This window comes from Eubalaena glacialis, chromosome 14 (genome assembly GCF_028564815.1).
Source record: "Eubalaena glacialis isolate mEubGla1 chromosome 14, mEubGla1.1.hap2.+ XY, whole genome shotgun sequence".
Lineage (NCBI taxonomy): Eukaryota > Metazoa > Chordata > Mammalia > Artiodactyla > Balaenidae > Eubalaena > Eubalaena glacialis.
This window is the reverse complement of record NC_083729.1, coordinates 9,695,248-9,839,426: the sequence shown is the minus strand read 5'-3', so window position 1 is coordinate 9,839,426 and position 144,179 is coordinate 9,695,248.

The following is a 144,179-nucleotide window of genomic DNA, read 5'->3' as shown; positions in this document are numbered from 1 at the left end:
CTGAAGTCCACTGTGTATAAGGAGGCTCCTGAACAAGGTAGGTAGAACCAAAGATCAAATTACATAATAGAAAAGGAAAAATATAGAGAAAAGAACAGGTTCACAATCGGATTCATTATCATCTTTGATGTACGGCAAAATGCCTTTTCAGTATTTTCAAGAGAGTTTCAGTTTTATTTACCTCTAAATACTACTATTTATAGTAGTATTTAGAGGTAAATTAATAATGACCACAGATTGAGCAATCACTTTGTGCATGACACTGTGCAATGCAATTTACAGTTAATGTTTATTTAATTCACAAAACATGTTAGGATATAGATTCTACAGAAAAGCAATCAGACTCAGAAATTAAGAAAAGTTGCTAAGAACCATGTTTTATACACAAAAGAGCTCAAAACTATCAGACTTAAAATCTGTCTTCTTAATCTATAATCATTACTCTGGAAATATATGATTCATTCAAATCCATATTACCATAAAAATTTACCTTTTTTCATTCAGATGTCAGCGTTCAATTCAAAATTCAGGAGACTCTGGGCATCTGAAATCAGGCAGAATTAAGATAGAAGATACCATAAATTGTAACTCTTCCTTGCCATCAAAATTATGAGAAAAATTTATTTCACCGCAATCACATTCTCTTACGTCCTAAATAAATCGAATTATTCAATAACAAAAATACCTCTCTTGAAGTCTAGGAACATTTCATAAAATATGAATGCCACTCCATTAATTTGCATGCCACATTAATTTGGCCTATATTAATCAATAATTTTAAAGCAAAATGGATGACATGCAGTTGGGAAATATCGTAGATCACAGAAAGCCATAAAAAAATGGCAAAGACCTAATAGGTCACCTAACCCAACTGAACAGTGCAGTCAGATGAGAAAGGAAAGTTAGAGAGATAATAACTCTTCACTGCCTTGAATTCCATTAAATTGAAAAATAAGCAATAGGCAAAAGCCTCATTTAATATTGCTCTGTCTATGTTTCACTATTAATGTGGCCAGGGTTTGTTTTTTTTTTTTGAATGGGAATATGATAAAGTTCAAAGACCACAAAAGTAGACTCTTGTCCCTGTTACTAACTAACTTTATATGTATTAGGAGCATATTGGTTAACAGATGACCATAGGTCATGTGTCTGGCAGAGCAAAGAGAAAGGTGTTCTGTAGTTGCTTTTTGTCAGTGAGTGTTTGCCCCATATTCATCTAAATGCAGTCAAGGGAAGACTAGTAAGAATATTGTAATGAACTAGTCAGGCAAGAAATATAGGTAGCAGTAGTAATGATGATGGTAAATAAGGGTTTTGAACAGGTTTCAAAGTTAGAGCTGACAGGACTTTTTGATGCTTTGATAAGAAGAAAAAGCACATTGTGATGACCACAACAGATTTAACTTGAGCAGTGGGTAAGATGGAATTGGCATTTCCTAAGATGGGGAAAATTTCTAGAAAAGCAGCTTTGGAGTGAGGGATGGAATCAAGAGTTTGGTTTTGAATATAGTCCCTTTGAAAGGTCTTTTAGATATTCAAATAGGAATGCTCAGTAAGCAGTGAATATATGTGTTTAGAATGATACACTTCCAAGATTATAGACAAATCAAAATAACACTTGTGGTGTTTATTTGTTCACATGATAAAACACTTAGAACTTAATTGATTCAAGTAGATTAGACAAGTATAGTAAGTATAATAAGATTGTGAGAATGTGAAAATTATGAAGATAGGCGAAAAAAAAGAGTTTAAGAGAAAAAGTATAACAAAACAATAAAAACTTTTAGAATGGAAGTGTTTTTCTTTTCTGTTTTCTGTAATGTGACACTTTGCTAATTTAAAAGTCACAATTATGCTTTATCTGGAATACAATTTCTCCCTAACTAATACCCCTCTCCAATTTATTTTTGCCAGGTTCAAATCTATGACCCATGTGGGAAGAAAACAATACTTTAAAAAGGAAGAAAATATCTGATCATGCCTCTCCCAGACCAGTACTTAACACATTATACTGGATCAAACTTTAAACTACTCAAGTCTAAAATCTTTTACATAGGGAGGAGATTAAGGAGATTTTCCACCATCTTCTTACCATTTTCACTCAGTGCATCTCCCTACCTCACCCTCTGGTTAACTGTGGTTTCATTGACCTTCTGACATTCCTCTAGTGCTTCACGGACCTTGAATCCAAGTTCTTCTGTGTACTTCTCCTTCATGCTTCCTCTATTCTACTGTTAACTTTCAAGTCCTCCCAAATGTCATTCCCTCTAAGTATTTCCTTCCCTACTTACTCTTAGCTATTGTCCAGTCTTCAGCTACAAAATCTGGTGGCTCTCTACTCTCTTACTTTATAGATCTTACTATAATTATGACTAAGTAATCACTTATGTAATAATCTGCATGAATTCTATTGGCCCTGTGGGATTACCAGGTCCCTAAGGGCAGGATATATACCTGCTAATTCACCCTTTCAGATGCAACACTTAGTAAAGCGCTTTGCATGTAGTAAGTGGAAAGTAGTATGCAACATACATGCAAGAAGAAACAATTGTTTCAATGTAATGTCAAGAATTGATAAAAGAGGAAGGATGATTACAGAGATAAGATGCAGGTGCAGATCTTCCTAGATGTCTCAGTCTAAGATTTTAAAATTAAAATTTCATGCTTTGAATTGTTTTTAGCCTTAGATAAGTAAACCCTTAATATCTGACATTTTGCAATTAATGCTATTTTTTTCCAGTAAGTTATTTGTAGTTCTTTTTGCTTCTAGTCATTTTTCATAGAATGATCTGAATAGAAATGTCTAAACAAAAGAATATCTGCTGATATTCCTGTGTATGTATAAAAAGTCCACAGGTATGGCTTGATGGATAGAGTAATTAGCGAATTAAATTTCAAAGGGAATTAAAGGAGTTTCCATTCATATCTATGAATGTGTTTGAATCCATTGCATAAACACTTAATATTGCTATCCATGTAAAGGGGAAATGAATATAACTAAATTAGATTAATTGGATAATCCAGACACAAATAGTTTAATAGTTTTGAATTTTAAAAGAGTGAAACAAATAGAGAAATAAGAAATATAGGTGACAAACTATGGGAGGAATTAGGAAATTTTATAGATTGTCAAAGCAAAAATTACACTGGACAAAGTTAGAAAGATAAAGAGTTATTCAAGGCTATGGCGATGAGAGGGACCAGAATGCAGTGTTACTAAACTCTGCTGAAACAAGGGGGCAGGGACATTTTTAAGAGTTGGGGATGAGGGGATCATAGGTCATCTGTGATTGCAAATTGGTGTTACTCAAAGGAAAAGTAAACTTTTTCATATCTTCAGGATAGGAGGTTGTTTTACAGCTTGGAGCAAGGTGCCTCTGGAGGTTAGGCTCTTCCTTTACCACAGAAACTGGGACATTAGCGGCGTTATCTTCTTTAATGACTGCATTTCAAAAGGAAGTTTCCCTGGTGTTTGAGAAAGCGGTCACAAAACTGACAAGAGCGCTTTTGAAAGGTTGACATCTCAAAGGGACAGAGAAATAATTTTCCATCGCAAGTTCTTTTGAAATAATGATTTAAGAAAAGGGAAGGAAGGCATCTCTGCACTTAGACCAGGTGGGTTCCTTAGGTGCAGGGCTGAGGGAGAGGTCAGTCACCCAGAGGCAGGAAGAAACATCTTGTCTAAAGTTCAGTGAAGCTGTGGGAGACGTGACACTATCCTGGTTGAAATCTATGATTGAGGAGACTGTGAAGAGACTTTTATTTTACATGAAGTCAATGTAATAAAATGTTTCAAAGCTAATAATGGAAGACACATTCAGAAAATAAACGTAGAGACCACTGAATTCTGTTGGGTATTGAGAATGTTAATCATCATTTTAAGGTGTCATTTAATGCATGTAAAAGGCAAATAACATTTTTGAAGACTTTTAGAAAAAAATGGGATTTTAAAGGGATAAGTAGACACCATTGAAAGCTAATTATTGATGAAATTAATAGCTTTTCAAACTGTATATTGACAGAAAACTCACTTATAGAGTCCTGAAACTGAAAAAAAATTCTTTAAAAAAGTTGATGATATCAATTGAAGAAAAGTTAGAAATAGCTATATTATCTGGCTCTCTTCATTCAGGAATTTATTTTTCTCCTAGTTTCAGATTTGATAATCTCTTTCAAAAATCTTCAGAAAGGAAACATTCATTCATTAAAAATAATTGGCTACATAGTATATACTTGTTACCAGGTTTTTATAGACATCAAATTCCCCCTCCTCTACTAGAAGCTTTACCAAGCTGGGTTATGTTGTTATACAGTTGTATACAGTTGTTGTATACAGTCTGTTAAGTAGAGAGGATGCTCTGATGAGCCAAACAAATCTCCATTTTAAAAATGAGACACTCATTCTCCGAGCTTCTAGGAATGTTGACTGGCTGACAGTTCTCAGCTGAAACCTTTTCTGGGAATTGCTCTCTCCACAATATACTACCTCACCCGAGATCAAGCTCTTCTCCTGGTGACATAGTAAATCCACTGACTACTCCATGAGAGAGGAAAGAGATAAGAGTGTAAATGAATAGCCCTTTGCTCAAAGTGGGATAATTTGAAGGTCAATCACAGTTCCAGGTCACCCCTTGGATCGGCTGTGGCCTTTTTCACAAGTGCATTTCAGTTCAACTTCTCTCTGTGATCCTACTTCTTTCACTCCTTCACAATGAGCAAACCTCCAGTATACAAATCGCAACCTGAGTTTGCTACTCAGGAAACCCAACCTATGGTAGGTGGTTCCAAAACTTACCTGAGGAAGCAGACTGTAAAAGGATATTTTACAGCTGGATTACTCACCAGCCAGCGAGCAATGAGGACCCCTTAACTTCTGGTAGGAGGAGCAGTGATAGTCCCTGACAAGCTGTAGCATGGCATTGGTTAAAGTTTTCCCTGGTGGTGACCTGGGCTGGAGTATAGATGGAAAGGAATGCACTGGCCAGTGGAATATCTCACGCTTTCGAGAGATTAAGGAAAAGTAAATAGTAATTATTTAAAAAAATGGGAATATGATGGCTATTACTGAATTTCATTAATGCACTGCAAAAAGGCAAAAGCCAAGCTAAGAAAGCTTATTCAACAGTTGAAGGCAAAGTGTGAAAGTCAGAGGGCCTCCCTAGTAGAATATAAAGAGAGCTAGATCTCATGTCAGAGAGCAGGAAAATCTGAAGATGAGGTCCACAACTTAAATAAACCAGTAGCAGGATTCCACAGAAGGTTAAGTTCTCAGTCACAGCAAGTCTGCAATGTCAACTTCAGGGCCCTAGTTTGGCAGGCTGAATCTAAGATTTTGAATGAGGACATCTGGATTTATAAACTTGGAAACCTTGAAACCTGAGATTCCTCTGAATCCTCTAGCACTACGTAAGTGGCCCCCTCCTTTCTGGTAGGAGGCCAACACTTACTCATTTCATGAAGATGATGTAAAGCCCACTAGAACACAAGGCAACATATGGACCCACTGTGATCTTCTTTTCTGGTAACCAGATCAATAATTACGATCAAGTTGCAACATAATCCGATAAGGCTTTTGCTAATACTAATAAAGGAAGAAAGAAATTATATTGCAAGGACCTGTAGGACCAGTAGGACCTAGACAAACTTCACTGGTGAAGCTAGAAGAGGGCTAATTCTTGAGGATGCTGGATCCAGGATTCTATAATGGTAATATATAAAGAAATTGACTGTAGAATGTATTTCTAAAATATGAAAAAGGGAAAGTTTCCCAACACATTTATTTATTTTTGTAAGCAAGTATGATCTCTATGAACCTCTGCTAACCTCTGACTTTTCAATGGTAAGCTTCCTATAGGGTGGCCAATTTGACAATGAATTTCAAGTAAATTTTTTTTTCACAAAGAAGTTGATCTGAAAATCTATTTACATAGGTATGATCACCAAGTACTGTTAAAGAAAAATATTAAAGTAATGAAGACATTGCACAGATAAATTTGATGTTAAGCCTCCACAAAACTCATTTCAGTTAGCCATATCTCAATCGTTGCTATGCGGAAATTTTTAACATGACTGAATGATTGTGAAATATATAAATTTACAGCTATAGAAATGTCAAAGACAAGCAAGGCTTCAGGGAGGGCCTTACTTTTGGAGATGCATCTGCCTAGCAAACACAGTCTTATCATGTCATTTCTGGTCAAAAACACTCATTGCTTTCCAGTAGCCCTAGGGTAAAATCCATACTTCTTGGCAAGTCACGTAAGTTCCTTCACAATCAGCTTCCTATCTACCACTGCAGGTTCATCTTCCCCTTTCTCACATCAGCTTCACTCCACAACCTCCGTGAACAACTTGATAAGAACAAGCCAGGGTGTCTTCTCATCTTCCTGATTTTTCAAATGCTGCTTTTGGTTTCAAATCCATGCCCTGATTCATTCCTCCCGTCTACTGCAGGTCCCACATACAGGCACATTTTATCTAGTTATCTTGCAGTTGCTCTTGATTTGTACACACTCTTCTCAGAAATGTACCTTCATTTAAACTGTGTGAGTTTCCCTTTCAATGGGCAATCAATTGAAAGCCTTAAAATGGTATGTTCCACAAGAATATTTAAGCAGGTAGATAAATTCCCTTTTCCTACTCTAATGATAATTGCATCAAAATATTTTGATCTTGTTTAATAAATGTTAACAAGCTCTTATTTGTCAACTCCCTCTTCTGCCGGTCATCCTCAAAAACCTCGTGCAAAGAGCCTAATATAATTGACTAGGTCACTAAGAAGGCAAGAAGATGCCCCTGACCTCTGTGGAAAAGGGCATGGTTATTCTCAGGGGGGCTTAACAGCTCGTGTTTTGGAATGGACAACCTCCCAATAGGGCCATTTTCCCCATTTTGTGGTTATTTGATTAGCTTTTTTTTCAAAGGGTAACTTTATCTCATTATTCTAGAAATGCCTTTAACATTTCTCCATTGCCTGACTACAGTAGAACATAAAATTGCGTGTATGTGTGTGTATATTTATATACACACACACACACACACACACAATAATGTTTTTCCACCCTTCCATAGGCACAGTGACATATACCAAAAGAGCAGATGTCATGGGGGCAGTCTGCTACAGTGTAAGCAGGAGTTTATCATCTCTAGAGAATTTAAAACATCAACTTGGATTATATTTGTGTTTAAAATTTACAGAGTGTAACATGCAAGCTGTGAGGCATACTACCTGAACTAAGTGCAAATTTTAACTTCATGTGAAGTATTTTATTGAATTTGAATAATATCTTTTAAATATGAAATTATTCTTTTTAAAACGAAGGGCTTGTTTTAAAACAAAAGGAAAGATTAAAAAAGTAGAAATTGTATTGTTATTCCGTTATTGTGGTGGACCATTAAATGTACACCTTCTTTCAAAAAATGCATTAATGCAATATAAAAGTTTTATAGTTTCTCTCCTTATTCCCTATAATATGTATTTTATTAATTATTTTACCTTTTTCTGGAATTACTGAAAATAATTTTCTCATATAAAGTAAGGGATTAAAAAGCAATTGACTCCCATGTCCAATATACTAGGTACCTCACAGCGTAGACAGATCATTGGAAAACTATCCAAAGGAACTCAGCCAGAAGAGTTTGTTCAAGACCCCATAGCACATTAACTTATTCTTTCCTTTATTTATTTCGTCACTGAGCACCAGATATATGCCAAGCACTCTGCTGAAGCCTGCAGATACACAAAGGTAAGTGACTAATCTCAGAGGGTGTTTAGTGTAATAGCAGAGGCGAGACAGAAAATTCAGTAAATATAATAATAAGCAGGAATCTTTGCTCTGTTTGTTGAGTTATCCCAAATGCCTATTCTAGTAGGCATTAAATAAATATTTTGTATGAATACATGCTATGAAAAAACATACACAGGTACAAAGGAGCATTTGAGGAGAACTGGGAGATGTCAAGAGGTGGTGGGGGGGAGGGAGAAAATGTTTCACAGAGGCAGTGATACAAGCTGCCTAATGTTTACAGATCAGTGAAAGTAAATGACTGTCATTTCAGCCACTGGGTTTTGGGGTGATTCTTTATACAACCTTAGTGTGACCATGGCTGAACAATACAGACGCATAGGGGAAGGTTTGGGATAGGGGAGACTGGGAACTGGGAGATGGTGGGTTAGGACACAACTGCAGTAGACTGGGCAAGAAATAATCAGTTCTGAACTAGGGCGGGAGTAGTGGCAAATGAGAAGAGGGGACTAAACTCAAAAAAGAAGCCCAAACTGTATGATCAGACAACCATTTTAGATGGTTCCAATTTTAGAATTCTGTAAAAGTTTAAAAACCCTTTTCCTAATAAATAGTACTGACTCCTTCTTAGAATTAGCGTATTTGGAGAAAAGCCAATATCTATGGAAAGTTCAATTACTGCATTACCACCTGATCATTATAATTGATCCAGGGACACTGAGTGGGTCCCTGCCTTCCTGGATGTGAACATTAATAAGATATGACTTTATAGCCATTCCCAAGCCAGTTGCTCTGTATACTGCCAAGAGTACAAAAATACCAGACCACCCAGCACTATAAATATTTTTACATGTCAAAAAATGGAATGAGGCTATTAAAAAAGATATACAAATTTAATCCAAGACAGAGTTTACTTTCCTAGGGGGGAAGGTAAATTACAGCCTTTCATAATGAAACTGATGTTTATAAGCACAAGCACTAAAATCAAATTCATAAGCCAACTCCTTTCAGACAGAATACTCCTTACTATTTATCACAGATTATTTTGTTCCAGTTTTTAAATGATTTCCTGGGGATTTGCAGTGGATTCTTATTTCCTTATAGCATATATAATTTGCATTAGTCTCTCTAAAAAAATAAAGGACAGTTTTTCAGTTTGGTCAAAATAACAAGAGCAAGATCCTCTGAATTTCTCTGATATTTGTCATTTTCTCTGACCATTTGCAGCTGTGTAGAATCATTCTTTTCTATGGCTATTTTATTTTGCACTTTTCTTTGTGCTACAGAATCTCAATTCAATAAGAAAGTTTAGAGTTATATAGTCAAACGAGTACCAACAGGTTTCAAAGATCCTAAGTGTTTGCAAAGGTAATAATTGGATTTAAGAGTGATGTTCCACAAACCAAAAGCCTAAATACAATTACATATAAACACTTCATAATGGAAGATAGGTATACCTGAACCCGTTTTTTGTTTGAGTTCAACCATACGTACTTTTATTAACTCTGTGTAGTCACTCTAATTATCTCATTCTGAGCATAAACTTAGATTTGCAGCTAGATATTCATTTTAAAAATCTGATAACTAAAAACTAAAAAGCAAATTTTAGGTAAGACTTAAAAGTAGACTTTATAAGCCACTGTATAAATTTGATCTTTTTAATTTACTAAAAAAATACCTGTGGTCAAATGATTAAACAAATTATGTAAATGTTTGATATTTAATAGTGAATTTTCTTACTGATTATTGGTTAACACAGAATCTTTCATTTTGATAATATGTATTAAGAATATTCATACACTTCAAACCACCTCTTAAAACCTATCCCGTGAAAGTAATGTGAAGTAACTAACAATGTTTATATACAAATATTTTCATTAAAATATGTAATAATAAAATAGAAAACTGTAAATAAGGAAAAGCAAAATAAAAAAGACTAAATTTAAAGGATTACTATACAAGTATAAATTATAATATATCATCTGAATATGTACCCATTATAATGTTTACTTAAAGAGTATTGTAATGTACAAAAAGCCAATTTTATAATATTAAGGGAAAATTACAAAATGCAAGATAATATCTACAGTTACAAAACGTAAAAATGATATCTGCAATTTAAAACAGACTGGAAGTAAAATGTAAACATATTATAAGTAGCTGAATCTGTTTCCCCACATTTTCATATCAAACATCTTCTTAATGATATTATTTCACTATACCTACTTAACATATGTTTGTAAAATTACTTATATACTATTAATTTCTATTGAACTTTTTCTAGGTGTGTGAAAAACGTTTCTCAGAACATGACACAAAGAATGTCATTATTGCAGTTTGATTCCTATAGCTAAATATGTTAAAGTATACAACGTTTGCCTTGATGATTTGAATTTTGCACCAAATTTGTTCTCTGATTATATTCCTTATGGGATTTTCTGGCCATATCCATCATCGTTAATACTCAATTTTTTTTAACATCTTTATTGGAGTATAATTGCTTTACAATGGTGTAATACTCAATTTTTTATATATGATCAGTGCTGGAAGTCTCTCCAAAGGAGGGCTGCATTAGATTTTACCTTAGTGCCATTTGCTAGTTAAATCACTGAACCAAAGTCCTTGGGAGAAAATTTAGTGTGTTAAGGATGAAACATGATGGTGAAAACTATATGGAATTTTTAATCAAACAGACTTTAAATCTTACCACTTACTAGCCATGTAGTAATACGAGCTGGGTATTATTATTATTTTTAAAATTTTTATTGGAGTATAGTTGATTTACAATGTTGTGTTACTTTCTACTGTACAGCGAAGTGAATCAGTTATACATATATTCACTCTTTTAGATTATTTTCTCATATAGGTCATTACAGAGTATTGAATATAGTTCCCTGCGCTATACAGTAGGTCCTTATTAGTTATCTATTTTAAATATAGTAGTGTGTATATGTGAGTCCCAATCTCCTAGTTTATATTTCCTTCCTTTTCCGCCCTGGTAACCATAAGACTGTTTTCTAAATCTGTGACTCTATTTCTGTTTTGACTCTATTTCTGTTTTGTACCATTTTTTTTTAGATTCCACATATAAGCGATACCATACTGTATTTGTCCTTCTCTGTCTGACTGACTTCACTCAGTATGACAATCTCTAGGTACATCCATGTTGCTGCAAATGGCATTATTTCATTCTTTTTCATGGCTGAGTAATATTCCATTGTATATATGTGCCACATCTTCTTTATCCATTCCTCCATTGATGAACATTTAGGTTGCTTCCATGTCCTGGCTATTGTAAATAGTGCTGCAATGAACACTGGGGTGCATGTATCTTTTTGAATTATTGTTTTCTCTGGGTATATGCCCAGGAGTGGGATTGCTGGATCATATGGTAGCTCTATTATTATTATCATTATTCACATTTTACAATTGAAGTTAAGTAACAATGGTACATATCTTACACTTACGAAGGTAAAGTGCTTGTCTAAATTTATGCTAGTGTGCAGTGTGGACTAGATATAATCCAAGCTTTTGATTTCACAGATGGCAGGTTTACATACCATATGATAATGCCTGTTCACTTTATGTCTCTGAGGCATATGCAAAATCATAAACACAGTTATTTTTTCAGGGACACTGTGAAATAGCTGCAGTAAATAATAACTATTAGTTATGTGTCCACAAGTAATAATAATAATAATAAACAATATAGTCATCCACCTTTTAATATTAATTTATCAGTTTGTTTTAGATTCCAGCCCGTATAAGTAAAGACTCATTGTTAGCCATTGCTAGAAATTTTTAGTATTTTTGCCTTTTTTTTTAAACCCAGAATCCTGGCCAAACCAAGAAATGTTTCTCTCTGTACAACTGAATAGAGTGAATAGTTTTTTCCCCCTAGTTAATGTTTTCATCCAGTTTTAAATTTTTGAATATCCCAAATTGCTGTAGGGTCTTATTCCCAACTCTACACTCCATGTAGGCTCAAGATTTTATCTCCTTTTCCCATGTGACTATAATGCCCCAACTCCTCTGTTACAAACCAACAAACCCCTCAAAATAGCCACTGACTGCAAGGTCTGATTTATACATCATGGTCTGATTTTTTGTTCTCTTTTCACTTGTGAAAGGAAAATAATTCTTCACCTGCACACCAATGCTCACATACATATATTTTATCTTTTTCACACATATACATACAAACACACGGTAGTGTGGGTTGGAACATAGAACTTTTCTGATACTTTGATAACAAAGTTCAATGTCAAATTGTAGGGGATTTTACAAATTGATGTTTGTTGCTAGATTAGCATAAAGTACAGATTAAAACCTATAAATAAGAATATTTTATTCTGGGTTCATGCATAGACATCCTAATGTTCAACCAACCTTCCTGAATTGATTTTAGAGATTTCTGCAAGTAGTTATTTCCTTCCACTTTTTCACTGATGCCGGGTCTCTTTATTACAACAAAGTTCGTTACTTCTCAAGGAAAAGCACACTTTTTATGGAACAGATTTTAAATTGCTTTGTGATAAGAAACCCAATGATGCATATAATTACATAATTCCTTGACACACACACACACACACACACATACACACACACACACATACACTTCTTCATGGTCTACGAAACAGTATCACATTTATTATCTCATTTCAGTATTAGAACGACACTACGGAATAATCAGGATAAAGACTGGACCTCACTTTGAAGATGGGAAAATACACAAAAAGGGAATGAGAAGTTACTAGTGTGAATTAGTGGTTCAATCAGGACATGTATCCAATTATTCAGGTACTTTTAAATTATATATATTTTTCTTTAAGTGACTAATAGAACTCTCCCTGATAGGAGATTTAATAATGAAACTATAAAATGGGACCCTAGGCAGCCACTTACTTATGCTTTTGACCCATGGTGGTCTAAAGAGATGATCATTTATTAATTAATTCATTCAATAATTTAAATGTTTAATTATGTATTGAGTTTCTACAATGTGACAAGAATTAGGTGAGAAACTATATGTTTTACTCTCATTTAAATATTTAGATGCTTTATTCTCCAGATACATAATGTACTAACAGATGTACTTTAATCAGTTCTGTTTCTGCATTGTAGAGAAAGTTAATGACACAAGTAGCAATCAAGGATAATCATTGTTACTTGGTGCTACAGATGAATCATACCTCGCCCCCATGGAATAACACAGATGTATGATTACATATTTAACTCCTGTCCGAGACGCAACTCCCAGGAAGGCTTTCTCTACCTCTTCAGCATCACCCTGACCTTATTCTTCCAATCACTGTCGGGATACAGATTGAAATAAATGTGATAATGGAGACAGTATTTGAAATTGGGATAATCTAAGATACCAAGTAGCTATATTTAGTGCTCACTCCATTTTATGCCATTAAATGTATGTCTTTATATAAATTCATTTGTGAATATAACTTCCTCATTTGTTTACTATAAGGACAAATTCCAGATCTGAATACTACCATGCCCAGGACAAATTTTGAAAATTTGGTTTTCCATAAACGTAGTTGCTTTTTGTTTGTTTACCCCAAGTAGATGATCAGGCTTATATGAGAGATTTTTCTTTTGCCATAAATATATTTCACTAGGTGAATAGTATATAATGCCTCAATATAAAATTCTAATATAATAATTGGTTTTGAGGAATAATCTGTCCAAACCTTCACAATATAAAGTTACTATTAGTGGCTTGTAGTGTGTGGTGTATTTCAGTTTTTTATAATGAATATAGACGGATGGAAGGCAAGGTTAAATGACCACCACTGCGTGGCAGGTTAATAAAAAGATACATCATTAGTGCACTTAACACTCCAACCAAATTTTTTTTTTTTAATTAATTTATTTATTTATTTATTTTTGGCTGTGTTGGGTCTTCGTTTCTGTGCGAGGGCTTTCTCTAGCTGCGGCAAGCGGGGGCCACTCTTCATCGCGGTGCGCGGGCCTCTCACTGTCATGGCCTCTCTCGTTGCGGAGCACAGGCTCCAGACGCGCAGGCTCAGTAGTTGCGGCTCATGGGCCTAGCTGCTCCGCGGCATGTGGAGTCCTCCCAGACCAGGTCTCGAACCCGTGTCCCCTGCATTGGCAGGCAGATTCTCAACCACTGCACCACCAGGGAAGCCCCAAACAAATTTTTATTTAAGAAATGAAGACATTCCTGTAGTTCTAATATAAAATCTGAAAATTCGAGTATGGTACCTTGAAGTCATACACATATAGATTTGTTTCCCATTTCTACCATTTGCACAATTCGGCTTCTCTGAGTTTACATTTATTCACTGTGTTGTAATGATGATAGAAAGCAACCACCTTAGGGGTTGCTTTGGTGATTAAGTAATATGTATGTACATATATATATGTATATATACACACATAGTTATACATATATATTTATAGTTATATATAGTTATATATTTATGGTTTTATATATATAATATATATGTAGTTATATATTTATATACAATAGCTTATCAAAGTACATGAGAAAACACAGGTACTCATCAAATATTAGCCAGTTATTACATTTTCAAAGGTTTCTACTCCCTTTAAGTACTCTTTAAGGCCATACATGTAAAATAGACATAATAATAGTAGTTTCTTAGCCTGTCAGTGAGGTTCAGGATATTTGTGCTGCTTTACTATGAATCCAGTAAGTCAAAGAGTGTTTACAGGCTTTAGAAACGTCATCCCTTAGTTAAGAAAAATATCCATCTGTGACATTATCCTTTACAACATTAAGACCAATTAAAACAGAAAATATTACCTGCTTATAATCAAAGTAGAACAATTTGAAAGTTGTGAATTTAGTTTAATTAGAAATTTAGCTGAAATAATAGGATTGCTACCATTAAATGTATCAAGAGATCATTTAACAAAATTGGTAAGACAAAGTAAAAATAGAAAATAAGAAACTCAGCTTTCTCCCCAAGTAGTATTTAAGATCATTTATTTCAGATCAGACACAAGGAAAAGGCCACTTACTAAATATGAACAGTAATTTTCATGTTCCTTATCAAATAGATTATTATAATTTTTGTTGCAGAGAATTTAATGTATTGCATGAGAAGTCAGTTAGAAGTTCTTCCTGTTATCTGCTGTTTCCTGACATTTTCTCATGACCCTGTGTAAGGAGAGTCTCTAAGGAGAATATTATCAGTTCTTTACATTTGACTATAATCAAACAACATTTCTACGAGCAAGAACTCCCCCCCACCCCAAATCACCATCATACACCAGTTTTCAGCCCTAAATTCAGTGCATTGAACTTTATGGCAAATGGCAGGCATGATGCAGCCTAATAAAAAGTGGATTCTCAGGCTGAGCCTTTGCATCGTAAGGACAATGCATCTTATTAAGCCTCAACATGTCTGCTTGGTGATTCTCTCCCAGTTGCCAGAAAAGATGGATGAGATGCACATTATGTTCATTCAGCAAACCAACATTTATTAACATGAAGTAGAAACCAATAGAGATTTCATCAGTCTGGAGGAAAAGGAAAAAATTAAATAAATAAACATAATAAACTATAAACTATGAAGGAAAACTACCAGGGATATATATACACGCACTCAAACACTTCAAAAAACAAATTGGAAATGTCCAATCAGTAAATTTCAATATTTTAAATTTGTATTTTATAATGTTATGTATGTAAATTGGATTCACTGACTATTTCTAAGCAAATTAAAGTATTGTTACTGAAAGTGGGCGTCTTGCTGCCCACTACTCAAAAGCCAATAAAGAGGCAACGGTTGGCGAAAAGGAAAGTTTCCTTTATTTCAGAGGCCAGTAACGGGAGGAGGGGAGGAGGGCGGACTCCTGTCCAAAGGTCGACTCCCCCCCAAACCTCCCCCACCCCCGCTCACAGTCAGTGGGCAAGAGCTTTTATAGATGGAGGGAGGGGCTACATGCAGAAACAGCACAGTCAGCTCGGACCATCATCTTGAAATTAGTCGTGCGGTGGTCTGATCAGCGTCATCTTGATTGTTTAAAGAACAATTAGTCTTTAGTTCCAGGGTTGGTTTGTTCCCATTTCTTTGAGGCCAGTTCTCAGAATTGTGGCAGCTTATGTCATGGCTACAGTCTGGTCATCATGTAGTTAGTTAACTTCTTCCACCTGGTGAGGGTTTCAGTATCTATAAGTCAGCTCAGTGGATACGGCTCAGAATATTATGTATAGCCCTTGAGGTGGAAGTAAAGGTCCTTGACGTTGCTTAATGACTATTATTATCTGGTCTCCTTGGACTGTATTCCTTTGTTTCTGCAATTTTTCTCTGATTAACTTATTATTTGGCTAAAGTTTTTCTACAGACAAAAGGCAGGCTGAGGACATGGGGGGCAAGGATTATAGGGTCCTGCTCCATTTCAGCATCAAATATATATATAATTCTAACCAGTTGGGGAATTAAATATATCAGTATTTCACAATATGGTGAAACCAGCTCCAAAATTTTCAGGTGCTCAGCATTCTCACTAACTTTAAAAATAATTTTTAGACAAGAGGAATTTCTAACTCGTACAATCCCCACAAGCATCTTCATTTTAGAAATGTAACTATTGTTTGCTTTTATTTCCATTACAACTGGTAACTAACCTCTTATCTAATGAATTTGTATATGGCTTTTAGATACGTGTTAAACAGGGAAACATTTAAAGAAAGATGATTCAGATGCATCTACTAGTATAGACCTTCATAAAAAGTCAGTCCTTTCTCGGGCCTGGGTGGAGTTTTTCACATAAAAGTGTTTGGGTTCTGTATTCAGTGATTTTAATTGCTATGGAAATCAGATGTTTGTCCCAGATAGGTTTCTCTCAATCCTGCTGAGATTTTGCTGCAAAGGCAGAGAGCTGTTAAGGGTCACTAAGTTTCTTGTACATACTCAGCTTTTCTTGACATTTGATGAGAAGAAATGAAAAGTTTGCTGATTCCTAGGTTTCAGGATCTTTGTCAATCCTCTGCCATCCAGTAGAAGAAGAAATAAAGAATAATTCTAGAAAAAGTCAGTTCGGGCTTTTTTTTAATTTATAAAGTTTATATTTTTTGAAATAGTCCAAATAATGAATACATCATATTTTAATTAGAAAATAAGAAAAATATTACAAAGCAAGCAAATAAAAAAAGCACTATGAAGCAAAACTTCATAATGTTTTGACACTTTCATATCCAAAGTGTTTTTAGCATGAAATATGTAATTATCTCATAGAAATCAATCTATACATGCACTTTTATCTTTTTTTTAACTTTACATAAAATCATGAGTGTTTCCTATGTATTCAAAAGTTCATTTTAGTTGTTTTTTTTTTTAACATCTTTATTGGAGTATAATTGCTTTACAATGGTGTGTTAGTTTCTGCTTTATAACAAAGTGAATCAGTTATACATATACATATGTTCCCATATCTCTTCCCTCTTGCATCTCCCTCCCTCCCACCCTCCCTATTCATTTTAGTTTTTAATGTTTGTGTGCTTGTGCCATCATTTATTAATTTCTTTATATCTGGGTGTTTGTAATGATCACTGTGTGGTAATTATTGCTAGCTTTTTGTTGTTATCACAAACTCTAAGGCAGTCTCCATAAACACCGTCTCCTGGGGTTCACAACTTTCAATATTCCCTCCTCTTAGTGTGGGCAGGACCTGTGTGTGACTCGCTTCTAACTAATAGCATACAGCATAGAAAACAGCGTGTGATTATGCTACATAAGATTGTAATATTTACCTTGCTAGAAAATTCTGTGGCTGCCTCTGAAGCAGCAAGCTGCCATACTAGGAGTTGCCCTACAGAGAGGGCCACATGGCAAGGAACTGAGGTACCTCTGGCTGACAACCAGCAGGAAATCAGGGCTCACAGACTGGCAGCCTGCAAGGAGCTGAATGCTCCCAAATGTGTGAGGTTAGAGGCAGATCTTCCCCAGCTGAGCCTCAGAGGAGAGCCCCGCCCTGGCCTAAACCTCAGCTGCAGCTTCCCCAGAGGCCTTGCTAAGTCATCTGCAGACTCCTGAACCACAGAAGCTGTGAGACAGTAAATGCATGCTAAGTTTTTGATAGTATTGCTATGCCACAGTAGAAAACTTGTAAAAATGTTATAAATAATGTGGAGATGAACCACATTATACAAAAAATCACTGTTCTGCTCTAAGTATATTTCTGAGGACATACTTTTAGAATAGATTATTAATGGCCTAAAAGATATTAAACATTTTAATAGTGCTGACTTTAAAAACGTATCTACCATACTATCCCCAAAGAAAAAACTTTCTATTGTGAAAGTACTTTTACCCTGGAAAATTTAGGAAATATGATTATATCAGCAAATTTCATAAGAAAAACATGAATAATCTTAAATGTCCGTTGTTACTGTATGCCAGACACTGTTCTAAGCACTTTACATGCCTTAACTTACATTGGATTTGCTCACAATCATGTGAGAACTATACTATTATCACACCCAATTTACAGATGAGAAATTTGAGATGAAAGGGGGGGTTTGCTAACTTGTCTAGCATCACAAAGCTCCTAAAATGTTGAGCTGGGATTCTGAGCCAGGTAAGTAGTCTCTAAAAATGTCCTCTTAAATACTTTGCTCAAATGCTTGCTAAGTAAATGGACAATGTATACCTACAAAATGCTATAAATATGTTAAAATATGAAAATATCACCAAGATAACCCTTCAGAATCACTTATTACTACTGGATCTTGTTGAAGTTCTATTGAGCTAGGGCATTTATTGACTGTGCCTCACCGTTTGTTCATTTATTCATGTGGCAAATATGAATGGATCATCTGCTAAGTCCTGGGCATGATAGTAATAAACAAATATGGGTTCAGAGCATGCTTCTAGCATGGAAGGATGGATATGATAAACTAAATTCCACAATTGTGAAGTGCTCTGAAACAAAACACATGGCTATTTAAGAGGATATAATGAGATCTGGGGAGTAAGGTCAGGCTTCTTTGAGGAAGGAGTGACATCTGAAGGATGAATAGTAATTAATTACATAGAAAAAAAGAGGTTGACATTCCACACATAGAGGACACCATGTGTACTGGCCCTATCCATAAGGAACACGGTTATTTCATAACCTTGAAAGATGACCCATGTTGTTAAACAATACAAAGGGAGACAGAGAGTGGCATAAAATATAGCTGGTGAGATATGCAAGTGTAGAGCATGAAAAGCTATATAGATCTACTAAATATTTTTGTCTCTATCATAAAAGCAATAGACAATAATTGAATAGATTTAAACAAGGAGGCCTCATGTTCATATTTGCATTTAACATAAGACACTTCAGGATAACTCAGCTTACAGAATTGACAGGGCACATGATATGGACCTATCCTAATAAACTGCTCAATCAGAAAAAAAGGTTGGACAAAATTCAAACTCTATCTGCTTGTGGGCTGAAGAGCTAATGACAGTGTTAAGAATTACTGGGATAAAATTCTGCAAGGACAGTCCCAGGGTGTGTCTAAATCTGCTCAGGCAGCTGTAACAAAGTACCATCGACTGCAAGGCTTATTATAACAGAAATTCATTTCTTATGGTTCTGGAGACTGGAAGTATGAGATCAGGCTGCCAGCAGAGTCAAGTTCTGGTGAGAACCTGCTTTTTGGTTCATTGACAGCCATCTATTCCCTGTGTCCTTACAGGATAGAAGGAATGAGGGAGCTCAATGGAGTCCCTTGTATAAGGGCACTAATCCCATTCATGAAGGCTTTACCCTCATGACCTAATCACCTCCCAAAGGCCCACCTCTTAATACCATCATATTGGAGGTTAGGATTGCAATAAATGAATTTTGGGGGAAGAAAAATATTCAGTTTACAGCAGGGTAGAATCAAGTATGGGGATCTGCTTTTATCTCTGAGGCCAAGTCTAGCATGGGAACCTAAGAGTTTAGAGGCTAAGACTTGTTAAGGCCTCTCCAGGTTAAGGGCTAAGGGATCAGGGTTCAGCTCCCCCTAAAGTTTAGGAAATAGCCCTACAGAGCCTTCTTCCCATGAGAGTGAAACAGCCAAGGTTTCTTTACAAAAGGAATAATGAACCAGAAGTGGAAACATGCACAGACTTCTATGCAACTTTAAACTACCTATCTCTGAAACTGGATTAAGAAGATCCTTGAATATTAATGTCAGGCACCTGGCAACAGCATATGCCATTCCTCATTAGAATGTTATCCTAGCCTTCAAGTTACTTCTACGAAAGTTTTGCAAATTCAGTGCCTGACACATTAAAAAAAAAAAAAAAAAGACATTATATGAGAAGAACACATGGCTAAAAACCAACAGAAACAGTAGACAACTCCAGATGTTTAGGTTGTCAGAACCAGATTTTAAGATAACTATAATTACTATGTTCAAAAGAATTTTTAAAATCTGACTGTGGTGGTGCAGAAGGTATTAGATTAACTCTTCCACGATTAACAACTCTGAATCCGGACAGGGCACAGTAGAAAATGCATGGCTTGTTCTTAAAGGAACGTACAAGATAAATTCAACACGCACCCTAGATTTCTGCCTGGATGCATGTTCCAAACCATGGCACAGGGAAGGAGAGCCAAAGCACAAAGCAGGCATCTTCTGGGTCAGAGCCATAGAGCTCAGCATTTGTGGCTACTGAGCTGGAGGGAATTTGTGGAGGCAAAGTTGAGCAAAGGAGGGAACTGAGAATCTTCAAAACTTTGCCTAGGAATTCCTTAGAGTCTTTGAACAAATACTAAGCAGTGCAAGGCCCGCCATGGTGATGTATAGTTTATTGTTATTATATCTTAAATGAGAAATATGAAGAAAACCCCTGTGCTTTAAGCAAAAGGCAAGGTGCAATGAATTAATGCCCACCACAAACCCTGTTTTAACATCTTTATTGAAGTCTAATGCATAAGTAGATTACAGCATTCATTCTGCAAATTCCATGAAAAAGCCTGCAATTTCTGCTCCGAATTCCTAAAGCCAGTATTATCCGGTGAATATGACTGAAAAACAAGAACTGAGTTCAGAAGGTTGCAGCATGTTCAATTTACAGAGAATATTTGAGCTTTCTGGATATTTAAGTTCATTCACCATCCCCTAGGGGTAAGCTACATATCATGAAATTTCCTGTTACTCTCAGGACTAACTGTTAATGGCTTCCCATAACTTATAGATACAATTTCTTAGATTTCTACTCTCCTTTGGATCTGACCCTAACCTCCTATTCAGGCCTCAGTCTCTGATGCCCTGTACCTCACACCTGATAACAATGTTGCAAAATAATTAATTCTTATATATGACTGGCCTTGCATACCTTAAATTTGAAGTGCCCTTTCTCCCCTTGCCTTCCTACAAAACAAAAAAATTACTTATCCTTCAAAGCTCATTTTGTGATAATTTCTCCAAGGTTTTTAGCTAGAATCTCCATAATATTCTATGAAATTCCTCTTCCTAAAATTACCCTCATAACATTTTAAAAAATTTCCCCATCCTTGAAATGAATAAGAGGTTTAAGGACTTTCAAAACTCATATATATATATATATATATATACACACACGCATATATATATATGTATATATATATACACACACATACATATATCCTTTGAAAATTGCATTTTAATCTATCTCACAACTCATTTGAGATCTGATATTTATCATATCTTGGCATCTCAGTCAAAACTCTCCACTTAACATTCTGTCATAGTAATTATCTCAGAGAGAATAATCAATCGTCCTGCATGCCTGTCTTTCCCACTAGACCATAGTCTGGGACTATGTCTCAATCACCTTTTTCATTTTATACAGATTATCACTCACATACCACTGTCCCAGAAAGCCCTTTCTGAGTCATTTGCCATTCTACCCTTTTCAATACTAGATAGAGATGAAAATAGTATCTCGTTGTGGAATGTACAAATCATAAAGCAGAGCTATTTTCTTTTTGTTCCTTTTGGTATTTCTAACCTCTCTTAGTTCCTAGCATAAATTACTAAATCAATAAATATGTGTTGAAAGAAAGAAGATATAATTAGATGAATGGTTATATAAACAGAAAATAAGATGAAAGGATATATACATAATTTTTGGTCAATATTTAATAAATGTTTGTTGAATGAATATTTTAGAATGCCCTGAGCTGCCTGCCTTTATAAGCAACAGTGTAAGAAAATGTATTGTTAGAAAACAAAGAGACAGGTAAAATTTTAAGCAGAAAAAATTAAATTTTCCAGCCTGCAATACTCTTTATTGAAACACTTCTGACCCTTACTAGTATCATAAAAATTGATTTATTTTACCAAAGTTTTACTACATACCCAATACTGTATGCTTCTCTGTTTTTCACACAACAGGATTACAAGGTAGGTGTTTAAAATGTCTTGATGGATACTAATAGTTATAATAAATATAGATAACTTTATTGATTAGTTAGCTGTATGTCAGGCTCTCTTCTCATTTTATCTTCATAGCCGTCTGATGAACTAGATACAATGTCACATTTTACAGGTGCCTAAACTGGAGCACAAAGAAATTATACAACTTGATTAAATTCTAAAGATAGCGAATTCCCATTTCATATCCCAATTTTCTCTCCTAACTACAAAGTCTCTATTGTTTGTACTATAATAGGTTGTATTTCAACCTATATAGTAGAATAGTTGAAGTTGTACATTTGTGGGAAAAAAAACGTTCCTCTAAACTTCTGAGGCTACCTCATATTCTTTCCATGCTATTTGACAAATGATTTTACTTGAAAAGGCTGAGTCAATGTGACTTGGTTAACTTGTATAGTGCTTACTCATTTCATTTGAAGTTGCCACTTAATACACATTCCCAGTAGAAGTATCAAGAAACTTATCAAAATCATAAAATAGTCAAGCATAGAAGCTTCCCATTTCACTCATAACCTTGCCATGTTCCCTGTATTCGAGCAAAGGACAGTTCCATTGATTAAAGAAAATGTGAACATGAGAATAAGAAGCAGTGTAATACAAACAAGTGCATGACAAACTTAATCTTAAATATGTGGGAGAAGAGAGAAAGTATACAAGTTAATAAAAGTTATATAGGTTGTAAAAATGCGTTATAAAAATACTTCTCTCATCTCTCGAATTGTTGCAATGTGGGAATACTGTGTAACAGATATGAATAAAATACTCTTTTGTAAACACTCCTGAAAGGTTTTTATTCTTTAGTCTCTATCATTATGCTGTAGAGCAGGAAATAATGGGAAGAAAATATACTGCCTATTTAAATAAGTTTCTTTACATTTTAAATATTATAATATCATGAATAATATTCTCTCTACTGTACTAGTCTGAGTGAAACAAGGCCTTTTCATTTCCTGGCTTATTCCTAATCAAAAGTCAAAATAACAGCTTTTTAAAAAATTATTTTGTACATCAACAGAAAAGTTCTGACACAACTCTTGCTCCCACCATAAACAGATTTTTTATATTAAGGTGCTTTATGCATCCATAATATTATATTTTTATAATAAAATGTATTATTTATGTATTCATGTATTCAATAAGTATGAATTTAGTTACTACTATGCACCAGGAACTCATCTAAGTGCTGATAATTCATTGATTCATAAAATAAATCAAATCTCAACACTTGAGGGATTCTCATTCTGGTTGGAGAAAAGAGAAGATAAATACACAAATGAACATAAAAGGAAGCATTGATAAATGCAGTAAAAATAGTGAAGATAGAAGTGGTATTGCTACAGAAAGCGGCAGGTATGGGTTCTTTTAATTTCTATACGTGTATGTATATGCACACATATATATGTGTGTGTATATATATATATATATATAATACATACACACATACACATATACATATACATACACATAAATTGTCCCCTAAATGTTGTCATGCTAAAATCCAGCAGAAGTTTTGAAGAAGATGAAGAGTGAGTGTGGAGTCCCTGAGATAAGCATAAGCAAACTTATGTGTTCAAGAGACAGAAAGTAATCCAGTGTGGCTTGATCTTAGTGAATGGGTGTATAAAAGGAACAGAATTAGGTGATCAGAGAGGACTTTATAAACCATGATTAAAAGATTTTAATTCACTGTATTTTACAAAGAGGGCTTTAAGGAAGGAAATGACGTTATCTGATTAATTTTGTTGGCTTGAACTAAGTCAATAGCAATGAATGGTAAAATGGCAAAAAGAAATACATATTTTGGAGACAGAGGCTTCAGTGTTTATTGATGGATTGACTGTGAGGGTTAAAGAAAGAAAGAAATCAAGGATGACTCTTAGGTTTTTGGCCTTAATATCTGTGTGGATGGTGGTTCAATTGACTGCAGGGCAAAGAATCAATAGCTTTGTTATGGTCAGAATAATCCTGAGAGGGCTAAGAGATGAGATGTCAAGTAGAGAGTTGAATATAATGGGGAAGAGAGAAAAGTCTGGGCTCTGGAATACACTTGAGCCATCAGTATATAAATAGTACTTAAAGTAAGTGAGCTGCATAAGATCATTTAGGAGAAAGAGTGTAAAAAGAAAATAAAAAGAGGAGGCGACTAAGTGCATAGCTCTAGAGCACTCCAACATTTACAGACCTGGTAGGAAGATTTCCTCTTCTGCCCATGAAGGATTAACTGTTACAGCAATTGCCACCTACCTCACTTAACTAGAAAACTGTACAAAATATACAAAACAACTATTTTCAGACATTGCATAATAGATATTGTCTAATTGCAAGAATGTGATCCCTAAGAAAAGAGAAACCAGTGACCTGAACCCTAAAATTTCCCTAGCTTACAACCTAGAGGCAGTTTCCAGCCTCCTGAATAGGGAGGGACACTCAAACAGAGCCCAGGAGTCCTGCTAAATTGAGGAGACAGAGATTGGATTTCAGGGAGACAGACAGCTAGAATTTGTGGACCTGAGTACTGGAGAATGTTTCCAAAAGAGGACTCTAGAAGTCCTGGGAAGGGTCTCCTGGGTGAATGTCATGATCTGCATATGCATGAAGTGAAACTCCCTGAAGGTGGAGAAAGAACTGCCAGAATGTTAGTGAGCCACAAATTCCTAGAGCTCACAGTGGGCTGTAAATATTCATGTTCCCACCAACCAGCAGGGAAGACTGCCATCCACAGACATCAGAAGGCATCTCATCAGCCATTGTCCTACCAAATCTTAAAAGAAAATCTGAAAATGATCCAACTAATTACAAATTACTTAACTACATGACAGGTAAAGCCTTACACTATTTAAAGGAATAAACAAAATCCAGCACCCAGCAACAAAAAGTCACAATGTTTGGCATCCCATCAAAAATTACCAGCCATGCAAAGAGGTAGGGGAATATAACACACAACCCAAAAAAACCTGATCAATAGAAATAGATTCAGAAATGACAGAAATAATAAAATTAAATCACAAAACACCTGTTATAAATGAAGTGCCACATCAAGAAAGTGGAGAAAACATGAACGTAATGAGAAAACAAGTGGACAGTATACAAAGATTGAAATTTAACTTATAGAGAAGAAAAATGCAATTATCTGAAATTCAAAATATCCCAAATGGCATTAATGTTGAATTAGACTCTGAGGAAGAAATATTAGTGAACTTGAAAACATTACTGTAGGGCCATTCAAAATAAGGTACAAAAATAAAGGGTAAAACACTGAAAAACAAAATAAGAGGGCATAGAATACCTACGAGAGAATATAAAGTAATCCGATATACATAAAATTGGAGTCTCAAACAATAGAAGCAGAAAATTATTTGAAGAAATAATGGACAGATTTTTTCCAAATGTGATGAAAAATAAACCCCCAAGTTCTAAGAAACTAAATAAACTCTAAGAGAAGATATCTTTTAAAAATCACAACAAAGTTCACAGTAATAAAATTTCTGAAAACTAGTGATTATATATATATTATATATACATATATAATATATATGTATATATATTCCACAGAATAAAAAATATATATATAATAAAATATAAATATATTTATAAATAAATATAAATATATTTATATTTTATTATATATATAATAAAATATATTCCACAGATTAAAAGATATATGAAGCACAAAGGAATAAATATAAGGCTTTTTCAGAATTCTTTCAGCAGACTATTTTCATAAACAAGCAAGCCATAAGAAAATGGAGAGATACCTTTAAATACTTAAAAATAAAATTTTTCAAACTACATTCTTAGAGAAAATGTCTTCCCAAATTGAAGGAACAAATTAAATTTTTTCAGACCAATAAAAGTTAAGATAATTAATTGCCAATAGATTTGATCTACAATGAAAGTTAAAAAGGAAATTCTTTAAAAAAGAGAAAAAATTATGCCAAAGGGAAATGTGAAAATACACCAATCAAAATGAAGATTATCAGCAATGGTAAATAAATGAGTAAATGTCAAGGTGTTATTTTTCATTTTGAAGTTCTATAAAAGATAAGTGATCCTTTTAAACAAAAATTAGAAAAATGAATTGACTGTTTATAACACTTAACAAGATGGGGTCAAAATTGAAGGATACTTTTGTAAGGTTTCAATATAGGACATGAGCTATATAATATTAGTCAAAAACAGATTTTCCAATTGTACATAAGTTAAATATGTATATTGGAAAGGTGTAATAGGAAAGAAGGAGCCTGCAAAAGATAAAATAAAGGACAAGACAATAAATATAAAGAAGGAAGCATACAAAAAAGTATAGGATCAAAGAAACCTTAGAGGGCTTCCCTGGTGGCGCAGTGGTTAAGAACCCGCCTGCCAATGCAGGGGACATGGGTTCGAGCCCTGGTCTGGGAAGAGCCCACATGCCGCAGAGCAACTAAGCCTGCACACCACAGCTACAGTGCTCGCGTGGCACAACTACTGAAGCCCGCGCGCCTAGAGCCCGTGCTCCGCAACAAGAGAAGCCACCGCAATGAGAAGCCCGCGCACCACAACGAAGAGTAGCCCCCGCTCGCCGAAACTAGAGAAAGCCCGTGCGGAGCAACGAAGACCCAACGCAGCCAAAAATAAATAAATAAATAAATAAAATTAAAAAAAAAAGAAAAAAGAAACCTTAGAAATTAAGGAAAAAGAGAATGGTCATTTATGTCAAATGTTGGTGATAACCTCTTTAACTCATTGATTAAAAAAGAAACGAAGGCTTATGATGTGACAGTCATCTCAATACAAATTGAAAAAAAAAACCCACAAAATATCCTACCTTCAAGGATGTTTTATTTTATTGTAATGATGAGTAAATAGTTTGAGCAACATAACAGTAGAGAATTAACCATTATGCTTTAGCATGCTGTATATAATTGGTAACTTAATCAGAGCTGCTTTCGTGGAGTGATGAGAATTGAAGGCTGATTAGACTATGTGGTAAATTCAGTTGGTTGAGGAAAGATATTCCAGACATCTAAGCACAGTTTCCTTCCTGTGTCTCTGATCAGAATTGCAGCAAATGTCAGAGTAAAATCCAACATTTGCATGAGAAATGGAAATAACAATTTGCTTGAGCTAAATGAGATTTATATGCTAGAGCTGGTGGGAAGCTTAGCCCCACCCCAGCTAGGATGAAGGCACAGTAAAAATAAGCATCTTTCAAGAAAAATTTTCTGGGAAGATAACAGAAGTAAACAGCAAAAGAGTTCGAGGTCAAGCAAGGGAGTGTTTTAGTTTCGTTAATACTGTTTGGTTTTGTGTCTTATAGAAGATATTAAGCTTTTTTCCCCTTAAATTTAGAATAAATCTAGATACAGGGAGGTTTATAATGCAGGAAAACACAATAGACTTTTGGAAGGGATAGGGTTTCTATAGTTCAAATGGAAGGTTTGTCTTAGATCGAAGTAGAGACAGATGTCCTCTTGCAGCAAGAGGAAATGAAGGTCATGCATATGCAGATGTGAGTAGGGCAATGGAATTGCTGGTGGTGGCAAGAGGTATTTTAAGGTGATCATGACTACTTTCTCTACAAATTAGAAGGCAAAGTCATCGACTGACCCTGAGAGTTGGGGAGTGCTGCTGAACGTTAGAGGAAAGTGGACGAAGTAAAAGGATGTCTTGGGAAGTAGAATAGAAATTGTCCTAGGGAAGTACAGGAGGTTTGTCTTGTGAATGATGGTATGAAATCTTTGGTTATAAATATGAGCTGAGATTCAAACAAATGCAGCAGATAGTTTTAAGCAGAGTTGCAGGTTTTGTAGGTGAGAAAAGGCAAGAAAGTTGAGACTGTTTGAAAGGGATTGATTATAGTGCTGAGCTATGGAATCCAAATCAGGAGAGGAGACGAGTGATGACATGAGAAGGGTGTGATACGATTTTTAAAACAATGAAATAAAACTACAATAGGTAAATAAATGACTATCACAATTAAGTCAGAAACTGATAGATTAGTATAACTAGAGTAAGTGGGCTATCGCTGCTGATATTCATAGTGTGATGTTTGAAGCCAAGAGTTTAGAGTGTATATAGCTCTGGTTCCAAGATATGACAATGGAGGTATATGGCTGAGATGAGCTATAAGGAAAAGATAACTGGAGTTAACAGATAAAGCAACTGACATATAGGAGGTTGAATGGGTCACCCACATAAATGACTCAATCATATCAGATCCAGTGCTGTCTTCTCATAACATTTTTTTAATTTAAAATTAAATGACAAACTGGAAGAAAATGTTTACAACCTATATCACAGATCTACCCCTAATATAAAAGCACTTTTAAAAAGGAAGAGAAAGTAGATCTTGTTCTTGTTTTTGTATTGTTTTTTGGAGGAAATATTAGGAAAAGACCTAGGCATAAGCTACCATTGTCTTGAGCCTGGAAGTCCCAAATATGATTTCAATTACATCATAATATTGAGGCTATGAGTCAACACAAATACAGTTGCCTAACCCCATGCTGTATAAACCAAAGTAAGATTAAAGAACTTTAACATCTTAAATCACCTTAAAAACAAGTATAATTATATCAAATAAAGCATAAATTGACATATTACAGGCCTACCTTCTGCTAATATATCATAGTAGCTTTTTGATCCAAGTATGTTTTTCATGGCCCACTATAAAAATGATCTTTGATAGATAAAATATCTGATGTGAAACCTAGGCATTTGTCATACAAAAGTTAATATCCACATTAAAATACCTTCATGCTTATCACAATTACAGACCTCCAAATCCAATAACGTACACCTTCCCATGAGCCTCTGCAAAGGGTAACACTACAAAAGCTGCATTATTTACAATCAAGTGTGATACACAGTAGACTCAGTGTGTTTAAACCATTATTTAGCAAAGATAGAGAATACTGGACACGATTGTTTAGGTTGGCTTTTTGAGTATTTATTATGTAGATTCCACTGAATAAATTAATATGTGAGAAAGGTAAGCTAGATGCTTTAACAATTACTCTCCAGTTAAAGTAATATTTTAAATTTGAAAGAGCTCATTATTTTAAAAACACCATCCTTCACTGAATAACATCAGCAATCACCAAACTGAAAAATGTCAAGTTAGTTTTGAAAATTATCTAATAAATCAAGATATTATTTGCATTGTCAAAGAAATTAAAAATCACAATGAAACTCTCTGAAAAAGAAAAACTGTGAGTCATATTAAAGCACAGATTCCTTTCAACACTTAAGACTAGAGGCCATATAAAGTCAAGGTTGCTGTAAACTTTTTTGAAAAAGGAAAACCAGGCCAGATTAGAAGTGAGAAAAATGTAGTAAAAGTTCACAGAAAAGAGGAGACCCCAGAGATATGGGAGGGGAATATCAGCCTTTGATTTGGTAATTTAATCAAAACTGAGTGTTAATTAAATTTATTCTCTTTGGGTTTCCTGAAATATACCTGATATCCTCTTATTTTGCTGTCCAACCTTGTATAAAATATCCATTAAAGTAAATATATGTTCTACAATCACAACATTTTAAAAGGGGCTCAATCTAAGGTATATTAGCATATGTAAAATTCCAAAATTAGAATTGTTTCCTTCAAATTAATATATGATGTGCTAGAAATAAAATAATATAGATGAACTGTTGCTGAACAGGAGTATCCTTCTCCACAAAATCCTCCTCATCTTCTTTCTTACTCTTTAAAGGAAGATTTTTTTAAAATTTCTGATGATTACTTCCATAAATATAAATAATAAAAATTTATCTCTATTGTATGTTGAAGACTGTGGCTCATCTATAGTTCCTGATAATTTTAAACTCAACATTTCTCCAACAAGATAGATTTATTCTAGTTTTGTTTTCACTCACGTTGTACTCAGATTATTTATAATACCATTCTTTTCTAATTCAATAACTGCTGTTTTTATTAGTTGTTTTCCTGTAATGTATAAGTGATAATTATCTTTAACTGGTTATTTGGAAATAATCTGAAATGTATGGAGTTTATAAGAATGAGAATATTACAAAGAACATCCATATGCCCTGTCTTAGTCCATTTGGGCTGCTATAATAAAAATGTCATAGACAGGTTAGCTTGTAAGCAACAAAATTTAATTCTCACAGTTCTGGGAAGTCCAAGGTCAAGGCACCAGCATGGCTACATAGTGGGGTCAGGGCCCTCTTCCTGGTTCTTAGCCAGAGCCTTTTTCCTGTGTCCTTAGTGGTGGAAGGGGCTAAGGATCTGTGGGGATTCTCTTGTAAGAATACTAATCCCATTTATGAAGGCTCCACTCTCATGACCTAAGCACCTCCCAAAGTCCCCACCTCCACATACTATCATCTTTGGGGTTAAAATTTCAACATATGAATTTGAGGAGGACACAAACATTCAGATAACAGCACACTCTATATCCAGAATCACATACTGATAACATTTTACCCTGTTTCCTTTACCACTTGCTATCAATCTCTCTCTCTCTCTCAACTTTTATTTATCACTTAACATTTTTTTTTCTGGACCATGTGAGGGTAACATGCATACATCAAACCCTTTACCCCTAAACACTTCAGTGTTTATTAGCCAACAACAGGGATATTTTGTATATAACAACAGTATTTTTTAATAATAACAAATTTAACATCTAAACAATACTTTCATCAAATATTCCATCTAGATTCCAGTTGTAACGATTACTCTTTATTTTCATTTTCTACAAACTTAAGTGAAATATTTAATTCAATCTCTTTAAAATATTAATACAAGTGCTGGCAATGTGTGAAGAGAAGTAGATGTGTTACATTGGAAATTTGAATTGTGGTAACATTTTTGGATGTATTTTAAAACATGTCCAAAAATCTTTAAATAGGCATGCCCATGAATTCTATTTCTATTAATTTCTAAGGAAATAATAATAAATGTCTCCATGCTTTTAAGTTAGAGAAGTGCCTATCCCAATAATATTTATAAACATTTAAATTATAGAAAATATTTAAATATTCATCAGAGAAACAACCTGAAAGAACAAAGTAATAGCAATTATTATCTCTATTTGGTAAGAATACAGCAAATTTTCTTCGTTTTTAGATCTATGTTTGCCAGATTTTATATCATGAAAAAATATAACAAAAAAGTATTTATTGAGTGTTTTAAAATATGTATGCAAATTTTAAGGCCTTACATGTATTACACCATGTAATTATCCAATAAATCTATAAGTTAGGGATTATTATTATTTGTTTGTTTAAATGAGGAACATTATGCCCAGAGTTATTAAGGAAAGTAGGGGGAAGTGGTAGAGCAAGGATTTTTACAAGGAAATCTAGCTCTAGACCTTGTGCTCTTAAATCTTATTCCATAATGAATGTGCTACCTTTGCAATAGGGAAAAAAGAACATAAAAATGACTTCGAAAAATTGTAATATATTATCAGAACAGTGATTTAGAATAATTTCAATGTTACTAAACATAAACATAAAACAGTTTATTATTTAGAATGTGATTGTTACACATAAATCTGATTTATTAGCAGCAATCACATTCACTAAAATCTAATTAAAGTCAATAACTTAATTTTTCCATCTGATGGGATAGATCAATTTCAAATACATTCCAGGAATATAGGGTTTAAATGCTAACAGTCTGTTGTTTAAAAGAAAGACAAAAGAAATTAAAGTCTGTTGATCATCCAATGTAAAATGTACTAAGATACATTTGAAAAATAAGATATACTACTGAAATAGAATTAACTTTCAATTTCCCATTTCCTCTTAATGTAATATTTCAGTAGATTAACTATTATTAAGAAATTTAAATGCAGTGAAAAATTATGATCCAGAGAGAGGAAGAACCTTTTGCTGAGAAAGCAGTGCAGTGTACCACCTCCATCCAAGCATAAACATACTAGAATGACCTTAACGCCTACCTTATTTTTTATGTCTGCCTAAAGCTGTGAAGTATGCCCGCAATTAGGACGATGGAGTAAGGAGAAAATAATAAAAATGTTTGAGGGCAGAATCTTTCCAGGGAATGAATAGGAACGATTCTTGGATTTATAATACGCACCTTCAACTTCAAATAATATACCACTAAACATACAGTGTACGACCTTACAAGAGTATATTGCTATTTTTCCCCTCCCATCCTGTGTAGAGTTGTTTGGTTGACTCTGTTCTGGTCATGTTTCCTATATGCAAGTAGTATCCTAACCAAAAATCAGGAGGATCCTCTGCAGATCTCTGGAGCTCTCTGTGCAGTTTCCCTTTTTTCAGTACTCTGCCCTGCAAATCTAATCCACCCTCAACCTCCCCTATTGTAGGTCTCTTCCTCCTCAACTCAGAGAAACTTTGGGTTTTTCTTCCCTCCTGCAGCCTGAAATTGTCTTCAAGCACTAAGTTCCTGCAAACATAGGGTCACCTCATTTATTTCTTTCCTCTCTGGGATCACAGTCCTGTGCTGCCTAAGGATCAGGATCTGAAAATAGCATTTTCATAGGTTTTGTCCTTGAGGGCAATTTCCACTGAAGTTCATTCTCCATGGGTGGAAACCTTTTGATTCCCTCTTCCACCATCTTTTTTGCTGATCCTGCTGTTTCTCTGTTACTTAGTTTTGGGGCCATGGCTTCCCTAAGCTTCTAAGAGCCATCTCAGCAGTGCCTTGTAGCACAGCCTCCCTGGGGTCTAGCCAGGGTGCTAAATAATGTGTCCTCGCAGTATTTACTATGGGGAAAGTGTCCCCATATTAACAATGTCTCTGTTATCCACCTGTATGTTCCCTTTCACTTAACACTGTCAGAATCCTGTCCTATACATATTTATCTGACTCCTGTCACTACATGTTGTAGGGTAGGTCCTGCAGCTCCTGGATATGGTCCTTTTCTTCTGTGTACGGAACCTGAGCTTCCATGGTTAGGTGATGCTGTGACTAGACCGTAGAGGGATCTCTCTAAAAAATAAAGTTTATTAATCACAAAAAATTTTAGTAGTGCATTGGAGGTCTCAGAGAAGGGGAATGACTCATTCCAGAAGTAAGTGAGAGGTCCAAGAAAGCCTCACCAAACAGGTGAATACTGAATTGGATCAATCGTTTGACTTTAACCAACAAAATAAAAAATACTCTTTTGAATCCTGGATTTTAGTGCACTCATATTATACAAAAGTCTTGAACTAGTCTATCCTGACAGCAATCAACGTCATCACACTCAACACAGTATTATGTAAAGCATCATCAAATAGGAGAATGAACTTAATAAATGATAGGAAATAAGGATTTCTAATAGATCTCCCAGCTCATCCTTAGCCATCATGACACTAGATTTTTTTATATTTAAGACAGGAGTTAATGGTGCAAATCCAAGGTGCAAAAATGACCAAAATAAATTGAGCTAATCTAGCATAAACACACCTGTGATTGGTGTGTAATTGAATTCCAATGATGTATTTTTATAACAACAAAATATATGTGCTTCTTGTAATAAGATTATATTCTATTCCGCCTGGCTGTTACATTAAATCTCATACCAGGTAGAGCATCACTTAAAATGATTGTACAGCACAAGCCTGAACAAGATTTTCAAGTTTATGGGTGGCCCTGACATACCTGCACCTAAAAAAATGTGCCTTTATGCTTCAATGGGCACCTTCATGAATAGTAGTTATATCTACAAATTCTTTGTCACTTAGCTATTATAAAGATGTGTTTTTCCTTTGAAAAATCTATTTGACGTTTTTAAGGTGACTTTAAATCTTAGATTGTTTTGAGATTCATAAGAATGGCAATATCTTCTAGTGACCCATCTGATACTTACATCCTACTCAATTTTTTTTCTTTTTTGGCTGCATGGCAGGGCTTGCAGGACCTTAGTTCTCCGACCAGGGCTCACACCAGGGACCCAGCAGTGAAAGTGCCGAGCCCTAACACCTGGACCCCCGGGGATTCCCAATTCCACTCTATTCTTGCTCACTCAGATCCTACTGAATACTTCACTGATTTCTGAGGGGGCCTAGTCCAAATATGTCCAGCTGAGATGATTAAAAATTTCTAGGTAAGTCTATGTTCTCCCAACTTCCAATATTGGTTCTGGACATTACTTAATGCTTATAGAACAAACACACATTTCTCTTCCACATAACAAGCTATCAGATATCTGAAGATAGCTTGAATGATGTAATTAACATAGATTCTATTTCCTAGGGCGGGGGGAGACTAGTTTGCTTCCTCAGTAGGCTAGACCGTGGTTGGCATAGCTAAAATGGGTGTATGTGATATTACCCAGAACCCATTTGTGATTTTCTCGAAGATGTTTCTAACTAACATGAATTCTATGTTTCCCCAAGACTGTAAGTTGCATAAGAAGAGATATCACAACTTACTCTATTTTTTAAAACCATAATTTAAGACAAAATATCTAGAAGAAAAGGATTTCAGATTTTACTAGGGTTTTAGGCACTTACTGAGTATCAATGATATATCAGACACTACATGCCATATTCAGGAAACAGATATAGTAAGATATATAACCTGTCCTCAAGGACCTTATGATGTGCTGAGAAAGAAATTCACACAAATAACTTCTGTATAGCAAGTGCCTATATGCAAAGTGCTATCAGAGCACAAAAGATGTGATAATCTTTCCTGGGTTGCAGCGAAACATATTTTAGTAGTGGAGACATTTAAGGTGAGATCTGATGAATGAGAATTTATAAAGCAGACAAAAGAGGGAGGGCATTCTAGAAAGAAGAAGGAGTTTTGGCAAAAAACAGAGAGACATGAAAAGTGTAACATTAGTTGTTCAGAAAACAGAGCCAGTAGGAAGTGAAGAGAGATGTGGCTAGATAGATAGGTCCGGCCAAATGTCACTTCCTTGAGTGTGCCATGCAAATGAGATTGCACATTAGTTTAGAGGCCATGGGTAACCACTGAAGGGTTTTTTAGCAAAGCAGTAACATTCTGAGTACATATTTTTATGAGAGTCTCTAATAGTTCTGTGGAAAGTAAACTGATGCTGAAGGTAATAAAGTTTAAAAAAATTTTAAAAATGTTTCAATAGTTCAACTGAAAAGTGAACCTAAGGTAGAAATTAGAGGAAGTTCGGATCTGAGAAACAGTGAAAATAGATAACTCAGTGGACTTGGTGATTGGTTGAAAGGAAATGAAAGTCTAAGTTACCTCAATGGTTTCTGCCTGTGGATTAGGTGATTGAAAGATGGTTTTATTAATTCATGTAAAGGATACAGGGAGACAACCCATCTGGAAAAGAAACATTGAGTTTTGCACATTTTGATTTTATGATCTCAGTGAAAATTAAAAGGTGATGAAGCTTAGTAAGCATTTAGAGATATGTGTCTCAAATACAGCAGAGGTATCTGCATTGATGAGTAACAAAAGCAAAGGTACATATGAAAATAGAAGGTGACTGGGAAAAGAGTATTTAAAAGGCATGCAGTGGAATTGGTCATGATGAAGATACTAGGAATTATAAGGAGATACCACTACACCCCCTTGAGAAGGGCCATTCTCATTGTATTCTGTGTGCTTAAGTCCTATAGAGTTGTTTAACTCAGGGTCTCAATTCATCTGATGGATACTATTTTTTTCCCAGGAATATTGAGATATAATTAACATATAACATTATATAAGTTTAAAGTATATAATGTGATGATTTGATACTATTGTTAAGTTACTATTAAGTATAAGATTCTTAACTTAGTTTCATACATTTTGGTAGCAATGATAAAAATAGAAAATGTAGTGTCTGCTTAGTAGGAGCTTACAATGTTTGTTTTATATATGTGTAGTGGTGTGTGTGTGTGTGCACGTGCATATTGTAGGGTGAGTTTAGTCATAAGAAGATTGGCTCTGTTGCTGTTTTAAAATAGTTGCTGAAATCAAATGACTCACCAAATAAAGGTTTATTTTTCTCATGACAGAAACAGTGTGGAGTAGGAAAAGAAGATTCTGCTCCATGAAATTCTGAGATTCTGGTCTCTCATCCAGAGACCCAGCCTGATAGTGAAACTCTGTTAGTCTCAGTATGAGTCTTTCTTTAATGTATCTAAGCCAGCTTCTCCAAACAGCTCCACTTTCCAGACAAGAGGGAGAGGGAAAGAGAAGGTTTAGAGAAAATGGCTTTGTTTTTAAGGAAATTAAAGTAGTTAATTTTACTTTTTCACATAAACCTTTGGTCCAAACGTAGCTGCATGGTCCAACCTAATAGCCAGTGAGGCTGAAAAAAAAACAAAACACATGATCATAGTGGAAGGATTTGGCAACACTGGGGAGACATCTGATCATGGGTTGTAACTGATGTGAGGATACAGTCATACATACACAGCCTCGAGGGGGAGTGGTTGGCAAGGATAAGAAAAAATAGAGATGGCATTGAAGGGCCTTGAGAGCCAGGCATCTCTTCTGCCTGCCTGTAGTACATGGATTGAGTGTAAATAGGAACAGAGTGAAGTAAGTCAGAAAGAGAAAAACAAATATTATATATTAACGCATATATGTGGAATCTAGAAAAATGGTACAGATGAACCGGTTTGCAGGGCAGAAATAGAGACACAGATGTAGAGAACAAACGTATGGACACCAAGGGGGGAAAGCAGCGGGGGTGGTGGGGGTGGTGGGATGAATTGGGAGATTGGGATTGACATGTATACACTAATATGTATAAAATAGATAACTAATAAGAACCTGCTATATAAAAAAATTAATAAAATAAAATTTAAAAAAAAATAGGAATGCACAAATTTCACCCCAGCTCTGATTACAGCTATCAAGACAACCTGCCCTTTGGGGGCATCCAAGATTGATTCTCTGTTATCCCAATCCTCCAAGCTGGGTGATTTCCCTCTTCTTGTTTATCACACAACTAAATCATTATTTAAGTAAATACAAGTCATTGTGTAGGCTACTTGTTTCATGCCATTTCCTCTCTTCATCTACCATTCCTAAGAATACCTGAAAATCAGAAAAGTGATAATACCAAAAGATATGTTATTTCCAGTTTTCATAAAACAGCACTAATTCAATGTTCAGTACTGGAGTTGCAGACTTTTTTTTCCCTGAAGGGCTAATAGTAAATAGTAAATATTTTAGGCTGCTGTATCTATTCATTTCTGATGCTATAGTATAAAAGCATCCAGAGATATATAAGTGAATGTGTGGCTGTGTTTCGAGAAAACTTTGTTTAGGGCCAATGATATTTTCATTTCATATAACTGTTGTTATTATTTTGATTGTTCTTAGGTATATAAAAATGTAAAAACCATTCTTAGTTCATGGGTCATTCAAAAGCAGCCAGCCCGAGGATATGCCTGAGGGCCATGGTTTGCTGTTCCCAGGTTTAGTATATGGCATGAACCACCCACACTGCATCCACAGCACCATAAGTCAGCACACCACCTCACCGAATATTTGGAAAAACATACTATGGGGCTTCTCAGTGCATCTACTCATCCTCCAAAGTTATTCTGAATCTCACCTTTATTTGAGCTCAGGACAAATTGGTAATCACGGTTGTCTGTGCCCATTACTCACTGGAGTGAGAAGGCTGAACAATTAGGAAAAGGAAATTTGCTCCTCTTGTACTTCGAGGCACTACTTTGTCTTCCTGCAGATATTTCCCTCTTTAGGCTTTTTCAACTGGAAAGAAAACCATACTCATGTGCTTCACCCCACTCAAGACCCAAACGAAGCCATGATGTTCATGACCGTGGTATTTAATTGTATCACCAAGCGCGTGCCATGAAGTTTCTTGATAATTGTTGAAGTTATGTGGAGTACCCTGCTGGCTGTCATTCTTCCAGCTCTTAACTGAAAACAAAGTGCTGCTTCACTGTTGTTTATTGTCATTGCCTAATTCCTAATTTATGAAGGCAGACATCAATCTGCTTCTAAACACTTGCATTACACTAAAGTACTCTGTCTGTATAATATCTTGCCTACTGACCTGTTAAGTGTCCAAGGAAAAATGTGAAATATATATATATATATATATATAGTGAATATGTGCTCGAAGTGTCATGCTTTAGTGAAACTTACAGCTTTCCCCTTCAGCTTAAGTACAAAGAATGATTGGGCAGCACTTTTGCAAAATTTCAAATAAAATCTATGTAATAAGTACAGTGGAATGAGGGCTAAATATGCTTTTAAAATTATTGGAAACTATATATCACTACTTGAACAGGTCATCTATCACACAATCAAGCTTTTATTGGAAATTCTGACACCAATCTTCTTCCCTAGAAAATCTTGAAACCCTATTTTAAAAGTAGAATCACAGCAATGATACCGCAAAAGGGAAAAAAAAAGATAAAAATGCCTTTCATTAGTGTTTCTTATAATGTGAAAACTTATAATTACATTTCAACAATTATTAGTGAAAATTTATGATTACACTTCAATAATTATTCTTTCAGTAATATAATATCTAATTTTACATTTATCTACTTTATTATCCTCTACTAACAATTCATTTTAAATACCAAAAGAAAACTCAGAGAAAGCTCAAGGATGTTAAGAGTGAAAAAGTAGAAGAGATTTAAAAGAAGAGGATTAAACCCTGACTTCTAAATTTATTAACTGTATGGTTCTGGCCAAACCTGTTAATATCTGAACCTCAGTTTGCACTTTTAAAAATGAACTTATTTTCAGAATTATAGATAATATAAAAGAAGTAATGAATGTTATGTGTGAGAGAGAGTGAATGTGCAATGTCAATATGAGTATTAGAGTCATATATCAAAAATAGTTAACCCCAAATTCTAAGCATCGTATTTACATCTGCAGAGCGTGAGAACTGCAGAAGGACTTAGAGGCCATCTCTTAACCATCTCTTAACCTACATCAGATACAGAAACTGATGCTCAGAGATAGGAAACGTTTGATCTGAGCACATCCAAAGAAATAATAGTAGTTTCTGCTTTAACAAAATGGTCTTTAAATTTCTAATTCAATGTTCTTTCTCTCCACAAAGTATCTGCTTAGGGTTGCCATGTTTAACAAATAAATATACAGGATGCCCAGTTATATGTGATTTTCAGAATTATTTATTTATTATTTTTAGTATGTGTCCCATGCAATATTTGGGACATGCTTATACTAAAAATTACCTGAAATTCAAATTTAACTGGACAACATGTATTTTATCTGACAGCTCAACATAGGATAAAAAAAGGCAATGGTTACAGAAACCTAGACACATGTAGTTTTAAACCTCTGAAAATCTCAGCTTTGGCCAAAGACCATCACTACCTGGGAAAATTCTGTTCATCCTTAAAAGCACAGCTCACCGTCATCCAACTTTAGAGAGTTTATTCCATAGAAATTCATCTTTGTTCCCTCCAGTGCTCACAAGGTACTTCAAGTCCACATTTTCATAGAATTAATCATATTCTGCCATAAACTACATGTTAGAGGCATATATGTTTGTCTCCCCTACCCTTTTGGGAGCTCCCAGAGACTTGACATTGCTCTTTTTAAATTATAAATTATCTGCTCTGTGTGTAGCTCAGTGTTTTAGAAGCAGCACTGTATCCACCCAATATAATTTTAAAGAGAATTTACTTATAAATAATACCTGTGTTTCCAAGGCTATGCCAGTCTGATGTCATCTTTTTACATCATCACTGGCATTTCCATCATAATTATTATTATCAAGGGGGCCACCATTTATTATGGAATGCTTACTCTATTCCTGGAACTATGATAATTACTTAGAAGTCAATTCATATATTTATATAAACCTCACAACAACCTTAATAGCTAAATTCTCATAATTCTTACCATTTTTTCCGATGAGGAAACCAAATCCAGAAATTAAAATAGGGAAAATTATTTAGATTACCTATGATCACATTGATCACATAATAGGTAACAGCACATTTGGGATGCAAACACAAGACCGTGTTTTTAACTACTTTTGGACATCTATAGGAGACACAAGATTGTATTTCTTTGCTTCTGATTTTAAACATTAGTTCAGGATCTACAGCTTATCTGAAATGAACCCAAAGCCCTAATTCACAAATTATTTTTACAAAATAACCATGGGTTGCTTTGTGTATGGTTGAAGACAGTCATCTCAATTATTGGGTAAAATGAACCATTTTTCTACTGATATTTTACAGTTTTGCTTTAATGGGGTATTGTCAGTTCCTCAGTCCTTTGGGTCCTATGATAGTAAAATTCTACTCCCTCTTTCCAAGGGGAGTGCTGCCTATTTCTTTTGTAACCAAAAAGCTTAAAGGCTCACTGTAGCTAATAAGAACAAACAATTGTAAATGTATTGAGTGTTTACTGTGTGCCAGGTGCTGTTCTTAATGTCATGCATGTGCAAATTCATTTAACATGCACAAAAACTTTCTAAATTTGGCACTATTATCCTATTCATATTACGAATGAGGACACTGAGGCCCAGAGAGGCTAAGTCGGTTGCCCAATATAACACAGCTGGTCAGAGTCAAAGATGAAGCCACCAGAGCCCCAGTGCTCAGACTTACAGTGTCATACAACCACTCAGCGCCCCCTAGTTGGGACACATTCTTCTCTAAGTACAAAACATTCCTCTTACCTATTTTATGTCACACTTTGTTGCACTCATCCCCGAGGGGACTATCATTGTGCTACTGATAAATAACAAACATTTTTCTGCGATTTTACTCCCTGTTTATACCTAAGACCCAGATCTCGAATATCGTGTGAAAACTCATAACAATCCCTTCATTCTGATGCTCAGTACTCAGGTCAGGGCCTTCTGAGGCAAATCTCTGTTCTCAAGTTAGATTTCTTTCCCAGCACCCTCCTTAATCCTGCCATCTCCCAGAACACCCCTTATGCCATCCAGACAGGTGAGTCTGAATCCCAGCATAAGTATGCTTGTATTCTAATCCAGATCATTGCTTGGTATACAAAACCTCAGGACTTCTCAGTGCAGATGAGAAAGGGGGAAAAACAGGAAAGTTACCGGGAGGAAGTTATCTCACAGGAGAAATGGAATAGGTTGGAGGTAATGGGTCTTTTTTCAATTATGTGTAAAATTAAAAGAACATGAACGGATCCTTGTTATTCATCATCTCAATGCTTATGAACATCCAGTTGTTTGAAAGCAACTCTCCCTTTGAAAGGTTTGCAAGGACAGGTTTTAATGATCTTATGCTTAATTAAATCTTTATTGAAAACTATAAAATCACAGCACCTTAAACAGGTTTACTGAACTAAAAAAATGGCATCTGAAGAACATAACTAATATACCTTCTCATCTCAAAAGCTTAAAGAGTGATGTTTAGCACATTTAATTATCTTTGAAATAATTTCCTTTAAAATTTATGTATCTGAGGAGAATGTAATTACATACTTTCTTTTGTAAATAAAGTGTAATTCTATATAATTCCTAAATCCAAATTACAAATGAGAAAATTCAAGTCTATTGGTCAATTTTTTTTAAGATCACTTGTGTCTATTTTGGCATTTCTTATCACAAGCGTAAGTCATGTATTCAGCTGTTTCCCACTAAATAAGTTACTATGATGAATCATATAAAATTATCACTGTTCTATGCTAAAAGATCTACGAAATGGAAATTACACACATCTCAACCTAATATCATGTTATGATGTATGTTTATACTTACCACAGAACAAAGACTATACTGAAAACTCTTGGCAAAATTTCAGATTCAGTAAATTTTGGTCCTAGTACTTTGGTCCTAGCTGTTCAGTGATTTTTGACTGACAAAAATTATTACGTTTTTACCCACATAATTCAAGAGATTTTAAATTTGTCTCCCTGCTTTCAATCCCTGGCCCTCCAGCCAGTCCAACCTTCAGAATACAACTAGAAGAATTTTTGGAAACACTGGAAAGATATGGCAATTGCCAGTATAAATACAGTTGGTGTTCTCTAGCATCTGGTTGATAGAAAATCCATATATGGCAATGTTCTTCTCTAGCAATGCTCTCCAGAAGCTCATTTTGCTGCTGAAATAAAGGAAAGGATGATTCCTTTGAAGTCACATTTTTGAAGGGCACACTAAGGCTTTTCCGGTCTCTTCTTAACCTTTCTTTTTGCCTTTTCAAAGAGTTCACTACCTTTATTATTCTTGCCCCATACAAAGTTGTTCTCCATTCTCTGACATTACTCTTGCTTTTCCCATGCTTTTGCACATTTTAGAACACTTTGACCATTTTACTTCCTGGTAAATTCCCACTGATCACTTTACAACTCTTTATGTTAGGTTTTCTGAAAGTTTTTTAAAAAAGCCTTTTATATGTAACGTTAACCTTGTTCATATGGCATAATCATGTTCCAGGTACTCCTTAAAGCAATTTAGATATATTATTTAATTCAGTTCTCCCATAACCCAATTAAGCATATATTTCTAAAACCCCACTTTTACAAATAAGGATAATGGGGCACAGAGAGTTAAAGTAAATTTTCCAAATTCATACAGCTAGTAGGTGGTAAAGCCAGAATTTGAACTTAGCAGTCAATTCTGGAGTCTACTCTCTTAAAATCTGTACTGAATTCCTATCCTCTGTAATCTTATGACATTTGGAACTGATTTATAAGTAAATGTTTGACTTGTAAGTATTTACTTACTGATCTGTCAATTCAGATAGAAAATTTGAACTGCTAGAAAGAGCAAAGTATTTCTCATGTTTTATATTCAGCATGTAAAAGAATTCATGCTACTTTGAAGAGCTGAATGGGTAAACAATGGATTCCTGAATGCCTCCAGCTCTTTTTGAAGAAGGAAGTTCCTTAAACAGTGAGATGGCATTTGAGATTAGCTTACATTCTTATGACATCACATCCAAGTATTTTTTGATAGTTTGTTAATCTAGAAGGTCGGGGCCTAAAGAAACATTTTGATAGTTTAATCCATGTGTTTATTTCAAGTACAATAAATCTTGTAAAACAGAGCTATGGAGACTTTGGATAGAAGGAATTTTATCTTCCCTATCTTCCCATCTCATCTGGTAGACCTCCTTCAATCAGAATTTTAAAACTCAATTTAATAAGATGTCATTATGATAATGTTATCTTCATCAGTTTTTGCTCTCATGAAATTTAATCATGACTTTAAAACTAATTTTACAATTCTTAATATACTGCATTAATTCTCTTATTGAACGTACAATTACAAGAAAAATTTTCAGCTGCCATTAGCCTGATTCAACTTTTCATAAAACCAAGTGATGCCCTCATTCCACAACCCATACTTCTGACCGTACAATCAAGAGCACAGAATTAAGAGTTCAAAGACTGGGGTTCAAGCCCAGGTTTTTTTTCAGTAATGATCCATGTGAGCTCAGTCAAATCACTTAAAAGTAACACCTTAGCGTCTTCAAGAGAAAGACCACATGTATGTCATTCTGTGTGGGTCTGGCAGAATAATGATCGATTAATTAAATGGGTTGTCTTGGCAATAAATTGAGTCCAACTGTGTCCATCTGAGACGTCTGGAAAAAAATGAAACAAAAATGTTGGGCTTCTAGAAGTTACAGGACGAAAGATCCCAAATTTTTTTTTTTTTTTTTTTGGGTCTTTGAGCAAGATGTCAGGGTTATAGTCATGAATATACCTACACTCTGCAAAGTGGGTGCTTTCAAAATCTGAGTTTCCATATTCCGTAGAGATCATTTGTATTAGGAAGAGATGATTTGTAGTAATACACTGATAGATGTAAGAAAACGTCTTTCCTTCTGGTTTAGAATGGCATCGTCTGTACTCTTTCTTGGAGCAAGTAAAATTTGCATTAACACATGATATTAAAATGGGGCAAAATGGCATTAGCCTATGTGACAATTTCATAATCAACAATGAAAAACATTATCTAGCACGTTCTTGTTTATTTTTCTGTGTTAGAATAAGGTTGGCACAGATTCTTAGATATCTCATCTTTGATTACACTTGGCAGACTGCCTTTCCCAGAATAAAGACTTAATAAATGTTGATTTATTAAATTTAAGGATCCTTTTGCACTCCAAATGAATGTCACTGCATTTTGGGGGCCACCTTATGTTTAGTTGGGGATTATCTATGACATATTTGAGTGTTTTTCAGAATGTGACTTATTGGCCATCTGTATCAAAATCATCTGGGAAACTTGTAAAAAGTGCAGATTCCTGGGTCTACCACAAAATCAGAATGAAAGTCTAACCATCTATTAAGGGATATGGGTTAAAACCTCTAATCAATCCTCTGAACCTCCAATCATTAGAAGTTTCCTTTGTACTAGATCTTTAAGCCAAGCACAGTCTCCTGATTAGTATATGATAATTAACTCTTTGGCTTTAATACAAATAGTCTCTTCTTAGTATGACACATGTTTTTAATTGTTAAATAAATTGTTGAGTGAATTCCTATATGGCACTTTTAAACTGGCTGAAACTGATATATAATATTTTTTCAGTTAAATTCTAGCAGGAGATATTTTGACATCTATAGATATGTACTTTTTTTTTTTTTTTTAACCTATTGGGATTAGATGACGGCAAGTGAAATAACATTCAGAAAATTCTCCTTGCAAAGTCTTAATATCAACTATCTTACCTGATTCGCATTATAATTTAAAAGGTAAGCATTTTGGGGTCTATTTTACAGATGAGAAAAAAAGCACAAAGAGGTGATATGACTTTTTCACGTTTTTACAGCCATAAGGAGCATACCTGAGGTCCAAATCCACAGCTGGTTAATACTGAAATCCTGGAGAGGAGCTTCAAGATGGCGGAGGAGTAAGACGCGGAGATCACCTTCCTCCCCACAAATACATCAGAAATACATCTGCATGTGGAACTTCTCCTACAGAACACCTACTGAACGCTGGCAGAAGACCTCAGACCTCCCAAAAGGCAAGAAACTCCCCACATACCTGGGTAGGGCAAAAGAAAAAAGAAAAAACAGAGACAAAAGAATAGGGACGGGACCTGCACCAGTGGGAGGGAGCTGGGAAGGAGGAAAGGTTTCCACACACTAAGAAGGCCCTTCGCGGGCGGAGACTGCGGGTGGCGGAGGGGGGAAGCTTCAGAGCCACGGAGGAGAGCGCAGCCATAGGGGTGCGGAGGGCACAGTGGAGAGACTCCCGCACAGAGGCTCGGCGCCGAGCAGCACTCACCAGCCCGAGAGGCTCATCTGCTCCCCCGCCGGGGCGGGCGGGGGCTGGGAGCTGAGGCTCGGGCTTCGGTCGGATCGCAGGGAGAGGACTGGGGTTGGCGGCGTGAACACAGCCTGAAGGGGTTAGCGCACCACAGCTAGCCGGGAGGGAGCCCGAGAAAAAGTCTGCAGCTGCCGAAGAGGCAAGAGACTTTTTCTTGCCTCTTTGTTTCGTGGCGCGCAAGGAGAGGGGATTCAGAGCGCCGCCTAAACGAGCTCCAGAGACGGGCGCGAGCCGCGGCTATCAGCGCGGACCCCAGAGACGGGCATGGGACGCTAAGGCTGCTGCTGCCGCCACCAAGAAGCCTGTGTGCGAGAACAGGTCACTCTTCACACCGCCCCTCCCGGGAGCTGGTGCAGCCCGCCACTGCCAGGGTCCCGTGATCCTGGGACAACTTCCCCGGGAGGACGCACGGCACACCTCAGGCTGCTGCGACGTCACGCCCGCCTCTGCCGCCGCAGGCTCGCCCCGCATCCGGACCCCTCCCTTCCCTGGCCTGAGTGAGCCAGAGCCCCCGAAGCAGCTGCTCCTTTAACCCCGTCCTGTCTGAGCGAAGAACAGACGCCCTCAGGCGACCTACACGCAGAGGCGGGGCCAAATCCAAAGCTGAACCCCGGGAGCTGTGCGAACAAAGAAGAGAAAGGGAAATTTCTCCCAGCAGCCTCAGAAGCAGCGGATTAAAGCTCCACAGTCAACTTGATGTACCTGCATCTGTGGAATACCTGAATAGACAACAAATCATCCCAAATTGAGGAGGGGGACTTTGGGAGCAACTATATATATATATTTCCCTTTTCCTCTTTTTGTGAGCGTGTATGTGTATGCTTCTGTGTGTGATTTTGCCTTTATAGCTTTACTTTTACCATCTGTCCTAGGGTTCTGTCTGTCCATTTTAGTTTTTTTTTATTACTTTAAAAATTTTTTTCTTAATAATTATTTTTTACTTTAATAACTTTCTTTATTTTATTTTATCTTCTTTCTTTCTTTCTATTTTTCTCCCTTTTATTCTGAGCCGTGTGGATGACAGGCTCTTGGTGCTCCAGCCAGGTGTCAGGCCTGTGCCTCTGAGGTGGGAGAGCCAAGTTCAGGACACTGGTCCACAAGAGACCTCCCAGCTCCACATAATATCAAATGGTGAAAATCTCCCAGAGGTCTCCATCTCAACACCAAGACCCAGCTCCACTCAGCGACCAACAAGCTACAGTGCTGGACACCTTATGGCAAACAACTAGCAAGACAGGAACACAACCCCATCCATTAGTAGAGAGGCTTCCTAAAATCATAATAAGGCCACAGACACCCCAAAACACGTCACCAGACGTGGACCTGCCCACCAGAAAGACAAGATCCAGCCTCATCCACCGGAATACAGGCACTAGTCCCCTCCACCAGGAAGCCTATACAACCCACTGAACCAACCTTAGCCACTGGGGACAGATACCAAAAACAACGGGAACTGCGCACCTGCAGCCTGTGAAAAGGAGACCCCAAGCACAGTAAGTTAAGCAAAATGAGAAGACAGAGAAACACACAGCAGATGAAGGAGCAAGGCAAAAACCCACCAGACCTAACAAATGAACAGGAAATAGGCAATCTACCTGAAAAAGAATTCAGAATAATGATAGTAAACATGATCCAAAATCTTGGATATAGAATAGAGAAAATAAAAGAAATGTTTAACAAGGACCTAGAAAAACTAAAGAGCAAACAAACAGTGATGAACAACACAATAAATGAAATGAAAAATTCTCTAGAAGGGATCAATAGCAGAATAACTGAGGCAGAAGAACAGATAAGTGACCTGGAAGGTAAAATAGTGGAAATAACTACTGCAGAGCAGAATAAAGAAAAAAGAATGAAAAGAACTGAGGACAGTCTCAGAGACCTCTGGGACAACATTAAAAGCACCAACATTCGAATTATAGGGGTCCCAGAAGAAAAAGAGAAAACGAAATGGATTGAGAAAATATTTGAAGACATTATAGTTGAAAACTTCCCTAATATGGGAAAGGAAATAGTTTATCAAGTCCAGGAAGCACAGAGAGTCCCATACAGGATAAATCCAAGGAGAAACATGCCAAGACACATAGTAATCAAACTATCAAAAATTAAATGCAAAGAAAAAATATTAAAAGCAGCAAGGGAAAAACAATAAAAACACACAAGGGAATCCCCATAAGGGTAACAGCTGATCTTTCAGCAGAAACTCTGCAAGCCAGAAAGGAGTGGCAGGACATATTTAAAGTGATGAAGGAGAAAAACCTACAACCAAGATTACTCTACCCAGCAAGGATCTCATTCAGATTTGACAGAGAAATTAAAACCTTTACAGACAAGCAAAAGCTAAGAGAATTCAGCACCACCAAACCGGCTTTACAACAAATGCTAAGGGAACTTCTCTAGGCAGGAAACTCAAGAGTAGGAAAAGACCTGCAATAACAAACCCAAAACAATTAAGAAAATGGTAATAGGAAAATACATATCGATAATTACCTTAAATGTAAATGGATTAAATGCTCCAACCAAGAGACATAGACTGGCTGAATGGATACAAAAACAAGACCCATATACATGCTGTCTACAAGAGACCCAGTTCAGACCTAGGGAAACATACAGACTGAAAGTGAGGGGATGGAAAAAGATATTCCATGCAAATGGAAATCAAAAGAAAACTGGAGTAGCAATTCTCATATCAGACAAAATAGACTTTAAAACAAAGACTATTACAAGAGACAAAGAAGGACACTACCTAATGATCAAGGGATTGATCCAAGAAGAAGATATAAGAATTGTAAATATTTATGCACCCAACATAGGAGCACCTCAATACATAAGGAAAATACTAACAGCCATAAAAGGGGACATCAACAGTAACACAATCATAGGAGGGGACTTTAACACCCCACTTTCACCAATGGACAGATCATCCAAAATGAAAATAAATAAGGAAACACAAGCTTTAAATGATACATTAAACAAGATGGACTTAATTGATATTTATAGGACATTCCATCCAAAAAGAACAGAATACACATTCTTCTCAAGTGCTCATGGAACATTCTCCAGGATAGATCATATCTTGGATCACAAATCAAGCCTTGGTAAATTTAAGAAAATTGAAATCGTATGAAGTATCTTTTCCGACCACAATGCTATGAGACTAGATATCAATTACAGGAAAAAAATATGTAAAAAATACAAACACATGGAGGCTAAACAATACACTACTTAATAACCAAGAGATCACTGAAGAAATCAAAGAGGAAATAAAAAAATACCTAGAAACAAATGACAATGAAAACACGATGACCCAAAACCTTTGGGATGCAGCAAAAGCAGTTCTAAGAGGGAAGTTTATAGCAATAAAATCCTACCTTAAGAAACAAGAAACATCTCAAATAAACAACCTAACCTTACACCTAAAGCAATTAGAGAAAGAAGAACAAAAAACCCCCAAAGTTAGCAGAAGGAAATAAATTATAAAGATCAGATCAGAAATAAATGAAAAAGAAATGAAGGGAACGATAGCAAAGCTCAGTAAAACTAAAAGCTGGTTCTTTGAGAAGATAAACAAAATTGATAAACCATTAGCCAGACTCATCAAGAAAAAAGGGAGAAGACTCAAATCAATAGAATTAGAAATGAAAAAAGGAGAAGTAACTGACACTACAGAAATACAAAGGATCATGAGAGATTACTACAAGCAACTCTATGCCAATAAAATGGACAACCTGGAAGAAATGGACAGATTCTTAGAAATGCACAACCTTCTGAGACTGAACCAGGAAGAAATAGGAAATATGAACAGTCCAATCACAAGCACTGAAATTGAAATTGTGATTAAAAATCTTCCAGCAAACAAAAGCCCAGGACCAGATGGCTTCACAGGCGAATTCTATCAAACATTTAGAGAAGAGCTAACACCTATCCTTCTCAAGCTCTTCCAAAACAAAACAAAGGGAGGAACACTCCCAAACTCATTCTACGAGGCCACCATCACCCTGATACCAAAACCAGGCAAAGAAGTCACAAAGACAGAAAACTACGGGCAATATCGCTGATGAACCTAGATGCAAAAATCCTCAACAAAATACTAGCAAACAGAATCCAACAGCATAGCACAGGGAGATCAGCTCGGTGCTTTGTGACCACCTATAGGGGTGAGATAGGGAGGGTGGGAGGGAGGGAGATGCAAGACGGAAGAGATATGGGAACATATGTATATGTATAACCGATCCACTTTGTTATAAAGCAGAAACTAACACACCATTGTAAAGCAATTATACTCCAATAAAGATGTTAAAAGAAAAAAAATACTGAAATCCTTCTATTTCCACCTGAATATGTGCCTAGTTTTTGACTGCCATTGTCCTAAAGACAAGTGTAAATTACAAGCATTTTGATCTTAAAACTACCTGGATTAATTTTAAAGTTGGCTTATATAAATGAATGACCTTAGTATGTACTTTAAAATTTTTTTAAAAGACCAGAAGGTAAAAGAGTCAGCAGACTATCACCACCATTGCAGAAGGATGAAATACAACTGCTTTGAACAATAAAAATTCAACTGCTCATAAATTATAATATAGTACTTATTAACCACAAATGTGACATTTGCTTAATAAAAGTTTCCATAGGAAAGCAGAAGAAACTACCAGCTTGAGTAGAAAGAGAAGGAAACCTATTAACAGTTAAGTAGCTGGTATTTGTGTATGTTTTTTTTAAAAAGTTCTACAAAATGTTGCTGATCTCCAGTGGCTGGTATGATCATATCTGGGATAGGATGCTTTTAAATAATAACCAATTTCAAATCTTTCAAGTATATTTATTTAAAAAAAATAACTTCACAATTGGTGAAATGACTAAACATATTCTAGGAAGAATTGTAGCAATTTGCTTTAAGAAACAGAAAAAAAATCACATCTGGTAACCTCTGCAGTCAGCAATAGGAAACAAAAATGAAACAAACTTTTGATGTGTACTTTGTTTGCTGTAAGTAAACAGAGTGAACATTAAAAATAGCATATTCCCGAAAACGGGCCATGAAACTGTTCCAGCTATGTTAGAGGCAAATTTTTCAAACTGTTCTCAGCGCTTCCAGGCCCAGGACATTGGTCGGTACAAGGTGCGTTTCCTTCTCAGTCTGAGCCTGTTTGAATAGGTGCTATGCAAATATAAAACCTCATTATCTTCCTCATAGGAGCTTATTGTTAGAGAATGCAAAGACAGCAATCCTTTTGAGCAGTTGATTTTCTCCACTCACATGTATTTATATTTTAGAAAGACAATTTAGGTAGCTTTATGAAAAGTGTCACTGAATATTTATGCACTAAGTTTTCATACTAAACATTTCTATAGATGGCATTGTGTAAGATAACTGAATTTTCCTATAAGCACTGTCATAAAAATTATTGTGTTGTTAATGCAAGCCATTTATTATGGAAGCAAAAAAAGTTTTCTGTATGCCTTAAAACTGCACTCATTTAAAAAAATGTGTTTCTGTCAAATGCAGAGAAAATGTTGTAAGAGGATTGATAATGATATTGTGAATTAGTAAAATATATCACAATTCACAGAGGACTTTAAATACAGAGAATTCTTGTCCTAACAATTTTGTGATAGAAAAAATTAGTATCTGCACTGTGGAAACTGAAGGTCAGAGAGATTGAGCAAAATGCTGTAGTCACACAGCTAATAAGTGAGAGAGCTGGAATCAAAATCCAGGTTTCTGGTGTATAACCTCTACTCACTGTAGGACAAGTAAACAACCTCTCATAATTATTCTGCAATCAGAATACATAAATACATATATGTTTGTTTTCTGGCCAAATATTACAACCTATACCTTTACTAAAGCCATATGTACATACATACATATGTATATATACTTATTTATACATATATATTTTGTTAATGTGTTATGCACTGGGGGATACTAAGGAGAATTCATCTTGGTCCCTTCCTTGTTCTAATTTCCTGCTTTCCAAGAAACCCTCTGACTCATAAATTGTTTTTCCAAACATTTGCTCTGGAAAGAGATTGTTCTTGATAGAAAGTGGAAACTCTCTAGATGTTCAAAACTTATATTGGCATCTTTGAGTAAATAAACCTGTTGGGTATTTTTTTTCTTCCTCATCAATAAGTTATTCAATATCAGCCCAGCAGCAAACTAAGATCTGTTTAAACTCAGACATTGAATTTTAGGTTCATAGAAACCTAAAGCTAGACCATGGCTCCATTGACCCAAACTACAACGTTCTCTCAGGACAAAGTTATTTTCAGTGCTACATTGATCATGTGATATTACAGGAGTTGTGTGACTCCTGCCATTTCAAGGGTTTCCAGAAAGCCAAAATCCCAAACCCTGCATAAAAAGTCATCTGGACAGGCATGACCTCTACAGTCATCACAGAATAGCATGTGCTTTCTGTCATGTTCATGGATGGATATTGTGTCCCTTCCTTGGTTCCCTGCAGGATCCTTAGAGCGTGAAGGCTCATTACCCAGCTCAGCCATCATTGTTAACAAGTGGAGAGGATGACAGGGGGCTAAACAAAACAAGTTGAGACATTAACTAACTTTCAATAAACAGACCACAGGGTAAACACATACACCTTGAAAATGCAGAGCAAGGCTGCTTCTTGGGTCTGCTGCCAAATGCAGGGTCCGTTGTTCTTGATAACCAAGAGGCTAACACCTCCAGTCATTTATATTCCAGTCAACAAATAAAACATTTAGTTTCATTGTCAAGGAATGTTTTGTGAGTGGCTCAACTAGTGCCATGTTTCTCTTCTTTCTAGCATATATATATTTTTTAAACATCTTTATTGAAGTATAATTGCTTTACAATGGTGTGTTAGTTTCTGCTTTATAACAAAGTGAATCAGTTATACATATACATATGTTCCCATATCTCTTCCGTCTTGCATCTCCCTCCCTCCCACCCTCCCTATCCCACCCCTCTAGGTGGTCACAAAGCACCGAGCTGATCTCCCTGTGCTATGCGGCTGCTTCCCACTAGCTATCTATTTTACATTTGGTAGTGTATATATGTCCATGACACTCTCTCACCCTGTCACATCTCACCCCTCCCCCTCCCCATATCCTCAAGTCCATTCTCTAGTAGGTCTGTGTCTTTATTCCCATCTTGCCACTAGGTTCTTCATGACCTTTTTTTTTTTTTTTTTCCCTTAGATTCCATATATATGTGTTAGCATACTGTATTTCTTTTTCTCTTTCTGACTTACTTCACTCCGTATGACAGACTCTTAACTCCATCCACCTCATTACAAATACCTCCATTTCATTTCTTTTTATGGCTGAGAAATATTCCATTGTATATATGTGCCACATCTTCTTTATCCATTCATCCGATGATGGACACCTAGGTTGCTTCCATGTCCTGGCTATTGTAAACAGAGCTGCAATGAATATTTTGGTACATGACTCTTTCTGAATTATGGTTTTCTCAGGGTATATGCCCAGTAGTGGGATTGCTGGGTCGTATGGTAGTACTATTTTTAGTTTTTTAAGGAACCTCCATACTTTTCTCCATAGTGGCTGTATCAATTTACATTCCCACCAACAGTGCAAGAGGGTTCCCTTTTCTCCACACCCTCTCCAGCATTTATTGTTTCTAGATTTTTTGATGATGGCCATTCTGACTGGTGTGAGATGATACCTCATTGTAGTTTTGATTTGCATTACTCTAATGATTAATGATGTTGAGCATTCTTTCATGTGTCTGTTGGCAATCTGTATATCTTCTTTGGAGAAATGTCTATTTAGGTCTTCTGCCCATTTTTGGATTGGGTTGTTTGTTTTTTTGTTATTGAGCTGCATGAGCTGCTTGTAAATCTTGGAGATTAATCCTTTGTCAGTTGCTTCATTTGCAAATATTTTCTCCCATTCTGAGGGTTGTCTTTTGGTCTTGTTTATGGTTTCCTTTGCTGTGCAAAAGCTTTGAAGTTTCATTAGGTCCCATTTGTTTATTTGTGTTTTTATTTCCATTTCTCTAGGAGCTGGGTCAAAAAGGATCTTGCTGTGATTTATGTCATAGAGTGTTCTGCCTATGTTTTCCTCTAAGAGTTTGATAGTGTCTGGCCTTACACTTAGGTCTTTAATCTATTTTGAGTTTATTTTTGTGTATGGTGTCAGGGAGTGTTCTAATTTCATACTTTTACATGTACCTGTCCAATTTTCCCAGCACCACTTATTGAAGAGGCTGTCTTTTCTCCACTGTATATGCTTGCCTCCTTTATCAAAGATAAGGTGACCATATGTGCGTGGGCTTATCTCTGGGCTTTCTATCCTGTTCCATTGATCTATATTTCTGTTTTTGTGCCAGTACCAAACTGTCCTGATTACTGTAGCTTTGTAATATAGTCTGAAGTCAGGGAGCCTGATTCCTCCAGCTCCATTTTTCGTTCTCAAGATTGCTTTGGCTATTCGGGGTCTTTTGTGTTTCCATACAAATTGTGAAATTTTTTGTTCTAGTTCTGTGAAAAATGCCAGTGGTCGTTTGATCGGGATTGCATTGAATCTGTAGATTGCTTTGGGTAGCAGAGTCATTTTCACAATGTTGATTCTTCCAATCCAGGAACATGGTATATCTCTCCATCTATTTGTATCATCTTTAATTTCTTTCATCAGTGTCCTATAATTTTCTGCATACAGGTCTTTTGTCTCCTTAGGTAGGTTTATTCCTAGATATTTTATTCTTTTTGTTGCAATGGTAAACGGGAGTGTTTTCTTAATTTCACTTTCAGATTTTTCATCATTAGTATATAGGAATGCAAGAGATTTCTGTGCATTAATTTTGTATGCTGCTACTTTACCAAATTCATTGATTAGCTCTAGTAGTTTTCTGGTAGCATCTTTAGGATTCTCTATGTATAGTATCATGTCATCTGCAAACAGTGACAGCTTTACTTCTTCTTTTCTGATTTGGATTCCTTTTATTTCTTTTTCTTCTCTGATTGCTGTGGCTAACACTTCCAAAACTATGTTGAATAATAGTGGTGAGAGTGGGCAACCTTGTCTTGTTCCTGATCTTAGTGGAAATGGTTTCAGTTTTTCACCATTGAGGACAATGTTGGCTGTGGGTTTGTCATATATGGCCTTTATTATGTTGAGGAAAGTTCCCTCTATGCCTACTTTCTGCAGGGCTTTTATCATAAATGGGTGTTGAATTTTGTCAAAAGCTTTCTCTGCATCTATTGAGATGATCATATGGTTTTTCTCCTTCAGTTTGTTAATATGATGTATCACATTGATTGATTTGCGTATATTGAAGAATCCTTGCATTCCTGGAATAAACCCCACTTGATCATGGTGTATAATCCTTTTAATGTGCTGTTGGATTCTGTTTGCTAGTATTTTGTTGAGGATTTTTGCATCTATGTTCATCAGTGATATTGGCCTGTAGTTTTCTTTCTTTGTGACATCTTTGTCTGGTTTTGGTATCAGGGTGATGGTGGCCTCGTAGAATGAGTTGGGGAGTGTTCCTCCCTCTGCAATATTTTGGAAGAGTTTGAGAAGGATAGGTGTTAGCTCTTCTCTAAATGTTTGATAGAATTTGCCTGTGAAGCCATCTGGTCCTGGGCTTTTGTGTGTTGGAAGATTTTTAATCACAGTTTCAATTTCAGTGCTTGTGATTGGACTGTTCATATTTTCTATTTCTTCCTGGTTCAGTCTTGGCAGGTTGTGCATTTCTAAGAATCTGTCCATTTCTTCCAGGTTGTCCATTTTATTGGCATAGAGTTGCTTGTAGTAATCTCTCATGATCGTTTGTATTTCTGCAGTGTCAGTGGTTAATTCTCCTTTTTCATTTCTAATTCTATTGATTTGAGTCTTCTCCCTTTTTCTCTTGATGAGTCTGGCTAATGGTTTATCAATTTTGTTTATCTTCTCAAAGAACCAGCTTTTAGTTTCATTGATTTTTGCTATTGTTTCCTTCATTTCTTTTTCATTTATTTCTGATCTGATCTTTATGATATCTTTCCTTCTGCTAGCTTTGGGGTTTTTTTGTTCTTCTTTCTCTAATTGCTTTAGGTGCAAGGTTAGGTTGTTTATTCGAGATGTTTCCTGTTTCTTGATGTAGGCTTGTATTGCTATAAACTTCCCTCTTAGAACTGCTTTTGCTGCATCCCATAGGTTTTGGGTCGTCATGTCTCCATTGTCATTTGTTTCTAGGTATTTTTTGATTTCCCCTTTGATTTCTTCAGTGATCACTTCATTCTAGCATATATTTATTGCGCATCAACCACTGTGTTTGGGTTCAGTTACAGCTATGAGGTCAATTCTCATTAAATATGCTCTCACTTACTCTGGACATCTATGAAGTTATTCTGCTTTTGCACAAAAAATTCAGTTCTATTGCTCATGACTGCAATTTAAGGTTCTTTCTGTCCTCTGATCTTTTATCTGTTTGAAAACCAAGTGGCACAGGAATATCAGCAGTTTAGTTCTCAAGTGTCTGCATTAAACATGGTAGCCTGCAAGTCAAATCTTTACTTCCATTCAACTGAGAATCCTCTCTTCAAGTTCCCAGCTTTGGAACCTCTTGTCATTTACATAAACAGTGGATGCAGCAAAAAAGATACTATTATCAGCATATCCTGTATGATACTCTACTGACTTTACTTTCTAATAAGCAATACTTGGATTTTTCAAAATAGATAATAGGAAGTTTGGGACAAAAGGAAATAACTAATTTTTCTTAGGATCTATCAAGTGTCAAATATTGAACCAGGGATTGGGGTTAAACTCTGTTATCTCATTTATTCTTTCCCAAACACTTTTATACAGATCAAGAAGCTGAGCCTGGGGGTGATTCAAGCTTGTTCAAGTTTGTTGATGCAGAGCCCCTTTGAGAACCCTGGTTTTCTCACTCAAAAGCATGTTTTGTTATTATTTTAGTTTAGTTTTGTAAGCATATTATGTATCTGGTACTTACATGGATTTGAATTATTTTGAAGGAAAAATACTCAGGGTCTATTCGATGTCATCCGTCTGCCATCAGTACAGGTGCTGTAACTTTCATTACAGAACATCAGCCCTGCTAGCACATCAGAAGCTATGGATTCCTCTTCAATTGACACCATGGAATAACTATAGGAGAAGCCTTGCCAGACAGCTGAATCACGCATCAGTTGTTATTCAGCTCTTGCCAAATTTATGCCTGAGAAAATTGACGTTCAAGTTGGAAAATTTATGACTCTTTTTTTTTCTGTGTTATCAAAGTTCTAAACCTAAACCAAGTTAGATCAGCAAAGGGTAAAATACCAAACACATATACTGAAAGCCCATAGAAAAATGTGCACTAAGTGACAAACCCATACTATTCCCTGGTATTTTATTGAAATCGAATATGTAAACATGTAATAAATAGTTCACCTTGAGTCAAATAATTTGTGGTTTCTTCACTGATTTTTTTTCTCCATATGATAGATTTTCCTTCAGAATGTAAGATCAGGGAAGAAATAACAACTTTGTCTATCTGTCAAGAATTAATATTCTTTCTTTAAAAATGATACAAAGATAGAAGCTACTATCCTTTCCTTTTATATTGGATGCCTAGGAGTGTAAAGCTAAGTTTAGTTCTCATGTGCTAGATTGCTAAAATTGTTTCATAATTTTCATCTATTAAGTTTCTGTCTCTTCTGTGTTGGGGTTCTAATCACGTTTTTAAAACAACTTTATACAAACTCTCATACACCTATACATCAGCTAAACTGAATAAATTATCTAATTTGGCATGTGTATACCATTAAATTGTACACTGTTATAGTCATTTTTTTTCTCAAGGTAAGAACTAGTATGCTTGAATCTATGTCAAGTACTGTGAAATATCCAAAATCCAAGACTAAGATGTTGTTCCTCTCTTTCCAGTATCTGTAACTAAATATCCATCAATAGAGCCTGTGAAAAGTACAAAATGATAAGTTCAGACAATATTCCAATAGTCCAGAGAGAAATCACAGATGATACTAATAATAGCATAGATTTATGGTGTCTAACTATGAACCAGACACTGTTTAACGTACTTTACGTCTGTAAGTTTTAATCTTCAAAACCAACCCATGAATGGTAACTAACATTATCACTCACATTTTTCAGATAGGGGAATTAAAGCACAGATAGGTTACATGACATGCCAAAGTCACACAGCTGGTGAGAAACAGAATTGAGATTTAGCTGAGGCAGTGTGGCTCTTGAGTCCCTATTCTTAAGCAATATTCTATGCTGCCATTCAGAGATCAGAATTGCTAGGGCTAGTCTGGGAAATTGGGAGAGTTTCCTAGGGAGGTTAAGATTTAACTACATAAAATTTGAGGTTTAAAACAAAATAAATGATTACCAATGTGTTTGTACTTTGAAAACAAATTTCATATTTTTACATGGTTTCAACTTTTCTTCTTTGTAGAAAACCCTTTATGGTATAAGGAGCAGCCGTGCGTGTATCGAGGATTGGGGTGTAAAGGAGAGAAGAGAGAAAATTTTACAGGCAAGTGAGTTGTTTTGATTGATAATGAAATGTATTTATTCAATTGCAATTTTAAAAGTCTCATTCAATTCAAATAATACAATTCAGAATTTAGCTTTCTTTTTACTTTGTCACTATGGTACAGAGGTTTTGAAAAAAATAGACCTTCGTGTTCAATTTTGAGGGGAAGGGTGGAGGGCAGAATCGCGGATGGCATTTAGAGTTCATTTGCTCTTATTCAGAGAAGTTGTGTGTGACACGTCACTGGGGCAATGTCCTGGCAGCAGGGTGGCACTGGGCCCCGGTATGGGTTGCAGAAGACTGTTCTCTGGCAGCTTACTGTTCCTGAACAGGCTGACATTTTATAGGGATTATTAGAAATGCATGAATTCTGCACACAAAATGTCAACTGATATATTAAGAAAGAGCAACTTGCTATAGTCACTAGCAGTAGAATTTCTTTAGCTTTCACCCCATTCTGCTCCATAGATATACTGTATATAAGCTTGTACCATTTCAGATGAGATCATTTGACACCCAAAATACACAGTCAAGTGAAACTTTTGCAATAAGAGTGAAAATTTAAAGAAAAATGAAAATAGTAGTATTTCTCCATCTTCAGTTCAGAAGCCAAGGTCATGGATTATGAATTTTAAACACTCAAAAATCACTCTAGATAAAAAGATGGCATCTTTACTCCACTTGCTTATTACTTTTAAAGTATGTTCTCATTTAAGCTTCTGCTTTAGACAAGGGTAACTTTTACAAATTGGATGCTAATACAAAAAAAAAAAATTAACCCCATCATAAAGCCATTGAATTTAATAACATTTTTGTATTGAATTTCATAGTCAGTGATGCTGCCTCCCATTATGTCTAGAAATCCAGAGAAAACTGAGTGCTTGAAAAATAAAATGTATGCTTAATATTTATGTAACCCTTTCAGTATGATGTAGCCTAGGAAGCTATTCCTAATGGAAAATGAGATTAGCCATAAAATTTGTCCCTGGAGTACTTAGACTCCCAAACACTGGACTTCAGGCACAGCAGAAGACAGCAGTGTGTTCATGGCGTTTCCTTTACCCATGGCTCGGCTCACGTGTGGCGTAACAGTTACACTGCTTCATTCCCAATTTTAGCATATATTACCTCAACTTCCTTGTCACCCATAAGGCTGCTCGGCATACACATTTACGGCTGCTTTTCCAGCACATTGAATTCCATTTTCTCACCACAACTTCCGGGACTCCTTTTTGTTAAAAATACATGTAGATGATGTCATCTATAACTTAACCACAGCTCTGCCTAAAATGTAAGTAGCAAATGATAATTAAATTATTCAGTTAATTCTAATGCTGTTAAAATCCGTTTTATTCACTGGTATAAACATTTAAATATGCTTTTGTGGATAAAAGTGAAACGCTTACAATTTTCCCGTATGAAAAGGTAGAAAGTTCAATGGAGGAAGCCCACAGAAAAGTTTGAAGTCACGAGTCCGTATAGTTACACAGAAAAACATCACCTATTGGGTTTAAGTGAGAATGTTAGTCATCTCATTACTCGTGACTAGTAACGCTGTCATTTGTGCATGATTTAGAATTTGAATAGTGGGTGTATAGGATACCTACAGTACTATTTAGTTTCTGCTTTGCTGGTGTCTTGTCAATCCGTCATTTTTTGGTTGTGGAAAATAGGGATTTAATCATGCTTTAGGGAGACTATGTTGTCTGAGAAGAAAATGGAAATGAACTTAAAATGGAAAAAAATGTAAACATAGTTAGTGGTGTCCTGACTCATAAAACTAAAAGCACAGTCTGTCCAGGGTAGTATGCAAGGAGTGGGTACTGCAGTTAGGAGGCATATCATTTCCTCTGTAGACTGAGATCATTTCTGGAATATTTTATACTCTATTAAGTTATACGAAAAATAGACAGGAATATAAGTCAACACTTGTTCATTTTACTTTTTAATTTTTCAACATTTTGGACTATGAACCGTCAGTGGTCCCACACTTATTAATTAAGCATCTACTATGTGCAGGGCTGTGTGCAAGGCACAGTGAAGAGATACAGAGCATATTAAAGAGATCATATGGTTGAATGTTTCAGAATTTGATTTCTGGAGCCACACCAGCTTGTGTTTGAATCCCGCTCTTCCACTTACTAATGGGTGATCATGGAGGAGGAACTTACTCTTTTAATCTCAGTTTCCTCATTTCCAAAATGGTGATAAAAATAGTGCCTGTGTCATATGAAAGTTTTGAAGTACAACATGACTGCATACATAAAATATTTAATGCTCTTTGTGACTAGCACATAATGAATACTCAAAATCTTAGTAGTAAATTAACACTATTATCATTGTTCATGTTCATTTTTCAAGGAATTAGAAGAGGAATTTCAAGGAATTCAGTAGAGGAAAATTGAACTAACAAAAATATAAATAAAACTGTTGCACTGTGGAATATTCTCTTAAGAGGAAAATTCCCACAATATAAATAAAAACTTAAGTTGAACTTAGATATATAGGAGAAATTACAAATATGCCATTAATTAGCCTATTTCCAACCTAAAATTAATTCCCTAATTAAAAAGAAAGAAGAGAGTCCTTTTCACCTTGGGAGAAATAAGAAATTATATATAATAAAATATTTTGTAATGTATGTCCATGACAAAATAAGTAGGCCAGATGAGAAAATTTTAAGTAAATGACCAGCATCTATAATCCCAACATTCACAGATGACCACACTAAGTAGTTTAATGTATTTTCCTCCAGTCTTTATGATGTAGTTTTTAACACGATGGATATTCTACTGTACATTAAATTTTATGTCTGCTTTTGATGCTAAACGTTATAGTATAATTTTCCACATCTTTAGGAACTCTTTATTAGTTTCATTATTCATATCTGAAAAATTCTGCATTTTATGAGGCTACACCTCCATATACATATGGAATAGTAAACGTTTTTGTCACCAGTTTATATTTTGTAAGACAATTGGAGAATATGACTAGACACCAACAAATATACTTGAGATGTTCAAACAGTTACAGCTTTAAAAAGAGGCACGTTATTAAAATTCTTAAGAAAATTTTCATTAAAATTAAGAAGCAAATGTTTTTGTGTTTATTGAAGGGTGAATAGAACATCATTAAGGAACAAAGAAGGTGTTAGGTTATTTAGGTCATGAGCAAAAAAAAATTGAAGTTGAAGCATAAAATGTTAGGTGGTGGTAGCTGAAAAAATTAATAAACAGAACCTCAATCAAATAGAGCTGGGAGACCAGAGGGGGAGCTCTCATTCTCTGTGACAATAGCAGAGCCCAGTAGGAAGAAGAAGCACTCCTCTTCTTTCCTGGCAAGGACTCAGCCAATGAAAAGCCAGGGACTCTGTTTACTAGAGCCCTTCCAACTATTTTTTCCTCTCTCTAAAGAGTTTGCCTTCTCTTGCATAGTAGGAGCTTGCACTAGGCTTACCATGGTTGCAGAACCTGGGCTGCAGTTCTCTACTGATCTCTAATAGACCCATTTTTGCAGGAGAAATATCTGAGTCTATTTGTTTCAGGTCACCATAGTTTACCTGAATACCAATAGTGCATGCTTTAAATGTTGTAAGTGAAAACTGTATAATGTGGAGGAGGGAAGTTGAAGAGACAGATTTTGTTTTCTTAGGTGATTTTTTTTATCTCAACCATAGTACTTGAAGCGGACTAAGTCCCTAAGTACATAAGTATTGCTTAGATGTTCTAATATTTTGCAAATTATTTTCACATGCAATGTATTGCAAATTGTCCGAGCAAAATACTGAAAATAATAATATTCTTTGTAGTATAAGTTGATGAAGTGTCAGAGAGTTTTTTTTCATTCTCTCTGAAATAAAAATTTTGTGTTTTGTTTTGATTTCACACCCAAACAATACCTTAGTTGAAATAAAATGTGTAGAGAATTTTATTTTTTTTAAATAAAGTGCCAAAATTTTGACGGCACAAAATTGTGCCGTCAAAATTTTGTACACATTGTTGCATTGCCTTTTAAAATTTTTTCCTCATGTTATGCAGAGACAAAAGACTTTTACATAAAATGTGTGTAAGGCAATGTACCAGTTACTAAGGATGTATGGACAAATTACCCCAAAACTTAGTTGTGTAAAACAACTATTTATCATGCTCATGAATATTCTGTTTCAGAAATTCCAGCAGGGCACTGTGGGGTGGCTTGTCTCTGTTTTATAATATCTGGGACCTCAGCTGGAAAACTCAAAAGCTGGAGCTAGTGTTATCTGAAAGCTCATTTATTCACACATGTGGCTTCTGGTCTGGGATGACTCACAAGTTTGGGGACTGAAGCAGCTGGGGGTTCTGTGCATCTCTCTGTGTGTGTTTGTTCCACATGGTCCTTCCAGCATAGTGGCTAGTGCATTTACAGTAGCCATACCTATGGTAGTCAGGGCTTCAAAGGCACAAGATGAGAGAGAGAGAGAGAGAGAAACCCTATCACCTCTTATGACCCAGCCTCAGAAGTCACGTTGTGGCACTGCCATGGTCCTCTATTGACAGAGGCAGATTCAAAGTTCCATCCAGGTTCAAGGGAGCATAGACACAACATCTCATTTGAAGGGTGTCAACATCACATGTATTTAGAGCATATGAAATGAGCTGTATATTGGTGTGTCAATCTCTGGGAAATATAATTTGCCTCAGGCATGAAGGCTAATAACAATAGCATCACATTGGAATTCCAACTACCCATTCCAAGAAATAGTTCACCATTACTTTTGCAGTCCCCACATGCCTTACTTTGAATGTATCAACCCCTTTCTCTTCCTTTTGCACATCTTCACTTCCCTGTGTTTTGTACCTCTTTCTATAGGTTTACCAAATGTGCTTTCATGCCATCTCACAGTGGATTCATGTGCAGCACATGTGTATGCAGAGTTGTGTTTCATATATTATGAATAATACTAAATGCCTTCTGCTGCATCTTGATTTTTTCCCTTTGACCTGTGTTCTTAAGATTTCTTCCATACTGTTTCATGTAGCTTAAGCACATGCGTTTTACATGAGCTTTACTATTCTGTTGAATATATTTTCCACAAATTATCCATTTTATTGATGATGGGGTTTGGGTTGTTTCCAGTTTTGTTTTATTTATCTCTTATCTCCAGTGTTTCTGTTGTCATGTAAGTTTCTTTGAATTTTGCTTTTATATAAAAGGTTGTTATACATATGCAACTTGCATGTATTATGTGCCATAAGGATAAAGTTCATTTTTTCCCCAAAGGAATTTGGAATTTATCCTAGCACTATTAAGTGAAAAAAAATTAGTTGGAAATAATTTCAAGGTTATAGAGTGTTGCCAAAACTAGTACAAAGAAATTATATACCCTTTAGCAGGGTTTAGCTGTTATACATATGTCCATGTTATAAATATATATATGTGTGTGTGTATGTGTGTATGCACATATCTACATAGATACGTGTGTGTGTAAATTACATTAATCATGGTGCTTACCTCTAAATACTTTCATGTGTATTTCCTAAGAATGGGAGTATTATTAACTTATATAACAGAATCATCATCAAAATTCATAAATTTACATTGAATCAAAACTTTATCTATCATCTATATTCCAATTTTCTGAATTGGCCTAATCTTGTCCTTTATAGCATTTTCCCACTGTAATACAGAATCCAATCTCTAGAGTCAGATGTTACAGACTTGTCATGTCTCTTTAGCCTGTAATATTCCCAGAGACTTTCTATATCTTTGATAACATGGACACAATTGAAAAATATAGAGTTCATCTCCTTTTTCAAGAAAACAGTCCCTATTTTGCATTTGTTTCTTACTCATGTCTACAATGAAGTTATGCATGCACGGTGTGTTTCAGGGTTTCATATCTGGAGAAACATGATGTCCACTTGCAATATTCCTTTTGATCACCTTGAAGGTGTTCCCCCAGTTTTCCACTGTTAATCTTCTTAAAAAAAAAGTTGTTGTTAACATTTTTCTCAACTAATAGACAATTAATTGGAGAACAGTTTAACACCATACAAATACATGGATCATCAAAATTTCTCCTTAACTATGGCATCCACTGATGATTCTTGCCTGACAATCTTTACCGTCATAGTCACAATATAATGATTTTCCAGCTGCAGAAACCATCCCACCTTTAGTATTCTACCATAAACAATAGACTTCACTTCTCCTGTATTTATATATGTACTTATCTATTTATTATTGAACAGTAATAAATTCCTATGTTTAATGGTTTATCACTGATTACTAAATATAATTATTTCAATGCTCAAATCCTCCCAGATTTGGTCCATGAAAGCCTTCCCAGTAGGGTTCCTCTGTGTTTGGGACTGGCTCCCATCTGACTTTCTGGCATGACAATATATTCAGTGCTCACCTTGGACCTGCTCTACCCTACCAGTGGAATCTATTTTCCAAGGTGCTATAGTTCCTGTTTATTAGCACCATTTACTTGAGTCCAGTGTTCTCCTATGGATCAGTAATGTTAACCCTGTTACAAATCAAGTTTCCACATGTGGATGGGACCTGTCTTGGCTTCTGTATTTAGTTCTATTAGCCTACTTGACTGTTACTAAATACATAGGAAAGTCTCAGTACTTTCATGTTAATGATTATACTGTCTGCTTACTTCTTATATTTGCCAGGGCATTTAAGTGGATAATTGGTATAATCTTGAAATAAATAAGGAAGTAATATTCTTAATTAAAATCATTCCAAAAAACAAACAAACTAAAACTCCAGGCACAGATAGCTTCACCAGAAAAATTTACCAGAGTTAAGGAAGAAATGATGCCAAACTTACACATTCTTCCAGATAGATGAAAAAGAAGCAATTCTCTGCCTTTTTGAGGTCAATTTGTTTTTTGTTTGTTTGTTTTTTACATCATCATAATATTGATTTAAAAACACATGACACAGGCCTTACAAAAAAGGAAAATTTCAGACCTTAAATATGATCTTAAAACCCTAAAGAAAATATTAGCAAGGATATGTCAGCAAAATATATATTATGACCTGGTTGTTTTTAGTCTCGAACATACGCCTGGAAATATTTTAAAATCAATGTAATTGGCCACCTTAATAGAAAAATTAGAGAATTATATCAATAGATGCAGATCAATTAGTTGAAAACGTTAAATATCCATTGATAATTAAAAGCAAAGAATATTTTTATTCTGATACAAGATAGCTACAACAAATGAAAAAGAGAAAGCATTGTGCTTGATGGTGGAAAGTCTAAAGCTTTTTCTTTGAGATCAAAAATAAGAAAAGGATGGCCACGGTATCTACTTTTATTCAATGTGTGTCTGAGGTCCTAGCTAGTCCATTAAAAGAAGGAAAACAAACAAATTTATAAGTAGTGAGGGCATGAAATAAAAGTGTTATACTACTGTTGACATTGTAGACTACTGTTATATATGTAAACTAACCAAGAGCATCTATGGATAATTATTAGAATAAAGCAGCAATATAAGCAAGTTTGCTGGATGTAAGATCAATTTACTCCATCCTAGTCCCTACCCACCCCCCCAAAAATCCTATTTAGATGGAGGAATATACCATATTAATTTATCAGAAGTCTCAATATCATAATGTCATTTTATCCAAACTCTACCAGATTTACCCAATCAAAACTCAAATGTGGTAGTTTGTTGATTTGCCAAGCTGATTCTGAAAATCATATGGAAATGCATATGGCAAAGAATATCCAAGATAATCTTGAAGAAGAACAACAGAATGGGAAAACTTGCCCCTACTGGGTATTAAAACTTATTGTAAAGTTACTATAATTAAGATAGTGTGATATTTGCACAGAAACAGGCAACTAGACCAATGGAACAAAATAATGACTCAGAGGGATAACCACATATATATGGGCATTTAACTTATGAAAAACATGGCCCCAGAGAGTAGACAGAAAGAAACTGTGTTTTTAATAAATGGTGCTGGGAATAATTGGTATTCATGTAGATATCCATATCCACAGCTTGTACAGAAATTCTAGTGGATTGTAGATCTGAATGTTAAGGAGAAAAAAAAAAGCTGTAGTAAGGTAACAGAATTTTTAAAGACTTCTGTACAGAAAAATATTTCTTAAACAGGACTTAAAAATCTTTAAGAAAGTAAATATTGATAAATTTTGATGACATTAAAATATTTCTGCTAAAGAAACAACATTAATTCAGTAAAAAGGCAAGTACGTACTGAAAGACTATATTTGTAACTCACATAATTGACAAATTTTGCATCCACAATATGTAAGTAAATCTTCCAAATCATTAAGAAAAAAAAGCCAACCCAATAAAAATATGCAGAAGACAACTGAACAGCATTTCACAAATAAGGATATACAAATAATCAATAAACATATGAAAAGATACTTTAAAGATATTGGAAAATAAACATTAAAACCACAAGAAGATAACCCTATTTCCCCAACAGAAGGCCAGAAATAAAACTGCCCCAAAATTTGATAATACCAGTGGTTGGAAAGAATGTGGAACAAAAATTACTCTCATTAATTTCTGTAGGGAGTGTAAATTATTTTTTAAAAAACTAGGAAAAATTAGTATGATTTATTTATATTACAATTATATTACTATTATTAGTATTGTGTTAATATTATTAGTATTACTATTTGAAGATATACATTCTTTACGATGCTATAATTTCACCCTTAGGTATAATCCAAAAGAAATTCACATATGTGTGCACGAAAGGCATTTTAAAGAATGTCCTTAGGGGCATTATTGTGATATCAGTACATCAGTTCTAGAAACAACCCACCAATGGTAGAATGAATGTACACAATTGTGTTGAATGTATCAGATGGGGCAACACACAGCTGAAAAAGAATGAACTGCGGCTATATACGTCAACACAACTAATCCCACAATACAATCTAGAGTGAAAGAAATAAAAAGAATACGTGATTCAGTGGTAAAATAATACAGAAAGATGAGTGATGCCCAAACAAGAGAATGGTTACCTAGAAGTGGGAGAGGGTTAATGTCTGGGAGGAAAAAAGGAGACTTTTGGGGTGTAATGTTCTAGCCTGACCTGTGTTATGGCTATTTAGGTGCTCACTTGGTGATAAATGAACTGAACTTTCCATGTCTTAATATATGCTTTTCTAAATTTGTGTTCCATGTCATAAAGCCAGTTTGAAATGAAAAAAGACAAGCACAGTGAAAATCAAAAATGACTTAGAACTAAATGTCAAATGAGCACACTTATATCAAAATTTGTATTTAGAGATAAATGTCTACATTTACAAGAAGTTATTAAAAATTAAAGGAAACTTGAAAAAAAAAGGTTAATACTAATGAAGGAATTGATAAAATTAAAACTAAGCAGTTTAAAGAATAATTAACAAAACAAAAAAATGTTTGAAAGGTTTGGAAAACAAGATGAAAAACTGGATTAAGATAGAAAAATGCAGTGAGTGGACTGACAGGATGAAGGTGACTAGAGAGAAATGACCACATTAGGAAAGAAAAGAGAATTACTACGGAGGATTAGTACATTTATACTTACAATTCTGTCAGTTTTTGTTTCAAAATTATGGATTGGAAAGATATAGACAAATTCATGAGAAAAAAGTTTTCCTCTTTGGAAGAATAGAGTAGTGTAGTATAGAACTGGGGAGCAAAATTAAATAGGTTTAAATAGTATTTGTAATTAATTACATATTTTATTTAAAATATTTGAGACCATGTACCTTTTTTGTTAATTTGGAGGGCTGGGTACACACAGGTTAGTTCTAATATTATTTATAACTTTCAGTGTTTTTTAAAAAATCTAAATTTGAATTGATTCTTAAATAAATCTTTAACGAACCACAGAATTATTCCATTTTTAAACAATTCACGCAAGTCAAAAATGGTGAATTCTCCATTGTTTGATCAGGGAATTGATTATATTTACCAGTGCTTCCTAGAGTTGCAAATAGAGCCTGTAATATATTAAGGACATTTCACTTTACAGGCAGAAAGTATTGATTGTATTGAGAGAGCATGACAACCATTCCTGCCGTATAGGTCTAATGCATGCCCTCATTAGCTTACCTGCTTTACTGTAATGGTTTCCAAATTCTGCTCCTTACAACCCATGTCGATTTTAAAAGACTCATCCCAATCTGCCACATCTTAGCTTGAGATATTTTAACACCTGCTTATATTTCTACCATAACCCCCAAATCGATAGCATAATATTGTAGGACCTTCATGCACTCTATTCTATATTCCTCATTTTATGCACTTCACCTCATAAGAAGCATTGTAACTGACTTATTGAGAGCTTTCAATTCCAGCATATTTTTTCATATATTAAGATAATCACATTGCTTTCTCTTTTTTCTGATATGGTAATGAATTACCTAAATTTTTAATGTTTTAAACCAAACCATACAGACTACACATTACTCTGGTCAGAGAACTGCTTTGAATAACACCAGTCCTTTGAAATTTGTTCAAACTTTCTCTCTGCCCTACATATAGTCATTTTTTTGGTCCCAGTTTCATGTAAACTTGAAAAACATATGTACTCCTCAGTTGCTGAGTATAAGGTTTTATTAATGTGTCAAGTAGATCAGTTTTTAGTTGTGCATATCAAATTTTTTATCTTCTTCCTCTACAGTTTACTGAGACACGTGTGTTAAATCCCTCACCATGATTATGGATTTTTTTTCTTCTTTAGTTCTGTCAAATTTCATTTTACATATTTGAAGAATACATATTTTTGGTTCATACGTATTTAAAAATTTTAAGTCTTCCTGTTTGATTGACTTTTATCATTATAAAATGTTCCTTTTTTATCTCTGGTTTTCCCTAAAGCCTTCTTTGTTCAATATAGCTCAATCAACTTCCTTTTGGTTAATGTCTACACTGTATATTTCTTGCCATTTTTTTTACTCTCAACTCTTCTGTCTTATTATTAATGTGGTGCCTGGAAATAGACTAAGACATAGTTGCATCCAGACTTATTGGGGAGTACACTCAAAATGTATACTGATAAAGAAGGGATTAAGTCAAGACTGATAAGAAGGAGAAGCAGACTACAGTGTGGTTGCAACCGAGGTCTCCGACAATCCTGCAAGGAGCTTCGTGGCTGGAATGACTCTTTGGAGTCGCCCAGGTTAAGGTGGCCAAGGGCCATCCCTGGGAAGGAGGTGGCATAAACTTGGGCGAGGCAGTTCCCTGCATTCAAGGGTAAGTCCCGGTGCAGGATGCAGCTGTGGGTCTGTCTTCCCAGCAGCTGCGAATGGCTGTGAAGACCTGAAAAGGGAACATGGGTAGAGCAAACTAGTATCCACTGAAATCATTTAAGGGCCATCCTTTCCAAGGAATCTATTATTGGATTTTACCCTTTTTATTCAGCCTTAAATACGTGTCTTTCAATTGGAGTAATTTCATTCACAGTTAACATAATTACTGTTACATATAGGTTTAAGCTTATAATTAACTTTGGTTAGGAAACAAAAGAAATTCAGTTCACCTAGCCTATATTCTTTCTTCCTTCCTTTTTTGCCTTCATTTTAAGAAATATGTTCTATGTGAGGTGATGAATGTGTTGACTAAACTTACTGTGGTAATCATTTCCTAATACATACATGTATCAAATTGCTATATTGTATAGCTTAAAGTTACACAATGTTATATGTCAATTATATCTCAGTACAGCTTGAAGAAAAATACATGTCTGTGCTTTTTCCTTCTATTTGTTTTTAGCTATACATTTGTTTAGTATTCTCTTGGATGGTTACCATAGAGACGTAAATGAATACTTTTATCACTTTGGAAATGGTACAGGAGCCTTGAAAGACCCTGGGGACATTTATTCTTCTCCAACCTACAGAGCCACCACTAATGTGTACAAATTGTGTGTGATACTGTGTGCAAGGTCCTTGTGTATATAGACAATTTGATTTAAATTCAATAAATAAAAAATTATAGGATCATGTGATTTTTAGTTATTTATTAACTAGTATTTAGAATGAGAAGATTTGAGGGGTTTATGTGTTCGTCTATTGTTCTCATTGTATATAAAGATTTGTCATGGTGTCTAGACATCATCACTTTCTGTTCAGGTCTAGAAACCATCTCTTCAGGTACTTTAGTATCAAATTTCATGTCTCTTGCTGCAAGAAAAAGAGAGCAAGACTGTTATTATTTACTATCCTATGACTTTTCAAAATATGTTTATTTTGAAACAATACAGATTTCCTTGTCTGTGCAGTTTTCTAATTTCATTTATTTAATGCAAGTTGCATAATTACTTATGATGCTGAGTCATCCATTGTGCTGCTTGTGTGAACTCTGGCTTCCAATTCAAATATTGTTACTGAACTTTGTTAATGATGACCAAAAATGTAATTCTTACCCAGAGTGTGCAGGAAAATGTACAAAATACCTCTTTTTCTGGTCATGTTCAATTAACTATTCAGAATTCTATAGTCTAAATGTAGAACACCACATCTTCCAACAATGTCTTCTCTTGAACTCTTTAGGCCATATCTCTCAATTCCTAGAATGTGAACTTTTTCTCTGTTGACCTTAACCTTGCCTTCCACACACCTGCCCCAGCAAGAAGAATAGGCGAGGAGACTGTAGGCAGAGCAAACAGGGCTGTTCTTTTTCACATTGCTCATCCAGCGTGGCTAAAACTGGCCATTGACATGTGGCTCTAGGTCTATCACCCTTAGAATGTGAACAGCAAATAGTTCTGGAGAAAGGAGACATTCTCTTATTCTATAAAACGTGCCAATGCATGTCAATTTTCTTAACTCAGCAAGTCCTAAGCGTGGAGAATCATGAAAATATTCACATTATTTTGACACTCTTTTCTCCTTATGTAAGTCAAATTACTCATGTTAGACCTTTTACCATGTTGCATATGTGCTTTCTGTATTATATGTCATTTTATACCATTTTCTTCCACTTGTTTGAGTCCTGATTTTTTTTAACCTATTTTTAGCTGAAAAATGTTCTTTTCATCTGTGTCTAATATTTTGTTAAACTCATTATTTAAGTTTTTAGTTTCAGTCATTGTATTATTTAGTTCTATAATATTCATTTGCTTTTAAAAAATTATTTCCAATTCTTTTGTGAATTTTGGAATATTGTAATTTAATTATTTAAAAATACAAATTATAGTTATTATAAAGTCTGTGTCTGATAACTGCAGTATCTGGATATTATGTAGATCTATTTCTTTTTTAAAAGTTTTTCTTAGTACTCTGACATTTTATTCCCTTCCTCTGTGAAAGCTTTTTATAACTGAGTGTCAGATATCATATATAAAAAATTATAAAAATTACTGGAAACTTTGGATAGTGCTTTGTTCTTCCAGGGTGAAATTACTACGTATTTGTTTAGTTTAGTTTAGTTTAGTGTTTTGTTTTTTAGGCAACTTGTTTAAGAGTCATTGACTTTATCCTGTCACAGGTTGAAATTATTTGAAGTTAGATTTAAGTCCTTGAGAGACTGGTCAATTATTGGTTTACTTTGTCGCCTAAAGTATGTCTCTTTGGGGTTATAAGCCAAAGCCTGACTTTTTAAAAATCAGGTCATCTGTTCCTTGTAAGTCTCTGGCCTTCAACTTCTCACCCTGCCCCCAAATTTTGTGAGGCTGGAGAAGATACTGTCGACTTCCTCGTCAAAATTGTCAGCTTCCTCATGAGATTCTATGGGATTCCATTGATTTGTGAGTTGAATGGTTTGAAACAAGTAATTCAGCCATTATTAGTATACCATAACTGTCAGACTGCTCTGAATTTGATGCAAATAATTTCTATATTTTTCTAATTCAACCTGAAATAATATTATCAACTAAATCAATAATATTCAGCCATACATATAATAAACACCCTGGGAACACATTATTTACCAAATATGAAACTGTGCAATGTGAAACAAAATGATGGAAATGACAGAGCCTGTCAAGAATCTTCAGCAACATATTGAGAAGGTTTAAAATTAGCATTTAGATTTAAGTAAATGTTAGTAAAAGATAAAAGCAAATATTCAAGTTTGAACTACCTTCACATTCACCTGAGATGTATGGAATGACTCTTCAAATCCATTGTAGACACTTTTTAATAATATTCATAAAAATTTGTGATGCAGAATATTTTTTTTTTTTTTTTTTACTTTACAACAAGAGGATTAAGACTCAGAGAGATAAAGTTTCTTACTTAGTATCACACAGCTTGAAGGTGTCGGAGCAAGGATTTCAACCCATATTGTATATGTGCAGTGTGTGCTCCTGAAACCCTAGTGTTCTTTCCATTCACTGATGCTGCTTCATTGAGGCACATACATTCAGAACAAGTGCATATTTAATCTCTATTTGGGTTTGAATGAAGTAATATATTTGTCACGTGGCACTATTTAGGACAGAATATAAGTAAACATGCAGAACAAATCATTATTTTCCTCAAGTAGTCAAAATCTTTCAGTATAAATTAAAAGATTAGCTTAGGTTCTCCCATTGCTCTTAGGTCATAATGAATTTCTTCTTCTACTTCTATATTTTCATATAGGTCATGTATTAAGTGATTTCTTTCCTGTGTTGCTTCTGACTCAGTGAGCATCATGTGGCTTTTGAGTCAACTCAAACTTATGTTTAAAATCAATTTCTTTTGTTCACAGTTATCAAGTCAGAAAAAGGCTTTTTCTCTGACTTTAGGCAGAGAGACACTAGATTTTCAAAACAGAATCTAAATTTATCCTGAAGAATTTGTATAAATTGAAATTGCTTAAAAGTCTCAGTAATTTTGCAAATCAGGCAGGAAGGCATCCAAAGTCTATTACAAATGCTTGTGTATGTCTATCTAGCGAAAGTGGCAGGTGCAAAGGATCAGATTGTGAATCTATGGATTTAAATTTAAAATCTATTTTTTTAAACCATGCCTTGAAAAGAGAGGAATTAACAAGGGCTGTTATAACAATAGCTATTTGTTCTGACTATTAAGTTGTGTTTTTTGGCTCAACACTTAATTTTAATTCTATGGAATTAAATTGTTTTACAAATCAGAAACATATCAATTTTTTGTATATTTGCACAATGCTATTCCTTACTCTTTACTTTAGCATAGTCATTTGGCAGAAATTTATAGATATTTTATTAAATTTTAATATTTTAGTTTTTTAAAAAACCCTCTTGTTTTCAGTTCAACCCAGATGATATGTAAATAAAAAGAGAAATAAAGTTAGAAATATGGATTAGATGCAGAGTCCAGAGGGCATTGAGTACTGGCTAAGGAATTCAGACATTCTTAAATAAGCAATGGTGAGTCCATGAACATAACTAAATACTGGAAGAAGATAATCCAAAATGTGCTTTAGAAATAACAATCTGACTATCACACATTCAGCCCACTGGGATGGGCCTATTAGGCACATGACCATGCCAGTAAGAAGAACTTTTAAGTTTGTGCAGGTAATAATTTGTAAGTGCCTGTATTAAGGAAGTGATTATAGTAAGAATATTAAGCAGATACTTTTAAGGTATCAGAGAACCAGAATTGACAGGATCAGGACATAATGCAATGAACTGTGAATGAAGTGGGAGATTGATCATGAGACCATTTTATTTTTTTAATATCTAGGTGAGTAAGAGGATGGTAATAACATTTACAAATACAAAAATGCATATATTTTCTAATTTAGACTTTGGACCTAGAAAACAATTAAGAAATGATGTGCAGATTTTGTTCATCTGAATATAGGATGGAAGTTTTAGGGAGAGGTCAGAGCTAGAGTTTTAGATCCAAGTGTTATTTACTAAATTTGGCTGACACCCATGAGCTTTAATGATCTTTCCAAATAAAAACTACTAACAGTAAGTCAATGTTTCCTAATATTTCCCCATCAATATAGTAATTATTAATAAACATGACCCAGAGAGAACTTTCTGGAGGTCATCTTAAGGAAATATAAACTAGAATATTTTATTATGTGAAAAATGGTATGTGAGGGATTGTATTGAAAGAACTATAAAACCTTATTCTTTTCAACCTATGGGAATCTAAGCTTGTATGAAAGGCAGCTTCATGTATTACACTGTACATCACTGTCCTCTCGCAGATACAGTTACCATCACCACCATAGCTTTAGTCATGTCAGTCATAGATTCAGGCAGATCCTTATTAGACTATTCTTGACCAAATAAATGTTTTTTAACTCGGTGATTCAGCATCATCCACTTGAACTGGGGTACCTCTGCTAGTTCAATCATGCCTACCCCAGCCCATTGACTTTGCAAGTTCTTAAACAAAATTCTCTTTGTCTCCTGGTATTCTGGTTTTTATGGGGGGGGGGGTGGAGGGGGGTGGGGTTTGAAACTTATACCCCCTAAGTACATTGCATTTCTATTTATTTTTCTTCTTTATCTCTTTGCTATCTTTAAAGCTATGAGAGGAATAGCTTTTATCTAAATTACTCTTTTTTCAGTAATGCTACAAATATTACCAAAACATCGTATATTATAAAAATATTCTTGATCTTACCCAGCCAGCGAGATGGTGGAATAGGAAGTCTCAGGGCTTGTTTCCACACAGAGACACCAAATTAACAACAATATATGGTCAAAAACCCTTTATGAGAAGTCCAGAACCAGTTAGTAAGTTGCAGCACACCAAAGTAAGCTTAAAGCCAAGAACAGCCACGTTGAAACTGGCATTAAAATTTTTCTTTTCACCCACATCAGCCCCTCTTCCAGGCTGGCACAGTTCATGATTGGGAGTAAAAGCCAAACTAGCAGCTTTCCTCTTGGGAGGGAAAAGAAGAGTGAAAAGTATGTCCAGTGTTCTGGCCTTTGGGGATGCTGCCTGAGTGCTTAACTTCTGTCTTACCTGATTTGGATTGCTGATTTGGGTACCTGCATTCCTTGGATGGCTGGGGAGCACAGAGAACAAAAGAGAGCTCAGTGGCTTGTTGGCAGCACCAGAGAATCTGCAGTACCACAGGCAGACTTCAGTGGGAGCAAGAAACTACAGTTGTCCCTTGAACAACTTGGGTTTGAGCAGTGCAAGTCCACTTATATGTGGATTTTTTCAACAAACATATACAGTATTGTGATTGGTTGAATTCATGGCTACAGAACTTCACATACAGAGGGCCGACTATAGGGCATGAGCATCCACAAATGTTGGTATCCTCTGCAGATCCTGGAACCAATCCTCTGTGGATACCAAGAAATGACAGATGGCTGTACAGGCTTCTGAAAAAGAAACTGGCAAACCTCTCCAATTGTGGAATTACATGTCTAAGCCCAGAAAAGACACTTTCCCATAAAAAGGTTTGATTGGTGGTCTATAGATGGACTGATTGGTGAAGGTCTTCCCCTGTATAGAGATAATCCTTCAAGACTGGGAGAAGACAGAGAGCTTATTTAAAAAATTATGGCCCCAAACTTCTTAAATCTGAGGAAGGGATTCAAATTCAAGAAACTCAAAGCATTCCACTTATGATGAATTCAGAAATATCCACACTGAGACACATTATCATGAAACTGTCAAAAATCAAAGACAAAAAGAGAATCTTGGAAATGTCAAGCGAAAAAAGACTTGTCATATACAAGGGAGCTCCCATAAGATTATCAGTTGATTTCTCAGAAGAAACATTATACACAAGAAAGAATAATATAGAAGAGATGGATACATTTGTAGAAACATACATCCTATCAGGACTAAACCATGAAGAAGTTAAAAAAAAAAAAACTCTGAACAGACATAACTAATAAGGAGATTGAATCAATAATAAAAAAATTCTTCTAACAAAGAAAAGCCAAGGAACAGATGGCTGCATTGGAGAATGCTACCAAACATTTAATAAAGAATGACACCAATCCTTCTCAATCTCTTCCAAAGTTTTGAAGAGGAGAGAATATTTCCAAAGTATTCCAGAAAGCCAGGATTATTCTGATACAAAAATAAGACAACACTACTACAAGTAATGAAAACTACAGACTAATATCTGTAATGATATTAATGCAAAAATCGTCAACAAAATATAGGCAAACTGAATTCAACAACACATAGCAAGGATATCATTATAACCAAGTGAGATATATTCCTGGAATACAAGATGGTTCAACATATGAAAATCAGTCAATACAATACACCACTTTAACATTATGAAGGACGAAAACCACATGATCATTTCAATTGATGCAGAAGAAGCATTTGGCAAAATTCAAGACACTCTTATGATAAAAACACTGAATAAACTAGGACTAGAAGAAAATTACCTCAATATAATAAAGTCCAAATAAAAAATAAAGTTTTATGTAATAAAGTTATAATAAAATAATATATGAGAAGTCCAGAGCTAATATCATACTCAATGGTGAAAAGCTGTGAGATATTTTTTGAAGATCAGTAACAAGGCAAGGATGCCTACACACATCACTTGTATTCAACACAGTACTGGAAGTCCTAGCCAGAACAGTCAGATCAGAAAAAGAAACAAACAAAAAATTCCAAAACAGAAAAAAATTAGGTAAAATCATCTCTGTTCACAGATGTCATTGTCTTATATGTAAAAAACAAACAAACAAAAAAACAAAAAACCTAACGATTCCACAAAAGAACTGTTAGAACTAGTAAGCATATTCAGCAACGCACAAAAATTAGTTGTGCATCTGTCATTAACAAAACTACCTCAAAAGGAAATCAAGAAAACGATTCCACTTGCAATATCACCAAAAAAGAATAAAATGCTGAGGAATAAACTTAATAAAGGAGGCAAAAGACTTGTACACTGAAAACTATAAAACATTGCTGGAAGAACTAAAAGAAATGAACAAATAAATGGAAAGGCATCTTGCGTTCATGGATTGGAAGACTTAATATTGTTAAAATGTCCATATTACCCAAAGTGATCTACATATTTAGTACATTCTCCACCAAAATCCCAATGGTATTTTTTTGCAAAAATATAAAATACCATCTTAGAATTCATGTGGACTCTCAAAGGATGCTGAATAGTCAAAACAATCTTGAGATAGAAAAACAAAGCTGAAGATCTCACACTCCCTGATATGAAAACATAGTGCAAAGCTGCAGTAATAAAAAGAGTACTAACATAAAGACAGACATATTGACTGAAAGAAGAGAATAGATAGCTCAGAGATAAACCCTTATGTATACAGTTAAATGATGAGAAGTGTGCCAAGGCTACATGATGGAGAAAAGATAGTCTCTTCAACAAAGGGTGTTGGAAAACTGGATGTCCACATGCAAAAGAATGAAGTTGGATCCTTACCTTACACCATATACAAAAAGTAACTCAAAATGGGTTAAATGTAATACCTAAATGAAAGACACAAAACTATAAAACTCCTAGAAGAAAATATAGTGGAAAAGCCTCATGACTTTGGATTTGGTAATGATTTCTTGGATATGACACCAAAAGTACAAGCAACAAAAGCAAAAATAGACAAATGCTACAACACCAAACTTAAAAATTTCTGCACACAAAGAAAGAAATCAAGAGTGAAAAGGTAACCTACAGAATGGGAGAAAATATTTCCAAACCATATATCTGATAAGGAGTTAATATCCAGAATATATAAAGAACTCCTACAAGTCAACAACAACAATAACAAAATCCAATTAAAATATAGACAAAGGACTTGAATAGACATTTCTCCAAAGATGATATATAGATGGCCAACAAACATATGAAAAGATGCTCGACATCACTAATCATCAGGAATATGCAAATCTAAACAATGATATATCATCTCATATTCATTAGGATACTCAATTTCAAATAAACAGAAAATCACAAGTGTTGGCTAGAATATAAAGAAATTGGAATCCTCTGCACTGTTGGTGGGAATATAAAATGTACAGTGACTATGGAAAACATTATGGAGGTTCCTCAAAAAATTAAAAATACCATGGAATCCAGCAATCCCACTTATGGATCTATATCCAAAAATGTTGAAAACAGGATCTGGAAAAGATATTTGTATACCATGTTATTGCAGCAGTATTCCCAAGAGTCAAGAGATGGAAGCAAACTAAATGACCATTGATGGATGAATGGATAAAGAAAATGTGGTATATACATGCAATGGAATATTATTCAACCTTAAAAAGGAAATAAATTCTGTCATAAGCTACAACATGGCTAAACCTTTAGGACATTTGCTAAGTGAAATAAGACACTCACAAAAAGACAAATTCTGCATGATTCCACCTATAAAATGTACCTATAATATTCAAACTCTTGAAAACTCAAAGTAGAATGGTAGTTACCAAGGCTGTGGGGAGGAAAAAAAAGGAAGTTGTTCTAAGGGCATAGAGTTCCAGTTTTGCAGGGTATAAAATTTCTAGAAATTTGTTTCACAGCAATGTGCATATCATTAATATTACTGTTCTGTACACTTAAAAACTGTTAACCTGGTACATTTTGTGTTGTGTGTTTTTGGCCACAATAAAAAATTATTTTCCATAGATATACTTTGTCACCATAATAATGTAGCAGATTGCTTAAAAACACCCTTATCTGTATTTACTCTTCTGTTTATTATATTACTGTCTGATTTCCATGATAGCCTAATCTTCACATTTACAAATTGTTTTATTATATATTTTGTCTATAATTTTAATATTATTTGAAACTCATTTTCAGAGAGCATTTATTTTCAAAACAGGGTAAAATAAGTGAGCCTCACCAGGATTCTACTTATCCTTTAATAACTCACAAAAATTCCTCCATAATACTCATTATTTATTTATGTTTGCCATTTTTGCCTACCAATATGAGCTTTTGATACTAGTAAATCAAACATTTTGGATGATGAATTTCAATTTTCTTCTGATTCTGAATACTAATAGATAGTTATTTAGGATATTAAATGTTTTGTTTCACAGATGTTTTGAACTATCTTCTTTCTACATTCAGCAATCATTAACTACTCAGATACTTCATTTTAATTTCATTTAATTTCATTCTAAAATGTAATGAACATATATATAAACAGCTTGCTTGAAGATACATATTTATATGTTTTATATATATATGTTTATATTTTTCATACATATGTTTTTCTTGTGACAAATGTAGTAGTTTTTAAATTTATTTAGGTTTCATCTAATATAATTTAGATAAAAAGAAATTTTCAATGAATACTCTTCTCTCTTTTTTTAAAAGTACTTTCCTGTTTTGTAAATTAACCTATAGTTACTATAAATTGTCCCAATATAGCATTGCTCGTTTTAAGTTCTTATCTCCATGCCATTTCTTATACAAGGCATTCTTCTTGGAATTATCTTTACTCCCCTTTTCAACAAGTTTCTTCCAAAGCCTTTAAAATAGTTCTAACCAACACCCCCTGTAAAATCCTCCTTGGTGGCTAATCACCACGTTGATTTAGTTGGTTCTTGTTTGCTTTAATAGCACAATTCATCACACAAAGAAGGTAACCAAAAATGCTTTTAGAATTTCAATTAATGATTTTGATTTACATGAATAAATTTGCCAGTTTTATATTTTTTGAAAGTTCTATACATGGTTACGTCTTACATGAAGAGTAAAAGAATTTTGTCACTAATTACAAGTGGGATTTACTAGAAGTTTCTTATGTAGGGATGATTAAATCAGATGATTATATATATTAATTTTATCAATAAGCTTCAGTTGCATTTATTACATATGACTTGAGGGTCTGTTATGATTCTGAAAGGTCTGTGTAGGGATTAAAAGTCTATGTTCTTATCTGGATGCTTTGGAGTCAAATCAGTCTTAATCTGGCTTTGGAGTCAAACTGGCCTTGATGTGATTTGGGGGAAATTACTTAAACTTTTGTGGCTCAAGATTTGTAATAGAAGAATTACTGTTAAGGGGCATTTTTTAATAAAAGATTACTTTTCTTTCATGTCCTCTAGTCTCTGAGTTCTTACAACTCAAAGATTATGTCTTAAAATTTCAATCTGTGTCCCAGTGCAGTATCTGACACCTAGCAAGCACTTACCATGTGGTTGAGATGAACAGATGGGTAATGAAATTATTAATGCTTGTGAGGAGGAAGAATATAATTCTTGGGGCTGATACTATCAAGGAAGAATTCCCAGAAGAGATGAAAATTGATCTTTACATTGAAGGGCATGTGGGACAGAAAAAAAGGAAAGAATATCCGAGTTGTGCATCTAAGCCAAAAGTATATTTTCATGGTAATCACGTGAAAACATTTTCCAAATGTCAAAGCCCATAAAATGTTTATTAATAAAGGTGTTTGCAACAAATTTTCCTAAATATCTCAAATCTATGCTGAATTTATGTTTGCCTAGTCTAATGAATAGAAGTACTTCACATTTCTGATCAGCTTGCCTGCAATGCTGGAATTTGAAATAGTTGAAATTTAATTGCTTAAAAAATACTCTCTGCTTCTTCTCTTGCCCCTTTATTTTTCTCTCCCTTTTTCAGCCGGTTTGAAGGGGAAAAAAAAAAAAGACACCCCGTAAGTCCGTTTGATAGGTTCTTGTGCCCTCTTGTGGCAAATCCATTTTGCAGCATAAATACTGCCCAATCAGGCAGGAGTCATCAAATTGCTGACCAGCCCCTCCTACCTCCCACTGGAAACGCTCTTGTAGGCTTCACACAGAGAGTAGGCACTAACGCATCGGAAACAATGGCCGCATCGTAAGTAATTTGGTGAAACTGAGAAGAGTTCAGTTGTATCTATACTTTTAAAAAAGCATTTTGTTTTCAGAAGCAGTATGACCTTGGACTAGCCACTCAGTTGCCCTGAGGTTCATTGCCCTCATTTTTAAAATGGAGATATTTCTATGTCGAAACAATTTCACAGGAATGCAGAATAAATTAATGTATATTAAAGTGTTTCATTATCTAAGTGAGCAAAATAAAAGGGTTTATATCGTTATTACATTTTTATGGCATATAGTTCAAATAAGATGTATTTAAATAAATTTATTCAGTAGGATAACTTTTTATTTTGACTAAAAATCTTGATGACTAGGTCTGGCCTGGTGTGAAAAATATTAAATTCAGGAAAATAAACCACTATATTCTGTATAAAATTATCTACCTAATTACTCACTATATATATATATATATATATATATCCCAAATAGAAACATATTTTTAATTCAGAGAGGACAGAGTCATTTGCAAAAAAAATCAAGTCAATTATTAGATATGTATCTATTCATTCGTTCATCAGATAGTTAAAAATAATCTACATTATGCCAGTATTAGCTTAAGACTAGGAAAAATATGGTGAGTTCCCACATGGAGCTAATGTTCTAGGAAATAAACACAAACTAAATAATCATATCATAAATGTAAAAATAGAACTGTGATGATACCAGAAAATGAAATATGCAGGTATGAGGATGTTTAATTGGGGAAATTATATTACCTAGGAAAATAATGCCTGGGCTGAAATCTAAAGGAATAACAAGCAGTATAGGGGCAGAGGGTGAAGGGTGGGTTTGGGAGAAAGAAATATTACAAGCAAAAGCAGTGTCTGGAAGGCAGAAAGACACTGAAAAAAATGAAAATGTCAGAAAGCAAGAGAAAATATGGTTTTTGAAAAGGCAGGAGAACTGAGTAGGCATCATGAGCATTGTGGCCCTATGAATGACATTCATTCTTTACTTTTAGAGTTGCCCATTTTAAAACTTCAATTGTATAGGTTTTTTTTTCCAGGAATTTTGTAACTTAAAAACAACTTTAAAAAGCAGATGGAAAACAGAGGTCACTCAAAACCAGGCACACTCCACTCCAGCACGCATACATACAAAGGTACACGTTGACAAACACACAGATATGTTTAAAAGGAAGTTAACTATAAAATTCCTTTGGTATTTAATGAATGATAAAATTTATTAATTTATAAACAGATAAACTTATGATACTGGGTGCATGCTCTATAACATATGTTTATCAATATCTATATGCATATGATTTTTGTATGCTTCTTCTTTTGGCTCCTTCTTTTGCCTAATTCTTCTTTTGTGTAGGCAACTTTTGGCATGGCTCCCAGTGAGTCTTAATTCTTAGTGGTCCTGCCCTTGATTATTTCCCTCCCCCTGTGGTTGAGTTGGATCTAGTTAGTGGGATGCTTTTAACAAATAGAATTCAGCAGAAATGACAGAATGACTCTTTGTGGCTAGGCTTCCAAAGACAGTGATTTCATCTCGCAGCATTCTCTACTGGCTCTTCTCACACAATGGCTCTGACGGAGAGGGTAACTGAGGGCAGGGGACTGAGGGCAGATTCTGGCCAATGGCCAGTGGGAACGGAGGCCCTCAGGCTCACAGCCCTAAAGGAATTGAATCCTGGCCACCACCGCTGAGGGAGCTTGGACGCAGATTCTGTGTGAGCTGATCCTGCACCCCTGGAAAGGTGACTTTGTCCCCAGTCAGCATCTTGATTGAAGCCTTGTGAGTGAGGTGACCATCCATCCTGGTTTGCCTGGGAACAAGAGACTTCCTGGGATGAGGAACTTTCAGTTTTAAGACCAGGAAGGTCCTGGGCAAACTGGGATAAGTTGGTCACCCTGCCTGTAAGAGACTCTGCGCCAGAAGATCCACAGAAGTTGAGATAATAAATGTAACTTGTTTTAAGGCAGTGAATTTGGGGGGTAATTTGTCATGCAGCAGTGGAAAACTAATACACTTATATTCATGATTCAATTCGGGTATCAGTTCTCAAAGAAAATCTCTGAGTCTCGGGTGTGTACCTAGAGACCCCTCCTCAAATCCTCTACAGTATTCTGTACTTTTCCCTATGAGAGCATCTGAAATGCTGTCTTGTCTTGGTCCACTTGGTTTTTCTTTCAGTTCTGCTAGACTACAGACACTCTGTTAGTATGGCCCATGTTAACTTTCCAAGGAAACCTTAGGAATGTTACAGAATAGATATCACGAGCTGAAACAGTGATGTGTATGTCCCCTGGCTGGCTCTTCAGTATACTGGAAAAGATATCATTACTTGAGGAGACAATACTTTGTAAGTTTAAAAAATTCTTTATTTAGTTCAATTAAATTTTCATCTTCTGTGAGCAGCATTAGATTTCTTGTATATTTTTCATATTATAAAAAAACGTTTTTTAAACTTACTCCTTTTTTTTTGGTAAAGCCAAAGCTATTTTCACAAATTTAACCCCCTCACTATATGATTAAAGATATGATTAAGAAGTAAAAGGATTTTGATTTTGTGGCCAAGATACTTTAGAATAAATTGAAGTCTGTTGAAGTAATAAGAAACATAATAGTTCTGATTACATTCACATAGAAATAACTTAAAACTCAGTTTTTATTTCACTAAGAAACATGGATAACAGTCCTTGTATAACGATGATTAAATAAACAATGATTAAGTAATGGAAACAGAAATGACAAAATGGTAAAACTTTGTAAAAAATCGACTTTGTCTATCATTAGTTAATAGACTTGCCAGACATCAGGAAAAAAAGAGTTTGTAACAGACAATATTAAATCCTATTAATTTAATTAACTAAAACACAGAGCTATATGATTTTCATTCAGTTCAGTCTCCGTGGGCCACTTTTCTTTTGTTTATTCTATGGCTGTAGTTTGAGCTCCAGGCAATTGCCCTTTAAATGTGAGCACTAGGTATGTCTTAGCGCAAGACTGAAGAGCATGGCTACAAAATGCACTAGTGCAATATTTCTGCAAACCAAAAATGCATCTTAATTTTTTGATCCTTCTAAAGATGTTTTTATAATATAATATGGGTCAATTATTACAGTCCTTCTAAATGTAGTCTAATGATTTCTTATTTTTAAAGTGCACTTTCTCCAATTCTGAAGCAAACATGTATCAACCAAGTTTGCTAATATAGGACTCTATCCACCCACAAATGTCACCCCCACTGTGATTGTCAGGCTTTACTTGTTCATTGGGAGCTATATTCTGCTCTTTCTGGAGTGAACAGGTAAAAGAGAAAAGATTTTCTTTTTAATTACTAAAACACAGACTGCAAATAAAAGCGTTCCTAATGGCAGTGTCATAAGTGTTGGAGGAGACAGGTCTCACGCAGGATGCAGCAAATAAGGACAAAGAAAACGTAAATTCTTGCCTCAGAAAATTTATGGGAAGAAGCTACTACATAAAGTGAGGTGTTGGATTCAATGATTTGTTTATATGTAAGTAGTCCAAAACTTTTGGGCTCTCTAGAACATAAAACAAAGAATATTCAACACTTACTGCTTTTTAAGGGCCAAATATTTTTGTGTTTAGCATATCAAATATGAACACTTTAGATGTTCATATTACAGTTTATTTGCAAACTTTCATTGAAAATAATTTGGTTAACAGTGTAAATACTTTTATTGGTTATTTGATACATGTTCCAAGTGATGTGCAAGATAAGGATTTATTTTATTGCTTGTAAAACATTAGTATTTCTAGTTCTAATTTGAAAAGTTGAATGATGCTTCTGAAACTTCATCTGTTATTCTGGCCTTTTTTACTTTTCTATAGAATTTGCAGTCCTTACCTCATACAATCTATGAAAAATGCCAGGAGATTATCCATAAATAAAGCTGTGAAATTTACTCATTTCTGAAAAGGCTATGTGCAATCTTGCTTATAGATTTATTCTTGCTTCAGAGAGAGCTATTAGTTTCCTTGTGTCAAAGTGAACTATGTTTTAGTACACAAATCAGAACATATGTTTTCTATGGTATCTTCTATTTAATTAGCAGTTAATCATCAAAGATAACATGCAAGTTAGAATACACTGTATTTAGAAAGCTAGACACTTAATCTCTCTAACAGATTGTGTTATATATTCCAAGTCTCATGGCCCACCATTATAAAAGAAGTTATATCTGGAATGTTTCAATAACATCTAAATTGTGTATGCTCAACCCAGGGCTAATTAGGCAGAACTAGATCTTACTTATTTTTAGTTTCCCTTCTATGTCTTGTATTTAATGAAGTTTTTACCACATATTCTTCAATTGAATCAATTAAGCCCCCTAGAAAGTATTGTCAAAAACATGAGTTAGGGACTTCCCTGGTGGTCCAGTGGTTGAGAGTCCGCCTTGCAATGCAGGGGATGAGGGTTCGATCCCTGGTCGGGGAACTAAGATCCCACATGCCGCGGGGCAACTAAGCCCGCGTGCCACAACGAAAGATCCCGCATGCCGCAATGAAGATCCCGCATACCGCAACTAAGACCCGACGCAGCCAAATAAATAAATAGATAGAATTCATTTAAAAAAAAAAAAAAAGAGTTAATTTTATATTTATACTTTTATTAAAGGAAGCTAGATTTTATACAATTAAAGAAGATACTAAATATTAAAAGCAGTTATCAACATAAGATCAACACAAGAGATTGGGTTCATGCTAAGAAAATCAAGAAATTTGAAACTGAGACACATGCATGAAATATTCACACATTATTATTAGCTCATGTTGTTAATGAGATAAATAAATATCATTCTGAAAAGAAAAGGTTAGTTGTGACAATAGAAAAGATGTGTCATGCCACTTCTCACTATGTACCCATGATAAGGCTGAACTGTTAAGTTTGTTTTACTTCTTAAATTCCATATCAAGAAAGGTGTGTCCTTACTCCTCTCACAAAATATACAAATTCTGCCCATAGCCCAAGTTCTAGTTTAAAGGCTATTTGCATCATAGACGTTTCTTGGTAGCTACTGTATCCTGGCTGCTTATAGGACTCATTACTCTGTTATTTCTTACTGTTCATTTCAGTTACCTGTTGACTTCCCCGTCTATTAAGAAGAGTAATGTTCCAATTCTGGTGTGAAGAAAATTACCTTAGCAGCTTGTGTACAATGCAGATTCCTGGTCTGTATGCCTGGAAAATTTTAATTTAGCAGATTTAAGATATTAAGCAGAAGTCTCTACCTCTAAAAAGACCATGTAAACATTATATCAAATTTATCTGTACTTGATTTCGTGCACATATTATTTTTCCCATTTCAAACACCCTCTGAGGAATTTATTTTCCAGCCCTGGGCCAAAAATCTCATGTCTATTTTCTTTCCAACATTTTGTGATACTGCCTGGCATCTTGGAAGCCCCCCCCAAAATAGTAGTCTACAGTTATTTTATTTCAATCATCATTTGTGCACCACACAAACTCTTTGCTAAATATTTCATAAGCATTCTGTTTTATGACCATAATCATCTCACTGAATTAAATTTAATTCTGTAATTATGTGGGTTTAAATCTTATAACAAGCCTTTAAGTCTTTATTCCCACATGCGGTGTTCTTGACTTTCATTTGTATATTGTTTAATAGGATTATGTTTTCAAGACAATGTTTTGGTAAAGCTACTTGTATAATAAAACTCCTGAGACCTGATAAATGTAACAATGTTTTTTTCTTGCCTTTACTCATTAAAACATGAGGGAATACAGAAATTTAAGGTCACATACCTTATTCCCCTCACAATGTTCTAGATATTTATTGTCTCTGATATTGTTCTATTAATTATGAGTAATTCCGGAAGCCAGTTATTGTTCTCCTTTTAAATGAATTGCAACATTTCTTAGAGTATAAAATTTTGCACTTTTTTACTATGAAGTTCAATTGACTACATCACTATATATATTTACATATATATCAACATATAGTTGTGGTTGTTAATTTCATTTTCTTGGAATACAGTGAGACTCCCTGTCTGCTCATCTATGGCTTCATCTCAGTAACATTTTCTTTCATATTTGATATTATCTTAATATATCATTTGATACCTTGTCTTAAATTTACACTAATCAAGGCTCAGTAAGTATTCTATTGTCTATCATCCATTTCTCTTATTTTTCATCTAGTTATTCTGGCCTTTTCATATGCATTTCCTTTGTAACTGGTGTGGTTTTCACAAGCCTCTCTCACAGGTTATTTCTTTACATTTTTTACAGCATCACTTTGATTCGGTTCATCAGAGTTCAGCAATAGCATTAAATTCTATCTTAATTTATATACTTAGCTCCACCATCTCCTTTTTTTCTTTTTGCCTCACGTTGTTTTCTTCATTCATTCTTAATCAAATATTTTATTGTGTCCATCTCTTTAATTTTCCTGAAATGGAAAGTAGTTATATTTTAAATAATTTCTATATTACCTAAAATAAATAAATATAATTCTGAAGTGAGTTTCTCAGTATTTGGAATGCTGTGCTTTGAGTCTTTAAAAAAAAAATCATTCATTAATCCATGTGGTTTTTTTTTGAGAGTGTGCTTACATGCCTTTGTGTGTCCCTGAGGTTTGTATTTTTAAAATCTGTTTTGGATGGGTACAATTCTGTGTGCCTTTGGCTTTCTACTTGATAAAGCAATACATAGATTGTGGAATCTCCATGATTTTCCTCCATTTTTACCTGAACAGTTTAGACATTTATTTGTTCTTTAACTTTGAGTTGTAAGGCTGAATGTAAATTTTTATGCTATTTTTAGCTCTTCAACTGTGGGAAAGGAATGTAACTCTGGACATCCACAACCTGAAACTTTGAACACCTGCTTTTTTTTTTTGAACCTCTCAACATCTGCTCACCCTAAACTTGCCAGGGCAATTTTTATACGTAGTGGTAAAGGAGAGGTTCCTTTCTTAATTTAGTCTTATGTGCTTTGCTTTGAGGAGCTTTGGATTGCATGGTAAGAAGTCAGTTTTTTTGGCCAGCACACTATTACACATGTACAATTCATTTTTATCAGCAGCTACAAACTTGGTTCTACTGCTGCTGTAGACATATATTTGGCCTTATTCTTTCCAATTAGGAGATTGATTTTGCCAAAAGAAGAATGGCTTGCAAACATGGAATGTTTTGTCTTGCCTTTATTGTTTTCCCTTATGAACAAAATGAGCCTTATGTGTTGTCTCCAAATCCAAATTATCCAATTTGGGGGTTCTTATTAAGGCCCTTATAAATTCTTCTTCTTACCTCCTGTGTACAATGGCATAGAAATTTCTGTGTCCTTGTTGTCTTCCCCATATTGTACTGTGTTTTGGGATTACTCCTTAAAATCTGTGATGTGAAATTCTGCAACCTCCCACACTTTTAGTGCAGATAAAGTTTACTTGTCCAACTTATTTTTTATTGTTGTGTGTTTATGTCAGTGTATTTCAGGGGAAGAATTTGGTAAACGTGAACCTAACGCAACACCTAACTCAGAAATTTTGAAAGCAAAACACTAACATTCTTCACAATATATACAAATAGACAAAAAGAAAGTTAGTTACAAAGTACTTCAATACAGTATCTTTGATTTATTTATAAAATTATTGAGTATCATATCTATGCATGTAAAACATGTCAAATACTGAGCAAATACATTTATGTTATTTATTTCACATAAATATGTGAAATATGTGTTATTCATTCTGTTTTATGTACGAATTAACTAAAGTGTCAGGACAAACAAGATAAAGAAAATTGCCCAAAGTCACGTTGTTTTAAGTAGAAAACCAAGGAATAAAGCCCAGGTGTCAAATTCATAATGTCTCTGTTTTTTCTATTTTATTGTAACTTTTTTTTTTTAAACATCTTTATTGGAGTATAATTGCTTTAAAATGGTGTGTTAGTTTCTGCTATATAACAAAGTGAATCAGTTATACATATACATATGTCCCCACATCTCTTCCCTCTTACGTCTCGCTCCCTCCCACCCTCCCTATCCCACCCCTCTAGGTGGTCAAAAAGCACCAAGCTGATCTCCCTGTGCTATGCGGCTGCTTCCCACTAGCTACCTATTTTACGTTTGGTAGTGTATATATGTCCATGCCACTCTCTCACTTTGTCCCAGCTTACCCTTCACCCTCCCTGTATCCTCAAGTCCATTCTCTAGTAGACCTGTGTCTTTATTCCCGTCTTGCCCCTAGGTTCTTAGTGACCATTTTTTTTTTTTTTGCTTTTTTTTTAGATTCCAGATATATGTGTTAGCATACGGTATTTGTTTTGCTCTTTCTGACTTACTTCACTCTGTATGACAGACTCTAGATCCATCCACCTCACTACAAATAACTCAATTTCGTTTCTTTTTATGGCTGAGTAATATTCCATTGTACATATATGCCACATCTTCTTTATCCATTCATCTGTTGATGGACACTTAGGTTGCTTCCATGTCCTGGCTATTGTAAATAGAGCTGCAATGAACATTTTGGTACATGACTCTTTTTGAATTATGGTTTTCTTAAGGTATATGCCCAGTAGTGGGATTGCTGGGTCGTATGGTAGTTCTATTTTTAGTTTTTTTTTTTTTTAATTAATTAATTTATTTATTTATTTTTATTTTTGGCTGTGTTGGGTCTTTGTTTCTGTGCGAGGGCTTTCTCTAGTTGCAGCAAGCGGGAGCCACTCTTCATTGCGGTGCGCGGGCCGCTCACTATCGCGGCCTCTCTTGCTGTGGAGCACAGGCTCCAGACGCGCAGGCTCAGTAGTTGTGGCACACGGGCTTAGTTGCTCCGCGGCATGTGGGATTTTCCCAGACCAGGGCTTGAACTCATGTCCCCTGCATTGGCAGGCAGATTCTCAAACACTGCGCCACCAGGGAAGCCCTATTTTTAGTTTTTTAAGGAACCTCCATACTGTTCTCCATAGTGGCTGTATCAATTTACATTCCCACCAACAGTGCAAGAGGGTTCCCTTTTCTCCACACTGTCTCCAGCATTTATTGTTTGTAGATTTTTTGATCATGGCCATTCTGACCGGTGTGAGGTGATATCTCATTGTAGGTTTGATTTGCATTTCTCTAATGATTAATGATGTTGAGCATTCTTTCATGTGTTTGTTGGCAATCTGTATATCTTCTTTGGAGAAATGTCTATTTAGGTCTTCTGCCCATTTTTGGATTGGGTTGTTTGTGTTTTTGATATTGAGCTGCATGAGCTGCTTGTAAATTTTGGAGACAGTCCTTTGTCAGTTGCTTCATTTGCAAATATTTTCTCCCATTCTGAGGGTCGCTTTTCATCTTGTTTATGTTTTCCTTTGCTGTGCAAAAGCTTTTAAGTTTCATTAGGTCCCATTTGTTTATTTTTGTTTTTATTTCCCTTTCTCTAGGAGGTGGGTCAAAAAGGATCTTGCTGTGATTTATGTCATAGAGTGTTCTGCCTATGTTTTCCTCTAAGAGTTTGATAGTGTCTGGCCTTACATTTAGGTCTTTAATCCATTTTGAGTTTATTTTTGTGTATGGTGATAGGGAGTGTTCTAATTTCATTCTTTTACATGTAGCTGTCCAGTTTTCCCAGCACCACTTATTGAAGAGGCTGTCTTTTCTCCACTGTATATTCTTGCCTCCTTTATCAAAGATAAGGTGACCATATGTGAGTGGGTTTATCTCTGGGCTTTCTATCCTGTTCCATTGATCTATATTTCTGTTTTTGTGCCAGTACCATACTTTCTTGATTACTGTAGCTTTGTAGTATAGTCTGAAGTCAGGGAACCTGATTCCTCCAGCTCCGTTTTTCTTTCTCAATATTGCTTTGGCTATTTGGGGTCTTTTGTGTTTCCATACAAATTGGGAAAATTTTTGTTCTAGTTCTGTGAAGAATGCCAGTGGTAGTTTGATAGGAATTGCATTGAATCTGTAGATTGCTTTGGGTCGTAGAGTCATTTTCACAATGTTGATTCTTCCAATCCAAGAACATGGTATATCTCTCCATCTATTTGTATCGTCTTTAATTTCTTTCATCAGTGTCTTATAATTTTCAGCATACAGGTCTTTTGTCTCCTTAGGTAGGTTTATTCCTAGATATTTTATTCTTTTTGTTGCAGTGGTAAATGGGAGTGTTTTCTTAACTTCACTTTCAGATTTTTCATCATTAGTGTATAGGAATGCAAGATATTTCTGTGCATTAATTTTGTATGCTGCTACTTTACCAAATTCATTGATTAGCTCTAGTAGTTTTTCTGATAGCATCTTTAGGATTCTCTATGTATAGTATCATGTCATCTGCAACCAGTGACAGCTTTACTTCTTCTTTTCTGATTTGGATTCCTTTCTTTCTTTTTCTTCTCTGATTGCTGCGGCTAAAACTTCCAAAACTGTTGAATAATAGTGGTGAGAGTGGGCAACCTTGTCTTCTTCCTGATCTTAGTAGAAATGGTTTCAGTTTTTCACCATTGAGGACGATGTTGGCTGTGGGTTTGTCATATGTGGCCTTTATTATGTTGAGGAAAGTTCCCTCTATGCCTACTTTCTGGAGGGTTTTTATCATAAATGGGTGTTGAATTTTGTCGAAAGCTTTCTCTGCATCTGTTGAGATGATCATATGGTTTTTCTCCTTCAATTTGTTAATATGGTGTATCACATTGATTGTTTTGCATATATTGAAGAATCCTTGCCTCCCTGGGATAAACCCCACTTGATCATGGTGTATGATCCTTTTAATGTGCTGTTAGATTGTTTGCCAGTATTTTGTTGTGGATTTTTGCATCTATGTTCATCAGTGATATTGGCCTGTAGTTTTCTTTCTTTGTGAAATCTTTGCCTGGTTTTGGTATCAGGGTGATGGTGGCCTCGTAGAATGAGTTTGGGAGTGTTCCTCCCTCTGCTATATTTTGGAAGAGTTTGAGAAGGATAGTTGTTAGCTCTTCTCTAAATATTTGATAGAATTCACCTGTGAAGCCGTCTGGTCCTTGGCTTTTGCTTGTTGGAAGATTTTTAATCACAGTTTCAATTTCAGTGCTTGTGATTGGACTGTTCATATTTTCTATTTCTTCCTGGTTCAGTCTCAGAAGGTTGTGCATTTCTAAGAATTTGTCCATTTCTTCCAGGTTGTCCATTTTATTGGCATAGAGTTGCTTGTAGTAATCTCTCATGATCCTTTGTATTTCTGCAGTGTCAGTTGTTACTTCTCCTTTTTCATTTCTAATTCTATTGATTTGAGTCTTCTCCCTTTTTTCTTGATGAGTCTGGCTAATGGTTTATCAATTTTGTTTATCTTCTCAAAGAACCAGCTTTTAGTTTTATTGAGCTTTGCTATCGTTTCCTTCACTTCTTTTTCATTTATTTCTGATCTGATCTTTATGAATTCTTCCTTTCTACTAACTTTGGTTTTTTTTTGTTCTTCTTTCTCTAATTGCTTTAGGTGTAAGGTTAGGTTGTTTATTTGAGATGTTTCTTGTTTCTTAAGGTAGGATTGTATTGCTATAAACTTCCCTGTTAGAACTGCTTTTGCTGCATCCCATAGGTTTTGGATCGTCGTGTTTTCATTGTCATTTGTTTCTAGGTATTTTTTGATTTCCTCTTTGATTTCTTCAGTGATCACTTCGTTATTTTTTTTAATTAATTAATTTATTTATTTATTTATGGCTGCATTGGGTCTTCGTCTCTTTGCGAGGGCTTTCTCTTGTTGTGGCAAGTGGGGGCCACTCTTCATCGCGGTGTGCGGGCCTCTCACTATCGTGGCCTTTCTTGTTGTGGAGCACAGGCTCCAGATGCGCAGGCTCAGTAATTGTGGCTCACGGGCCCAGTTGCTCCGTGGCATGTGGGATCTTCCCAGACCAGGGCTCGAACCCGTGTCCCCTGCACTGGCAGACAGACTCCCAACCACTGCGCCACCAGGGAAGCCCCGATCACTTCGTTATTAAGTAGTGCATTGTTTAGCCTCCATGTATTTGTATTTTTTACAGATTTTTGCCTGTAATTGATATCTAGTCTCATAGCATTGTGGTCGGAAAAGATACTTGATATGATTTCAATTTTCTTAAATTTACCAAGGCTTGATTTTTGATCCAAGATATGATCTATCCTGGAGAATGTTCCATGAGCACTTGAAAAGAATGTGTATTCTGTTATTTTTGCATGGAATGTCCTATAACTATCAATTAAGTCCATCTTGTTTAATGTATCATTTAAAGCTTGTGTTTCCTTATTTATTTTCATTTTGGATGATCTGTCCATTGGTGAAAGTGGGGTTTTAAAGTCCCCTCCTATGATTGTGTTACTGTTGATGTCCCCTTTTATGTCTGTTAGTATTTGCCTTATGTATTGAGGTGGTCCTATGTTGGGTGCATAAGTATTTACAATTGTTATATCTTCTTCTTGGATCGATCCCTTGATCATTATGTAGTGTCCTTCTTTGTCTCTTGTAATAGTCTTTGTTTTAAAGTCTAGTTTGTCTGATATGAGAATTGCTACTCCAGCTTTCTTTTGATTTCCATTTGCATGGAATATCTTTTTCCAACCCCTCACTTTCAGTCTGTATGTTTCCCTAGGTCTGAAGTGGGTCTCTTGTAGACAGCATGTAATGGGTCTTGTTTTTGTATCCATTCAGCCAGTCTACGTCTCTTGGTTGGAGCATTTAATCCATTTACATTTAAGGTAATTATCGATATGTATTTTCCTATTCCCATTTTCTTAAACGTTTTGGGTTTGTTATTGTAGGTGTTTTCCTTCTCTTGTGTTTCTTGCCTAGAGAAGTTCCTTTAGCATTTGTTGTAAAGCCGGTTTGGTGGTGCTGAATTCTCTTAGCTTTTGCTTGTCTGTAAAGGTTTTAATTTCTCTGTCAAATCTGAATGAGATCCTTGCTGGGTAGAGTAATCTTGGTTGTAGGTTTTTCTCCTTCATCACTTTAAATATGTCCTGCCACTCCCTTCTGACTTGCAGAGTTTCTGCCGAAAGATCAGCTGTTAACCTTATGGGGATTCCCTTGTGTGTTATTTGCTGTTTTTCCCTTGCTGCTTTTAATATTTTTTCTTTATATTTAATTTTTGATAGTTTGATTACTATGTGTCTTGGCATGTTTCTCCTTGGATTTATCCTATATGGGACTCTGTGCTTCCTGGACTTGATAAACTATTTCCTTTCCCATATTAGGGAAGTTTTCAACTATAATGTCTTCAAATATTTTTCAGTCCCTTTCTTTTTCTCTTCGTCTTGTGGGACGCCCATAATTTGAATGTTGGTGCGTTTAATGTTGTCCCAGAGATCTCTGAGACTGTCCTCAATTCTTTTCATTCTTTTTTCTTTATTCTGCTCTGCAGTAGTTATTTCCACTATTTTATCTTCCAGGTCAGTTATCCGTTCTTCTGCCTCAGTTATTCTGCTACTAATCCCTTCTAGAGAATTTTTCATTTCATTTATTGTGTTGTTCATCACTGTTTGTTTGCTCTTTAGTTCTTCTAGGTCCTTGTTAAACGTTTCTTTTATTTTCTTCACTCTATTTCCACGATTTTGGATCATGTTTACTATCATTATTCTGAATTCTTTTTCAGGTAGACTTCCTATTTCCTCTTCATTTGTTAGGTCTGGTGGGTTTTTGCCTTGCTCCATCATTTGCTATGTGTTTCTGTCTTCTCATTTTGCTTAACTTACTGTGTTTGGGGTCTCCTTTTCGCAGGCTGCAGGTGCGTAGTTCCTGTTGTTTTTGGTGTCTGTCCCCAGTGGCTAAGGTTGGTTCAGTGGGTTGCTTAGGCTTCCTGGTGGAGGGGACTAGTGCCTGTGTTCTGGTGGATGAGGCTGGATCTTGTCTTTGGTGGGCAGGTCCACGTCTGGTGGTGTGTTTTGGGGTGTCTGTGGCCTTATTATGATTTTAGGCAGCCTCTCTGCTAATGGATGGGGTTGTGTTCCTGTCTTGCTAGTTGTTTGGCATAGGGTGTCCAGCACTGTAGCTTGCCGGTCATTGAATGGAGCTGGATCTTGGCGTTGAGATGGAGATCTCTGGGAGATTTTTGCTGTTTGATATTACGTGGAGCTGGGAGGTCTCTTGTTGTCCAGTGTCCTGAACTTGGCTCTCCCACCTCAGAGGCACAGCCCTGACACCTGGCTGGAGCACCAAGAGCCTGTCATCCACATGGCTCAGAATAAAAGAGAGAAAAGAAAGAAAGAAAGAAAGAAGAAGATAAAGTAAAATAAAGTAAAATAAAACAAAATAGTTATTAAAATAAAATGAAAAATAAAAAATAATTATTAAAAAAAATTTTTAAGTAATTAAAAAAAAGAAAGAAAGAAAGAAAGAAGAGTGCAACCAAAGCAAAAAACAAATCCACCAATGATAACAAGTTCTAAAATCTATACTAAAAAAAAAACAAACGGACAGACAGAACCCTAGGACAAATGGTAAAAGCAAAGCTATACAGACAAATCACCCAATGAAGCATACAGATACACATTCAGAAAAAGAGAAAAAGGGAAAATATATATATATATCATTGCTCCCAAAGTCCACCTCCTCAATTTGGGATGATTCGTTGTCTGTTCAGGTATTCCACAGAGGCAGGGTACATCAAGTTGATTGTGGAGCTTTAATCCGCTGCTCCTGAAGCTGCTGGGAGAGATTTCCCTTTCTCTTCTTTGTTCGCACAGCTCCTGGGGTTCAGCTTTGGATTTGGACCCGCCTCTGCGTGTAGGTCGCCTGAGGACATCTGTTCTTTGCTCAGACAGGACAGGGTTAAAGGAGCAGCTGATTAGGGGGCTCTGGCTCACTCAGGCCGGGGGGAGGGAGGGGTACGGAGGAGGCGGGGCGAGCCTGCGGCGGCAGAGGCCGGCGTGACGTTGCACCAGCCCGAGGTGCACCGTGCGTTCTCCCGGGAAAGTTGTCCCCGGATCACGGGACCCTGGCAGTGGCGGGCTGCACAGGCTCCCGGGAGGGGCAGTGTGGAGAGTGACCTGTGCTCGCACACAGGCTTCTTGGTGGCGGCAGCAGCAGCCTTAGCGTCTCATGCCCGTCTCTGGGGTCCACGCTGATAGCCGCGGCTCGCGCCCGTCTCTGGAGCTCATTTAGGCGGCGCTCTGAATCCCCTCTCCTTGCGCGCCGCGAAACAAAGAGGGAAGAAAAAGTCTCTTGCCTCTTCGGCAGCTCCAGACTTTTCCGGACTCCCTCCCAGCTAGCCGTGGCGCACTAACCCCTTCAGGCTGTGTTCACGCCGCCAACCCCAGTCCTCTCCCTGCGATCCGACCTCCAAAGCCCGAGCCTCAGCTCCCAGCCCCCGCCCGCCCCGGCGGGTGAGCAGACAAGCCTCTTGGGCTGGTGAGTGCTGCTCGGCACCGAGCCTCTGTGCGGGAGTCTCTCCGCTTTGCCCTCTGCACCCCTGTGGCTGCGCTCTCCTCCTTGGCTCTGAAGCTCCCCCCGCCCCAACACCCGCAGTCTCCGCCCGCGAAGGGGCTTCCTAGTGTGTGGAAACCTTTCCTCCTTCCCAGCTCCCTCCCAGAGGTGTAAGTACTGTCCCTATTCTTTTGTCTCTGTTTTTTCTTTTTTCTTTTGCCCTACCCAGGTACCTGGGGAGTTTCTTGCCTTTTGGGAGGTCTGAGGTCTTCTGCCAGCGTTCAGTAGGTGTTCTGTAGGAGTTGTTCCACATGTAGATGTGTTTCTGATGTATTTGTGGGGAGGAAGGTGATCTCCATGTCTTACTCTTCCGCCATCTTGAAGCTCCTCCTATTGTAACTTTTTCAAACTCTAAACTTTTTAATCTAACCTGAGTTTTCAATAGTGAACCATTAAAGAGATTTAAAAATAATATATATTATATAATGTATAATCATGTACAATTATATATATGTATATACTAGCAAAAGTTTAATACTTGTCTGGGCTTCATACATATATTAAGAACAAAGTTACAGATTATGCAGAAGATTATAGATAAATGGGTACAAGTTAAGAAAGAGCTATTGACCTATTAAAATTAAATAACTGAGCTCTTGTACTATAAAACAAACATTTAGCACATATTTTATGTCATCGTCTTAAGGACATCTTACGTTGAATTCCTTTCAGCTTATATATAAAATAGCATGCAGTATACTAAAACAAGATTTTTTTTATACACTATTTCTAATTTTGATCAGTAGCTTTGAAAGTCATTAGTTCAAGAGAGAAATAACTCTTCTATTTTTGGTAGGGGACTTTTTATTACTCTTTCCTGAAATAGGATATTAATTTGGTAGAAGATTAATATAACCATCATGTATTCATCTACTAGATTCCAAATGAGCTAAGATGTATCTCTAGGATAAGATGGATGGTCCATGGAAGATTTCAAAGAACCACAATGATGTAGGGTGGTAATTGAACAGATCAGAGGAATTAGAGAGTAGAGTTGAACTATATTAGTAAAATCTGGATTATTATAAGATGGCACTAGTAATCATCCACTCTGACGTTCTTTAAAATAAGAGTCAGTATTATGTAAAAATTAGAGAGTATTTTATGAGGTGCTCTCCTACTTTCTAAAGTTGCTCTTATTGATGATATAAAAAAATAGCTTCCCCATGACAGAGTAACCCAACACTGTCTCTTCTGTCATTGGGTTCCTCCTGTTTGGTGTTGTCCTGCAGGAAGCAGAAATTGGACGCCGTGCTGATCTCGCTTGTGCTTTCTGGGTAAGTCATATGTTGTCTCAGCTTCCTGGGCTCGCTGTGTCCCAAACGGTAGAGTCTGTGAAAGTATCCCAGGACACCCATGCAGCTGCAGCAGTGGCACTCTTAGGTACTACTTAACCACTTCATGTATTTGTCACCCCCGCTGTGGGTCAGTAAGGCCTCACTGCCTTTTTGGAGAAAGGACAGAAGGGGCTGTGTGGGGCAGGTTAGGATAAATCATAAGACTCTCTGGGATCTGGTAGCACTTGGTCACTCAAGTGGTAGGAGAGGGGGGCAGTGAAGGTCCTCCACTGTGCTGCCTGTTAAGGGACTGCATAGGTCAGGTTAGGGGCAAGTGGAAGACTCATAGCATCAGAGTGTGTGCGCTACTTGTTATTGAATGATTGGAGACTGGTAAGCAAGAAGTAGGACTGAAACCAGGTTCCAAAATATGTCTTAGTTCTTAAAAGTGCATTTGTCAATGTTGAGCTGTCAGCCACTTAAAACCCAAAGTAAGTGCACACCTATGCTTACTGGTGTGAAGCTGTTGCTTTTGCATCCCTCATCTCTCCTTCCGCCATCCTCCTAACCAAGCCACTTTAAGGAAAGATGCTTTCCTGCTGTCAGTCACTGGCTGGCTGGCCTTCCCTGTGCTCCCTCAGCTCCCAGACAAAGGGATAAGATGATATCTTGGCAATAGCTGTTGAAACCCCTGAAATGCCTGTTAAACTCCTTGGTATGTTTTGGTGCAAATTGTCTATGCAAAATTTGCAAAAAAAGAAAAGTTAAAATGACCTGTGAGTGAAGCCTCTTAGCCTGTGACATTATGTAATTAAAATTGACATTTTACATTTTTGTACTGTGGATGCTTATAAAAATGTGATAGAAAATTTGTCTGTTCCAGACGTAACCACTATTTTTCCATCAGCGGGTGGATCAAAATTTAGCACAAGTGTCTCTCCTTTTCATGTCCTGTTGTATAATGTACAGTTAGTTGGCAGGTCAGTCTCAATAGTGTTATCATGCATCTCCCAAGAGGAGTGACTGAAATCCTGACAAAACTCAGAGGGTTTTTTCTTGGAACTATGTGGCTGGATTGGCCACACTGAATCCTTCTAGCAATTAATGAAAAATTGCCCTCTCCTACAAATAAAATGACTCTATGTTTCTAATGAAATCACCACTGTATACCAGACTTGTAACTTCTACCAAAGGCTGGCCCATTTGCCTTGCAGAGAAAGAGGCCACATTACATGGGTCATTGGTCCTACCTGATCCTGATGGGTTGACTACATTGGACTTTTGATCCCCTCTTGGGGTCGTCAAAGCTTCCTCACCCTTGTTGACACATTTTTCAAGTGATAGTATTAACAGTCAGCTGACTGGCTATACCATTGTGACCCTTAAAATAAATCGTGTCTTGTTTATTTGATGGGCATTCTATACTTTATACACACTGAAGGAGTATTAACTTTAAGTATATTATGAAACTAAATGTTTTAAATATGTGGACTACTTCTTGATTGTAAAAATCAAAGCACTTTTGGTTATAAGGGATGTTTTCAATGGGAAATGCTACAATGCAAATAGTGAAAGTGGGACCGGGGGACGACCAGGAACCCGAGGCTCACACAGCCCAGCCATGTGGGTATCACAAAGCAGTGTAGAGTCGGAGTAGATCACTATACTGATTACAGCTGGTAAAAGCAGGAAACCTTAAAGAAAATATCCAATGGTTTGTGCAGATTGCCCTGCTGCTCTGGCCAGTTAATCTTAATGAGTGAATTAAAGCAACGAATGTAAGTGACTGACGATTATGTGGACAGAAATCACCTAGGCATCTGTGGAATCTCCTACCCATACAAAAAGGTGACCAATCATCACTCAGATACAGCTATCTCTGTGGTAAAGGCTGTGCCAGAATTCATGCTTCCGAGGGGCCATGATACCCCCAGTTCTCTGAGGATGCCTGGGTTGTTTGACTAAGACCCTCTGGTCCTAGAAGGGACGTTTTTACAGGCAGCTGGCAACATGGCTGTTTACTTCTCTGAGGACAGCGGAAGAGCAGCTCTCATTTTCAAAAGCAATGACACAATCCAAACCCAGAACAACTTCTGATTGGATTGACTCAATATCCCATACTAGTGGCCTGATGGGGGAAAAGGTGTGCCTGTTATGACTTATTTCAGTCTTCACTGAGTTTATGAATCAGATGCTCAGCACTCAGTCAAAAATTAAGAGATACATTTTAAAAAGCAAGGGAAAAAATGACCTATTGTAAAGAAATCAATAAATCAACAGAAGCAAAGTCAGGGATGATTGAGTTGTTGAACTGTCAGAGAAAGATTTTATAATAATTCTGATACATAAGCCCAAGGAAAAGCCTAACCAAAAGTCAAATGAGAAAATCTTGATGGCAACCATAGAAATAAGAAATTTTATATAAGGAGGAACAAATATAAGAATTATAAAAAACTTCTTGTCAGAAATTATGCAAACCCAAACATAATGGAGTAACATGAATAAAGTATTAAAGAATAAAACTATGTTCTTAGTCCACTCAGGCTGCTGTAACAGAATAGTATAGACTAGATATCTTATAAACAATAGAATTTTATTTCTCAAAGTTCTAGAGGCCAAAAAGTCCAAGTTCAAGACTCCAACACATTCATGTCTGGGGAGAACTTACTTCCTGGTTTTTAAACAGCAGACTTCAAGCTGTGTCCTCACATGGAAGAAGGGGCAAGGGAGCTCTCTGATCTCTTTTGTAAGGGCACTAATCCCATTCATGAGAGCCCCACCTTCCTGATCTAATCACCCCTCAAAAGCCCTGTTTCCTAATACCATCACATCTCATGATATCCAAAAAATTCCCATGTAGATGAAAATTAAACCACACAGCTTCAAATAAACCATTTGTCAAACAAGAAATCATATGAGGAATTAGAAAATTTAAAAAAAAAATCAAAAGTTGTGGGACACATCTAAAACAAAGGGAGACATATAAAATTAAATGCTTGTTTTATAACACAATAAATGTATTGTGTAAATAAACTAAGTTTCTACCTTAAGAAGTCATTTTAAGAAACCCAATTAAATCCAGAGCAAGAAAGTACAAATAAAGATAAGAGTAGAAATTAATGAAATGTATATAGAAAGTCAAGAAAGAAAATGAATAAAACTAAAAATTGGCACTTTGAAATGATGAATAAAATCGATTAATCTTTAGGCATACTAATATAAAAAAAGAAGATATGACTTACAAATATCAAGAATCAAAAAGAGGTGTCACTTTTCTGTAAATTTAAAATTATTACAAGATAAAAGTTTATTTAAAAAAAGAAGGGTGTCACTACTGATCCACAGACATTAAAAAGATCAGAAGGGAATACCATAAACAATTCTATGCCCTTAAATTTGATCATTTAAATGAACTGGATCTAGAAAGTTACTAACCTCCAAAACAGACTCAAGAAAACAGGTAACATAAATGGCTCTATTTCTCTTAAGGAAATTAAATTTGTAGTTAAAAGTCTTCCAAAATAAAAATACTAGGCCCAGAGGAGTTCACTGACAAACACTACAGAAGATTTAAGGACGACATAATGCCAATTCTATATGATCTTTTCCAGAAAATACAAGAGGATAGAAAGTTTCCCAAACTTTCATGAGGAAAACATTATCCTAGTACCAAAACCAGAAAACATTTTACAAGAACATACCAATATCATTTACATGGACACAAAAATCATTATCAAAATATTAGGAAGAAAGCAAAAAAAGAAAGAAGAAAAGAAGAAATAGCAAATTATTGGAAATGAGATCCATAGATACTGGTTGAGTAAATATGGTACATAAGCAAAATGGCATGCTATGTATTTCTGAAAAATAACAATGACTTTCTCTAAGAAGATATATGAAGTATCCCCAGAGTATATTATTAAATGAAAAAAATCAGGATAAAAATTACATTTTTGTAAGTAAGAGGGAAACAGAAAAATATATGTCTATGTATGCATTTTTTTTAACAAATGTAAACTCAGGAGAGGTACAGTATATTAATGAAGATCATTACGTATTGGGGATAGATTAAAATGACTGGGAAGGAATAGGTCTGGGAATGAGATTTCTCAGAGTATGTTTCTTAGATAGTTTGATTTGTGAACATTTTTATATATTCAAAAAACAAAATTTTACTTAAAAAGGGAAAAAGAAAATCCTTAAGTTGAATGTAAATATTTGTAATGCACCTGTATGTGTATCAAACTGTTAAATAAGCATACATAAATAAACTATATTCAAATAATTCTGAACGTAGCTCTTAATTATATTCTACAAACAGAAGCATCCTAAAATGAATATCTAAATATACTTTGTAGGTTTGTCATCAATGGAAAAGTATGTAAAGAATCCAGGGAATTCATTAAAATGTCACTTTGTCTTCCTGTCATCTTTGATAAAAATGACCAGACAATTGCAGCAACCATAGCTTGACTTAGATTGACAGAAGGCTTAATCCTCTCAAGGAGAGAGGTCTAAGTTCAAAGTGTAGTCTGCAGACCGACAATATCAGCAATACCTAAGCTTGTTAGAAATGCAGACTCTTGGGTTCATTGTAGATGTAATAAAGATGAAGTTCTGGCTAAATCTGAGGGAAATCTAGAATGGGTGGTAGAAGATGGAGATGATAAATATTAAATAGATATTCAAGGATGAGCTTTAGCTTGTTTATCTGATTATCTTTTATCAATTTTTTTCAGCAATTGAGGTTGGTAAGGGAAATGATATCTCTTATATAAAGACTTATATAAGTGTATAGAAGACTTGTATGAGTAGTAATAGAGAAGAATCTCCTCAATTTGATAAAGACATGTACAAAAAACCTGTAGCTAAAATCATACTCAATAGTGAGAAACTCAGAGATTTCCCACTAAGATCAGTTATAAGGCAAATCTCTCGCCACTCACCACTTCTTTTCAATATCATGCTGGAAGTTCTGTCTAATGCAACAAGACAAGAAATAGAAATAAAAGGGATACTGCTTGGGAAGGAAGAAAATAAAACAGTCTTTGCAGATGACATAACCATCTTCGGAGAAAACCTGAAATAATTTACCAAAAAAATCTTGGAACTAATAAATAATTATAGCAAGGTTGCAGGATACAAGGTTAATATACAGAAGTCAATCACTTTCCTATATACTCACAATAAACAAGAGGAATTTGAAATTTAAAACATAATACCATTTACATTAGCACACCCCCAAATTGAAATACTTAGGTATAATTCTGACCAACTGTGTTCAAAATCTATATAAGGAAAACTACAAAACTCTGATGAACTAAATCAAAAAAATGAATAAATAGAGAGATGTTACAGTTTAATGAATAGGGAGACTCAATACTGTCAAAATGTCAGATCTTTCCAAATTGATCTACAGATTCAGTACAATCTCAATCAAACACCTAACAAGATATTTTATGGATATTGACAACCTGATTCTAAAGTTCATATGGAGAAGCCAAAGACCAGGAATAGCCAATACTATATTGAAGGGAATATATGGAAAAATATCTCCCTCCCTCTTAATTTTACTGTGAACCTAAAAGTGCTCCAAAAAATAGTTTTTTAAAAAAATTTTTATTGGAGTATAGTTGCTTTACAATATTGTGTTAGTTTCTACTGTACAGCAAAGTGGATCAGCTATATGTATACATATACCCCCTCTTTTTTTGGTTTTCCTTCCCATTTAGATCACCACAGAGCATTGAGTTCCCTGTGCTATACAGTAGGTTCTCAGTAGTTATCTATTTTATACATAGTATCAATGGTGTATATATGTTAATCCCAATCTCCCAATTCATCCCACCCCTCCCCTTTCCCCCTTGGTATCCATATATTTGTTCTCTGTTTCTGCTTTGTAGGTAGATCATCTAGATCAGTTTTTTCAGATTCCACATATATGCATTAATATACGATACTTGTTCTTCTCTTTCTGACTTACTTCACTCTGTATGACAGTCTCTAGGTCCATCCACATCTCTACAAATGACCCAATTTCGTTCTTTTTTATGGCTGAGTAATATTCCATTGAATTCAAAAAGACACATGCACCCCATTGTTCATTACAGCGCTGTTTACAATAGCCAGGACATGGAAGCAACTTAAATGTCCATCAACAGAGGAATGGATAAAGAAGACGTGGTACATATATACAAAAAATAAAGTCTTAATAAGAAAAAAAGCCTCATGTATTTTATTATAAATATTCTGCCCCACCTTTTAACGTAGCTAATGACACACAAAACAGTTTAAAACAAGCTTCTATCATCCCTGTAGAGTGGCAACCTGAGAGCACTTTGCCTTGGAACAGTGCCTCTCACATCTTGTTTCCTGCCTCAAGGCATCTCTAATTCCATGCAGGATGCCAATGGCTATCTATTCAGCACTCAGGTTAGTCCAACTTGGAAGTTCTGAGGAATTCAAATCAGAGGAGTCACCTTTAATGAATGGAAGTTTGGAGCCAGTGGTCGCCTAAGTAGACAATTTTGAGATTTATTTCATTAAACCCCTCAGATCTACAGGACCAAGGAACAGTCACCTACATTTCTGACAACTCAAGGATGTATTCTTGCACTCGTTTTCCCTCCTCTCTTTTACTCCTGCTTTTTCTTACTCTTGTTACGTGGGTTTATTTCCAAAATAAACCACCTGCATGCAAACGTCTGTTTCAGATTATGCTTCTAGGAAAAAACCAAGGTAAGATAAAAGGCTTTTTAGTGTATATTAGTATTTGGTAATTAGGACTGGACTTTCAAACCTATCCAAGATGGAGTAATAGGAATATATTTACCTTCCCATGTAAAATAACTAAAAGGCTATAAATGGCTCTCAAGACATTGGATACTGGGTAGCAATTAACAGTTTTCACTAAGAGATGGGAAACAAAAAGGTGGTTTATTTATAACAGCCCCAAACTGTAAATAACTCAAATATTTATCAACAGTATAATGGACATACATATTTTACAACATTTATGATTGGAATACCACTCAGCAATTAAGGACAAAGGACATACTGATACATACAACATGAATGAATCTCATAAATGGTATGTTGAGTAAAGGATTTGTGTTTCTGTTTATATGAAGTTTAAGAATAGGAAGAACTAATCTATGATGTTATAAATTAAAATAGCACTGCCAATGTGGGGCAGGATTTATTAAAAAAGAGTTTGAAATAACTTTTGTGGTTATGAGAATATACAAAACCTTGTTTCTATCAGTACTCTGATAAAAAGTGGTAGAGGTCAATCATAGAATTTCTTTTTTTAAAAAATTTTATTGAAGTATAGTTGATTTACAACGTTGTGTTTAATTTCTGCGGTACAGCAAAGTGACTCAGGTATACATATATATATTCTTTTCATATTCATATAGAATTTCTAATAGTAAATTTTAATGTTCCAAAGGCAATGGGAATTGTGATATTGAAAAGAGTTTTCAGTTTACATTTGGATCTGGGAGTGATTAAGAGACAGGAATACTAAAATGTATGTGAATGAATGTCCTATGACCCCATTCCTTCCATCAAAAGCAAAAAAAAAAAAAAAAAAAAAATTGATACAGATAGCAATGAAAATGAGTTGCATAAATAAACAAACAAGCAAACTAAAAATAGTGTGAAATATAGAGCCAAGACATCACAATTGAAGGTTAAAAATGCTCACAGGTTGAAAGAAGAGTTGTTATCATGAGTTAATGGCAGTTGCATAGCCTAAACTTGTGTTCAAGCAACTGAAATTCAGTGTTCAGATTTATCCTACAGGAAAGGTATTTGGCAGGGAGGGAAGATCTGAAATCTCCAGATATCATGATTTCCTGGTGTATCTATTCAATGGACATAAGTGATAATACTGTTACGGTGAACACTGGGGCTAAGGGCAGGCTGCCCCCAAATACATCACAGTGGCATATTGATTATTTTGAAGTTGCTTGGGAAACAGCCGATGAGAAAAGGGAACTCTGACCCTCCTCTGTCCCCCTGAAAGCATGTGAAAGCTGTCCTCTCTGCATCTGGTAGTAGAAAAACACCCTTATCACCAGTGATAGGGAATTCAAGGCCAAGAAGCCTGTATAAACAAAGCATGTTACTTCTTTACTAATTTGCTACCCCAAGCCTAAATTTCTTTGTCCTGTCAATTCCTCACAAATTTATTATTTCTTTGTCCTGTCAATTCCTCACAAATTTATTATTTCTTTGTATGAAAAAATATAAAAACTTCCTACTTTGGCCACTTTTTATGTCCCATTTCTATGAGAACTCCGTGAGCATGAATTAAATTGTTTTTTATCCTGGTTATCTGTTTTGTTTCAGTTTAATTATCAGACTAGCCAAAAGAACTCAAGAGGGGCAAGGGAGAAATTTGCCCATCCTTAACATGAGCATGAATATTAAATTAAGGCAAAGGGAGTTTAATGATCCTTAGGGATGTTTTCTTCAATAAGGGTCATCACATGTAAAGTTTAACTTATTTCTAAGAATAAGACTCAGAAATTAACATTTCATGCTCAGTTCCTTAATCACTGTGATTCAGTCTTAGATAAGAAGGGAGAGACAGAAGAGAATGGGTAAAAAATGTAGTAATAATACTTAAGAGAATACTTGCTCATAAGAAAAAAAAAATTAATACTTACAATCCATAGATCTTTTCTGTTATTGCAGCTAGATGAAGTTATTCAAGTATAACCTTCTATAGAGTCCTAGCACTCCTGGAATGTTATGGCTCTCATTTTTCCTCCCTATCTCAGTATTGTGCTGTCAATTTTGTGATTATGTAAGCATTTTGAAGACATTTTCCAAACACTGCACTCAATAATGGACCATTCATTTAAGAGGGTCAGGAATAGTTCAACCTTAATAATGTATATACATGTATAAAAGTGGTTAAATACTACCTTATACTTCTACTACTGAATACAAGTTATTACGGTTATATTTTAAGGGAGGTTATTGTGAGCTTGGTACACATATTCCACTAAATTATTTCTACTTTCAATAGCTAAGACTCAAGCATTTAATCAGAGATCATACTTAATTTTTTATTTTAATCTAGGAACTAATTTGGTTTCTAATCTTTAGTCTCTTGCTTGTAATTAAGTACTTGAGTACTGTGCTATTTTCCTTTAATGCGGAATATATAATTTTTAAATTCTTCAGACTTTCAGTTAGACATATATATGTATATATTTAGGTAAAGGTTTATAAATATAGAAATGATGAGCTCTGTTAGACATCATACAACTTGTTTCATGAAAGATAACTTTCTTAAAATGAATACATATATTTAATCTGGATAAGCCAAAATTGAAATAATACCTCTGGTGAAGAATTAAAAGAAGTGAAATTTGCATAAATATTAATATATCCATCTTCTTTTATTCTTTTTGACCATCTGTGTTGGAGGATAATATGAAATCATGGAAGTAACTGGACCATTTATGGTCCATGTGTGTTAATCAGAAACTAAGATCAAACCCAGACTCGAGCCTTTACAAGAATCTTCTGGAATCTTAGGCAAGTTACCTGAAATTTTCCAGTCTCAATTCCCTAACAATATTACCACCCTCGTGCATTTTTGGGGGGAGAGATGGACAAAATCATACTATATGCATAACACGTGCTCAATACACTTAAGTTTTTCTTTCCCTTAATGAAGGCCATATGTATTAGCATCATTTCGTTCCTCGAGTTTAATAGGCACTACATTGGTCTACATAAGTAAGTGACATATTGTGAATATTAAGAACATTGGATGTAAATCTTGAAGCAAAGTTCTGCCGTTTGTCTATGTTTATTGGACATATGATTTATATAATGCTGGTGAGGTTACTGACTAGGTGGCATGTATTTGTGAATTCAAATGAGATAACGAGAGCAGACATTCTTTAAAGCATGTAAAACTTTGCAAAACATGAAGCTTTACTTTAGTCATTATGTCTGAATTAAGGGAGCTGAAAAATATTACATATTTATTTCTACCTTAAGACTAAGCTAAATAACTGTAAACAATTTAGTTGCTTCCCCTATCTAACAGATAATACCCAGTAAAGTTTACTTATCACAAATTGACATCGCTATCCATGTCCTGATCAAATAAATTATCATAATAATTAGAATTCTCTATGTATATATTCACCATCACAGGGATTTACCTGTTTGATATAGGGAACCAGATTCCCCAGGTTCCATGGTATCCTGGCGTCAAAGTTGGAACTTTGGAAGAATGTTTTCCAAATGTATGTGTGGTTTAGAGTAGTCATTTACAGTGGGAAGATATAAAATAATAATCTTTTAAAGTGACCACCTAGAGGGGTGGGATAGGAAGGGTGGGAGGGAGGGAGATGCAAGAGGGAAGAGATATGGGGATATATGTATATGTATAGCTGATTCACTTTGTTATAAAGCAGAAACTAACACACCATTGTAAAGCAATTATGCTCCAATAAAGATGTAAAAAATAAAAATAAAAAAATAATTGTTTAGCTTTTCTAAATAAGGTAAATGATCCTCATAATGACCCTGTGAATTGGGCATCATTCTCTTTGACAGAAGAACCCAAGGGTCAGAAAAGTTAAAGACTGTGTCAAAAATTATGTTGTTAGTAAGTGGAGGTCTTAGAATAAATTGCATTTTGCCTATTTTTAAGTAAAATGAAATTTTCACAGGGTAAATATCATCACACTTAAAACACATTTCCTCTGTGGGCCCTGAGTGAGTCTCTGAGAAGAGTGACTCTGAATTCTTCACTCTTATGACCCAAGGGTGAGTCCCTGGCCTTAGCACAGAGCAGTCTCAGTAAATTGGTTTTGCTTAAGTAGATAAACATGGAGAGATGAAAAGAAGGAACGTGAGAGTGACAGCTACAACCAAAGTGATTCTGAACACAGAACAATGGACAGGAAGTCGATCATCAAAAATGAAAACAGAGGCAGCTATTTGCAAGATCTGCTGTTCTATTATCTTGCTCTAACAAAAGATCACGTTTAAATGTTTTCTTTAAGATAACTATGTGGAGATGTTTAATTTCATGAAAAGTATAACCCGTATTCAGAATATTTATATAATTTAAAAAATAGATTGTGGGAAAATTTATAAAATTCAAAAGTCTAGTGTGATATTTTGGGGAAACCATTTTAAATGGGAAACAAAAGAAAAGCTTGAATTCTGTCAGTTATCTTTATTCTGTCAGTTATCTTTATTTCCACAGTCATTTAAAGAGATAGATTTAGGTGTGTTTCTTGGTTCCGTATATGGGTTTAATAAATATTAACAATTTAAATTTATAAAAGTTTAAGCATTCATAGGTCATTTAGTTTAAAAAGTAATCACCCGTTACTATTCCCTATTTTCCTTGCTTTTAACCACCCGTGCATACACACACGTTTACTTTCCTTACTGAGATATGCAGGGGAGGATGGGAGGGAAAGAACACCTATAACAATATTTATTCTGGAGAACGAGCAGTTCACTAATAAGGCGAGCTAAAACCTACCTTCCCTGGATAAGAGTACCTACCCAGAATGATGATGATTGCTCTTACATCAATTAGGTATTGAAGGTTTTAGGTATTCATACCTGATTATATTTGATAACCACACATCTGTATGTCACATTCCATAATGAGAGTGATAACAAGTCATTTTGGTTTATCAACCAAACCTAAGCACTGCCATGTCTTGTTAATATCAAGGGATATTTTAAATTAGAAAAGCAGAACCTTAAAATGTCAGCATTTATTCCTCCTGTGAACACAAGGGGGAAATGCTGTCATAAGATCACAGACCCTAGTCAATATTTGGGGTGTTCCTCAGTTGAGGATTGTGACAGGAACTGAAAAGGGACCTTTCATCAGCTACACAACAACTACTATCAGAAATTACGGCCAAATCTAAAAATAAACACTTCCACATAAGCAAAAAAGTACTCGTTGGCCAATTATTGTTCTGTGGATCTGGAATAAATGAGGCTTTTGCAATAAAAATAATGAAGTTTCCCTTTTTTCCCTTTTACAGAAGAGGAAAATATGAAAATTTCCATACTCTGTAGTTTTTACTTTATTATATAAGATACTATTCTGATAAAACTGTGTGAAGCAAACATACATCCACCAGAGTTCCACGTATTAATTCAAATATTAAACTTCATATCAAGAGGCATTTTTTCATGAGAAATGAAAAAGGAATTAATTTTCTTTTTATTTCCCTTTTCTCCTACTACTTAAAAAACAAAAACAAACAAAACAAAAAAACACATTTCCTACATGTTGTTACCCTTCTAAAATTTCTGCATCAGGGTCTGAGACCAATGGTTGCTGAGAACTACAGCTTATCTGAATCCCAGAGTCTATGTCCAGGCAGTTCCTTTGGAATGTGAAGTGCCCCGGAATCTGGCAGCAGGACCCCTCTCTATTGGTTTGGAGAAGCCTGCAGGAGGTCTGCTCTGTCATCACCTCATACTGCCCTGAGTCTGCTACTAGGAATCTTCTCAACCAAAGCCTCCAAATTCTCCTGCATCTGCTCTTTCTGGTTCCACAGTCAAAGAGCCTGTTGTCCACATGCAATACTTCCCCCTTCCCTACTATTGCCAATGCCCAGCCTAGCAAGAGTTAAAATTAACAGTTACATCTACCGAATACTGGACATATTTGACCATTATTTCTTCAAATTTTTTTTTCTAAATTATTCTCTCTTTCCCTCTTGGGATAACAATTAAATGCATGTTAGACCACTTGATATTGGCCATCAGGTGATTCTGTTTATTTTTTCCACCTGTTGGTTTTTTTTTTTCTGTGTCTTTCACATAAAATAATTTCCATTGATTTGTGTTTAAATAAGAAACTTTTTTCCCATGTACAATCTGCTGTTAAGCTCATTCAGTGATTTTTAAAAATTTTTAGATATCTTATTTTTATTTCTAGAATTTCCATTGGGTTTTTATTTTACGGTTTCCATTTCTCTCATGTGAGTCTCCCTCTCTTCCCTCATAGTGACCCATCTTTTCCCTTAGGTCCTTGAAGATATTTTTAATAATTTCTTCAAAGTCTTTGTCTGCTGGCTCAAATCTGCTTCATCTCAGGGTCAATTTTTATTGCTGTCTTTTTTCTTGATTTTTCTGGACGTTGTAGGGAGACTAGACTGTGGTGTGTACATGTAATGGAGATTGAATTTTATTCTCACAGTCAGTTGAATTACTGGCATAAACTTTTGGTCCTACCCGTCTTGTCTTTCTTTTTTGTTAGACTGAGTCTGTTTCATTTCTCCTTAGTTCTCCATCATGTCTCTAACTAGAGAGAATGATCTTTACTATTAGCTCATGACCTTTCTGACATCTCAACTTAATGCCTGAGGTTGCCATAGTGGTCTCCTTACATGGCTAGACTGAAAATCCAGTGTCTCACAACATTCCATGTCTTCTAATATTTCTGTTTATCTCTCAGTCCTGCAGCTGGCAGTCTCTGATGCCTTTTGGAGCCATGCATAGTCAACTCTTGCTAAAGACCTAGGCTGGACTGACTCCATAATCTTGCTGTTTCCTCTATACTTCTTGAGTATCTGACTCAAGGCTCCTCTGTGCAGCTCTCTTCTTTCTCATACCCTGCAAATCTCAGCCTCTTCAGCTCCAATTTGCCTGACCTCCAATCTGCCCAGAACTCTTCCCTTGTGTTCTAATTCCCTGTGTCACACAGGAAGTGTCCCCAGTCAGATAGCCTGGGCAAACATGGGTTTCAATTTATGAGTTCCCATTCTTTGAAGGATCATAGTACTATGCCACCAGTTATCTGATATATGAACACAATTGCCTCGTATATTTTGTCCAATATTACAGTTCTATGGTGAGCAGACAAATAGTATACTGGTTACTTTATCATGATTGCATGCTGAAATTACCCATTTCCTTTACATTTAATGAAGGCTTATTAATTTCTTCCAGTAATAACCAGAACTGCCATCCAATTATGATTCTTTCACACATGATTAAATATTTTTCTTTAAGCTGCAATAGCAGTAGTAATTTTGGAAAAAAATCCAAGTCATCAACTTCAATTATTTTAATAATAATAATTATAATAAATTATTAAGTTATTGCAAAATACCAGTGTGCATATCACTATATGTGGATTTCTCATTATTCCATACAGAATTTATAAAGTAGGTACTCTCCTCTTTTCAACTACAAAAGAAATGAAACAGAGAAATTAAGTAGTTCTTTATGGTCTCATAGTTACCTAGTACCTTTTGAATTCAGGAAAGAAACCCAGGGAGTTTGCCCCCAGAGCCCATGATCTTGACTGTTGTGTCATGTGAAGAATACTGAAATAACAAATTAAACAGGAACAACACAATAGTGATCAGTACTAAATAAACAATTTTTAGAGAATATTTGAAAAGTTACAAAAGGAAAGCACAATTAATATTTGTAATTAAAACAAAAGGAAGAGGAGAAAAAACATACATTTTGCAAATACAGGCATAGCATAGAGATACTGTGGGTTCAGTTCCAGACCATAGCAATAAAGCAAATACCATAAAATAAAGTGAGTCACAGGGATTTTTGGTTTCCCAGTGCATATAAAAGTTATGTTTACATTATACTGTAGTCTATTAAGTATGCAATAATAGCATTACATCTAAAAAACAATGTACATATCTTAATTTAAAATACTTTATTGCTAATAACAGAAACATCAATCTGTGCCTTCAGCAAGTCATCATCGTTTTGCTGGTGGAGGGTTTTGTCTCAATGCTGATGGCTGCTGACTGATCAGGGTGGTGATTGATGACGTTTGGGGTAACCGTGGCAATTTCTGAAAATGAAACAACAATGAGGTTTGCCGCATCAATTGACTCTTCCTTTCACAAATGATTTCTCGGTAGCATGCAATGCTGTTTGAAAGCATTTCACCCATAATAAAGCTCCTTTCAAAACTGGAGTCAGTACTCTCAACCCTGTTGCTTTATCAACTAAGTTTATGTAATATTCTGAATCCTTTGTTGTCACTTCAACAGTCTTCACAGCATCTTTACCAGGAATAGGTTCCATCTCAAGAAAACACTTCCCTTGCTCATCCATAAGAAGATACTCCTCATTCCATTAAGACAGACATTAAGATAATTCCATTATCATGAGATGCAGCAATTCAGTCATATCTTCAGGCTCCACTTCTAATTCTAGTTCTCTTTCTATTTCTACCACATCTGCAGTTACTTCCTCCACTGAAGTCTTGAACCCTTCAAGGTCATATATGAGTGTTGGAATCAACTTCTTCCAAACTCCTGTTAATGTTGATATTTTGACCTCTTCCCCTGAATCATGAATGTTCTTGAGGGCATCTAGAATGGTGAGTCCTTTCCAGAAGGTTTTCAATTTACTTTGTTCAGATCCATCAGAGGAATCATTATCTATGGCAGCTATAGCCTTACAAAATATATTTTTTTAAATCACAAGACTTGAAAGTCAAAATTACTTCTTGATCCATGGTCTGCAGAATGGATGTTGTATTAACAGGGATGAAAACAACATTAATATCTTTGTTCATCCGCATCGGAGCTCTGGGTGACCAGGTGCATTGTCAGTGAGTAGTAATATTTTGAAAGAAATCTTTTTTTCTGAGCAGCAGATCTCAACAGTGGGCTTAAAATATTCAATAAATGATGTAAACAAATATGCTGCCATCTAGGCTTTGTTGTTCCATTTCTAGAGCACAGCATAATTCTTAAGGGCCCTAGGATTTTCACAATGGTAAATGGGCATTGGCTTCAATTTAAAGTCGCCAGCTCTCTTAGCCCCTAACAAGAGAGTCAGCTTGTCCTTTGAAGCTTTGAAGCCAGGCATTGACTTCCCTCTAGCTATGAAAGTCCTAGGTGATATCTTTTGCTAATGTAAGGCTCTTTTGTCTACATTGAAAATCCGTTGTTTTGAGTAACCACCTTCGTTACTTATCTTAGCTAGATCTTCTGGATAATTTGAGGCAGCTTCTACATCAGCACTTGCTGCTTCACCTTATACTTTTACGTTATAGACACAGATTGTTTCCTTAAACCTCATGAACCAGCCTCCTCTAGCTTCAGACTTTTGTTCTACAGCTTCCTCAGCCTCCACAGAATTGAAGAGAGTTAGGGCCTTGCTCTGGATTAGGCTTTTGGCTGAAGGGAATATTGTGGCTGGTTTGATCCTCTACCCAGACCACTGAAATTTTCTCCATATCAGCAATAATGCTGTTTTGCTTTCTTATCATTTGTGTGTTCACTGGAGTAGCACTTCTAATTTCCTTCAAGACCTTTTCCCTTGCATTCACAACTTAGCTACCTCCTTGGTGCAAGAGGCCTCGCTTTCAGCCTATCTTGGCTTTCAATTTGCCTTCCTCACTAAGCATAATCATTTCTAGCTTTTGATTTAAAGTGAGAGATGTGTGACTCTTCCTTTTTCTTGAACACTTAGAGTCTAATGTAGGGTTATTAGTTGGCCTGATTTCAGTATTGTTGTGTCTCAAGGAATAGGAAGGCCTGAGGAGAGAGTGAGAGACAGGGGAACGGCTGGTCAGTGGAGCAGTCAGAACACACACAACATTTATTGATTAAGTTTTCCATCTTGTATTGGCACGATTTGTGGAGCCCCGAAAATAATTACAATAGTAACATCAAAGATCACTGATCACAGATCACCATAACAAATATAATAACAATGAAAAAGTTTTAGATATTGCAAGAATTATCAAAGTATGACACAGATGTGAAGTGAGCAAATGCTCTTGAAAAATGTCACCAATAGATTTGCTTGACACAGGGTTGCCACAAATCTTTAATCTGTAAAAAAAAATACAATATCTGGAAAGCTCAATAAAACTAGGTATGCCTGTATGTCATAGTAAAGAAGGTACCAAGGAGAAAATAGGCTTGGTAATTAATGTGTAGAAGAGTGAAGTTACTGACTATAAATATCTTAAAGTTGGAACTAATTTCTTATTCTGTCTTTAAAGGGAGGCAAGAAACACAAATCCCTAAAACTGGATGCAGGCATAGAACTTGTTTGAGAATCCCTGCTTGCAGAAGATTTGTAAACCAGCATGAATTTGCAAATATACTTACTTAAGTGATTAAGGGAATTAACTATCACTGCCAGGGCTTAAACTAGTTTTAGATAAGTCACTGGTTTCTGGCAGGACTAGAGGGGAGGAATGAGCCATGAGTCATGGATGGAAGACAACTGGTTCTGGTCCCAGCCCAGAGAAGGGCAGTCCATTGACCTTGGGCAGGTCATTTCTCCTTTTTGAGGTCTCTGTGCTTTCATCTACAAGCAAGGACCTTGAATACATAATGTTTAAGTATGTCCCCTCTCTACCTTCTATACATAATTTATCAATGGAATGAACAAAAAATCTAAAATAAATTCAATCCAAAAATAAATCAATCTATTAAATGAACACTACTTAATAGAATTCTGTTGTGTTATTATAGATTTCATTGTAAATAAATAATTAACAATAACCTCCTTGGGATTTAAAGCAGTCTCGCATCTAATCTAGAAAAAAATAATAACGGGTCCACTACACTGTCAGTACTCATTCAAACGTACTCTTACTAGATCATGATTCAAGCTCTGTCCATGGAAGTTCTTGTAAATACTTAGAAAAGTGATCATGGGAAACTCTTCTAGGATAGGAAATATGGAAAATCCTGAGCATCTGGCCATCACAGTGTCCTGCCAAAGTGGAAGCTCTGTGATGACAGAGAAGTGAGAAAAGCATCAGTTTATTGAACAGAAGCTTATTTTAAAATCTGTGTGATGTTAAGTGTGATAGTAATTTGTTGAACTTCAATTCTAAGTCTTTGAAATAAATTAATAATGCCAAATTTAGAGATTGGAGGATTGCTGATGTTTGAATATAAAGGATTGAGCATATTGTCTGAAACTCGTTAAGTTCTTAATAACTGGTAGTTATCATTCATCACCTTTCTTTTATTAATATAAAAACAAAGATGCTATTTTATAATGTGTGCTTTTTAAACAACCTTACAGAGATATCTCTGACATATAAATTGTATATATTTAAGGTGTACAACTTGATGTTTTGATATATTTTTACATTGTGAAAAGATCACCACAATTAAGCTAAAGAACTTAACCATCACTCTACGTAGTTACCGTGTATGTGTAGAATATTTAAAGAACTATGCTTTTTGCAAATCTCAGTTATAGAAAACATTAGCTATCATCACTACACTGTACGTTAGATCTCCAGAACTCATTCATCTTGCATAACTGAGACTTCATATCATTTGACCATTTTTTCCTCATTTCCTTCATACTTCCTCCCTGGCAACCACCATTCTACTCTCTGCTTCTATGAGTTTGAGGATTTTAGATTCCACATATAAATGAGATTATGCAGTATCTGTCTTTCAGTGTCTGGCTTATTTCACTTAGCATAATGTCCTCCAGGTTCATCCATGTTGCTGCAAATGGCAGAATTTCCTTCTTTGTCTCTTTTTTTTTAAGGCTGAATAACATTTCATTGTATGCATACACCACATTTTCTTTATCCATTCATCCATTGACAGACCCTTAGATTATTTCTACATCTTGGCTACTGTGTGTGCCCCCTTGGTGGAAAGGTAAATTGATACAGCCATTATGAATAACAGTATGGAGATTTCTCAAAAACTTATAAATAGAACTACCATATTCAAGCAGTACCACTTCTGGTTATGCATATATCCAAAGAAAATAGAACCTGGAAATCAGGTGTTTTTTTTAAAAATTTCTACATAATTCTTTAATTTATAAGAAACAAGATCCCAGGACATAAAAGATAGCTATATACTTAAAACAGTTTCAACAATTAAGTAATAATTTATAAAATGGCAGTATATAAACAAATATCAGATTACTTATTTATTTATTTATTATTATTTTTCAATATCAGATTATTTAAACAAGAATGTACAAAAACATAAAGTTCAATAAACGTATATAATATAGTGTCATTAATTTTCTTGAAAAGTACATGTAAATTAATTTACATTAAAACAGTTTAAAACTTGACTGAACAATTTGTCAAGTTATAACAATTAGAACTTTGTCTTTATTATTTTTTAAATTAGTCTCAATTTCATATTTAGAATGAAAGCAATATTCTACCTCTTTTCAGCACTTATTCTTTCATTCCTTTAAATCTATCTTAAGCAAATTTTCTTTACATAAAGAAAACTCATTGTTCACTCTCTAGTATCTGTACTAGATGTTAGAAAGGTATAAAAATGGTGAAATATGGACTCTGCTTTGAAGGAATTTATAATAGCGAAGTGTGGTCATAATAGAGAATAAAAAATCCTGAGGTTGAAGATAATTTTGTCTGAGACATGAGAAGTGTCATCCAGAAGAGACCACTGGACAGAAGACATTTTAACTTTGAAATAACGAAGTGCTTTGATCAATAGGAAAAATGGGAAGAGCAAAGCCACAGATCATTGAAAAGTGTGGTGTAGTTTGGAAACCCAAAGTGTGATAGAATGGGGAGCAACAGCTTAGAAATATTGGTGGAGATAACATGGAAATTGTTGACTTGTGCTAGATCGTGGAGGCAGTTGAATGCAATATTAAGTTTATGTTAAAATGGAGAGCAGTTCGGGGCCACTGACGTTTTCTAAGATGACGAGAGATATCAACAGAATTAAGTTTCGGGGAAAAAAACCCACTTCAGTTTTGACAGGGGAAGATTTGAAACAAATCAGAAAGAGTGCTTATGAGAGATGAGAAGATACTAGGGTTATGGTAGGTATATGTTTTCACTGAAAAATGTGAAGAGGAGGTGAGGTTTCAAAATGTCTGGGTTCTTCCTGGTGTTTCTGGAAACCTGTCCAGACTCCCAGCCATAATCTGGGCATAACCAGTCTTGGTTTTAGCCTACTTTGATGAGATTCTCCATGATCCTCCTTTAGTCAATAACTCTGTCTCCCTCTGGTCTTACTTGTCTGGTTCCTTGAAACCTCTGAATCCCCCTTTCTCCTTTGAGTTGATCTCTAGATCTCTTCCACCTTCTAAATCCCAGATTCTTCATCAGCCACAGAAGGCCTAATGCTTTGAATGTAGAGCTGGAAACCCAATCAAAAGCTGGTCAAGTGATGCTCCAAGGTTGTGTTATTTTCAGATGTCTCTTCCTTGTCACAAAAGGCTCTCCTCCCAGCTGTCCACATGGACAATTCCTTCGATGCCAAGACTTTGTTCAAACATTACCTTCTTGAAAAGGCTCTACAATCTCTCTGTTTAAAATTTCAGCAGCCCACCACACACCCACCTCTGAATCTGCCATAGACTGCTTTAATTTTTATAAATATATACCTTGCCTTAAGTATACAGCACCTTCTTATATAATATACTATTTATTATATTGATTTTTTTTTGTCTGTCTCCCCTACTATCACAACAGAAGGTAAGCTACGTAGAGAATAGAATCTTTTTTATTTTCATTGTGTGTCTGACACATAGTGGGTACTCAATTAACTGTTGAATGAGGATAAAAGCAATTGTCACAGGGTATTTGGTGAGTGAAAATTAAAGTTATAATTAAGAGATTGTATGGCTCGTTCAGAAAACTGAAAGAAGTTGATTAGAGTAGAAGTAGGTTGCATTGGGAAGAACACTGAATGGAGAAAGAAGCTGGCATCATTTACACCTTCGGTGCACAAGGCAAACTTTATACCTAAAAAGCTAACCCTCCTTCACATTAAAGGAGCTAAGAGTCCTCTCTTCCAGTAAAACTCTTCACAGTGCTACCATGCAGCAGGCATTACTAACTGACTGGACGGAACTTTTGTGGGATGTGAATAGCAAATGATGGCTTGCACTTGTGGGAGGCAGAATAATGGTCCCCAGAAGCGTCCACTTCCTTATCCCCAGAACCTGTTGATATGTTATGTTACATAGCAAAGAAACAATGGAGAAATCAGATGAAGTTAAAATTGCAAATTAACTTGACCTTAATGTATGGAGATTATTCTGGTTTACCCACAAGTAGTCACAAGGGTCCTAAAAAGTGGAAGTGGAAGCAGAAGAGGGGTTCAGAGAGATGTGATGTGAGATTAACTCAATCCACTATTGCTGGCTTTGAAATGCAGGAAGAGAACCATGAGCCAAGGAATGCCTGTGGCCTCCAGAAACTAGAGGCAACAGAGTAATAAAATCTCCCCTAGAACCTCCACAAGAGAATGCAGCCCCACCAGGACTTCAGCCCAGTGAGACCTGTGTCATCTTCTGACCTGCAGAGCTGTAAGATAATAAATCCATGCTGTTTTAAGCCACCAAGTTTGTGGCAATTTGTTATACCAGCAATCAGATCCTAATACAAAATCTTTCCTGAGTGAATGAACAATGACATTTTTCATGAGTGAATGAACAAAGATCCTAATACAGACTCTTTCATGAGTGAATGAACAATGACATCCTAACGCAGAATCTTTCATGAATGAATGAACAATGACAGTGAATGAAATAATCATCACCTTCCATGAGCTTGTAAACTTGATGCCTATTCCTTATTACAGTGCACTTGTGATTTTGCATGCGATTCTAACTTCAGACAACCCCTGCTCTGAAAGTTTGGAAACTCTTTCCAAATATTTGGTAACAATCTTTCTAGAATGTCTATTGCTAAATAGAAAACTATACACTGAAAATAAATGAGGGAGCATATTTCCAATCTCAGATTCTTGCTGTTCGCTTACTCTTATTTTTTAAGCTAACATCTGTGAGAAGAGCCAGATATGAAATAGCATGGAAAACAGTTTGCTGAGAGGTGCTCTGAAAAAAAAAAAAAAAAGACTATGGCAATTGTTTTTACTTAGGAAAAAGTAAGGGTAGGCTTTAAAAACTGCACGGACTGCATTATAAAAATACTCTTCAAAGTGTATTTTTTTTTGAGATAGTTGCTCATTAAATGAAAAGCATTGCTATATTACAGAAAGAATATCAGGCTGAAAGTCAAGCTATGTTGTTTCTATTATCAGTTCTGCATTTTTTAGGCTATATGTTAACCCCAGTTCCTGTATTTAAAAGGTTGTAAAGCTTTAATGAACCTATGTGTATGACTTTATGGTATTAAAATGTAAAGTGTTTAAGTGATGTTTAAATGTGAAGGAAAACTATGATAAGTAATGGAAAGAAAATTAATTAAATAGTCAAGAGACCTGGATTCATTTGTAGGAGAAAGAGCAAAGTTTTAGAATTGCAGTGAACTTGGTTTGAATCCTCACTCTGCATTGCCTAGCTTGGCTTAATCAAGTTATTTATTCTCTCTCGTCATCTCTTTCCTCATTTGTAACAAGAACAGCAATTCCAATTTTAAGGGTCACTTAAGGGATTTATTGTAATAATGCTATTAGTTTCCTAGTGCAGTCTCTTGGCTTTAATAAATGAATGGTGTTAATTGAAATAGATCCAAGCAAGCTTCTCTGTACCTGGGTGTCTTCTGCAAGACTTAACTCTCAGTCTTCATCTACAAGAAGTGACTCTCACCTCTTCTGTAAGAATTAAATGAGATAACATGGATTTGCCTAACAAAAATTAGGTATTCAATAATCACTTACTAAAAAATGCAGAATCCAGAGTCCATAGTTTCCTAATTCTGACTAGGGCTGGACATAGGCAAAGAAACATGTCAACATCTCAACCACATGGCCCCATCTTACACAATGCATTTCCATCTATTTCAAAGGAAGTCTGAGTGTAAAGTTGCCCTTCGGGGTGGAAGAGATGGGCACAAAACACTCAGGGAAGGTGAAATGCAAATTGTGGGAGTCTGTAGGGTTTGAAGCAGCTACTAGCCTAGAATTATAGCAACAAGGGAAAAGAAGGCTCTGATGTAGCTTATAAGGTAGATAATGCTAAGTCCAAAACTGAACAAAAAGACCCTAAGAGAAGAAAGAAAATCGTAAGTGTGATTTCAGTGACTTAGCTTTAGAGGGAAAGGTAAGGATTAGAAAGTTATTGCTGTTGATGTTCTCATGTCAATACTATCTCTGTCTGTGGCCAAGAGTGTTTACCCTTTATGGTATCATGAACCTCTTTGGGAATTTAATAAAACATGTTGGCCTCCCTCACCAAATTCAAATGAACATTTGCACAGAATTTCAGGGTGTTTAAGGGTGACCTGAAGCCCATCCATGGACTCCAGGTTAAGATCTCCTGCTATAAATATATATTCTTTTTTTACTGAAGTATAGTTGATTTACAATATTGTGTTTCTGGGGTACAGCAAAATGATTCAGTTGTACATATATACATATTCTTTTTCATATTCTTTTTCATTACAGTTTATTGCAGGATATTGAATATAGTGCTATACAGTAGGACCTTGTTGTTTCTCTATTTTATATATAGTAATTAGTATCCCAAACTAACTAATTTATAAACTGCTAATCCCAAACTCCTAATTTATCCCTCCCCTACCCTCTTTCCTCTTTTGTAACCATAAGTTTGTTTTCCATGTCTGTGAGTCTGTTTCTGTCTCATAATAAGTTCATTTGCTTCATATTTTATATTCTACATGTAAGTGATATCATATGGTATTTGTCTTTCTCTTTCTTACTTACTTCACTTAGTATCATAATCTCTAGGTCCATCCATGTTGCTGTAAATAGCATTATTTCATTCTTTTTTATGGCTGAGTAGTATTCCGCTGTGTATATATATACCACATCTTCTTTTTCCATTCATCTGTCAGTGAATATTTAGGTTGCTTCCATGTCTTGGCTATTGTGAATAGTGCTGCTATGAACATTGGGGGCCCTGTATCTTTTTGAGTTACAGTTTTCTCCAGATGTATGCCCAGGAGAGGGATTGCTGGCTCATATGGCAACTCTATTAAATACATATTCATTTTTTTTTAAATACATATTCTTAATCTGGAAAATCCTTGATGAACATGGAATCAGAGTTCAATAAATGTTTAGTGACAGTCAGCTAAAAAAGCCTAATATGCTTTCCACAGAAATGACAGTTCTTTTGCTGGGATAATGAATGGATAAAGAAGATGTGGCACATATATACAAGGGAATATTACTCAGCCATAAAAAGAAATGAAATTGAGTTATTTATAGTGAGATGGATTGACCTAGAGTCTGTCATACAGAGTGAAGTAAGTCAGAAAGAGAAAAACAAATACCATATGCTAACACATATATATGGAATCTAAAAAAAAAAAATGGTTCTGAAGAACCTAGGGGCAGGACAGGAATAAAGACGCAGACGTAGAGAATGGACTTGAGGACATGGGGAGGGGGAAGGGTAAGCTGGGACGAAGTGAGAGAGTGGCATAGACATATATACACTACCTAATGTAAAATAGCTAGCTAGTGGGAAGCAGCCGCATAGCACAGGGAGATCAGCTCAGCTCGGTGCTTTGTGACCACCTAGAGGGGTGGGATAGGGAGGGTGGGAGGGAGACGCAAGAGGGAGGAGATACGGGGATATATGTATATGTTTAGCTGATTCACTTTGTTATACAGCAGAAACTAACACACCATTGTAAAGCAATTATACTCCAATAAAGATGTTAAAAAGAAAAAGAAAGAAAGGACTGTCTCTAAGTCTGGAATTCTCCTTTTGAGATCACTGCCAATTTGATCTTTGAGATTTTCTTCTTCAATGTTTTCTTCAATATGACTTAGTAAATTCCCAGCTATAGACTTCTTAGTGGTTTAATGGATTTCTTGCCAAGTCATAGAGATATGTCTTTACTTAGAAATGCTGATTTGTTTTCAAATGTTTTGATATAATTAGACTCTGAGGAATTTTTTTTTCCATTTCTAGTGGAGTTGGGAGCAAGCCGTCAATCCTGCCCAGCCACCTATCCATCCTTGCTGTGCCTCTTTCTATGAACCTCTCCCAAGCAGAATTCCTTAGCTTCTTAAACCTTTGTTCATGGGCCACAGAAAATAGACCAACCCACCTGCAAGTTAAATCAGCTCTGCATTTACATGAACTGCCATATTGGTTCATTTCACACCATCATGATTACTTCCAGCTCAATCGAAGATTCACTGTCAGACTTTATAGTAGTCTCCTAACTCTTCTCCCTAACTTTCACTATTTTATTTACCGATTTGTTTTCAACACAACAAGCTAACTGATTTTTTTTTTTTTAAGTATTGCAGTGAAACATAGGGAACCAATATTTTGTAGGTCAAAATATTGTGTATTAGACATTTCATATGGTTTGAGATAATACATCATATCACTCACTTGCTGAAAACCCTCTAATGGCTTTTTATCATTCCTAGAATATGTCCCAAACCCCTTTTCTTGCCCTACAAGGCCAACATGATATAGTCTTTGCCCAGGTCATCCACATCATCTCAAACAACATTGCCTCACTTACCCCAACCTCAGTCACCTTGTCGTCTTGCTGCTCATTGAAAATGACAAGCTGATTCCTGCCTCAGGGCTTTTGCACTTACTGTTTATCTGTCTAGAGTAATTTTTTTTTTCCCCAAATTTTCTCATGGCTGGTTGCTTTTCAACATTCAGATCTCAGCTCAAACATCACCCTTTCGAAAAGAAGAGATTCCTACACTGGCTACAATAACTCTCCACCCCCATCACCATACTCACCGCTCTCTATCATTGTCTGTCATCCGACTTTAATATAGATGAAATTTTTACCTATCAGCCCATATGTACTTATTTATTTTCTTGTCTAATTGTTAGTTATCCCTATAATATTATGAACCACTCAAGGGCAGGGATTTGTCTGACCGACTGCTCTAGTTCCAATACTAGGAGAATATCTGATGTATATTGGGTATTTGACAAAAAAAAAATAGTTGAATGAATGAAAGGCTCAATCAACAAATGAGGAAAGTGAGTTTATTCTTTCAAATTAATTAATTGTTTATTTTTTAACCAAATTTCACTGGGCATGAATTACGTATAAGGCACTAAGCCAAGCACTGTGAATAAGATCTGTACTAAAAACAATAGGTACTGTAAATGGATGCATAGTTCATAGTTGAGGAACACAGGTTCAGTAAAACATGTAATACTCCTAGTACGCTAAGACAGATGCAAATAATTTGCTTTTTGAGTTCAGAAACAAAGGGTAAATGTTTACAGCAAGATGAATTGAGTCGCTTAGTCCATTCCTCCTAGAGTGAGCAGTAGCATTTCTGCTACTCCAGGTTCTAGGAAGGTTAATGTGCTGGCACATTCCTGGATGAACTGAATGGGAGAGAAGCCAGAGGTAGGAAGTCTAGACCTGAAGTCATCAGCAAACAGTAAAGAAGGAATGAAAGAGTCAGTTGACTCGGAGATGAAGAAAATGCACAAGAGGAAAAATCCAGTAGGCAGTGGAGGGTATGGAATTAAGGGAAATTGCTTCATTTATTAAGAAATTAATTTGATATCAATTTTATTGGGTTTGTTTGGCACTATATTGTCTCTTTATAGCGGCATAATCATTTTGTCGTACAAGCAAGAACTTTAGAAGGAATCCAAGAAAACTTACTTCCTCTCATATGCAGCTTTAGTCTGGGAGATTGACAGAATAAAGACAAGGAGTGTATGACCTACTGATACTAAAAATTGACCTCAAATTTATAATCCTAAACTGCACCAGAACAACTAACATTGGGTGCATTACTAGTGGATATTATATCAAGCAGGATTACAAGTACACAAACCTTCCCAAATTATTAAATTTCAAATATAAACTGGTAACATAGAGAAATTATTGAAGTATGTAAGGCAAGAGGTGATCCACCTATATTTATTTTGGAAAACTATTTATTATTGCATGGTCATCTTGAGCCACCTGCATTGACATATCACCATTTTTGGAGTAGAAAGACCTGGATCTGACTTCCTCCCTGCCTTCTTTCTCCCCTTCCTTCTTTCTTTCCTTCCTTCCTTCCTTCCTTCCATTATTTTATTTTTAAATATACATTACAAAATGCATGCCTTAGAGTATATGTAATATGAATGTAGAGTTTAAAGAATAAAGATAAAATGATGACTTCAGAAACTGCTATCCAGCTTAAAAAAGACATCCCTGAATCATAATTCTCCTGCTTCTGTAAAGAAAAACACTATACTGAATATTTTAATATTTCTCTAGATCTCCTTAACAGCTTAGTTTTACCTGTTTCTGGGTATGTGTAAATGGAATCATACCATAAAAATTTTGTGCATATGATTTTTTTTTCCTGCAAAAGTTTAACTTCTAGGTCATTTGTCCAAAGGCCTTTATTATTATATTTCCTTTCATATTATGGAATATAATATGCAGACAGATAATATATTAAATAGTATGTACATTTTTATTAATAACATTAATAAAACAAACACCTATATACACACCAATAAGTTTAAAAAATAGAAAATTACAGATGACTCCTATGAACAGAGACCCTTTATCCAACTCAGAAAAAAAAATTCTTTTTCTTAGAGTTTAATCACAGATACATGCATTTCTATGAAATATTTTTAACTTTAAATATTTTGACCTTCATATAAATAAAGTCACACAAAATTTGTTGAATTTTCTCCTCAATTGCATTCTGTAGCCACACCGTTTCATATAAAACTCTAGTATCATAAAATATAAATATATAATTAAAGTAATATATTTATATTAAATTATATATGTATATATTTAAAATTATATTTAATTTTCACTGCTGCGTACTATTCCACTATTTGACTATACCATGATTTTTTTATCTGGGTTTTGGTAATCTGACTTTTGTTGTTGTTGCTCTTGTTTCTATTGTGGATGATGCTTCTTTAAACCTTCTGGTTCATGTCTCTGGATGTACACGTGGAAGAGTTTCTTTTGATTATATACTCTATAATACATATAGGTGGGAAATAATCAATTTTTCATGTACTTCCAGATTATTATTCCAAAATTATTGATTCAAGTATACTCCAATTACCATTTTATCAATATTGTCATTGTTTTATATTGCCAATACTTGGCTTGCCAATATTTGGCTTCGTCTGGTATCATATTTATTTATTTATTTATTTATTTATTTATTTATTTCCCAATATGTTGAGGGTGCACTGATGCCTCATATTGGTTTTCAATTGTATTCCATTTATTGCTTGGAGGTTTTCGTGGATATTTCTGTTTTCTTATCAATGAAATGCCTGTTTATGCATTTTTCCCATTCTTCTATTGATTTAGAGAGCTCCTTTATATATTCTGGTTATTTTGTTGGATTTACATATTAAAAATACATTCTCTTAATTTGTGACTCTGTGTTTTCACTCTCCTTATGGGGGATTTTAATAAACAGATGTTCTTTATTTTTAGGTAGTCAGATTATAAGCTTTATCTTTAATATTTTTTCTATTTAAGTTTTACATAAAAAGTTATTTAAGGTCATAAGTATATTCTCTGATATTATTTTTTAAGTTTTGCTTTTTACATTTAAATTCTTAAATGTACTAAAGTTTATTTTAATGAATGGAATGAGATAAGGATTAATTTTAATATTATTTTAATTTTCCCATATATATGACCAATTGTTCTACTCTTTTGAATGGTCATTCTATTCCCACTGTTATTAATGCAAGATCTATCAAAAATTAAAATGGATTTATTAATATATCCTTCATCCTATACCATCTTCAATTATCTATCATTGCATAAAATCACAGTAATTAGTATATATTATAAGTTTTGATATCTGTACATAAGACTCATGATTTTTCTTTATTAGAGTATTTGTAAATATTGACTCTTTGCTATTATGGGAAAAATATTTGGCTTGTTAATTTCCAGTCATATTCATACAAAGAAAGTCTTTTTTGAATTTATTGGAATTATAATTAATCTCTATAACTTTTGTTGTGGTTACCATTTTTATGATACTGGATGCTGCTATTCATAACCTTAATATATCTCTCCACTTATTCAGGTTATCTTTAATGGCTATAAAATACAATTGCATAATTTTCTCTCTAAGTATTGTGCATTTCATTATTATTTTTATTCAAGGGGATTTTATTTTTTGTTGTTGAAAATAACATTCTTTTTAAACATCACATTTTATAAGTATTGCTGGTAAATAGAAATGCAGTTTACTTTTTCTTGGTAATGATCATATATCAGACATACTTGTTCAACCTTCTCATTAATTTCATAATTATCTATAGATTCCTTTGGGGTGTTATTTGAAAAAAGTATTTTCTGGGAATAATGACAGATTGTCTTCCTTTTTCAATCCTTATAACTATTATTTTTCTTTTGTTTTGTTTTGGTTTGTTTTTTGTTAAGACTGTAAACTACACAACCTGTTCTCAACACTATGGTATATCATTATCTTCAAACTTCAGTTTCTTGGTATTACATCATGTATTCTATGTAACCGTGCTGTTATTAAGAGTAGGTAAACATGAGACAAAATCACATGAGTCCATGGCATACAATAAATACTTAAAAATTATCTTTTGTCCACTCCTTCACACATGCACAGAGAAAGCTAAATATTTGTTTCAAGTTTAATAGTTTCCTCTCATTACTCTAGCTTAATAGGATTTCTTAATTGTAAAATATATATCTGGTAAGGATGGTGATAGAAGAAGGTAGAAAACACATACACACACAGTCACACACTCACACACACACACACACACACACACGATGGCTAGAAAGAATGAAAATATCCTGAAATCTCCTTTTCTTTCTCTGTATCCAATTAGACACCTTACAATGACAAAGGAAAAATGGCCTTGAATTATTTTAGCTTAAAAGAGGTACTCAAAATTGTCCTAAATCTCTGTGTAATATTTTTGTCCAGGAGGTATAACAAAATGTCTCCTGTGAATTAAGAATGGTAAGGACTGTCACAGGAAAGTGGAAAAATATGGAAACTGAACCTCATTTACATCGACACATTCATTATAGAGAGAGCTTTTGAGGAAAATCACTCTGTTATATATTTTTTCTAGGTGAATCGTAAGTAAAAAATAGAATAAATTTGGTTTGTGGGATTATGAATTGAATTCTGCCAGGTAAATTCCTCTGATTTTCTTTGAAGTCAGCTCTAATTATACTCTTTCAGAGGTCCTCTGTGGATATTCAATTTTACTACAGTTTTGACTTTCACTAATTTGAACATTAAAGGAAAGAATTTTCAGAAACCATCTGAGCAAAATACTTTTACAACCCCAGCAGTACTATTGATTCTAATAATTAAAATCTGAAACCGAAATGAGAAACATATTTGGAGACTGAAAATATGTAGGTATTCCAAATCACAGCAGTTAGAAGCCAATGTTTCTGTCTTACAGCAAAGTACTGAAGCAATTTCTATAACCTTAGGAAAATTATATAAAACTGTATATCTGCTAAATTATTTATCCTGCCTTTTCCATAAGCCTGTTCTAATGCTACCCTCCTTCTCTAGATACAATGAAGTTTGGGTTAGAATTTTTTAAAACTTCTAAAAGTGTGACAGAAGGATCCAGAGGTGGGCTGATTCCAAGGACTAGAGAGAAAGCAGGAGTGCTATGCAAAGAGCGAGGAAGCCAGAGTTCTGCTGCTATTCTATGAATGACTAATTACATATTCTGATAAAAGTCACTTGGTTTCTCTTGGTTTATAGTTATATATCTGTGAAATGAAGAAGATATTGGACTAGGATCATCTATAACAAAGTATTCCTTTAAAATCATATATCAGTAATAATTGGCACAAGAAAACACTGAACAAATCAGTTGAGGATCAACCACCTCAAATGCGATACTCAGGCACCAATAAAAGTGGATCAGTGTCAGGCAGCTAAGTGATGAGAAAAGGAGAAACCAGTTTTTCTATCACTCACTTCTATTTGCCTCTTTGAATTTTCATTTGCTTTGCTTTTCTATATCTCTTATTGCAGAAGAGCATCTTGGAATGATCTCTGACCTCTGGGAGGTGCCCTTGCCTAAGATGGTGTTTCTCAGTGAATACTCAGTTTTATTGAATGTAGTAGTTATTAAGTTGGCTCCATAGCTATGGAACCTCTAGTTGGTCCATCTGTAAAATGGCGTTGATGATTGTAGAACAGTGGTGTTCTAACAAATAAGATGATGCATATAAAGTGAGTGCTCAGCAAACATCAGCTGCTATTCTGAGTATAATAACAATTATTATTTCCCAGTGTGCTTATTAAAATTCAAAATTCTTGGCCTCTTCTCATAATCTGATGGGATGAGCTGAGGCATGCATCTTTTTAGCAAGCTCTCCAGGTGTTTCAGATTCATAGTTGTATTGGATAAGTATTAGTGAAAGGGAAAGGAAAAGGAGGTAAGAGGACCTACTTCTACTGTTGCTCTTGGCCAAAGAAACAAAATGAGCCTTTGCATCTTCTTTGTGGTCCAGCTTAGCTCACCAGAACAAAGAGTCTAACCTATCCAAAAATCACAGTGTTACATATATTTGGTTTTGCACACTGTGTTAGTATCTCCTTCAGGAATGAAGGGACCTAGTTGTAGTCAGAAATAGCTGTGCTCGGGACTTCCCTGGTGGTGCAGTGGTTAAGAATCTGCCTGCCAATGCAGGGGACACGGGTTTGAGCCCTGGTTCGAAAAGGTCCCACATGCTGCAGAGCAACTAAGCCGTACGCCACAGCTACTGAGCCTGCACTCTAGAGCCCGCGAACCACAGCTACTGAGCCCATGTGCCACAACTACTGAAGCCCGTGCGCCTAGAGCCCGTGCTTCGCAACAAGAGAAGCCACCGCAATGAGAAGCCCGTGCGCCGCAACGAAGAGTAACCCCCGCTCGCCGCAACTAGAGGAAGCCCGCGCGCAGCAACAAAGACCCAACGCGGCCAAAAAATAAATAAATTAATTAATTAATTAAAAAAAAAGAGAAATAGCTGTGCAGGACCTTCCACGTTCAGAATCATGTATCACAGCCAATGATTCCATCTCCACAACATAGGAAGAGCAGTTTTATATAAAAAGATAAATAGACCATTGTCTTTTTTAAACTTGAATTCTACTCCAAACTCCAAGTGTGAACTTAGGTGTTTTTGAGTTCTCTAAGTATATTCAATTTTAAAAAGTAACTTAGTCCTCTTTCAGGGGTCACAGTATGGGGAAAAAAAGTTAATATTTAGAATATGCCTCACAGAAACTCCTCCCCCATTCCTCATTAAAAGGACATCACACCATAAAACTCATTGTCTTTTCTAGTATTAGTGATTTGTTCTTATTTTGGTGCTGGGTGGCTTATTATGTTGAAACAGGTATCCTAAAGCTAGAAGTGTCGGATAAGACAATTTGAGACTATACTATCAAGCAGACCGTTGGAAAGTGGCCCCTTGGAGAGATGACACTTCATCATCTTTTAAACAGCTCTTTTGAAAGGGAAAAAATTATTATATTGAGGATGGTTTCAGATTACCTTGTACCAACACTTCTAATTATTACCTAAAGTTACTGAGGGATAAGGTAACTTATTGTAACTGAATCAGGCAGAGAAATAGGCTGGAAAAGTCACATTTTCTTTCCCATATTTAGTCTTCTGAAATCCTTTATAGAATAAAATATGAACATATTTGTTCATAAACTGATAATATGCACCTAATGTGTTCCTAAAAAATTGTTTGAGAATTGAGGTTGACTTTGAATGTGAGACATTATTATTAAATAGTCTATATATGCAAATTTGATTTTCCCATTAACTCAATAGGTGAGAAAGTTGTTCTCATTTTAAATTATAATAGTTGGAAAATTTGTAATAAAAAATTGTATTTCTTTACTATCTTATTAATTTATTTTGTGTTTTTAATACAATTATGAGCAGAGAATATGAGACAAAAGACAGAAGACCTAAATTGACATTTCTCCAAAGAAGATATACAGATTGCCAACAAACACATGAAAGGATGCTCACCATCACTAATCATTAGAGAAATGCAAATCAAAACTACAATGAGGTATCACCTCACACTGGTCAGAATGGCCATCATCAAAAAATCTACAAACAATAAATGCTGGAGAGAGTGTAGAGACAAGGGAACCCTCTTGCACTGTTGGTGGGAATGCAAATTGATACAGCCACTATGGAGAACAGTATGGAGGTTCCTTAAAAAACTAAAACTAGAACTACCATACGACCCAGCAATCCCACTACTGGGCATATACCCTGAGAAAACCATAATTCAAAAAGAGTCATGTACCACAATGTTCATTGCAGCTCTATTTACAATAGCCAGGACATGGAAGCAACCTAAGTGTCCATCGACAGATGAATGGATAAAGAAGATGCGGCACACATATACAATGGAATATTACTCAGCCATAAAAAGAAACGAAATTGAGTTTTTTGTAGTGAGGTAGATGGACCTAGAGACTGTCATACAGAGTGAAGTAAGTCAGAAAGAGAAAAACAAATATCGTATGCTAACACATATATATGGAATCTGAAAAAAAAAAAAAAAGGTTCTGAAGAACCTAGGGACAGGGCAGGAATAAAGACGCAGACGTAGAAGATGGACTTGAGGACATGGGGAAGGGGAAGGGTAAGCTGGGATGAAGTGAGAGAGTAGCATGGACATATATACACTACCAAATGTAAAATAGATAGCTAGTGGGAAGCAGCCACATAACACAGGGAGATCAGCTCGGTGATTTGTGACCACCTAGAGGGGTCGGATAGGGAGGGTGGGCGGGAGACACAAGAGGGAGGAGATATGGGGATATATGTATATGTATAGCTGATTCACTTTGTTATACAGCAGAAACTAACACACCATTGTAAAGCAATTATACTCCAATAAAGATGTTAAAAAAAAAATGAGACAAAACTTGAGATTTTACTTGTATGTGTGTGACTTCCTCTTCGTGGACACCTGCTGTTTTGTCCATGCAGTCGTTCTTTTCATTGAATGCTGTTCCTTCTTGTCTGGAAGGGCTTGATTCTTCTTCTTCTCCCCATCAGCTGCAGGGAGGGGCACATTGCTCAGAGGTGGCTTGTCAGAGGACTGCAGCATCATAACAACCATGAATGATTAAGAGGTAGGGACAGAACTAAACTCCAATCGGCATAACTCTGGGATTTTTCTCTTAGACCTATTGGGTAAGATTCCTTTCCTACCAAGGTCAGTGAACCGGCAGGACAGGAAATGGATGACATCAGCCACCTTGCTCATCAAGTACAGAGTCTATTTTAAAGTAAGGAGAGCAGAGCTGGTTGCCATCATTGGAATTCTTCATTCCAGCTGTGATACAGCCAGCAGTACCTCTGGACTCCCTATTCACCTGCCCAAATACATTTTCTTTATTGGTTAGCTGATGTGAAATACATTGTGTCAGCCACAACTATAAGAAACCTGGTAAAATGTCTCTAGGATTTTATTGTTTCTAATATTTACATCTTTTTCAAGTACCAACATCTATAATCTTGGGGTAGTACATTCATTGCTTTTCAGTATTATATCATATGTGAAATGTCATCATTTTCTTTTTTCCTAATAGCACACAAAATAATAACATGCCTTTAAGTTAATGGTGTCTTAGATATAGTGAAATATTGTTGTATAGAATAAATAGTCTATCAACATGACAAATATACTGGAAAAAAATACATTCTATATAGCTGCATTACCTAATACTGTAGTCACTAGTCTCTTGGTTTTTGACCACAAATGTGGCTGGTTTGAATTGAGATGTGTTTTATATATAAAATATGCCTTGGATTTCAAAGATTTAGTATGAACAAAATAATGTAAAATATCTCAATAATTTATATTAATTACATATTGAAGAATAATATTTTAGAAATATTTGGTTAAATTAAATATAGTATTAAATGTATTTCATCTGTTCTTAGTTTTAAAAATCTGGCTACTAGAAAATTAAAAAAAAATTTAATATGGCTTACACATTAAATACGGCTTACATTGGACACATTATATTTGTATTGGAAATATAATATTTCAATAGGGTTTACATGACTTTGCTAAATGTAAATATATTAGCGCTATCACTCTAATTCTCAATGTCATCATTCATTCTTTTTTGAATTTTAAACAATGCGCCAAATACACAATGAGCAATCATATGTTCCTAACAGCTTTTGTCCCTTATTTTTTGATCTAGTAGTCTTCGATGCACATAATTATGTCTATATATGTATACCTTTGTAATATTTTTCTTCACTATGTAATTTTGATTTGTAATTAATACTGGATCCCTACTTTATATATTAGCAAATAAATCTTTGGTAGTATTTTATTTTATTCTGCTTTAAATAACAAAGTTTGTTTGTTCTCCTACCCTCATAGTGATAAAAATGCATCCTCATCTTCATGAACTATAAACAGTCAAGTGCCTCAGGTCTGTTATTGGACCTTTCTTCTGTATCTCTATTAATTCCCTAAGTAAGACCATACAATGCGAGGGTTTGAGAAACCACCTCTATGCTCATAATTACCCAACCTGTATTTTCCACACTTTCTTAAGAGCTTCTATTTCCAGCTGCCTACTTAACATTCTTCACTTGAAAATCTAATAGATATCTCAAATATAACTGTGAAAAAGTAATTTTAATTGTTACACTCTTCCAGACCTGCTTCACAGAGTCCTCTTCTTCTTGGGAAATAACACCAACACGCACTTAGCCATTAAAGCCAAACACCTAAAAGTAGAGTAAAAGTAGAGTAATCCCCAAAAGTAGAGTAATAGGAGTAGAGAGCCTATTTTTCTCAAATACCATTGCCAATCATTCAGCACATCTTGTAGAAACTAATTTTAATATATATTGTCGTCCCTCTCCAGTCTCATGACTATAGTCCTAGAACTCAGTTATTATCTCTTACCTAGTTAAATGCAGTCGTTGCTTGCATGGTCTCCCAAGGATATTCCCCAAATTCTTCAGTAAATTATCAAGAAAACAACCATAGTGAGCTTTCAAAGACCTTAGTCATATTTTAACTTTCCCCTGCATAAAATAATCCTCTAATAAATTTTCCATCACACTTAGAATAAAAAGCCGAAGCTTTGCTGTGGCTTCCCATGGTCTATGACGAGTGCATCTCTCTGACTTCACCCCCTTTCCCTCTCACCTTCCCTCAACACTGTTCCAATCACACTACGGTTCCTCATCTGATCCACATCCTCAGGTCTTTGATCTTGCTCTTCCATTACACCCTTCAGGTCTCTGCTCAAACGTCGCTTAGAAAAGTCGTTCTGGACCAATTCTGGTTAAAATAGCTCATTTCTTATGCTTCATTTCCTTTCCCCAGTTGCCGTGTTTCTTTGGAGCACTTATTACAATTTGCTATTATAGTATATGTCCATAAATTTGATTTTTAAATTTGTCTTCTTCCATTGAAATTTTAGTTTCTTGCACATAGAAAAAAATCCATCCATTTTATTAATCATTATAGCCCTAGGGCAAAGAAAAGTGTTGAGCACTTAATAGAAAATTTAATAAATACATGCTTAATTAATTAATTATGCAGAAGTAGAATTATTGCCTGGTAATTTATGCACATAAGCATCTTTACTGCAATTTGGAAATATTATCTTCAAAAGTGGTTACACAAAATTACTTTCCAAACAATATAGCATTAGATGGTAATTTTCCTCATTTGTGTGACCACTTAATATTAGCAGACTTTTTCATTGCGGTGAAACAAATAGGTGTAAAATTATAACCACCTCTTTTGTTTTGTTTTTTTTATATTTGCTTTTTTCTCTGTCTACTGTGATGTTGAGCAGCATTTTATTTGTTTCTTGACTATTCAGGTCTCCTGTTTTGTGACTTCACTGCTCACATATGTTTGCAGAATATTTAACGATTTATATTTTCTCATTCATTTTAGGAGCTTCTTTATATATTCTCAATATTAATTTGTTAAGAGGGGTATGCCTACAAGTATCTTATGCAAGTATGCCAGTTGCCTTTTCATGTAAAATGATTTGTTATTTTTTTTTCTTTTGCACTAAGTACAATAAAAGATCTAATATATTTTCTTTTAAAATTTTAAAGATTTACTTTTTATATTTAAGAATTTAATCATCCTTGGAATATATTTTAGGATATGGCCTAAGGTCGAGATATAGTTTTACATTATTTTCATATTCAAAACCAACTGTCATAATCATTTATTAAGTATCCCATGTTCAACCCATTGGCTTTTGATTCCATGTCTGACATATATGATCTGTCATATATGAAATTACCATATGTCACTGGGTCTGTTTCCAGGTTCTTCTGCTGTGTTGCATTGGACCCTGCCTATGTCTGCTCTCTGTTACACTAATTTAATTGTGGTTGCTTCATATGAATTCTTTGTAATAGAAAAAATTCTCCTTCATTAGTTTCCTTCCAACAACTTTGATTCATCTTGAGTGCTTACACATCCATATGTATTTTAGAGTCTGCAGACACATTCTGTGAAAAAACCTTGTTAAGATTGTGATTAGAATTTTATTTAAACAATAGTTTAATTTGACAAGAGACCCACTGCACTTTAAAAAATAATAAAGGTGATCTTTGATATCAAATCTGTAAATAAGCTTTTGGTATACTCAGGAAAGATCTTTTTGTGGAAAGGAATGTTTTTTAAGGCTGAATTGGACCCGAATTCACCTGTCCTTCAAACTGTGTTTGTGAACATATTTCTCTTGATGTAGCTTGGGGCAAAAAGAAACAGACACATTTATATGTCTTTCAGCATCTGTGGAGGGATATTTATGGAGAGAGACCAGAGAGAAGGCCTCTGTATCTTTCCAATTGTCTCAAGCACTGAATATATACTGGTGTAAGTAAGCAGTTAATTACTGCAGGAGCCAGACAAGCAGGCCAAATCTTTACTTTCTGCCATCTACTAACAGTTAATTCTTGATAACATAGAGAGGTCATCTATTTAAGGCCTTAGCATCAGACTTAATTTTTGTATGGAGAATATTGTCCATAAATTCATGAGACGGAGCAATGTTCTCTCATTCCCTGACCTTCTCAGGGAACTAAAACATGAGAAGATGCATATTCAGTTCTTCCCAAGGAGGATAGTGACCTGCTGAAGAAGAGGGAGAGAATGATCATCCAGTCAAGTTGAGGATTTTAAGGAGAGTCATACCCACAAAGCACAGAACAGAGAATTAGGGAATATATAGAGCATCTCATTCTGAAGAATTGAATTTTCATTACAAATGTTGTGAACAGATAAAATTCCTCCCTGAAAATATATCTCTGTCATTGTAGCAGAAATATGAAAATGATATTAAAACAACTCTAGAATTTTGTATTATTTCTATGGAGGGAGGAGATATCTCACTTTTGTTCTTTGTAATAAATTGAGTCCTTTAATTTTTTTGTCTGCCATTAGTGATGGATTATTACAAATTTGATCACACAAATACTGGGCTGATTTTAAATTAAAACACTGCAAGGAAAATAGGAATGCTTTCTCTTTTTTTTCCTCCCCAAGGCAATTTTATTAGACAAATCATTAAAGGGAGTTCACTAATTTTATAGAGAAATGCCAACATTTTTCAGTTAAATTACACCAATCTGTGTGTTTTTAAATATTTAATAAACACTTAAAGCTGTATCTTATAACAGCATTATAAAATAACACAAACAGAACAAGGACCTAAATGAAATGGATGTTGCTCTAAAAGCAGGAAGGCACTGAGTGAATAAAATTGGTAATAAAATTTAAACAATGTGTGACCCAAAGGAATGATATTTATTTTTCTTCCTCAGGCTACTGTTATTTAAGGCTTTAGATTCATTTTCTTGACATGGGCATGAAGTAAGTGTAATGGAAAAATTTTGAAGCGTGAAGAAAAAGATTGTAGGGTATGAATGTGCAAGATTTCTGCTTTCCCTCAATCACTTAACACTTCATTTTTTTTTTTTTTAATGAGGAGATTTCACTCTCAGTGAGGAACACAGAAGGCTTTAGCAGGGGAAATCCTCAAAATCACCAAAAGGAAACATCAGGGCACATGAAAAGAACAGGTACTTCATTAGCTTTTTGCCTGTCACATTTCTAACCCGGCACATACAAGAAGGTGATAGGCGTGTTGGCTGGTTAAAGACAAATTCTGGGCAGTTTTTGCTTATCATCAGTTATGCCCTAACTTCAGCTGCCTCTCGTACCTTCAACCCCATGCCCTTGACTGGCTGCTCACACCTGATTCTCCCAACTTAACTGCAACTTCTACACTCTCACTTCTGACTTCCTCCTAAAACTATGGTAATCAGATTTTTAGACCCCAAACTCAACTGAGATTGTCTTGTTAAAATCACTGTTAACTGATTAATTGATAAATCATGTGGAATCTTTTTCGATCCTTTTCAAGTCTGTCTACTGCATTTGTCACTATTGATCCTTTCTTCATTGAATTCTCTGTAGTGCCAGCATCCAGACCCGCCTGCCTCTTCCTTCTCTGACCTTCATCAACAGCTCTTTCTCTGCTCCTCCCTCTAAGAAGTCTCTGACCTCAGGACTCACTCCTCTTGTAGGTCAATTATATCCTATCACCTTGTTTCACCTGCCATGTATATACTGTGACTCCAAATGGTCGTTTCTAGCCCAATTTTCTCCCCTGACATCCCCTGTGTTTAGTCTTATAAATACAATTAAGACTGGAAATATTCATCTAACTATTTTACAGTGGCCCAAGTTGAACTTGTTCAGAAAGTCAGTTATCACGTTTACAATGAGATTAGACTGGGCAAACAACTTTGATGCCCAGACGAGAAAATAGATCCCAGACCAGCTGCTTTAACTCCAAATAAGAACGTTTTCCCAATAAAGCAGGATTTTTCCCCAATAAACAACCTTTTAGTATTTTTTCTTCCAAATTTGATTTCCTCCATCTTATTATTATATCAAAAAGGAAGAAAGATACAGACATATTTTTTACAAAAGGGTATATTTACTCTGAATAGGAGAAAAGTATTAGATGTAGAGAGGAGAAGACTTGGAGAAAGCTGACTGATGAAGTCTTGAGTGCATGCCTTAGCACTTGGTCACTAACTTTTAATCCCTAGGACTCTGGGATTCTAGACTGCCCTTTTCCCTTGTGTGATCGTTAATTTTAAGCGTCAACTTGACTGGGCTAAGGGATGCCCAGATATCTGGTAAAACATTATTTCTGAGTGTGTCTATGAAGTGTTTCCAGAAGAGATTAGCATTTGAATTGGTGAACTGAGTAAAGCAAATGGCCCTCTCAAAGTGGGTGAGCTTTATCCACTCTGTTGAGGAACTGAATAGAACAAAAAGGTGGAGGAAAGGCAAACTCACTCTCTGTGCTTGAGCTGAGACATCTATATTCTCCAGCCTTCATACACATTGGTGCTCCTTGTTCTCCAGCTTTCTGATTCAGGCTGAAACTTGTACCATCAGCTCCTCAATTCGCAGGCCTTCAGACTCATACTGAATTTCACCACCAGTTTTCCTGGTTCTTTAGCTTTCAGACAGTAGATTGTGGGACTTCTCAGCCTCTGTAACTGTGTGAGTCAATTCCTATAATAAAGTTTTTTCTATATACAGTTGATCCATCAACAATGCAAGGTGTAGGGGCACTGCACCTCCATGCGGTTGAAATTATGCATGTAATTTATGGTCAGCTCTCCACATCCATGTTTCCTCCATATCCACCATTCTGCATCTGTTGATTCAACCAAGCTTGGATAGTGTAGTTCTGTAGTATTTTACTATTGAAAAACATCCCTGTGTAAATGGGCCCTCGCAGTTCAAACCTATGTTGTTCAAGAGTCAACTGTAGATAGATGATAGGTAGATAGATAGGTAGATATGCTATTGGTTCTCTGAAGAACCCTGACTAATACAGCTGGCATCCACCTTGTTATTCACACATCATCTGAGGGACATTGATCTGTTTGGCACCGGACAGGACAGTTGGATTTTTTATTTCTGGAAGAGCAAGAGAAACTGAAGGGTATATTCTGTCACTGATATATTCCATTCCATATGTATTTTTAATATATCAGCACTATGTATTCAACCTTATATCACATCAATCATTCTATATTCCTTATATCAATAATTTGAAGGAGATAGCATTATCTCATTTTATAATGAATTGAGGCTCAAGAAATTTTAAACTGCTATCCCAGGGTCAAACTCTAGTAGAATTAGAGTTGACCACACACACACTTTCTGTTAGCTGCTTCTCTACTCGCCCAAAATGACCTTCTTAGCATAGTTTAAGTGATTCTCTTAGGTCAAGTTCTGCTAAACCCTTATCTTCATCTCTCGCCACTTCAGGCTTTTATTTAACACTGTCAGCATGCCTACCTTTACACACCACGCTATTTCACGTCTCCATTCTTTTATCATGATCCTTCCTAACCTGAAATGGATTGCTCGCTCATTCCTTCTCCTTCTTCTGGCTAACTCCTACTCAAGTGCCCGCCTGCTTGCCTTCCTTGCTTCCTTCTATCCTTTTTTATTCCTTCTTGTTGTTTTTAAAAATATTTTTGAGTGTATATATAATATATGAGATAACTGTTAGGGGCTTGACAAACAGTGAAAAACAAGACAGTCCTTATTCAGGAGAAATTCTGTTTATTGGAGTAGATGGACTTTCCACAGATAATTTCAATATGGTGTGATAAGGGCTATAATAGGCAATTACAAAGCAGTCTACTGGACTAGTCATTTCCTTGTCCAGGAATCTCTCCTAGACTCCACTTGCATAGGTATGGTAACCCCTCTCTAAGCTTCCATAATACCTTCTCTGTATCTAATTGCAATAACTGTATTCTTCGATTAACATTATCTGTTTATGTGTCTGTCCTTCTCCTGACCATTAGTTCTCAAGGCAGGGATGATGACCTATTCATATTTGTGTAGACACTTTTTGGAAAAGTTAATGGTAAATAGCACTAAAGAAGTATGGTTATTTGGTTTCTTAAATAGTCAGTGTTGCTATAAAATATATGACAGTTACAGAATAATTTTTAAAAACTGATAAATACATAGAAATATTTATGCCTAGAATTTTTTTTGCTCCATAAATAATATTTTATTAAGTATGTCATCTTTATTCATATGAGATATTTTGTAATGATGCAGACAACCTGTACTCTGCAAGGATTACAAATTGATCTCACCCTTTTGGCAGTCTTGTTCTTGCTACACCTGGTGTTGCTTAGTAAGGCTACACTGTCCTAACTTTAAACCTGGGGCTCTGGGCTTGCTTCATCACTTTCATAGTGGAAGTGGGGTGGGGTAGGGCAATTTCAGGAATTAGAAATGTAAAATGTTTCCTTCTCTAGAGGAAAGGTCAGCCATAGATGATGAGAGAAAGGGACAGAGGTGGTGGCAGGACCAAGAATAGCCTGGGGAGATTGAAGTAATCCCCATAGACTCCATTGGCATGTCTTTAAATCTAGTCCAGTAGCACATAATTCAGGTAAAAATAGTGCAGTTGTTTTGCAAAGAAATTCAAGACATATCTTCTAATCTCGTCATTCATCTGTCTGAAGCCCCTCCAAATAAAATAATATCACTGGGCTTGCAAACTGTGTAAAGGAAGATTTCAACACAATCCATCTTCCCACTGATGTGTTACTCATGTTGTAGACATTCTGGAGAGAGCGCAAGATCAAGGAGAGAGTGTTAAGGAGTAAAAACATTCCCAAAGTCACCCATGTGACTATAGTTTGTGTTGTCATCTTTTGTGGGTGACTAAATTGGCCCAGGAGACCAGATAATTCTGTCTACGATGGTGTGCTGGGTCCCCTAAGATATAAGTAGTTTATGGGCTCTGGCAAATTAAACCTATTAAAGATGACAGACTTTTTTATTAATGCTCAATGCTTGGTAATGTTTATTATTATCTTTATCTTATGCTTTTTAAAAAAAAATTTATTGGAGTTTAGTTGATTTACAATGTTGTGTTAGTTTCAAGTGTACAGCATAGTGATTCAGTGATACATATACATATACATATATTCATTCTTTTTCAGATTTTTTTAACAAATAGGTTATTACAGGATATTGAGTAGAGTTCCCTGTGCTCTACGGTAGTATATCTATTTCTGATTATCTATTTTATACATATAGTGTTTGTATGTTAATCCCAAGCTCCTAATTTATCCCTCCCCACTCACGGAGGATGACAGGATTTTAATATTAAACTATTTATCTGATTGTTCATTGTATCTATGATCTTGTTTCTGTTTGTAATTAATTTTTAAAATATATACATATGAATTTGATTTATACATTTACTGTGAAAATCTGTGAGAAGACTCAGTTTTTCATATATTTTATCATTCTCTATGTAAATGCCTCATGAATGGAAGTATTCTTTCAAAATTTAGGCTAGTATATTTTGAAAATAATAATAGTATCAATAGGAACAACAACAACCACCATCTGTGAGAAGCTTCTCCATTTCAATCATTCTACAAAGAGCTTTTTAAATGGCCAGTAGACACTTTCTGTGCTAAAGGCATCAATGTTAGATTCAAGTAGTTCTTTAATCATAATGAATACATTGATACTTCATGTTAGAAAATACATTTCCTCCTTTTTCTTAACTCTGTTTTCCCTACTTATTACGTTCATCTTATTATGTGCTGTTTTTATAAGCTTGTTTAATGTCTTATTTGAAAGTAGATGGTGTAAAATAAATGACAGTAAATTTGCTTGTATTACCTGGTTTTCTGTTTTATTGCATTTCATGTAATCAGATCAGATTGTAGTGAAATAATGCAGGACTTGAGCTAAGACCATCCACCCATAACTCTCACTTATGAAATAAAAGTAAACATCCTAACATAAATACTAGAAAGCCAACAGAACTTGATAGATTTAATGGGAATTGATGTTACAGGAAACTAGAGACTTTTCCCAGAAATGTAAGAATCATTTAACATCAGAATACGTGTTATAATATTATACCATACCAGTTGGTCCAATAGTAAATAACATGACATACTATCAATTTGCATTGAAGTAATACTTTATTGTTTTGTCTGAATAGCAATGTTTCCTTCTGCCTCTGTACCTATTGTGCTTTCTGCTCAAACACAGCAGCTTTCTGAATTTTGGTTGGATTGACTCAAATAGATTATTGTATTTATTTTTCCTCATTCAAAAATATTCATTGAGTATGATTTCTATGCCAGACCCTGTTCTAGACACCAAGAAAGAAAATAAATGATAAATAAATAGTCCCTGCTCTATGGGAGCCTGTGTTATGCAATGAGAAGTGTTTTACAGGTTAACTAGAGCAGTGGTTCTGAAACCCTGGCCCTGGTACCTGAGCTGAGTTAGCTCCCCAAGGTTCACATGGGAAAAAAAAAAAAAGTTAAACTATAGATTCCTGGGCCCCAGGAAAGAGCTATGAGTCAAAATCATCAGGTGTGGAATGAAGAAATTTGTATTTTCAAAAGCTTTCAAGGTAACTTGGAGGAAGAGTTTGGAGCCATTGGCTAGTCCTACCTCCCATCTAATGCATCTAATGGTTCATCATCAGGTGCCTCAAGAGGATGAGGAGTAGACAGGATGAAGGAGAAGAAAGAACCAAGAATCTGAAGCATAAAATAATAACTTCACCAAGACTCCAAACTCACATTTTTCCTTGAAAATCACTCTATTATGTGCTCTTTCAAATATTTTCTTCAGAGTCAGAAAAATAAAAGCAGGTCTGAAAGATACTTTGAATATGTATATCAACTTATTAAAATGAAAATCCCCCAAGTTCATGGGATCTTATAAGATGCACAAAGCAAAAAGGTGACAGTTGTGTCCACCTGAACACTAATTAGATTCTACCTGAGGCTCTGAGCATTTACACATCAGTAGGGACATAATAAAATCATGGCTTGTTCAGAAGTGCAACCACAATCATAATAACATTAAAAATTATTGCATGAGGAGTAACCAGGATGTTACAATGAAATTTTCATTCCATAAAAGTGAAAAAACTACCTGAGCCTGGAGTAAAATTCTTGCTGTCCCACTTACTAGATGTAGTAGACACAGAGCTACATCCTCAGACCCCTTCTTCAGGATGATGCAACCTACCTCCAGCTGCTGGAAATATCTGAGCCATGCTTTCACTGTAGTGGGCCAACACATGGGTACCGAGAGCCCAGTTTACTAAGCAATTTCATACAGGGGACTTTAACATCCTCAGAATTTGGTATCTGCGAGGATCGTGGAAGCAACCCCCTGCAGATACTGAGCGACATCTGTACTTAATATGCCTTATCAAGGTTATGTCTTCTCCTAGGAAGTGGTCTGTGATCAGTGATGAACTGATGTGGGTATATGTTTGTCCACCCCTTTGTCTCAATTTGAGACAGCTCTGAAGGGCCATTCCATCTCCAGATCTCCCTGTAGGAACACTTGAAGCTTCAGTTGAAACCCCGGTGGGTCATCGTTTCCCTCTGCCCAATCCTGTTTTCCTCCTTCTTCCCTGTGTATCTCCTAAGACTCTCCAAGGAAGCCTCTGTACACAGCTGTCAGTCTCAGAGGTTCCTTCCAGGGAGCCTAACGTAAGACACTAGATGCACACAATTTAACAAAACATCTCAGTGCATTAGTTTCCTCATCTATAAAATGAGAAATAAAATAGTTATTTGGAGGATTAAATGAGAGCATTCATAAAACAACAACAACAAAAATAAAAACACATGGCACGTAGTTGGTAATTCCTCAATGCTTATTTGTTTATTTAATTTTTAAATGCTAACATACTAAATCACAATAATAAATAGAATAGTTCTTCTATATATATAATTTTACATTTTCTAGAACATTATAGCTCTGTCATCTCATTAAAAATCACTCATGTCCTGCTGGGAAGATAGCAATCTTTCCCAATTATGAACTTACAGAGAACTTCTTGTCTATCCTCTCCAGCTGGAAATGAATCTTATTTCATGACACCATTTCTGAGGTTGAGTCTTTCTTATCATTGTTATTTCTTTTAAAGTTTTATGGCTATATAGATGCTGGCCTATCTTGAATGAAGGGAAAATAATTGGAAATCAGTTTCCTCATTGGCTAGTTTTTCTTTTCTTTTTTTTTAGACACAAAAAACTAAATTCCACATATAGGTAAGCAAAAGGGAGTAATTTTTTCTGGCATTAAAATGCAGGATGTGTAAGTGACAAAACCAAGAGTGTGGAAGGAGTATGAAAGAAAAAGCAAGAAGTGTGAAAATCAGAGGATAAAAGAAGAATCAGAAGAAAATGAGAACAATCAGGCTTTTAAATCGACTATAAAGCACACGCTTATTGGTTTAACTACTTTTTTGCAGAAAGTTAAAATGCAAAGTAGGATTAGCCATCTTTAAAAATAAGGAGAGTATTTTATGAGCTAGATGCCCATCAACAGCTAATTGAACAGCACGTTACAGAAAACAGTGCTTGAAACCTCTCTGCAGCCCCATTCATGGTCTACAGCACTCTGCTTGAAGGAATTAACATGTCCAAGGTCTCAGAGCTAATAAAAGACAGAGACAGAGTGAAAATCCAGGTTCTCCTATTCCAAAATCCTGCATGATGCCCCATACCTCCACTGTGTTCATTATATCAAATGTTCTTCCCTGTTGAACACATTAGTGGGTACAGTATTTTTATAGGGTGTATAAATAAAATCAGTGGATGCAAAGTACCTAGCACAGTCCCTGGAACACAGACAGACACAGTTGAATGTTTGTTAAATCTAAATACATTTAATTACCTAAGAATGGTTATGCATTCTTAGGTAATTAAAAAGGTGAAGTAACTTGTATCCTTTGATGTACACAATGCAACATAGAATTGCAGTTTTAATTGTAATATGGATCACTCTGTTAGAGGTGGCTTTGTGACAGCCTTGCTAGCCTAGATCTACAAGTTCCTAAAAGGCAAGGCTTATCTGTTTCTGCATTTCCCAGGCTGCTTCCACTTGGTCCCATCACGGAAAACACCAAATCCAGCAGAGAGCTTGTGAGTCCGGAATCAGATGTGCCTGGGCTTGAGTTCTGGATCCAAAGCACATAAGTCGTATGGCTGCGGAATTGT